General features: G+C 36.2%; 1 long non-coding RNA gene across 3 annotated transcripts; it reads left to right on the forward strand.

Annotated features, from left to right (window-relative positions):
* The first annotated feature begins 20,576 nt into the window (after positions 1–20,576).
* On the forward strand, positions 20,577–112,835 carry LOC104142994 (uncharacterized). Of its 3 annotated transcripts, XR_011139439.1 has the most exons (7): positions 20,577–20,660; positions 32,108–32,334; positions 34,955–35,069; positions 41,173–41,259; positions 42,970–43,038; positions 104,725–104,804; positions 112,333–112,835. It is a non-coding gene; the product is annotated as an uncharacterized lncRNA (long non-coding RNA). The 3 variants fall into 3 exon arrangements; XR_693819.2 differs by lacking the exon at positions 32,108–32,334 and having other exon boundaries at positions 20,597–20,660; XR_693818.2 differs by lacking the exons at positions 20,577–20,660; positions 32,108–32,334 and adding an exon at positions 34,790–34,857.
* Positions 112,836–144,179: the final 31,344 nt, after the last annotated feature.

Below are 144,179 nucleotides of genomic sequence, written 5' to 3' on the forward strand. Positions count from 1 at the left end.
TCTTGTTTAATGTTTATGCACTTTTTTCAGCTTCCCCTAATTTCAAGGGCACAGTTTTATACACATATTTTGGTGTTGTGTCCCTGTGCTGGCCTTCCTTACTTGAATTATTACAGAGCAGCATGAAGAACTGAATTATACAAGAGCAACTTTACATCCAAATGAGATCCATCCCCACTAGAACTCTATAAACCCACCTCAAATCTTTTTTTGTCATTCTATCCCAGTAGAAAAATGCAACGGTGTTGTTGCGACTGGTTGTTATATGTAATAATTTTCCTTTTATTATTTATTTATTTATTTTTAAAACGAATGCTGAGGTGCTTACTGTCTACTACTACAAAATTTTCGGTTGAGGGCGTGTTCAACTGGAAAAGATTGGGAACCATAACTGTAATCAGTGAACTGATCCAGAATTTTAACGTTAACTTTACCAAAATGGTTATTTTTAGCCCAGGTCAGCTCGGGGCTCCTACGCAGCCCTACATGTAGCTCTGGAGCAACTGGAGGAACAGCACAAACAGAAACAGGCAACCAGGATTTGGCAACTTCTTAAGCTGGCACAGCTGCTGAAACAAATCTGTGCAACTAGGTCTGAATTTAGTACTTCAGTGCTTGCCTTCATTGAACTTAGAAGGAAGAAATTATCAAGATTATTCTAATTCCATTGTCCAGGGAAGTCTGACTATCAAAGCCGAGTATCAGGAAAAGCCAAGCTCTTGCTGATATTGTCAGCTCTGAACTCCTTCACTGAAGAGTGTTTAATTTAATAAACAGGATGGTTTATAATTTCTGGCTCAGGAAGTCTCTTGTCTGTGGATTGATGGAGCTGCAAGAGATTACCAGCAGAAAGGAGATCAGATTCTTCTCCATATCACCCTCTGACAGCCACTGTCAGAAAAAGGGTAGGGGCTGGATAAATCTTTGATGCTATCTAACACTCATTTGTCTGTAGGGGAAAATGTAAAAATCTTGCCAAAATACTATCTTGAGAGCGACCTCTCAGGATTAAGTTAACGCCGAAGGAACATGGATATATTTAACGTAAACCATGGGCTGTGAGAAAAAGGAGCAAGAAAGCTGCATTTGCCACTTGCTATGCATCTCTAGAAGTCTCATTGTTATATTTATGGATTGATTAGCTTCTGAACAGTAATTCATTAATTAACAATTAGTACCTTTTTGAACTATTTATAATGCAGTGCAACCATGATTGAACCTTTCCCCAAACTAAACAGGTATTCTCTTTCAAAATCATCTACATGCCAAAAGGAAGATATCAAAATGGAGACATTTTTGGTAGGAATGCTTCGCAATATGATTAAACACAACTGGGGTGAAAAATAATGAGAATCTGGGCAGAGAGCCTAAGGCTTTTATGGTCTAAAATCCCATAAATGGTGGTAAAGCCAGGCTCTGAAAATAGAGAATTTAATTTCATAATGCTATTTTTTAACTGAGAGGGTGGAGGAGAGGGGCCAAGCGGTTGGGGTTCTTTTTGTTTGTTTATATGTTTTTCTGTCCAAAGTGGAATAAAAATACCTTGCTGATACAGGGGAGAAGTGACGGGGAATAATCCAAATACATAAGCATTAGAAATGCATGTGCAAGAAATGTAATAGAGCAGGCATTGCCACCTATTGACTAAAGCATACAACAGCAAGATATCGAGAAAAAGAGGGACTGGGTAGTAGTGAGAGATGCAAAATGTTAAATTCAGATACCATTTACCGAAAGAATGCATTCTGGTAAATGTTATTTTCTGTTCATCTTTGACCTTAGTAGGAATGCATCCCTAATTTTGATGATGGTGAGGATTAGGGTGGGTGTTTTGTTTGTTTGGGGGTTTTTGGTTTTGTTTATTTTTCATCTACTAGACTTTCTTACGTGTGGACCAGATAGCTCAGAGGGTTGTTCCTGAGGTAATGGAAGCTATTAACTTTAGGCTATTTGATCTGACTTGCTCTAGGTCAGTAGGACAGTGACAACCACTAGTTAGTTATGACCTGATGACAGCTTAGCAAACTGTACAGGATTAGTTGATGGTCTCCTGGTAGCAGATAGGTTTTAAGTTCCTGAGCATTCATAATCACTAGGACCCTTGCTTGAAATATCAGTCAAAGAACAGTTATGTAGTTGTGGATTGACAGAAAATGACCTCCTATCTTGACTCTCTTGAACACTAGATGACAGACAGACAGTGATTATTTGCTACTGAAAAAAAAAAGAGATATTTTTGTACTGTAGGAGAGCGGTTGTGATAAGTGCAGAAGTGGTTATTTCTTTATTTCAGAAAAAAAATCATAAATCTGCTTTTCTTCCTACGTTTACATTTTTACTTATCACTGCCAAAGAAAGACAAGAATTTTATTCCATAAATACTGCTTGCAGAAACTGTTGAATTTATTTTAATTTAAATGGCCGTATTCTAGTTTAAAGTATAGGATTTGTATAGTGGTAAAATAACAAACTACTGAACTAAAGCTAATCTGGAGTAATAAGTTCTTGATGTAAGAGACAACAAATCTTCACAGGCTCGTTAATGTTAAAATCCGACAGGTAAAATGTGACAAGGTGTCAATCACTTATTTTGATTTGACGGATTTCAGTTCTATTGAGGCAGCTTCCTTCCTGCAGTCAGACGATGACCTATGTAGGATAGACAGATAATTTACTGTGTAGGAATCAAATTATGCTATTTTTTCCACTGATAATGTTGAAAGTTCAACATAGCCTATAGAAGTGAAAGCCAAATGAAAAATTTGAATATATATTTAGAAGGAGAATGAGCAATTACACAAAATATTCCTTGAACATAGTGCTTTTAAAAAAGATACATTCTAAATGAAATATGTAAAAATGCCGTAATTTATGCCATGACCCATAGAAAATTTTCTATGGACATGTTTTACAGAGTACATTTTTTTTTTGCTCTCAAAAAAGCAAACACTTTCATTAACAGTTTGAAAATCCAAAGTTGTTACTCCCTTCTAATACAAACAGAATGTGTTTCTTGCTATGTTTTGTTAGTGACAAGCTGGATGGATGTGGGAAGGAATTTATTCTTTCTATTTTAAATTTATGTCTGATATTAGATATGATCCTGACTCTCCGAAAAAACTTGTTTTCTCAGTATTTTTCTCTATGGAATGAAGAAATGATTTTCATTTTGTAGGAAAGAAGAGCAAAAGCCAAAGAAAGAAGGCAAGTATTGCAACTCAGGTCTTGCAAACATTTAAGGTTTTTTCTTACGTCAGGCATGGTCTGTAAGTCCTTTGAAGAGCAAAGCCTAAATGTCAATATGTGGAAAGGGCAAAAGTGATTCTACAAAAAGCATGGTCAAATATGGAGTAACCTAACTCACTGCATATAAGAAATAGAGGACAAAAGCCTTCTTAATAAAAGTCTGCTAGTCATCGTAATTACGTAATAAACATTTCTTTTTTTAAAAAAAACCTAAATTTAAATGTATTATTTGGCTTGACACTGTTAACAAAACAAAAAGCTTTCAATGAATATATGAAAATTCAGAATGAATGTCTATATTAAATTATTAAACTATTAATAATACCTACTTATTATGATATTCATTATCATCTTCTTTAGTGCATAAACAGTACTAACTATTTAATGCATCATTAAAACATCAATTGTCTGGTAATTAATGATGTAATTTGAAAAGAGCTACATGATAATACATTATTTCTTCATAAGTGTACTCAATCTTCATTGTCTCCTTAGTAATAAAGTAATGCCTGCTGAATATAAGCATTAAATCACTATTCTACATGGAATAATTAAAACACTGTTATTTAAGTGAATGGTAAAGTAGAAGGAGCTTCAAAATAATATTTTATGATAATGCGGTGTCATATTTCTTTCTAAACTCTCCTTTTCAAATTGAATATCATCTAAACATGCTTTGCAGGGTAGAGATAGGCTTTTGTATTACTTTTGCTTTTAAGAGCTTCTTTCCTTAGCTTCTGGCCTACAGAAGTTTAAGACTAAGTGGTTTTTCTTTGCATTAACTGTGTTTTTCTCTTCTGTGGAGAATGGCCTTGAAAAGGGATGTCTTTTTTCCAATGCATTATAGATTACAGTATCAGGATTCTCTAAAAACCTCATGTGGAGAACCATGTGGACAGCATTGACAGCTCTAGTATGTTATTGGACTGCCAGCTGCTCTTCGTGCCTTTCTTGCTGGCATGTTGTTTTACTCTCAGCGGGAAAGGACTTGCAGCAAGAAGCAAAGAAGTGTTTCAACCATGTTTTTTAAATCCATCCTAATTACTTTTTTCGTTCCTTATGTTAGATTCCTTTTTTTTACTAGCTCACTTCTGGCAGAACACTATAGTTAGTGGAAACTGCCTTCTGACTTTGTTCACCCTGTCGATATTATATTTTGTTTTAATATCTGGTATTAAACAAGGCTAATTAAGATAGCAGCATGTCAGGGTACGAATATACCTTGATAAAATACTTGTGATTTCATGACTATGAACTTTATACACGCTTTAACACACTTTATTCATAGACAAGTACAGTCTATCATGTCCCTCTTTCTATTCTTCCTTTTGCAGATAAATCTGAGATTTTATGGCAAAATGATAATATGACCAAGGCCTGTTTGGAGGCTATAAAACAGGGGATTTCCTCCAGAAAAGGTGACCATTCTAATACAAACTTTCACATAGGATTTTTTTTTCATAGCTTTACTTCTGACTTTTTAATTGTATTTGCTTCACACAAATACATTTGATAAGTTTTTATCTTCATTATTTCATGAAGAAAGACTTTATCCACTATTAATGTATGTTATCAATTTACCATAGAGAGTAGATGTGCAGTGACTAGCATTGTGGGCCGTGGCAAGAAGGGGAAAATTACATAAATGTGAGCATTTTTAGAGCCATTTAATCCCCAAAAAACTTCCCAAGAGAGTATCCCAACAGATTCTATCATACAAATTCTGATTTTAGTTATAAAAAAATAAACATAACTATGTACCAGGACTAAACAGCTAGTTGCTATTTGTAACTGAAAGTGGATGTCCTTTGACATTCCAGTGACAATGTATCTCCTTTAACATCCAGAAGCACAGAATAGTTTTAAGAGAGAGGAAAATGTGATCGAGTCCTTTTTATTTATTTATTTATTTATTTTTGAATGCAGAGAAGATTAAGGAAGATTAAATAGTAAAAATCTGTCCATCAGTGGTAAAATGCTGTCTATTATATCCACCTCCTTTTGACAACTGAGGAGTCACTAGGCGTTGTGACAATCTGATGCAGCTGTACAGGCACAACTTAGGGATTCAGTTTTGCACTTCCGACTTCCAGAGCAGAGACATGGAGGTCCCACACAACATCCTTTTCAGCACTTACTTAATTCCTAGATCAAGTACCAGATCTTCTCACTACTGCATGCCCTGGCTCAGGTTTGTACTGCCAGGCCAAGCATGAGACCAGGCTACTGATTTTGCCAAGTCAGCCAGAGCACCCAGCACAGAGGTGATGTTGGCTGCAGGAGGATGGACAATACTTGATTCAGCCGAGCCCCTAAGAGCTATCCCTTTAACGTTTCTGAGCACACTCGAAGCAGCAGGATGAGATTACTGTTGGTTCAGAGCTTTGCATGATGTAGCACTAGCTGAAATACGAGGCCTTTTTCTCCAAGTTCCCTGTATAACCAGTGAGAAACAATGCAGAACATGTTTCTTATTCATATATTTTTATTTTGCTGCGAATTAAATTTTATTGGGAAACTTAGGTCAAATGTCTATTGAGTATCCTATCACTTTGCAACAGAATGCCTTTGCCAAATACTTTTGACAGGACAGACATGTTGGAGAAAGAAAGAAACAGTTTAAAGCAAGCCTGACAAGGTACGGAATAGGGAAGGATAGATAAGTGTATTTAACTGAATTATGTGTTTTCTATATTAATAAAATGGATCGTTTTTGACAAATTTATCAAAACCTGACTGCCCCACACATTAACTCTTACGGCTATCTGGAGAAGTATATTATAAACCTGGGTAACTCCACTTTTGTACATCCAAGAAAAGAATCACAGAATCACAGAATGGTTGAGGTCTGGAGATCATCTAGTCCAACCTCCCTCCTCAAGCCTCTAGAGCATATTGCCCAGGACCCTTTCCAGACGGGTTTTGAATATCTCCAGGGAAGAAGACTCCACTACCTCTCTGGGCAACCTCTTCCAGTGCTCTGTCACCCTCACAGTCAAGAAGCTTTTCCTCATATTCAGATGGAACTTCCTGTGGTTCAGTTTGTGCCTGTTGCCTCTTGTCCTGTCGCTGGGCACCACAGAGAAGAGACTGGCCCCATCCTCTCGACACCCCCCCTTCAGATACTTATACACGTTGATGAGATCGCCTCTCAGCCTTCTCTTCTCCAGGCTGAACAGGCCCAGCTATCTCAGCCTTTCTTCACTTGTGGGTGTGTCCCATTGGGGCCCATGGATCTGTGGAGGTTAAGTTTGGACAAATGATCTCTAACCCAATCCTCCTCGACCAAGGGAGAGTCTTCCTTTCTCTAGACTTCCTCTCTTGTTCCCAGCGTCTGGGATTCCTGAGGACTGGCCTTAGCAGTAAAGACTGAAGCAAAGAAGGCATTCAGCAACTCTGCCTTCTCTGTATCCTTCGTCACCAGGGCACCCGCCCCATTCAGCAGCGGGCCCATGTTTTCCCTAGTCTTCCTTTTGCTACTGATGTATTTGAAGAAGCCCTTCTTGTTGTCCTTGACATCCCTTGCCAGATTTAATTCCAAATGGGCCTTAGCCTTCCTTGTCGCTTCCCTGCACGCTCTGACAACGTCCCTGTGTTCCTCCCAAGTGGCCTGTCCCCTTTTCCACATTCTGTACACTTCCTTCTTCTGCTGGAGTTTTGCCAGGAGTTCCTTGCTCATCCATGTAGGTCTCCTGCCCGTTTTGCTCGACTTCTTCCTCAGAGGGATGCACTGCTCTTGAGCCTGGAGGAGGTCATACTTGAATATTTACCAGCTTTCTTGGACCCCTCTTCCTTCTAGGGCCCTACCCCATGAGATTCCCCTAAGCAGGTCCCTGGAGAGGCCAAAGTCAGCTCTCCTGAAGTCCAGCGTTGCAATCCTACTTATTGCCCTGCTCCCTCCTCGTAGGATCCTGAACTCCACCATCTCATGGTCACTGCAGCCAAGGCTGCCCCCAACCTTCACATCTCCAACTAGACCTTCTTTGTTTGTTAGTACAAGGTCTAGCAGCACACTTCTCATTGGCTTCTCCACCACCTGTGTCAAGAAATTATCATCAATGCTTTGCAGGAACCTCCTTGACTGTTTGTGTCTAGCTGTGCTAAAAAGAGGTGTTTGGGCAAAAAATACAGATGAGAAGAGGGGAGCAGCACTAGCCTAAAAGTCTGGGAGAATCTGGACTTTGTGGTCAGTCTTTGAGTAAGAATGGCATTTTGTCTTTTGCCCAGGACATTTACTGAATAGACACGTTAGTTTAAAAGACTGTCCGTTTAAGCCAGAAGTTATGGTGCTTGTTGTATACGGGGGGGGGGGGGCTATTTGGGTAGTATAGTTTTTAATTTCAAATGATTCTTCATCTATCCCTGACTCAGAATCATTGTTTTATCTTAGGAATTCACCTGATGATTGTAAAACTGGAGTTAAGCCATTTTGTGTTATGTAAACAAACTCAAATTGATAGGGGATGCTAGAACTCTGAAAATACGTGTATGACCTTCAGATTTGCAGAGTTGCAAAAAAAGCCTAGAACTGGAGATTAAATCAGCCATAGTGACTACCATGAGCAGCCTGTGCTCTTTCTCTAACCTGGTAAGTTTTAAATCAGAAGCAGTAATCTTGATTTCAGGCTGAATGTGCAAGTATTCTGGAAAGAAAGCATTAAGAAAAGGTAAAAAAAAACCCTTTTCCTAGTCCTTTTTAAAACAAATCAGAGCTGAAGTTTGTGAGTATGGACCAGATATTCTCTGAAAACATCACCCAAATTGTGCAATGCAGGACGTTTTGCTTGGAAGTATGTGAGTTGAGCGAAGGCTTGAATTTTACAGTAAGGTGATCAGGCCCGTCAGGTTGAGAGCAGGTCTGTGTGCTGAGGAAATACAGCAAGATTTTTGGAGGTTAAATAGCAATGGAGTGGGACAGGAGGTAAGCTAGCTCATTATCTGCCTCTTCTTCTATTTGTTCTTCCCCTCTGTTCTTCCTAGGTGCTGGTTATTACAGCTCAGCACTTGTATTTGAAGGCCATAACACCCTCTAACCCTCTTAGCCCTCTAACTTTTATACTATAAAGTGCAATATATTGATTTATAATATTATTCTTATATGAAAATGTCTGTAATTTGATAAGTCCATGTGAGCTAACTGCAAGGAAACTTTCACCTATATTTTGTCACAGAAAAGAATGCAAAAAGGAGGGGGAAAAAAATGTGGAAGATGTGAAAAAGCAGTGGAAAAAGAAATAAAATAGAGAAAGAATCCAAGCATATGAACCCTGGGGGCAAATATAGTTCACTACAGCTGTTGCAGGCCAGGTTTCATTGCTTCTGTATTTGACTGATCACTTTTCATCCTTCTTGATTTTTTGAGTTGCATATTATAAACAATACTTAAACCTCCATGATAAGAAATACATTGTTAACCTGAAAAATCATCTTCCTCTCACAAGTATTTAGTAGGTGGCTTTAAGTTTTGCTCATGAACTGAATTTTGAGATATCTGAAGTACCTAGTTTGTTTCCTAGCATTTCAAATTCTATTGTGGTATCACTTTCTTCAGTGAATGGAAGAGGGTGACTGAGAGAGAGTTATTTACTGTCAATTACAAAATATAAGTGGCATCACTGGGTAACCTGCACAGCTAATCAAGTCCCCGAAGTAGGAGAACATTATATTAAAATTGGCATCTGCCTGCACTAGATTTGTTCTGTTCTACCCTTCAAATTAAAAATACAAAAGCACAGATGAATCCAATGAATTAAAAATAAGCTGCTCATTTGAGTCATAATGCAGTTCCAATAGGCAATAAATTTCAAGAATAATTAAATAGAAGTTTTATTCTGGTTTAAAACTTTAAGAATATATTTTCAGTGTTCTTGATGTTTATGCGGCATTTTAACTCCAGCTGCTGTCATATTAATCCACAAAGCACTTTCTTAGAGTTAAAACAAAAGTAGTGGTTGCTTATAGAAAAGCTTTTTACTTTCCTATTCTTTTTCCTGTTTAATTGTTTTTGTTGCTATTTGTCAGTGGTATTAACTATTCTTTGGTGTAATAAATTATTTCTTATCAGCAATGAACTTTGTGCATAAAAATCTGATTGATTGAATCAGCTGCCAGAAGGAAAAACACTAAAAAACACTATTTGATAGTTTAACCTCCCCCCTACCCCAGAGCTAGATTAATTCTTAGCTATAAATTTCAGCAAGCTATAAACTGAAAGTGATACTGTTCTGTCTTTAAAAAAAAAAAAAAAAAAGCCAAAGCCCATTTTAATTTCAGAGGTCACAGCAGTGCTGGTTTCACTCACCTTTTTTACCTCTCTGATCCCAGAAGACCAGGAATCAGCATGAAAATGTTAAATTAGGAAACTGTAAAAAGGGGGATTTAGAGACAGCTTACTAGTAGGCTGTGGTTTGTTGAGGCATATTCTTGACCGGCAAAAATGCACAGCACTAAATACATCAGTACAGCTCAAATAGGAGTAATTCATATCTCATAATTTAAGGGATAGCCGTCCTTGCAACCCGGCACTAAATCATCCATTTTGTTTCAGCAGACGTTTTATTCTTATTTGAGGTATTTGAGCATGCGATACTGGGTTATCAAGATATACTGGAAAGATAATAGCATAGTACAATATTTTAAGAATATTAGGTTATACTTGAAGGAATAGTATTTACAGCCCCCAAACAGCTTTACATTTTAGGTTATTGTTTGAGTATAAACCTGAGTCAAGACTAAAGTTTACTTAGTATGTGACTGAACTCAAAACTCTGGAACTATTCTCAAAATAGCAGGAATCCTATGGGTTTCATAGGATTACACTTGTCTGGCCTCATCTGAAACTAGAAAACAAACTTCTTTCAAAAGCTGAAAGTAATCTTGGATCAAACTTATGATAGTATTGGGACACTTGAATCACAGTCCATCTTCTCTGTTCTTGAAATTGTACTATTAAAATATGCGATGCTCCTTCTGGACTAATGCAAAACTTGAATTTTCAGTTACTTTATTTATTCATTTATTTATTTAATGGGAAGGTTGTTTCATTAAAAGAAGCATGGGGGTGAGAAATGTGCCATCATTACACATGAGACATTAAATTCCTGGGCCAAGATAATGAAGATAGATAGGTAGAATCTTTGAAGAGTAGATAACATGCCCATTTGTTTGTCACCAAGTCTGAGTTTATTCCATTGACTTCCTGGTTTTGGAAGACTTACCTATGTATGAAAACTTCAATGTTTTTGGCTGGGTATTTTTCTCCTAATGTATTCAAGGGAGGTAAATAGGAAGGAAATAAGCTGAAGGTGTTTAGAGGTCCTGCAATCGTGTATTTGCTAATTAATAAACTACCTGAGCAGTACTCTTCTTGTTTTTATTTGTAAAATTCTGAAGTCATATCCTGCACACTAAAATTAGACGTTTTGAACGACATTCCCTTCAATTTGGAAAAATCAAAAACTAAACAGAGGAAGACCCATGGATAAATTTCAACAGAATCTATTACAAAGTTGGATTTAGGCAAACACAGAGGCCATGATTCAATAAAAGATGTGTAAATATTTTATTTGGTTTGGAATTTTCATTTTTTCAGGAAAAAAAAAAAGAAACTTGAGTTTTGAGCTTTGCATACAGAACCCGCCTAAGGAGATTATAATATATAAGGCAGAGGAAGGAAACAATCTTTTTTTATCCTAGAAAGGAGACAAATGTGGAGCACAATAAATGCATTTAAAATATTATGTAGAGTGTGAAAGATAAACTGGAAAGCATAACTTAAGGAAAGGGAAGTATGGTGGTTTCTTTATCTCTGCAGTTTTTTTTTAAATTAAGGCTGATTTAAAATATATTATTATTTAAAAAGAAGTTGTGCAAAATTACTTAGGACTTCATACTGCAGAAAGTCTAAATGATTATGATGGTTCCTTCTAGCTTTAAAATCTGTGCTCATGAACAAAGAAGAGAATTTTCAAAGGTGCAAGCCTCACTTATTGTCACTTAGCAGTAAAAAAAATGCCAGAGGAAGTCATTGAGGCTAAGAATTCAGATTAAAATTAAAAACAGAGATTTAACATTTACATGCATCTCAGAAATATAGAGAATTATACCTAAAGTTAATAATAAGAAGGAAATGTTAAGCCTTAGAAACACATTTACATCTTGAAATACAACTATCTGAGCCCAGGATAAGAATACATTTAGAGAGCTAGATACATTTATTCTTTGCCTTGAAAAGCAGCCAAAGAGCAGTGACTAGCAAACTCTAGCAAGCTATGTACGTATATATTTGTGCAAGAAAAGAGAGAGAATCATTCCATGGGTATTACAGGATTCTTAAAGTTATTTCTTTATGAATAGAGAGCTAACCAATGCCAATGACAAGATCCTAGCTTTGATTAACCTTGACTCTTTTCCAGGCAATTCGTATGTTCTTAATGCAAAAATGTTCCATTCATCAGATTAAAAATGCAGTAATTGTTGCCTAACCCTCACCCTTATGATTTTAGGCAAGCTAATTAGAGTCTAATAACAACCCAGTCTGATGGGTGAAATCTTTAATTAGCCAAAAAAAACAATTAGTAAAGTCAGTGAGTCTCTTTAGCCCAATTTACATGACAGCATATTTAATGACTTAAATAAAGGGAGGAATAAACTGGCATGGTAAGAAAAGGAAGCTTCAAATATGGTACAAACGTTCCAAAATAATCCATAACAAATCAAAAACAACTTTAAATGTTGCATAGCAGAGCAGTTTAGAGTACCAGATATATTTTATTTTGTCTTGAAAGAGAAGCCAAAGAAAAGCAAGTGAAAACTTGCAGTAAGACCAGTACTTCAGAGTATCAGTACTCCACGTGCGCCAAAGCTTTGATGTACTGCCACTTCTTTGAGGGAGAACTGAAACGGAGAACAGTGCACTTTAGGGAAAATGGAAGAAAAGTAGAAAGCTTTCGGAACACATCTTTTCCCTCTCTGAGGTGCTCTCCCAGAGTGGGTTCTTTCCATCACTCTTGCAGACACTGCATCAAGTTTTAGTGGCCTTCTGGCCTACGGGAAGCTTTATAAAGCTGCTCTGAAAAAAGGTCTCCTGACCGAGACTACCCAGGGGCTTTAACCTGATGCTCTGAAAAATGGAGGACGAAGCAGAGCAGCAGCCCTCCTCCTGCCGCTTTTCAGAACCGAACCTGCAGGAACACAGGGCCAGCAGTGACTGGAAAGCAAAGCGGTGCCCATTTGGCGTATGGCATGGAAGGAAGGCATCAATATTCCTTACTTTCTTCCCTCAGTTCTTTAATATTGACTGTTTCAGCAGACTGGTGTCTTTAGATTATTGTCTGGCTTTGGTTTGCAGCTCGGTTGCTCTATATTCAAAATGAGTGCTCTTGTGGACTGAAATAAAGAGAATTGATTTATCAGTTTGTTGGTGGTTTACTATGCTGGTAGAATTGAAATGTTTTGTTTCCTTACTGTGTTTTGATCATAAATTTCCTTGATGTTAATATACATAATATTTTTTTAACCAGAATCTTTATGAATTGTTTTCATAATTTCAGATGACTTGATTTATTTCACCAGAAAATTTCTCCTTATGTCTTTTTTGTTTAGGTTTTCCCAGATGAATTTTTATTTCAAATTTATTGGGATGATAATGATGGAGGTATACTTTCACAAAGTAGAGAACTCTTGGAAAAAATTATTCCCGGAAGAGTATGTTTGGATCTATAAAATGTGCATAAGCTCATTGTTAAAAATTTTCATCCTTGTTCTCAAAATTAATGACACACTTTTACAAAGTGGTCAGGGCATAAGCAGTGAGCAGATGCACATTTTGGGGAACCGGAGTTGTGTAAAGTGAATGGAATGAGGCTGTGAAGGAAGCTGTGAGGATCGTATCAGTTGTATTAAGAGATGCTCTTTGGGCTTTGATCACAAAAAACGTTTGGCTTCTTAAACTAGATAATAGCCAAATATAAGTTTGTAATGCGTTAACTAATTAATTTGAAATATATTTACATTTCATGATGATGTATTGACATAGGTGAAAGACTTTTATAAGGAGTTTTTAAGTTTAAGCTGCTCTGATTTAGCTAAGGTACTTGTCCTGTCACAGAGATCCTAATGGAATGATAATGTAGAAGTTATAGAATAAGATGCTCCAGCTGTATTTAGAAGAACTCAGTTTCAGAACTTTCCCCAAGATATATACCCTCTCACACAAGTTTTTTTCATCTTATTCATTCAAGGTAATATTGTGAGTGAAGGAGAGCTGGTAAAAAATCACAGCAAGGTTTTACTTTACATGACTGTTTCTATTATAGTAGTAAAAGATAAAATGCTCTACCCTACTTATTTTTTTTGCTTAATAATCCTGTGAACGTGGGTGTTGTTTCATGACATTTCAGCTGCTGCTTATTTATTCCCACTGTGAACCAGCTCAGGAAGCTAAACAGTAAAAGAAACCCCAAAAGAAAAAGTGAATAATTTTCTACTGCACTAGGTTCTTGAACAATTAGATGTGCATCAGAGCAAGAGAGAGGACAAGATCATATCTTTTCCGTAATAATTCTAATGTGACTGCTCAGTCAAACATAGCTAAAGTAATAAGCATTAAATGGACCTTAAGTATTCTGTTGGCCAACTGCTGAATCTGCTGTTGGGCAGGGGCGATTGATGAGCTTTTCAAAGGGAACAGTTGCAAATTTAGCATCAAGACAAAAAGTTGTTCATGCTGTCCCAAACATTTTATTTACCTAGAGTTTATTGTTTATTATTGATCAATATTAAACAAAGTGTAACTCTTAGCATGGATTCACTACAGTGAAAGGAAATCTAGCATGAGAATAAGAAATCTGCAGGAGAGAGATGGTTTTGGTGAAGAAACCGGTACAAAAAAACAATATGGAAAACTTTTTCAACTGCTAATTAGAAGAAAAAGTGATTTCCTCATATTTCACCTCAGTTGCAAAAGGTGATTCTTTTTGTTTATTTCTCTTTGCTTTACTTTTTCTTCTCAGTGACATCAATTCAAGTGCTATTGGAAGAAGACACATGCAGGTTGTTTTTTTTTCCCTTGGCTAATATTTTTTTCATTACTGGAGCTTAAAAATAAATTTAGCTTAATGGATTTCCTATGTGTCTAGACTTTAAAACAGAAATTTTGTGAACGCTATCAGAATAAGTATTCTATTAAATAAACTGTCTGTGGCGGAGCACATCTACTCCTCCCTCACCCTAATCTCAAGTCCCAGGCGTGGTGGAGTGCAACTCCCTTATCTCAGGCTCCAGCTGACGACAAATAGCTGATAGCACCCAGGGCTGACCAGGAGGAACTGGCTAATACTGGTTGCAAATGATGAGGCCAGAAACGATCAATGGATCAGCGAAAGGGATATATTTTCTTCTATGCCGCATGAGATTGGCACAAAGATATATTTCCCCACACCTGGCATGAGACCAGCAAAAAAGATACGTTTCTATACCATGAGTTAAACTCCATGCTCATAAATAGTGCTGCAGCCTAGAGCCCATCAAGCTCGCCTGCACGGCAGTTGACTGCACGGTGGTGAGTCTTCCCTTGAGTTGGGATGCCTCTCAAGGTTACTCTTCAAGGCTGAGAGATTCCTTACCTGCAACAGATCCTTGGTAAGAGACTAATAGCATGCTGAGACTTTGCAAACTTTGCTAAGTGTATCTCAGACAGATTGGCTGTGCTGCTGAGACTTTGCAAACTTTTCCAGATTGATTGTGCACATAATCCTTTAGACACAAACCATTAACTAAGTCTGGGACTAAGAAGGACTTTGGATAGCCAGGGAGTCCATTCTGAACCTCACAACTCAACTGGAGGGTTTCCTTGATGATTTCATCTGACCCTGTCCTCTATACAGTAAATAACCAAGTGAATCTTGCCATCAAGTCTCGTTAAACCACTGTCTTATTTACCATTGAACTTTCTGAAATCACTATCTTATCTCAGTAAAACATGTTGCTGCTTCTCTCTTACGAGTGAAGTGCATTGCTCCTCACTCATCCACGACACTACTACAGAAGTTAAACTGGTCTTGGTTTAGGTCCTCTCATAAAGCAAACTGGACATTTGGATTTGAATGTTTGTTTGCTGCATCGTAGCGGTCCGTTACCTTGCATGGGAGGAATCTGCTCTGCCTTAGATGAAATTACATTGGCATCTTGGCCTTGATTCATTGAATACTGAAAGCTCACTGGCTTTGATATACTTAGCCCACCTGACTGATGGATAGTTTGCTTCAAAATGTCCTATATTTTACATGAAGAAAGTAAGGCTAACTTAAACCTACCCATGTGCTTACTCTTAAAAAAAAATAAATCTTTTTTTTAGAAGTAGTCTAACTACATTTTAAGTTACTGTTACATGTGCCACTGCAGATTACAAAATGATTCTTAAAATACTGACTGACAGCTTGTGCATATCTTTAAGAGCAGTGGAAAGGGCATGAAGTTAAGAAGGAATGAAAGTATGTGGTTAAGTCGATTTTAGATATTCTAAGGTTTTTGTTTTTGTTTTTGAAATAGTTCTATTCACCTTTCTTGCAAATGAGAGAATGCCAATTGATCTTCCTTTTTTTTTTTTTCAGTTTAGTGGTAAGGGTAAAATTTCAATTCCTGAAGTTTATTCGGAATCTTGTGATCAGGGTACATATGTAGGAAGAATCAGGAAAAATTTGCATAACTTTCTGGAGTAAATTCATCTAAAAGTGTGAATTCATTGCTTGTCAGAGATAGCAGGGATTAAGGTCCTCTAATTACTTTAACTAGAGATACTTTCCCTTCCCACTCATTATTCTATCTGCCTCCACAAATAAATATAAACATGGAAAGGCTGAAAATGTTATTACATGAGTAATGTTTTCTTATCAGGGCTACTTTTCCTAGCAATCTGCTGGATCAATCCACTTTTTAAGAGGAACTCTGAAGCTTGCTTTGCATATAGCAGTGACAGTTGGAGGTGACTCAATAAAGACCATACGTACTTAAAGTAAAATCACAGCCTATTAGGATAGCAAATGGAATGACAAAGAGATCACATAAAAAGTGGCTGAGCTGCACCCTTTACTTAAAATCCCATTTTACCAGTTCATGTTGTACTATGGAATAAGAAGTACATTTTTCTTGTTTTTTGGTGTTTAAAGGATAAACTACTTGTGGTAAATTAGAAGTGGGTGTGTACATTCAAGATTCCTACGCTATTTCAATGTGTGCAAGAGAACAGTGCGAACTTTTTCACTTCTGCATATGAAATTCAGAAAACCCTCCATATCTAGGAATTTGGAATGGCACCAAAATTCTAGATGCTATGATCTGAAATGGTTTATGTATGCCTACTTAATTTACTTCACTACCTGGAAGTAGCAAAGCATTTCCATCCCTCAGTGTGTTAGTTGAGCTAATGCAAGTTAATATTATTCCATTGTTACAGATATCATAGGGTGGTATCAAAGAAATTATAAACAGTGGAACTGAGATATTTGTGTGTCCCTCATCTTTACTCTCTTCCTGCAGGGAAGAGTGTGAGTCTGCAGAGCAGCAGCACATTGTGTGGCTGCTGTGTTAATCACTTCCCTTGGACAACAACAATATTTAACAGGCCTCTGCAGTCACTTTCCTTTTGACATAGATTTACAGTTTTTCCTTATCTCTCCACAATATTTTTGAGAGACTTAGCTCTTTTTATCATCTTTTTAAAGACTTTGAGTGTGCCTTTATTCAAAAATAGCTAGTCGTATCGTTGGAACACTTCAGTTTCAGGGGAGTTCTTTTTCTATTCATATAATTTAGAAATGCAGTAAATCCCAACAAATAGAGATGTTCAAGGCTGTAAATGTTACAGCTTCATTAAGTTGCATTTTTGAAGCTAGGAAAAGTTGTCAAGTCATAAACAAAGTGCTATGTTTCCCATGACGTCTCTAAGCCCATCAAAAGATTTTAAAACTGGATTGAAAGATAGATAAAGTTTTGTTTCATGAAGTTCTATTTTTTTCATCTTTCTTTCATATATTCTTAATCCCCAACAGCAGCTGCAATCCGAGTATTTTATTTCTGGATAGGATGATATTTGAACAGGTATCTTCAAAAACTTTGCACAAGTGATTTTTCTAGATGAGAGGTTCAGAGAGTCGTCTGGCTATCATTTCTTAAACATTCTGTTTGTCTTTCTGCCTATTTATACAAACACACACATAAGTCACCGTCATCAGCTGTAAATCCTACCTCATTCCAGGTTTTTTTAAGGCACTTGGATCAGTTCCAATTGAAAAAGGTGCATGCCTTTCACTAGGTTCTTGTTACTTGCTAAGGCACTTTTTTTTACCCTAATATTCCTCCAGTCCCATATGTTAGTGCTTAATGCAGTAAAATGTCACAGAAATAACAAGGAGGTTATTGCTTAGACATGGATTTGCTCAGTTCTTAACTGCAGAGCAGTTGTGAGCTGTACCTGTTTTTTTTTTTAATTCTCTTTTTATTTTTCTTATTTACTTGCAAACAAAATCTGGTTGTAAAACTAGTTAATGTGAAATATGTATTTGAAAGAAGATGGTATTTGAAGCATATCATGCCAGTTCTGCATTATATCTTAAAACCACACTTCTTACATGATACTCTACACTGGCTACTAACATTTCCCCCCACCCCCACCCCCCACTTTTTTCTCATTTAAGAAGCTGAGAAAAGGTCTATGATTCATGACTTCTATAGTTAAAACATTTTTACCTAGAAAAATATCAGTTTTAGATGCTCAGATGGATTTTTGCTTAATCATTTCTTGAAATGGAGGAGAAACTCTCTATCCTACCTAAATTGACACTCATTTCACACACTAAGATTGATACTGTTAACAGTGTTTAAAATTAGGTGTATGTGTATTTCTGCTGCATGAAGCCATTATATACAAACTTTGTTTATCCAAGGCATGGATAAAATATGTGGACTTCATGAATTTGGAAAAATTTGAAAGCATTATATAAATAATCTTTTCTAGATTACTTCTGGCAAAGGTTCCCTGGTTTAACTGGAATTGCTTTAGGGGTTGTGTGTTCACATGATGCATAAGCCTATAAAAGAAAGAAGAATGTTCCCAACTGATATTTAAAAATGGTTGGAAGTTTAAAGGGTGCTTAATCTCTCACATTTCTTTTTTAATTTGCTACAATCCTCTCTTCAAAGTAAGCTAGACAAAGTATTAAAGGGGATGAGGGAAGAAAAGAAGAGAGAACGTGTAATGTGCATTACTTCCTAAGGGCAAGCCGTCATGTGGAGAACTGTATCATTCTCATTTTAAGGTCTTCCGCTAGAAGAGTATTCATCTTGGCAGGGTTTTCCCTTCTATCTCTTTAGAGACAGAGCAAACCTGCTGAGATGCAGGGTTTCACATCTTACAAATCTCTCCTATAGGGAGGGAATGAAAAAGATTTAATCAAAATGAAGATGCCCTGAAAATCAGTTCTGTGAAACTATCTCCCTACTGTTAACAGCCAATGCTAGCAGCAAAGTGATGTTATTGTATTTGCTTTTCTTTCAATGAAAGGCTTTTTTGCTAGGGATGAAGTGGTGCTGAAAAGCTCCACCAGTTCCCATGCTTCTCACGCTACCCAACTGTCAGAGCAGAGGTACAGCCTGCCCTGTCTGCATGGCTGCCTTCACTCTCTCCTCCCTCTTTCTTTCTTAATCTGTTCCTTCATCATTCTTTCCTAAGTGCTTGCCGCTTGAGTCTGTTCTTGCTAGACATTTATCCCAATTAAAAATTAAACATGTTGGTACCAATGTTTTCCTGACTCTTTGCTACACAGTAGAACATGTTTGCTGATACTGAGAAATCTCCATTGACATGTAAGGGTCAGGTCTTCAACTGAATGTTTATTGTACAACTTTGCTTTCGCATCTACAAGAACAATAAGAATTTTAAATGAATCTTCTATATGGATTGCATATTTCTGACTTATCGCTCTGCAAAGCAGCAAGATCCTCTTGTCTGGGGCTGGCAGAGCAGATAAGGAATGCTTTTTATATGCGTGTTGTGTATGTGTATATATATGCATATATATGTATACATAGATTAAAATGAATCTTGAAGTTTAGGGGGAAAAGGACACACTTACATTTGCATTAAAAAGACTATATATGCTGTTTCGGATCCCCTTGCCTTCAGAGGACCTCTTTCTTCTTTTATTTATTCTTGTATTCTGCATTCAACGGTTCAGGCTATTCCATGCCTGGTGTACAAGAGAGTAAGGTGATCCTGGAGGTCTAACTGGGACTGCTGCATGGATCTCCAATATCAGCCGATAGCCTCTATTTCAGGGTATCTCCCATTCCCTGTAGGCCAGCATTGCCTTTAGCTACAGTATAGAAAAGTGCTACCTACAGCATAGGAAAGTGGGTTGGGACATGACTTAGTGGGAAAATCCGGAGTCCTTCATATAACTAAGTCATTGCATTAACACCTGTATGTCTGTAAGCTGACCTCTATCCCAGTGATACACTAAACAACTCCATTCCTTCTCTGAAAGCTCACTGTAAATAGTGAGCTTTAAAATTCTCTTTAAAAATATTTCCTGTAAAACAAGTCTTTCCAGACTATGTAATACAAGCACATGCTTCCATCTACTCATATCAAGAATGCTTTAAAATATGAAAAATAAATAGCAATGTCATTGGCTAAAGCCGTGTGATAGTCATCATCTACTTCCCAAAGGCTAAGACAAGTTGAGAGAGCTTTGAATTACCAAAAAGTGCAAAGAAAAAAAATATTCTTTTGGATGCTTTTTCCCTGCTCATCTAGCCTAGTCCTAAAAGCAGGAATGGGTTGGTCCTTTGTTCAAATGGTATTTGCCTGAGGTATGGCAGGGGGGACCTTTTGTGATGGGCAAAGCAAGATGCTGAAATTCTTGATTAATTTCTTCCATTAGGTGTTTTTACACCTTTGACAACTCTTGTTTTGTGGCAAGGCATCACAGTCTTTAGGGCTGAAAATAACACTTATTTCTAATGTGGCAAGTCTAAATCTTTGCCAGGTAGTCTCACACAATTTGTAGTACCAAGTTACATCTATTAAAAAGATGCTCTACCCGTTTAAAAGTTGTTAGTGAGCTTTTTCCTTTTCACTTTTATACCTTTTATTCACCTTTCTACCTTCAGGTATTTCTTCCTATGAATTTCATGCAATGGCTTATTTCAGGTCAGGCAAGATTTCATTTAACAGCAATTAAAATTTCAATTATAAGAATTCCAGTTTGGGACCAGCCTACCATGTGAACTGCTGGATACAAAGACTTGCTGTTGGGTAATCAGGAAGATTTCACTGAAGAAGGAGGGTTTAGCTGATATCTTTCCATGGAATTTAGGATGCTCCTTACAGAATATCATGTCCTCTTGAACTAAATGTGAGTATAGTACCTTAGTATTCTGTCGCTTTGCCATGAATAAATATCTGAGTTCTCACAGAAAGTGATATTTTTGTGGTAGGTATTGATGGTATTCAGTAGGCGATGATGTGGAAGGTGTTTCTGAATTGCTTTGTTATGTTTGTATGTACTTTGTTGTTGTCCTTCTTTGGTGCTAAATTTATATTTGAACTATTTGAAAGCCTCTGTTTTATAGGGATATTGTAAATGTTTCTCTTGTCTTCAGATTTTTTTTTATTCTGACAAAATAGTGATAAAGTTATATAGATTATTTCCAAAAAAATAAGTGTTTATGCCAATGAATCATAGCAGCTTCAGATTTATACTGGGTTGTGTGCGTGTTCTGAAATAATTCTCATATACAGATATATTTTTCTTTGTGATGCATTATTTTTTTTTTCCTCATCACAATTGGAATGGTATTCTTTAATGTAAGGTGCTAGAGACTGGATTTTTTTTAAAGTGCTTTAAAGTTACTGCTCTCATTTAGCAGAGTAAACTGAAAATATCACTATATACTTTCCATCATCTTAGATATTTTTACTTCTTTTACCAAGCATTTTGTTTCAGTTTGTAATGTAGTTCATCTCTTTTTGAAAGGGAAGTAGAAGGTGGGAGAAAAATGGAAAGCTTAGAAAATTTGAATTTCATATACAGAGATTTTCAGTTATTTTAAATAGCCTATCTTTAGAAATTGAAAAGTTGATATCACTAAGAAATGCCTACATATGTCATGTCCTTGTGGCAGAGTGACCAAACAATAACAGCATATCCGGCATAGTGGCTAGAATCATCCTTAGAATGGAACAAAGATAGTCAAATGGTATTAGAAGGGAAATGATGTGTCGCATCAATTTTTTACATGTCCTTTGTCTAGACTTTAAATTTGGACTCTGATTCTGCAATGTAATCAGCACACGTGAAGCTTTATTCCAAGGTTTGTGAACCTATGAAGGAATAAGTAATGATAATTACTGATGGGTTATGAACAAATACAATTCCTAATGGAAGATTTTAGACAAATATATTGCTGTTATATAGTTTAAAAATGTATTGCTATTGACTCATTATTGGCAGAGTTTTCTGTTCAGTTAACAGCTACCCGGGTCACTCTTTCACTTGCTTTCAGTAAACCAATGCAAATTTCAAACTAGTGTTTTAATTGTCTATCTCTCTATGAAAAAGAATCCAGAAAATTTCCTAAGATTAGAATGTCCTTGGTATTTATAGATTATTTTTTTCTTTGTCCCCATCTGTGCTTGCTTGAAACTTTCTACTGTTACTGTTAGTTTTCCAAAAGTTCAGTGTTTATGATGATGAGAGGATTGGTACAAGACTGAGACAAAAACAAACCATTTTTAAATTTAATGAACAGAAGAAATTGTTGTTTGCATCAGGTTTGTTATCCATGCTTTTTCAAATATATAACATAGCTTTTGGCTGAAACAGAGTATCGTGTGGTTTTTTTTTCATATTAAAGTCTCAGTGTAGAAACAAAGTCTGTCTGTGCAAGCTAAATAGCTGTTTGTTGTAATCCATTTAATATAAGGCCATAGTACCAGGCTATATTTTGCTTTTACCCGTAATACATAATTTTCTAATGAGTAAGGATCTTTGCCTGAAAAGATGTCCTGAGTTCGTCCCTCAGATGTGACTGTGATGATTATGGGGACATGGATTGCTGCAGAATAAGTTGTCTTTTTGGCTTGCTTATGTAAGTGGAACCATGCTTTTCAAAGTTCTTTGTCACCTAAATCAGGATCAGTATCATGCACATCTCCTCCACCATGCTTTTTCCCCAAAAAAAAGAAAAAAAAAGTAACAGAAGTGGAATAATGCTAATATTAAAGTTGAGTGGTTTTTTTTTTTTTTTCACTTTTTACTACAGTTAAATTATTCCTTGTTAAAATACCAGGCCAAAAGTAAAGTTCTGACAGTAATAAACTATTCTAAAAAGTGTAAAATGAAATTCGTCTTCTAGGGTCATTCAATTTCGTCCATTTTCATTGGGGAATATTCTAAGTGATTCATGTTGCAAAGCTTATGGTGAGAGAGCAGCTGAATCCTATTAGAAAACTGACAAGCCGTTTGTCCAGACAGGATGCCTGTCAGGCCAAGTTTGTCTGATCACTAACATTCTGGATCAAGAATATGATAGGTAGTGATTGATGCATGATCTCCACATTTGTTTCTCATTCTGCTAGGTGAGCCAACAGCTTGTCAGTATGAGAAAATAAGCACATTGTAGGATAAGATGTTGGTCCCACAGATAAGCAGGAAAGACTAAGCTGTCATCTACGGTAAATTTGGTCTGTAGGAAGCTAATTGAGATATGCACAGCTGACAATTATCTGCACATTTCAAAGCAGTAACAGACCTTTCTAAGAACTTAGGTTGATTTTGTGTTAATAATAATCTTAAATTTCAGCAAAATATTTCTTAAGGGAATTTGGAACTCCAGATATGTGGAAATAAGCTATATTCTGCTGAATTAGAAATGTTTTAGCAAAAAATGTCTAACTGGTCATATTAACTGTGCTTGATTCTGGAACTTACATCTGAGAAACCTTTTATTCAGAAATTTCATTAGTGTAGATGGAATCATTTTGAAGGACAGTTAGTAAACAAGACTAACGAGGGGAAAGAATTGGATGGTGAAGAAGCACAGTTTACGTTTTGTATATATTTTGTAAAAATTGTATGAAATACAAGCACAAAATCCAGGCCAAAGTTTCAGCATCTTAATATATCTTTCATGCAGATCTTTCCCTCTTTAATTTGAGACTAAGCATATGTGGATTAAGAGATTGCAAGAAGCCTTGTAAAGGCAGGCATAATTGCTGAAGTTTCACCCAAGGTCAATTTCTTTCCTTTCCCCATTGAAAAGGCATCAGCATTACATTTCTGTTCCTTGAAAAGGTGATATTCTAACTTGAAAAAGAGATACTAGTAAATAGGGAACTGTCAATAATGGGTACTCTGATACTACCAGTATATTGCCCCATGCTACAACAGCACCTCAGCGTTTGTAACTCTCCTTTGTCAGTTGTGAATGAGGAAGGGAGAGAATCTGTTGAACTAGGAGAGCACCAAATGGCAGGCATTGCTAATCCCATGACATCTCTCGTTTGGGGCCATTCATATATCTTTCAAACACTCATTTTATGTAAATATCTCTAAAGTATGCATTACTTTAGAGCTATATGAATGAAATCATATTAATACTAATTGAAGTGCCCAAGGTTGCACATCAAATATTTGTCAGATCACCCAGAAATCTCGGTCTTTCATAGCTTACACGAATGTTCTGACTGTCTATGCATTTTATAGAAAATGTTACCTATATTTAAGTATATTTATTTACTGTTTTAGCAATTTATGAGGTCATGTAAATATTTTTAAAAATCATACTGTTCTTTTCCAGAGGCATATTACTGTCGTCAATAGACCTGAGTCTCTGCTGTCTTGCTCCTCATGCAAACTTTTAAACTAAGGAAAAATTAGATTTGTCTTTGTTGTTGCCCTGCTGTGAATTTACAATTCAGGTTTGGGTAATAATGGTTTCATGGATGACTTTGCAAGTGTGAAAACAGAGAAGAAGCACTAAGGTTACTTAATCATCTTAGTGTCACAGGCAGACACAAAAGAGCTTGCTCTCACTGTTGCATCGCACAGGCCTGAAATAATACCTGCACTGGTCTAACTGATCAGTCTAACTGAAGTCTGTCTTTTATGCAAAAGCTGCGTCTATTAAATGAATATAGGAAGAGTACAGATAACATGGTAGAATTAGAATGATCGATTCTTTCACAGTTTCCAGGGACCAATTGCTTAAAGACTTCTTGGCAATGATCTTTAATAAACATTGATAGCCTTATTCTCTGTGAATTTTATTCTTCTGTTTTTATCCCACTTACACATTTGACCTAAAGATTAATCTGTAGAAGTGAGTTCAATATCTGTGGTAAGAAAGAAAAAAAAAATTTCTTGCTAATTTTAAACTTCCTCCTTGAAAATGATAATTTAATTTGGTATCCCTCAGTTTCTGCATTGAGGGAGAAGGTGAAATCATAATTTTACAGACTTCTTCAGGATAAAAATTGAAAAGGGGTACAAGAAGTGATGACTCATACCTGGTTGTCTGTCCTCTAATGGAAAGTGATTCTTCCAATAGACTATTGCTATTTTTCCCTGTAGGTCTTTGATAGAGTATTTAACTTTCTGGGAGCAGAATTGGAGCAAAACCAACAATCTGCTTTGAAAGCACAAATGTATATTAGGCACTTTAAGCACTGAGGAAAAATACGAAAAAATAACAACAGTGCTAAGAGCTTGTATGGTTAGTACAGGATAAGCTGTTTTTAGGGATAACTGCTGAAGAAAAATATCAGAAATAATTTCTGTAATAATAAATAATATTCAATAATATTTGAACTAAGCGTTTATCTGGGGACAGAAAAAGTATGCTTTGCTAGGTATCTGTTTCTGTGGGCATATGTGTATGTATGTATACATACATATATATATACACACACACATACATATAAATATAAATATATATATAAATATATATATATATATAGTAATCTGTTCAAGCAACTAATTCTGTTTTCTTTCCTTACATTTAATGTAGTCTGTTTCTGTAAAACAGTACTGAGCAATATGTCAAACCCAGAATATTTTAAATCTTTGGAATATTAATGACAAAGCTTGACTTCTTCCAGCAGTTTGCAAACAACGATTTAGTAATTCAAAGGATTTCCTGTCGTACTTGTTGACTGAAAAGAGGAAGCTGTATTTCTCCTAACTGGAAAATAATTGCTCTGTTTATTCTTTCACATTCATAAGTATTGAATGTTAAGAGCTTGAGCATATTGACCACAGCCTAGGCAGAACTTTGGTCAAGTTACCTTTCATGAGACAGAACAGATAAACCCCAAAGTGATGGGAGTAGGACCTTAAAGCTATTATGAATTTTTTGGTGCAAGATTCTACTGACACTAAACTTCTTTTGATGTTTTAATAAGGATTTGAGGACTTAAATACCAGTAAAATGTATGTCATACTTTTTTTCATTTGCTAATAATTTTTGTACAGTTGAATCCTAGTCCTGCAATTAGCAAAGATCTCACTGACTTTAAGGTAAACACTACCTCCACCACCACGGCCAGGAAGAGCTCCAAAGGACAAGGGATAAAGTATCACTTACAGTCCAGGATGCAGTCATATTGTGTGAAATCTCTGAGGGTTAGAGCATGAAATGATTTTGAGAAGTATGTATTCAGAAGATGGATCACTTGCAAGTTTTGGGGACTAGAACCCCTCTTTGAGTGAGGTGAAGAAGGCAGACTTAAAGTTGACATCATGATTACTGGTTGCTCATTTCAAAGAGATTCTGAAAAAGCTTCTTTCCCAAAGTTAGCTACACAATGTCAGCAGTTTATTGAAAATTCTTTCATTTCACATGTAGCATTGCAACTAAAGAGATTATTTTATAAAGCATAGAAGAATTACTGGTGATTCATGTTGTAAGGTGGGTATTGTACTGAGAGAAGCACTATTCAAAACTGAATTGATGAAGATCCTAAGAGAAAAGACAAAAGAAACAACCTTCTCACCTCAGAATATTAAATGTATTCATTCTGTTAACATTTTCGTAGTAGAAAAATTGAGTATATTATCAAAAATCTATAGCCTTTGAAGATATATCTTTGAAAAAATAATTGGTGAATATTTGCAATTGTATTACTTCAAAAGCTCAATTTCTTTGTTTCCTTTTCTGGCTTTTTCTATTAAAATATATATGGGTCTTAAAAACTCCCTTTGAATTAGGCCAAAAAAGGTCACTCACTTTCTCTAATATTTACCTTACAGTAGAACAGTATAAAATGTTCCATTTGAAAACTGAAAAAAAAAAATCTTTCTCCTTTCAAGTAGAAATTTTATTTTTCTACTTTATCTGATTTCCAAAATGCATTTTGCATCTTGAGTTCCGTTTGTTGTCAGCTGGCAGAGAAAGTGGAAAATCACAGACTGTTCTTCATACTTGTGGTATTCTCAGTAGGATGGATTCACTGGCTAGTATTTCCCGTTGTTTCTGAATACGATTATGGGTCAGAAGGTAAAAGGTGACAATGTCGCCTGGCGTGCTTCTCAGAGTCCTGGCAAGGGGTGCCTCTGTTCAAGGATGTCTTACTTTCCAAAGTCTACTTCAATAGGATGGGCTTGGCTAAATCCGAACGTAGGAGAGGACCTGACTCTTGGCTTACTTGAAATGTTTAAGGAAGGCGTCGTCTCTCCCTTCCTGACAGGCACCTCCGATTTCCAGGCGCTTCGTTTGACTGTCTAGGCCAGGATGCTCCTCGTTCTCGGTCTTGCTTTAAAAATATTTTTATAGTGCTTGAAATTAATTTTGTTTGAGAAGTTTAAGCCTCACATTTTTTAAAGTTATATAGAGGAAAAAGTCCCCTGAGAAGCTTTCAAGGCACTGATTTAGTGTTTGTATTTCCTGGCAGACATTTCCCTTTCAGCTGCTCGTACTAATGCCGTGCCAAGGCTGTCTCCTATTTCCTCACTTTCCTGATGCTTGGGTAAATAGGGTTAGATAGTAAATTCAAATAAGACAGTTCTCTGAGGGCACTAAACTCCTACCAGTAGCACAGCACGTTTTCCTAAGAATTGTTACATTTTTGAACAACAAAGGCAGATACCTCCTTATCCAGGGAAACGGAGAACAATGACAGCTGGAACTGAAGAACAAACGGAGTTTCGCCTGCATCTGTTCAGTGAATCACTCACCCCTTTTTCTGTCAGTGCTAACTCAGTTCTCTCTGTAATGCTTTCATGCTGTTTCTGTTGTGTAATTTTTGCAATTCCTATTTGAAAAAAACTTCTTGAAAACGTGAAAATATATCTCCCCCTCCCCTCACCCCCAGATTCCCATTTTATGTCCTTCCTAAGTGCTGAGTTAAGGATTGTATTAGGATTGTTTGGTGTCAGTCTAACGTCAGGCCCGTCTGCTGAAAAAAGGATTCGAGCGCTGGGTTATGCTGTCATGACCACACTGCCACATAACCTGCTTCTCCTGTGTACCAACTGACTGTCGGAAACCTGTTTTGTACAGGAAAGTCCTTTCTCTTCTCATGGAGCAGCAGTTTGGGGTTGGGGCTGTAGCAAACACGGTTTTAGGAGAGAGTGTCAATGTCCTACCAGCACATTTTTCAAATCTGAGATATGGATTTTTTTCCCTCGCTGTACATTATAAGGTTTTTACACAAAAAATAGAGGCTTAATATGTGTCTCTACTTCCCATTTTATTATATTTCAAAAGGCAGTATGTTATATAAGGACTAGAATATCATGCTTTTTTTAAAAACAGATTTTGGAGAGCATTTCTAAAAGCTTTTTACAGAAGGTTCAGACTACATAAGGAAAATATTTGAAGAATTCCCACCAAGATTCTGTTTAGTTTTATTTTTCCACATGATGTACACTACGATGCCACATTTCTTAAAAAGAAAGACAAAAGTAAATATGAATGTCAGTGTTATTCAGCATGATTTTCTTTTTTTTCGGAAACATTTCACTTTCAAAACAAGAGCAGAACTTATTTTGAGTACTATTTCAAGAGAATCCAAAAGTCTAGGTAGTGCAGAACAACTTTTTAAGTGTGAAAAAGGAACTGCTTTTTGTTGTTGATCTAAGATGAAAAAAAATTAAATTTTCAGTTTAATTTTAAGAAATAAAAAAAATTATTTGCTTTCCCTTATAGAATGGGAATTTTCTTTTTCCCTGTTAGTTGTAATTTTCAGCTTTTATGGTCAGCTATTTTTTGTGTTTTTAATGTGATGATTTGTCTGAATGAATTTTTGCTAGTGGTAATAACATAGCATGTGTATGAATGTAGCAGCATTAATAAAATGTGCTTACTCTTTATGATATTTAAATAACGGCAAAATAGGCTTTTTTTCTGCATTAAAAATAGTGCAAAGCCTGGTAATGTTTTCCAGTGCAACAAAATTGATTAGATTTGAGTCAGTTGGGTTTCCTATTTGAATTATTTAAATGAGTTGATGGCATAGCATAATTTATTGGAATATTTTGGTAACAGGGAAATTTTGCTTTCTATCTTCCTAGCTAAAAAATTTAACTGTTAATAAAATTTAAACTTCAACTGAGAATTTGTGTAGAGGTCTGCATTAGTTAACCTGAAGGGTCTTTTTCTTCTTCTTTCACATCACATCACATCACGTTTTTTGCAAGTCTTTTTTTCTTCAATCTTTTCATCTCCCTACTTTTTTAAGGGTTTCAATTTACTGCCTTTTTGGAAGGCATCACATTTCTGAGATGTGCATATCACAGTTCATACTGTTTGTACACACTGTGTGTGCACCAGACACATCATTCTTGAGAGGCGGTTAACTCCTTACCTCTGTACTTCAGTTTCACTCAGAGATACTAGCTCAAAATCAACAACCTTAGCCGTGACATTTGGAGCCCTTTTTTTTTTTAGGTGCTGTATCATCACCGCAAGCTAGAATTCAGAAGGCAAAGGCCTTGGCACACGTATCTTCTTAGAATTGGGCCCAATATATCTCTTTACAGTGTAAAGGTATGAGATAGAGAAATGATTTAGCGTGCATACACATAATACATACATGCACACACACAAATATTTCTGAATTCATCTTAAATATGCTCAAAAGTAATCTAAAGAGAGTCTCAGTCCTATTTGCAACCTCTTGATCCCACTGGGGTGGTGCGGACTGCTCTTAAAACTTCCATAATTAAACTGATGATGATATTTAGAGGATTGAGATAATTAAAATAATTGCCAGTCAGGCAGAATATAATCGTACACTGCTAGAGGTTGTTGAGCTGAAATATAACATGCCCCATTTGATTCTTTTGACAAAATGATTTGTAGATATTAATTTCACCTGACATAACTTAGAGCAGTCCTGTGGCTGCTCTATCTACCCTGGTTCATTCCCCTCTCTTAACCCCCACCTAAAAATAGGAGAGAGAAAATAGATATGCGTGTATGTCTCAGAAAGATTGCTTAGAATTTGTTTATAACCCAGATCCAAAGCTTATGATTAGCTTTTTTCCATTCACTGTTTCATCAGAAAATTACTTAAAAATAAAGTCCCTCTGTATAGCCAAGCCAATGTCTGTTTTTAACATATTTTAGTAAATGTGTTGAATTTGAATTGAAGTGCTTATAAGCATAAAACAAATGTATGTTTTCTGAGTCAGGAGATAACAACATCAATTTGACTGGTATAATAAATAAATACTTTAATTTGTTTACTGAAATTAATCTGTTATGTAGAAAAGGGAATGTTTTTGACTCAAACAACACTTTTTATCTTTAAGTCCATTTCTCTGTGTAAATTCTCACTATAGATGAGAACATCTCACTAAGAATATACTTGTGTAATCTATATTATTTCACTTAATATTTCAATTACTAAAGTTCTCTAAAAATATCCTGGTGATCCTAGTGGTACAGAACAAATATATAATTAATGAAATATTCCTAACTAACTCCACTATATCTAAATCTATATAAACACATATACAATGTACAATTTAACAATGTGCAATGTAAGAATAATACAAGACTCAATGTATATAAATACATCTAATATAATTTATAGTACAAGTCAAATATCACAATATCAAAGTAGTGAGGTCAGACTTTTTTTCCAGTGGTGCATCCTTCAACTCCAAAAGAAACAATATTAGAATTCATAATATGACTTCAGTTAAAAATTGGGGGAAAAAAACAATTTTTTGACAAAAAATTAAAGGCAAATTTGCAAAAAAAATTTTGATTCTCAGTCAAACTGATTGATTTTCAGCAATCTAGATATTGTTTAGTCAATTCTGGAAGGATAAGTCTGTGACTATAGCAGCACCTAAACTGTGAAATTCGCTCTATTAAGACTGGAAAGACTAAAGACCTTCTTTCTCAGGACTAAAAGCAAAACTAACTTTTCAGTCTGGCGGTCCCCCAGTAAGTAATTCACACAAATGTGCATTAACATTGCAGCATCTTACCCTCTCTCCCAATGAGCTGATCAAGCTCACTCTCTCTAGCAGGCTAAGAAAAAGAAAAATGTACACTTGTAGATAATAGGAATGTGCTTGGAGTGATGGTGCTATATGCATAACCAAGTACTGAGTATTTGCCAGAAAGCCCTTGACTATAAATTGTTCATTGGGATTGTCTAGAAGTCTTTTTGTGATTTATTAGTGTAAAACACATTTGTAGCTGCCTGACCTCATGGAGGCTTCAATACCTGGAGCACAGAAAACATCAGCGTTGTGAGTTTAAGAATGGAGAAATACTTAGCCAGAAAGGCTAGGGTCTAGAAGGCTGGTGATGGTGGGGAAAGGGGAGAAAAGATAGGTCTCAGATTTGGCAATAATGGCTAAATTCTGTCTATTCATCGGTTTTGATAAATCAAGGGATAAATTCTTTCTCTTAGCTAAGAGGCTTGAAATACTTCATTTCCTGGTCTAACACCTAGTTTTAATGTGTCATTAGTGTTCCACACATCAGCACAGTGAAAAGTGACTATTGAAAGCAAAAATCAGTTTCTTCTCTCCTGCAGCCTTTTCTCTTGCATCTGGGAAAGTTTTTAGGTAGATCATAATGCCTGAATTCTTCTGTGTCATGGCCCCTGTGGCCAGCACAGGGATTGAGAGCCTCATTGTATTTTGTCCTCATTTTCTACCTGCTTGAAGGTTGTGGTGTCTCTTGGGAAGTTTCACCATGCATTAAGGTAATGAATTTGATCATGCAGGTGTTAGCATGTTTGCATATATACCTACATGTCTAGTAGCTGGATGGTTTAGAAAAGATCTAAAACTTACTATCAGAAAAACATTAGGACTTTTTTTTTTTAATTAAAAAAATGCAAAGATTAGTTCTCCAGGTTGATTACTAGCAGGTTAGGCAACTGAGTGGAGCTTGAGAAAAACATGAAGAGTTGTTAGTTGAGCAAGCAGCTTTTTGCATGTGCAAAGCAGTGTGAACCAGCTGAGAGAGATATTCATCAACACTGAAGTCTTTGTGTTATTTGAAGAGATCAAATGAGCTTCTCATTTCTATATATTCTGCAACTGGAGGAGTCATTCTAGTGGTTATTATAGTAGCTGTTCAAAGGAAGGTTCTTAGTTACTAAATTCTGAAGTTTCAGAATACTTACTGCTATGGATTGTAATTTGAATCTTTTACAGTAGTAATATTTCTTATATCACTTACATAAAAATATGTTATATGTAAAATATAAAAATACTAATAACATACTTTCAGGGGGTGGCAGTATTTTTGGAAGATGTAGCTATGGTAGAGATCTCCTTCCTGCTCTGCCATGAAATAAATCTTTGTTTCTTCATCCTTTTGCTCTTTCCAGGGCTCTGGAATTTCTCCCTGGAGGTTTCTAACCAAAGCAGAGACTGCACTGCAAGATGACATCGAGGAAGCTCACATTTCTTCTACCTTTCTCTCCCCTTTCATTAAGGGATGGGAAACTTTAACTTACAAGCACCACAGATCTTTTCAGCTTTGCTAGGGAGAGTGCAGAGAAACCATGACCTGCCATCAGCCCTAATCTCCTCCCTGCCAGTGTGGAAAGACTAGGTAGGCAGCAGTTTTTGAGTATGGGAAGTCTCAGGGCTGTACAGCAAAGGCACAAAGCTTACACCAGTGCATGTTGTAGGCAGTAAAGTACAGCATATCAGCATCCAATATTTTGTTGGTATTACAGAATCCCAAAAATAGCTGGAATTGGAAAGAGGTACCTCTGGAGATTACCTGATCCATCACTCCTCCCGCCCCCCTTGCTCAAACAGGCTCACCTACAGCAGGTTGTCCAGGGCCATTTCCAGTTGGATTTTGACTATCTCCAAGGATAGAGACTCCACAGCCTTTCTGAGCAACCTGTTCCGGTGTTCAACGACCCTCACAATGAAGAAGTGTTTTTTTGTGTTTATGTGTTTTTCTGATTTCTTGGAATTTTGGTTTTGCACATTATTAGTATATAGCTACTCACTGCTGTGCAAATTGTACTGCAGCAGGAATACCACCTTTTTATAGGCAAGATTAAGGTTTTCAGTGCTTGCTGGGGAGGTAGGAAACAGAAAGACAAAACTGCTCCATTGCCACATTTCAGTCTCCCAGACACTACTTAAAAAGAGTAATTTGTTGTTCTTCCCTTGGCACTGCCACAGTACTGATGTGGTGTTCCTCTTGTTACACCTCTTAGCTGCAGTCACTGGGTGCCCTGCTGGACTATGATGACAGGATCTACGCAACAGCTTTATCTGTTGATTCTTCTAGTGCAGGAGCAGCTTATGTCAGTTCTTTAGCCAAACTGTTTCACATTTTTCCATAAGTTCTATGCCCCTGCAATTGCTTATGTCTTAATTTTTTTAATGGCATAAAAATGACACTAAATGCCACTAAAACCCTATAATGCTAATCAACATTATATACTGCAAAAAGAGACTGTAGGCAGAGTACAAGGTCAGACATGCGGTGAACCTGATGACCATTTCTTCTGAGTAATGAGAGTTTTTTTTTTTTTACTAACACTGATGAGGAAAAGGGAACCTACTTTAAAAAAGGTATTTAAAATAGCACAACCACCTAGCATCTTTTCAGTATACAAAACAATTCCAATATTCTATAACTCTTTTCTCTATTTTTCTCATGAGGAAAGGCTATAAAACTGAAATACACTCCACTTACGACCTCCAAATATTAAAACGTCTGAAGAGAAAATGAGATAGTACTGGGTATTTTGTTGTTAAGAAGAGACAGGCTTCATGCCCTACTATATGGGGTGTTCTTGTTGTTTTTATCTATCTTTTAAAATTTTGAAATAAACTTCACTTCAATATTGTAAGTACACCAAAGTGAACAAACAAATTCATAGTCAATTAGTAAACATATTTCTGGAATGTATATGAATATATTTTTAAAATAAAAAATTACTCTATTTTCTTCACTCTCTCAAATGTACTGTCTTTTGGGAAATTTTGTTGAAAATTTGCCAGGTTTTTACAAAAACAAATTACTCAGAAAAAAGTATGCATAAATGGGCTTTTAAAAATACTGAGACTTTTTAGTAGCAGAGTTACGGTAATTGACTATGTTAATGCTTTTATCCATTGCAAATACAAGATACAGTATGTTAGCAGACTTTCACAATGGTTTCAACTATCACATTTCAGCTGAGGAGTATTACTTCGTTAATCTGTGGAAATTAAGTCACGTGACTGGGTAAACATATCTTGTTTATTCATAAAATAGACTTTCTCTTTTGTTGAAGAGTGTAAAATATAGTTCTACTTGCTGCCACGTGTTTATGAAAAGAGGACAGAACTGGCTTTACATAGACATTTGTGGTTCTAGAATACTAATAGCTTTCCAGTTCTTCAGTGAAGTTTCATGTATGATATCCTCCTACGTAATTAGTTTCTAATAACCTCAGTTTAAAAAAAAAAAAAACAGATGGATGTCAAATCTCATGTTATGAAGCAGTAAACTTAAGTCATGCTTGAAAATTAACATTTCTGTACAGCATGAACAAAACTTCTCATATCAGGGACAAACGATTCTCCCTTAAATGCCTATTTGATCACCAAATATATAAGGAGTTCAATGCATACATATGGAAAAACATATTTTTTTTTGTCAAGGCAAATTCAGCTCAGTTGTTGATTGTCTTTAATAAACTTTGAAGAGGCTTGCACTGTGTTGCCACTTTCTTAAGAAAAGTAGTATCATGCACGATGCTGGAAAAAGATAGCTAGTAAAAACAAAGTTATAATAAGCCAATAAAACAAAAGCAAAATTCATAACCATGCATGTCTATATATACACCATCTAAACCATAGCATGAATGCCATGTTAAAAGGCTGTAAAATGAATACACTCCTAAGGCACGTAGCAAGTTTCAGAGAGGACATTGGAGGTGAAATCTTATCAGATTCTCGTTGACTTAAGCAGATCAGAATTTTACATTCATCTAATGCTCAGCTGGTACTTTGAAATACTTGTGATATTTTGTTGCTAAGGATATGCTCTGGTAGCCATGCTTTAGTTTGGGATGATTTCAGTCACAGTGTTTGATCTATTTGCTGGTTCAAAATGATCTCTGTAATTGGTTTAGTCTGTTATATTACATTGACCACATTTTTCCTGGTCATTTATGACAGAGTGAAAAATACTTTCTCCCGTCCTGTCTGTGTTCTAGGGATTCAAGAGGAATAAAATGCAAAGTATGAGAACAATATCTACTCTTATCTTTGACAAAATGCAAATCGGAAAAGGAAGAATTTAAAGAAATTCTAAACTTGTGGAAGACAATGGTGAGTCAGTCTCTGTGAAAGATCTAGGTTATGTCAAGGTCAGATTTTTACATACTGTAATATGCAATTTTACTTTACTCATAAGCAACAAATTGCCCTAAAAATTTTATGTGTACAGAGAATGTCTATTTAACTGTGTGAAATTGTAGGTATGCTCTTTGTTGCTACTTCTAAGCTTTGTGGCAAGATGCTGAAGACATTTACTTTTATATATGAAGACATGGTATATGTATGTTTTATAAATATAAGGTATATATAGGTATGTTATGTATAATTTGAGCCTGTATAATCGAGGAGCTGTTTTCCATTTCTTCTAATCTGCATTTGGCTAAGTTATTTCCCTTCATTAACTTCCGTACAGGCTTGATTTAAAAAAGTTCTACATTCTGGAGTGAGTTTTTAGACAATGAAGGTGGCTAACTTTTTGTAGGTCTTGCAAAATAGGTTACTATGTTGAAGAATTTGTTCATCCTGTACTTCATTCACTCAGGGGTTGATATTGCTTTCAATTCATGATGACAGGGAGGGAAGGAGGGAGAGGAGGAACAAATGACCTTCAGTGATGCAGTTTCAAGGTGTAATCTTCTACATTTGTTGCTGCATCAACTCTTATAACACAGATAATGAATATACTGTTTTGTATAAAAGGAAAAGACATTTTAACTAAACCACACTTTTGACTGATGTAATGGTACTTGAGGAGGCATGGACCGTAACAGTGAATCATCTCACATCTATAAAGTCTGTTCCTAGACACCAGACACTATTTTAATTATCTGTAAACGAGCAAACATAAACAAGCCCAATCATTCTTTTATGTTTGTTCATTGCAGTTCCCACCTGCATTTCTTATTGTGGGCATACTCCATCCCACACACCATTACAGTATTTAAAATATTTCTTAGGCTGTTTCCCTATGACATGACCAGAAAAGCAAAGATCATTCTGTGACAGAGCAAAGTAGTGGATCTTGGTTTTAAATACTTGTCTGTTCAGTGCAGAGTCAAACGTGAATTTATGTCTTTCCCCAAACTGATGGTATCAGTAAGTTTGGATTAACGCTTTAAAGGAATGCTAGTGCTGGCACAGTTCATTGTGCCTGAAAAAAGACTGAAGAAACCATTACTTCTCTGTTGTTAGTTATCAGATCTTGTAGAAGATCTAGTAACAGTGGAAGTTCTTCTAGCACCTAATATCATACTGAGTTGTCAGTGTAGTTAGAGCCCCACTGTCCAGCGGTTGAGGTTTCACCAGTTCTGTAGTCTTAATTTTTCAGGGTTATCAATCAACTGCCTTTGAAAGGCATATAGATCATCTGCATAATTAAAATCAATCAGTGGAGTAACATTTCAAATTGAACAATATTTTCCTTTTCACATCAGTATAAATCAGGCTTAGTGCAACTAAAGTCAGTATAGTTCCAGTAGAGTAGGGTTGATCCCCATAAAAGCATGATAAAGTTCTTAGGTTGTTTTGTTTGCTGGATGTTGACCTTAACTTATATCCTCTATCTTTGTATTTAACTAAAGAGGATAAAGTAATTCATAAAATAGTTACTTTTAATCAATTATTAAAATACCTAGAGGTATATGTTGATAGGGCTTTATATTAGGAGAATGTCTACTACAGTTCTTTCTCCTCAAAAGAAAAATCCTGGAAATTATTTTTCTAGACAGTTGGTATCATATTACTTTGTATGTCGGCTATTCTAGCTCTTTCTCCCCTGAAGAGACCAACCTAGCTCTTTGAGATTATATTCTATGCATCTATGAGCAATGATTTAAAAAGCCAAACAAATGGCCTCCATAAGTTCCTCTCATGTATGTTTGATGTTTCACGTAACTAGGTCCGAACATTTACTTGGAATATCTTTTCACTAATGAGGTTTTAAGAAATTAAATATAAGGTACTAAACCATTTTCACTTATTTGGTTTTACTCAGTAATTATTCTGTCAGTCTTACCAGCTATTGGAGGCTGATTCTTCCTTTCATCCTTGAGGTAAATTAGGGCTGATCTCATTAAAATCAGCTACTAATGAATCACACTCTGACTCTGTGCTTTTTTCTTTATTATAATTAATGTAGTCTATGCTTGTGACCCTACCCTGGGCTTTACAAAGCGTAAGTTTTATTTTATTGAAAAGAAAGATAGAAAGTAACTCTCTTAGTAGATCTTGTCTGGTTAACATACATTAATAACTTCTAAATTGGTTATTATACTGAAAAATCAGTGTCCACAGCACACACTTCTTCACATTAAAGAGATCCCAGTCTCTTTCTAACTAACTTATCTGACCAATTTGACAGTGTCTACCACTTTAATAATTGCAAGGCATCAAGTAATGCTTTGGGGAGACAAAAACTATTGTAAATTATTTCACATGACATAGAACTGGAGCATCAATTAGAGTTAATCCAGTAAACTGAAGGGCAATTTAAACAGTTTAATTGACACGCACCCTGCAGTGTCATAGTTGTTTCAGCTTTTACTAACTATCCATTCATTACTCAACAAAGTGCAGAAGAGGCTTAGGAATTCAAGATGTAATTGGTTTTCATAGAGAACAAAGAAGGAGGAAGAACTGGGAAGGTTTAGCATACACATGCTAATGTGTTGTCTGCTGTGTAGGCAGATGCACAGCTTAGTAAGGTTTGATGCCAAAAACCCCATAGCCCTTGCATTAACTTGTTAATAAAAATTTATGTTTTCATATATTAGACCATATCCCAAGATAAATATGATTTATTCTGTTTGGGTTAGAGATGCACTCTTTCTGTTGAAAAGATCAAAAAATAAAATAATTTAAAAAGCTGCACCCAAAAATTTAAAAATGATTTATTTCTAGGCAGCTCATCATGGAACTGTTTGGACTTTGCATTTTCCCCCATTTTTTCCTAAACTGCTTTTTCAGCTAATAATTGTGCACCAGCTACTGAAGTCCTTCAAAATAGGCTATTCTGGGATTTCATTTGATATCCTCATTAAAATTTTAAAATAACTAAGCTTTTTTGAAGATAAGATAGTATAAAAATAGAAACAACTTTTTTATCACAATAATCTCTTTCATGTAGACATTTTTAATGCCTGGAACATTATATATACTTGCTATGTATATATCCAATTCTTTAAATCTTTGAAATCTCCTCAGGAACTATCTAGCGCACTTATGTTCAGGACTTTTTTAACAGCCCATTCCAGCCCTCAGCCATATTAGAGAACAGATAATATTTTTAGTTTACCACAGTAGTAGTCCAAAGGACTACTAATCATGAAATTCTTCATTTATAGTTTAACAAGTTAATGCTTAGTCTCTGAGTAAGCTCTGAAAAATTTGTTCTGCAGTTGCAATATGAATTTTATTTCTGGAAAACGATTGTAACTTTTAACTCTAAAGAAATTAGGAAGAGTTATTTATTTATTTATTTATTTATTTATTTAATGGGGAAAATATAATTAGCTGAATTAGACAAAAGTAAAAACTGGTTTTCCTGTAAAATATCCAGTGAAAAATTTCTCTCTCAGAATACCTACTTATCGAAATGGATATTGGCATTTTTAAAGAATTAGGTTCTTAGAACATTACTGTTTCCCCATTTTTCTTTAAGTGACTGTTTATAATGTTGGTTATTCCTTTACTTCCATACGAACAGGTTGAAGAAGAAGCTTATAAAGACATTGCTAGTCTTAATTTAGACTTTACTTTTAGACTATTGAGAGTATATTATTTACCGTGAGCATCAGATGGATTTATGTTTTTTATGTGCATTTTAGCTATTGGCAGGCCTTTTCCTCTTAAAATTCTTTGAGAATCAGAATCAGTCCGGATGTTGCTTTGTGAACCTCAAATACACTACTTCAGTTCACTGTTGGAAAACATTTTTGTTAAGAGTAGTGCTTCATTTCATTAATCTGGAATAGAGAGAGGAAAACGAGAAATATCATGGGTAGGAGATAGGTATTCAGGAGTATTTCAGTATATCTCGTAGATTATGGAACGCGGAAACTGCTGGATATACAATGTCCTTGAGTGTCTACCTGACAGGAGTTATCTATGAATCAAATATTGGCAGGTAGAGTTCATAGAAAAATAGATCTTAGAGCTAAAAATGCATCTAGAAGAGATGATGGAAGTCAGAAAAGGATTCTGACACATTATAGGAAGATGAGTTATTTGTGCGATCATACATACACACATGTACATGATAATGTATATCAATTCATCTAAAACATTAACTTTGTTTATCTTACAGCAGTAACAAGGTTTCATTTTTTTGGTTAGACCCAGGGAAAATTTGAATGTATTGGATTTGAATGACACACAGAATGGTACATAGATATTTCTACCTTCAGACTCTGAAATGAAAAATATATGTATGTGTGTATAAGCATATGTGCATGCACATGTATGTATATAAAAACAACAAAAAATCTATACAATTCTCTGAGCATTTAAAGTGGAAGAGGTATCCTTGGGTAAGATACTTTCAGCAAAAGTAATCTGTCCATGAAAAAAAAAAAAACCTAAAATATTAATTCTTTATTTATGATATGACACACAAAAGTGATCTGTACTTATTTTTTTCTCTATATGCTTTGATTTCTTTTCTTGTTAATGATAAAGGTCATGTTGCATAAATACTATCACTTTCAGTCACTCTGAATGGACTATGCAGGATATTTGCTGAGTGATATGATCAGTCAGTATTTTTTTAAAGTTTATGTGCAACAGTTCTGTCAAGAGAATTTGATTACACACCTTATTCAAATTATGGAAACTAGAAGATGTAGCATTTGGACAGTTTCATCTTAATGATTGATTTAAAGTTTTTGCTACTTGTGTTGTAAACCTTTTTTTATTTTTTCCTTTGGTCATAGAGGTTTCCTTTTAAGTTCCTTCTTTCTCACTGTTAGGCATTTTAATGACTTTAGATTTTATATTAGTTAGAACTAAGGATCATCTTCACCGTGAATGGCTTTTGTGCCCTTTCATTTGATTGGTTCATACAGAAATCACAGGGAAGCTGCAGTAAATCACTCTGACTCATTACCTTCAAGTAATAGGTCAGCCTTTTTGCAGTTTCATCTGGCTGCAAATGTGATTTGAAACTTTTTCATATTATATTCTGAACTTGAGCTGACAGGAGTTTAAAATCAGAATAAAGACCCCTGTTAATGTGGCTAATTTTCAATTCAACAAAATGAGGACTGCAGGTTTGGGATTTTTTATTTGTTTATTTTTGTTTTCGAATGTGATGGGAAAGGTATACTACAAAGTGCAACCATCCAAATCAAGGTTCAGTGCTTGAAATTGTGTTCTGTACTTACTATTCTGACAGGATTTGTAATATATTTTGCTATATGTAGATCCAACATGCTTTAGTTTTCCATCTTAAAATGAAAACGGTACGTTACAGCATCATTTCTTATAAAAGTGTTATTCTGCTGCCTCAGTGGGTTCTACAAAAGCAGTTAACTGCAAGTAACCTAACAGCCATAGAAATTAAAACTATAATCTGGAAGATCTCTGGAAATCATCATGTGTGTGTGTGTGTATGTTTATGTGTATGCCTGTGTGTTACTCTTTCTACATATGCGTAGATTGGATACGAAAGTTTAGAGATTCAACATTCTTTGTCAAATTAAAACACCTACAATAATTAACCATGTTAACGTAGTGAAACAGTGCTGGAGCTAAAATCAAAGCCTAAACTCTTTTTTTTTTTTTTTTGTTTTGGCAGTGTAGAGAGATCCAGAACTAGAATGTCAAAAACAGGTACTTTGGGTGGAAAGTCTTGTCTCAGGTTAGCATTGCACATCCCTACATGCATGACCAAATTTTAATCTCAGGCTAGGTTTATTTCCATGTAAGACAATTAATTAACCCCTTTTGCACTTTCAGGTTCTAATATGAGTGCCCTCCCACCCAGGCAATTGATTAAATGTATGATAGTTAACTGCATATTTTGGAGGTAACAGGCATAATTTAACAAACATAACAGATTTATTCATTTATATCATTTTCATTAATTTATATTTTCATGTGACGTATATTTATTCATCTTCAGAGGAAACTGATTTTTTTCTTTTTTTTTTTTGTACAGGTTTTCTTGAGCAATACAGAAGCTACAGGAAACGTTAAGTAGGATATGTCTTCCTAAATCAAGTTTAAGATAAATTCATGCTTTGAGGTTTGAAAAATAGCAACCTTTTTAACATTATTAAAATCAGTGCTGCTGAATGTAAAGCTCTCCTACATGTAATATCTAGTTTATTTTGAAACATTTGACTAGAATTTTATGGAAGTGAATTCCACAGGTTAATTATATAATTCATTACATAAAAGTGTATTCACTTACTGTTATTTACTTTCAAGTTTTTTTTTTCATGCTGAGATTATCAAACTGAAAGAACATTACTCTGAGTACTTTCTTAAATTGCTTTCAAGAATCAACACCTGAACACTGACGAGCTGTACTAGAAAATTTTTAAATACCTCAATTTTTAAGCATTTAAGTTTGCTTGTTTAGCTGATTATCAATAGCACCGGATAAGTGGTTTAATAGCAACTTACTTTTCTTGCTGAAAATGTAAGCACTATGAACAGTCTAGTAGAGCATTCAAAAAATAGTGTGAATTGTATAGCAAGAGATATTAAATTCATACCAACACTGGGAGTAGCCGAAGTGACAGAAGCAGCAACTAACTGAAATAAATCCATAGGGGAGAAAAGTAGAACAAAATTAGATAGAAATCTTGCCCATCTCAGTGGAACTAGGAACCTGACTCTGCTTATAAAAATGGATATCTGGAAAAATGAGAGCGGTTTTACTGCAAATGATTCTCACCTGAAGCCTGAACATATACTCAGGTAATGAGATTTTCTTGTAAGAATCTACTGTAGACTAACAAATCGTAAAGTCTTTGCATGAAGAAATGGAGAAAGCAGAAGAGATGTTTAAGTACAAAGATGGACTAACATTTGTGGTGAGGGAATACTGTAACAGAGTAGTTATAAGAGTATATATCTAGCATAGCAAAGAGCCAATAAACATGAAAAAACAGTTAGAGGATTTAAGGAACTCAGACTTATTTTTTCTTAACATTTGTCATAGGTTTCCTATATGATCCTTGAAAATCTCTTAAGATGCTCAATGTCTTCATTTTTAACCTGTGACACAGAGAAATTACTTACCTGCAGATACAAGAGTGGTCAGATATCACCATGAAACAAATCTGAATGAAAACTGAGACTCAAACACAGAGACCTAACAGTTAGATTGATATCCTAGACACATTACTGCCAGCAGCTTCTGTTGCCTGCATTCAAGTAAACTTCCTTCCTCTCATACTTAAAATTTCACTCTGCATCTGTAAGCCTTCCTAACAAATCTTTAGTTGAAACAGATCAATCCCTGCAAAAATTCCATTTTGATAAATCATCATTTCCCACCAAAAAAAAAAAAACACACTTTTTCTCCCGAGATCCTCAGATGCACATAATGAGGTGTATCAGAAACCTTGTATTGATCAAAACATGATATGTAGTTCAATATAAGGGCTAAAATTTCCCCTCAGTGTTCTCTGCACAGACATTACCTGACCTGCAACTCTCTTGCCACTGCTGTATGAGTGCTATTCTGGATAGGGTTAGCCAGTTGTAATAAAACAAATTACAATTTTGTGAGGTGGACAAACATCCCAAAGGGACGAGTTTCAGACCACCAAGCTCATTTTCACTTGTGAACTGACAGATATTGTCCTGCATTGTCTCAAAGATGAAAAATCAAAGTAGTGATCAACTAGTTCTTTGGATTGGAGATTTTAAAAACCTACATGAAGATAAAGTGAATAAAACACAGGATAATTTACTGTTGTGTCTTATTTTCCATGGTCTTCAGATTCTGATGCACAGAAGATTTACGGTGGAACACTAATCCCTGCAGCCCACATGAATCAGCCCTTTACATGTAAGAGTATTCTTATTTTCAAATACTTAAGTGACATATGCTGCAGCTGAATATTTCGTAACGCGGTAATTCCAAGAAGATTATTTAATATCATGCCAATTGATAGGCAATTTGCAGGGCTTTTATGTGAGAATATCTCTAAAGCAGATTGGACAGAAAAAGCACTACTATCAGGTCAGGTTGGTGACATGTCTTGCATTCAGCTTTATATAATGTATCTCACTACTGGTACTAAATCTTGTTGTGGAAGAAGACACAAATTTAATGTCTACATTGGTTACATCTGAAGCAATATCTGCATAATGTATTGACATATAGAAGCTTTTCAGACAGAATAGACTGAGGATTGATTCAGGATTTTTATTTTCAATGGGTTGAATTGTTCTTTCAATGTAAATGCAATAAAACAAAACAAACTTTTCTTACTAGAAAGCCTGTATGTCTGCAGATAACATTTAAATTTTGAATCACTTTTTAAAATGTTCATAGTTTGTCTCAGGAAGCACATGCTGATTGCATGAAAAGTGAACGTTTTTCATGCCAGCTTTTTAACTAGGTCTATTAATTACATATCTTTTGAGCTACACGCATTGAAGAGGAAGAAGTAAGGTTACTGTTCTGGTATTCATGCCTTTTTCTAGGGAAGTCCTTTATATCTGGAAACATCACTCCTGACCTATCCTCTACTTCTTAATTTGGAGCTCTGATTAAAACTTGTCTTTGTAGGCAGAACTAATTAAGAATCACACTTCTCTTTTTGTCCTCCACAGAAACTGTCTTTAAAGTAAAAGCAGAATGATAATGAAGAGCCTTTTTACTGTCTGGCATTCAGAAAATTAATCATTTGTGTTACCTGTTGAGGTACACCTTTGTTATTTTAAAGTGTTAAATTGTTCATAATTCCTTTATCAATTGTATTATTAAGCCTGTCCTCTGGTCTAACACCCACAAACGCTGAAGACTGCAGCTACCCAGAGAGAATAGATATATATAGGAAATTCAGTGATAGCATATGAAAAGATGGCAAAAGGTCTATCCATTTTTCTCTTAAGTATCTGTATTCCTGCCTTACAAGATTTCTCTTTATAATTCGTCACCTGATCTAGCACCTGATCAAATCAGATGAGCTAATTCTGTGCCTGAGGTCCACATGTACAATATTTCTGGAACTACTGCATAATAAAAGAAACAAACAAAATATCAAAAAAGGAATAGATATTATTTCTTATCAATGAGATTAAAGTAATCCTGGAATAGACAGCTTTTGCGGACCTTGACAGCCACAACTCACTCACATGACCATAACTTTAATTTTAATTCATTTTTCTACACTGCTTGTTAGCTCTGGTTGCTTCATGTTATTCTTCAAGAAGTGATCTGAAAAATACATCAGTGAATGTAATATCTAGGTAGGAAGAGGAAAGTGATTATTTCCATGCTGTAGAATAGATTAAGAAAGCTAGAAGATATTTGTCTTTCTGTGAAATGTTGCACAATGGGAATAAAGCTCCCCAAATGGATTCTGAGTTGGTTTACTATGACCTAAGCTTCATTTATTCAATTTTGTTTCCCATCATCTTTGAGCATATCGAGATGTAATAATTTAAATGATTTCAGAGTAAACAAAAAATCAGAAAATCTTTTCTTTTTTTCTATTGCTATTGTTCTGCTCATAAAACTTCCCTTACCCTTTCAAACAAGAAAATAAATCACTGGACTCAAAGGGAACCAAGGTAGTGTGCCCAGCACAATCTCAATGTGTTTTTTTTCTGCCTTAGGTTATTGGGAAGTCCTATTGACTATGAGGTCATAGTTATGAGGGTATTCTCCAGCTTTTTAATGTGTTTGCCTCAAAAAGGAAGGCAAAGGCTCCTAAAACCAACCTGTTCTGTAGAGTAAGATCACTAGGTCAAGAGAACTAGGTTGAACTAAATGGAAGAAAATTTTAAAATGATGTTTTAGTTTCAAGACCTTGAAAAATTCTTTCCTTTTTTCTGAGTTTTTTATTAGTTAGAGCGTTATTTGTTAAATAGCACTTACGTTAGTGGCATTGTCACAAAATTGTACAATGATATGTATTTCTAAATACAAATCATAATGATAAATTATAAGTTATTATTATTTTTCTACAATAAAACAGATACTTACTTTTCATACCCTTAAAAAAACAAACAAAAAATAAACAACTCCCCCCCCCCCCCCAAACCAAGCACCTTTTACACTCTTATTTACAGTTTGTACCAGTAAAGGAATTGTGAAATCTTACATTTGTGTATTTTAGTAAATATGTCAGTTAATATTCAGCTGGTACTTCAGTGCAAAGAATTGATCCTTTGTTTGCTGTGGCTTTGGTATAACATACGTATTTTCTGAACAAAAGAGGAATAATGGCTTTTATCATAGATAAACAGAATATATTTACAGAAAAATGAAAGACTTCTAGGTATCAAAGACTCTTTAAAGAAACAAATTAGACTTGGAGAGACCCCAGTGCTAGAGAGAATTTAATATTGCCTTGAATAGAAATTCTTCCTTTTTGGACTGAAAGGTTTCTTTATAGTTCAGGATAAGAGTTTATTCAAATACTGCTACCTGAAATACGGTGACAGATTGTCTTCAGTAGAGCTATGCTGACTTCCATTAGTAGAGGATTTTGAAACATAGTATTTTAGCGGCTTTTGACATCTTTCTTTAAACATGTCTTAAACTCAGTTATTCCTTTCCTCCTTTTTTTGTTTTTACTTTCCTTACTGATGCTCATTGTGCTTTTGTGTGCTAATGCCTATGCATTAGGTGCTATAACTTGAAGGCCTTTCCAACCAGGAGAGGGACAAACAAACAAAACAAAACAAAACAAAACAAAAATAGTTGGAAAAAGGAGCTTTACTTCAGCTTCTGAAAAGCAGTGTAATATTCTTCTAGGTATACATAGAATGACACTATATATATGATGTACTTGCACACAGTTTTTGTTTGTAGTCTGAAGTGTGAGAATCAAGTTAAAAAGATTAAGAAGAAAAATACTTGGATAATTTGATAGAAGTCCTCATATTGGTTAGCATAATTATTCTTCAATCTTTGCTGTATCAGCAGCATGGACTCGCTACTAACGTGCTACATCAACACAGTCCTCTGTGGAATAGAGATGGTAGTTAGCCAGCTAGTTAGCCCATCATCACTGTATTGTAGCAGCCTGACAGAAAGCCATGATAGTGGCTAATTATAATCAATAGTTCGAATTCAGAAGATTATCATCAGGACTTCATCCATTAGCATACATTTATTTCTTCTGTTTGCACAGGTCCATGCTTGCTTACCACTAAAACTGTGATTAAGAAATGTAGAAAATAGGAGAGGGCTGATTGCAACATTTGATTTTAGAGTAAGTTATATGTGGTTTGAAAGATCTATAATAGTTTCTACAAAAGCAGAATTTTTAAATGAATGCTGGAGCAGGCATATCAAAATAGTTTAGTAAAGTATATGGATCTGGGATTAAGAAAAAATCCTAGATTCTTGGGTATTTTAAACAGCTATATCCCAATCAGTTTAAACAAAGATATAACAACTTAAATAAATAACAGCTAAGCTACTAAAATCTGAAAAAGATTTTATCTTATTTCCTAGAACAGCTTTTTTTTCCCCCCAAAAAATGCAGAATAACAATTTACTGAAGTTGGCAAATTCCTACTCTACTACATGACATTTCTGCATGATTGCAGAAATATGCTTGCATGTATTTTATCTGGAAAAACCTATGTTAGACAAGTCTTGCTTTTTACATACAAATACAGCATAAATTTTCCAAATAATTCTGATGCATTTTGAAACATTCTCAGGAAACTACAACTGTAAATACCCTCCCTTCACTTTAAAAAAAAAAAAAAAAAAAAAGGACTTTAGAGGGTTTAAACCTAGACCCCCTCCTGTTTATTAAATAAATTAAAAAAAAAAAAAAGGAGAGGGGGAATTTTTTCATACAATTCCTTTCTGAGAAAGAGAGAGAACCCTAAAGAGCTTGGAAAATAGATTGTCTTTTTTGTCTATAATTTCTTATAATTAAAAATACCCATTATGCATCTTCAACTTGGATAATATAACCTAAGGGACTTGAATCTTCTAAGGTGAATTTGCATGATGATCCTTGTGGACTGTAAGAAGCATTCAGCTTTTCATCAGTTGTTCTTTCTATGAGTAATACAAAAATTATAAAAAGAGGAAAAAGAAAACTCTTTTATTTAAAGCATATTCTGCTGTTACCCTGCAGGGATAAAGTACATGAGACTAAATCAGAACAGAAAAGGAAATACTATTTGCTCTTAGCTTTTGAATGTGTTGTGGTTAGTTGTTTTCAGTGTACTATGGTTGCACGCTCTCATTTCAGAGATGTTTAATTCAGGACTTCCTCCCACCTTATAAGTCAACGACCAAAATAATTAATCATTTGAATGTCTCCTATGGACAAAACAGCCCTAAAGCTCTTTAAATCAAGTTTTTATAAGCTTTTCAGTTTATATCTCATCTTACTGTTCTTAGGGAGGCTTCCTAGCCTGGAACAGAAGGACTGAACTTTAAAGTCCAGATTGTTCCCAACCTGGATTGGATAAAAAAATGCTTTTCAAATGCTTGAAAAGAGAGGTGAAACAACACTTTGTGTTTTCCCTCCTGCAGCTACTTGATTTGGAAAGGTTTGAGCTCATCTTACTTCATGAAGAAAGGTCTTCTGTTAAAATGTCCTGGTTGTCATGTTCTGTTGTTATCTTCCAGGAAGTAAAAAAAAAAAAAAAAAAAAAAAAAAAAAAGAGAGAGGCATCTCTGGAACAGATCCATCCAAACAGAAAAATGGTGAGATGGTCTCTTCCCTCTCTTTACAGACCAGCCCCTGCTTTCAAATATGGGCTGCATTGCTCTGATGAGGTGTACAGCCACCAGCTGGCATGGAACAAGTTAAAGCAGAGGTAGGGTCTAGCCCAACTACTCTGTTGCCAAGTGTGACACAAGTGGAGAGTTACAGAATTGCAATGCAGAAGTAGAAAGCATTTTTGGTCTTTCTTGTGCCAGAAAAATAGGAAAGCAGAATATTCTATTGTGACGGAAGTACAAGAGTTTAATAGATCTAATTTTGATCTAATTTCCTCCACTGTCCCAGGAATTGGTATTGACCGTTTTTATATTGAGCTTTACTCTGACTTTTGGCTGCTTGTCGTGTGGCACAGAAAACCACACAAAAACTGCTTTTTAATATTCTAATTTGTTTAATGAATAAAGTAAAAGACAATACTTTACATATGATTCCTGAGATGTGATCAATGACAAATCAAAAAGCAGTGCTGTGTCTCTAATGATGATGATATGTGGTACATGTTCTATTAACTGTAGGAGAAATTCCCCTCTCTGTTCTTCACTTGTTCCCATTTCACATGGGCTGTAACTGTTGTTTATACCTTCTTGTTTTGTCCTTTACATTTTCACCTTATGAGTTACTTTACATACTTTGGATATATATTTTTAGCTCTCTTTGTTATGCCCTATGACTAACTTTATCTAGCTCTGAAGGTTGAGCAGATATTCACTGTCTGTAATTTGTGTTCATACAATTTAGGCCTGTGATGTCACCTTGTACCTTTACTCTCAAGGCCTCTGGTATCATCATATGCTTGTGTACCTGGCGTTCTCCACACAGTTGTGATGAGTTTGGGGTTTTGAAGCTGTATAAGCTGCCTTTTCTTCTTTCTGGTCACTTTCAGCCTTTACTGAGAATATGGTATGTAAATTAATTTTCTGATACTCTGATTTTTTTTTTCTTTTTGAGCACAGAGGAAGATTACACCATGACTAATATTACTTCAAGAAGGTTATTCCTGAAACTGTCCTTTGGTCCTACTTCTCCCCTATACGGAAGGACTGAAATAATTAGAATTGGTTAATGTAGTTCAGCCATAGTTTTGTTGGGGCTTTTTTTTTTTCCATTTTTTGTTTCTGTAGCTTGTATGGATGTTGCTATAATGCATATTTACCTTCATACTTACCTAGATAAGGCTAGAAATAACGTGGAAGGTAAACGTTGTTACTGCAACTGGGTATAGCTTGTCACAGTTTCATAAAATGAGAAAAAATAGTGCAAGAATCAGTATTGCAATTTTTTTTTCCTGTGTTTTTAAGTAATGGTAAATTACTTAAGATATATGTATATGTTTACTTATTTGTATATATATATAAATGTATATATAGGCACTGCACAAATGCAGAATAATGGTAATTTAAGAATAGTATTTTTTTATATTGGCACTGCAGAAATGCAGAGATAAGTAAGTGCTTTATGCATATGGATAGATGTACATGACAATAGCTCTACTTATTCATATGTTTTAAAGTATTAAAGGAAGGAAAACATCATTCCTAGTTAGAGATAAGATAATAAGTACTAATAGGTGGTTAAACTGCATGAGGTTATTTCTAAAGCTGCAATGGATCACCTAGTTCCTGTAAAATTCACTGTGCTCTTTCATCTGCTTTTCTCAACAACTGCTGGTACCTTTGTATTAGAGGAGTTATTGGGCAAGTCTATGTTAGCAGTTTAGTGGGTAACAGTTGGAGTGCCCTACAGGTGCACTGTGTGCATCATCAGTGAGCACAAAACAGTTTCACAGAATCTGAAACTGTCATCAAGTGATAGTTCAAAACTATTTCGTATGTACCATTCTAGACCTTCCATTGCTAAAACCATTTGGTAGCCACACTTATAAAATCTTGAGAGATATAATACCATGCTAATTGTCTAAAGCCTCTCAGTTCTTGACATAAGAACTTACTAATTGTGATAACTGCTAAATTCAGGGAACTGTCAGCTTTCCTTGGTCTCTCCTTTTTGCTTCTTCATCTAATACCATATTTTTTCTTCTTCTTCCCATTCTCTTCCCCACCTCTTCACTTTTCTATAAAGCACTCAACAGATTTTTTTCTTTCACCTTCTTTTTTTTTTTTCTTTCCCTATTAGACCTTCATTCTTCTAACATGTTTCTTTCCTCTAGCTTTTCTTTCCTTTTCAGTCTACCCTTATTATCTGCCTGCAGAGGGCCTGGCTATATGACAGAAATAGAAGAATAGGACTCGCTGTTTCTCAACAATGTTTATTTATCTTTTGGATGGTCTGTCTCTATTTTTGGAAGGTTTATCCTTTTGGATGGATGGTCTTCTGACTAGGATCATCTTAAAACCTAAAATCAAATGTACCAGCCTAGAAGAAAGATAGTGGTATGGCAACTGAAGTTATTACTCCATTTGTTTGTAGTGGGTATTATCACATACCTAAAATAGTCTGGTTCATTAAGCTTAACTTGTTATGAGAAATAATCTTTTTCTACTGTAACTGAAGAATTCTTCAAGAAAAGTCTTCCTTAAGATGTAGGTTTTGAATGTTCACACAGTCTTCTCTGACTTTCTTTTCTCACCAAAACTAGAGGTTAGGGGAGCTAGGAGTTTGTTCAGGGTTTACTTGATTTTTTTTTTAAGTTTAAAAAATTCTCCCCCTCACTGCAAGCTTTAGCAGAAAAATTCTCATTTACTTTTGTCTTCACAGCAAGTCAAAAAAAGGTGCCAGATATCTCCTTATGCTTTTGAGTTATTTCCAAAGCATTTTTCCAAATAATTGCAGTATATCATAATTCTTGATGAATAAGATTTCAAGCCTGGGTCAAATGTTCCTTCAATAATATATCAAAAACTTGTTAATACAAGGTGTTGGGAGAAAGTTAGTGTTAGAGCTTAAACATATTTCATTGTTAGCTTTTGTTCCTCTGCATATCTTACAAAGAAATGAAGTACATATTTTTTCTTTCGAGTGTTGCAGTTAAAAGAATATAATTTGCAGAGTCATACATTGAAAAATTACTAAAATAAATCAATTTAGATGATCAGTGGGGTTCTAGCCTTTCTCTATCTGCTGACCCTAATCCTACCCATAATCTCAGCTGTGGCCTGAACCTGAGCCCATCAATCCCCCCCCATTTCTAGATGAAAAAAGAAAGTTGTCCTGAGAGCAGTCTTGGTGCATTTCCCCATTTCGATTCGCATACCTTTAGCAGCACCAGTCCACATAGGCCTCTAGATTTGCCCTCTCTCCTAACCCCAGCATTAATCCCTAAACCTAAACCTAACCCTATCCCTAATCTCAGGAGTGGACTGAACCTGAGCCCAGCAGCCCCATCAAAGGCCAGAGGCAAAAGCTGTGCTGAGAGCAGTTTGGAGGCAACCCTGCATTTCCTTTGGCATGCCCTTTACAAACCCACTCCACATGGGGCTCTAGGCTTTGCTTCTCCCCTAACCCTAACCCTAACCCTAATCTGCTAACCCTAACCCTTACCCTAGCATAACCCTAATCTGCAGCATGGTCTGAACCTGAGGCCATCAGCACCATACCTAGCCTGAAAGAGAAAGTTGTGCTGGATTCATCACATTCATCAATGACCTGGAGGAAGGGACAGAGTGCACCCTCAGCAAGTTTGCTGTTGATATAAAACTGGGGGGAGTGGCTGACACACCAGAAGACTGTGCTGCCATTCAGAGGGACCTGGACAGGCTGGAGAGCTGGGCGGAGAGGAACCTCCTGAAGTTCAACAAAGGCAAGCACAGGGTCCTGCACCTTGGGAGGAATAACCGCAGGCAGCAGGACAGGCTGGGTGTTGACCTGCTGGAAAGCAGCTCTGCCGAGAAGGACCTGGGAGTGCTGGTGGACAGCAAGTTAAGCAAGAGCCAGCAGTGTGCCCTTGTGGCCGGGAAGGCCAATGGGATCCTGGGGTGCATGAGGCAGAGTGTTGCCAGCAGGTGGAGGGAGGTGATCCTGCCCCCTCTCCTCAGCCCTGGGGAGGCCTCCCCTGGAGTGCTGTGTCCACATGAGGGCTCCCCAGTCCAAGAGAGACATGGCACTCCTGGAGAGAGTCCAGCAGAGGGCTCCAAAGATGATGAGGGGACTGGAGCATTTCTCCTCTGAAGAAAGGCTGCGAGAGCTGGGCCTGTTCAGCCTGGAGAAGAGAAGGCTGAGAGGCAGTCTCATCAACGTGTCCAAGTATCTGAAGGGGGAGTGTCAAGAGGATGAGGCCATCTCTTCTCCGTGGTGCCCAGGGAAAGGGCAAGAGGCAACAGGCAGAAACTGAAGCACAGGCAGTTCCATCTGAACCTGAGAAAAAAACCTTTTGACTGTGAGGGTGACAGAGCATTGGAAGAGGTTGCCCAGAGAGGTAGCGGAGTCTCCTTCCCTGGAGATATTCAAAACCCGTCTGGATGTGATCCTGGGCAATATGCTCTAGAGGTCCCTGCATGAGGAGGGAGGTTGGACTAGATGATCTCCAGAGGTCCCTTCCAACCTCAATCATTCTGTGATTCTGTGATTCAATCTGCATGCAGCTCCACATTTCCTTTGACGTGCCTTTTGCAGCCCCACTCCACGTGGGGCTCTAGGCTTTCCTTCTCTCCTAGCTTTAACCCTAACCCTAACCTTAACGCTAACCCTAATCCCCAGCATGACCTGAATTTAATGTCAGCAGCACCACTGGTAACTGACAGGCAAAAGTTGTGCTGGGAGCAATGTTGATGCAGCCCTGCATTTACTTTCACGTTTGTTTTGCAGCCCTGCTCCACGTGGAGCTCTTGGCTTTCTCTCTTTTCTAACCCTAGCCCCAACCCTAACCCTACTCCTAATCCCAAAGGTGACCAGAACCTGAGGCCATCAGCACCATTCCTGGCCTAAAAGAGAAAGTTGTTCTGGGTTCAACTTTGATGCAGCCTCACATTTCTTTTGGCGTGTCCTTTAAACCCGACTCACTGTGGGGGTTTAGGCTTTGCCTCTCTCTTAACCCTAACCATAACTCTAACCTAACTCAAACCCTAACCCTATCCTAATCGCAGATGTGTCCTTAACCTAAGCCCATCAGCCCTATAGCTGTCTTCAAAGAAGATCTGGGAACAACTTTGATGCCACTCCACGTTTCCTTTGGCATTGGAAATAATTAACTTTCATTTAAGGAATACTGGTGGAGATTGTGACCCTCTCTAAAAGGCTTTTTATTGCCTCTTGTTATCTATTTGGCTTATTTCTTCCTGTTCAGTATCTTAGGGCAGAGACATAGATAAAGAGGGAATGAGGATATTGTAAAATAAGAGCAGTTTTTTTCTAGCTCTTTTAATCTCCAATCTCTGATGTCGGCTAATGGTTGCTTTGGTAAGGAGTATTTAGCCAATAGGGTATATTTTCCTATATAAGTATAGATACAAGTAAAAATGGCAGAAGACAGCTATTTTGCATTTCCTCTTTTCCTTTCTGTATGAGGAACTAAGGTAGCATGTATATGCATGAAAATGACAATGTTCTGAACTCTGAAAATATTCTCCTTTTCTTTCTCCAGCAAAATAAGAAAGAGTGAGATTTTCAAACTTAGTAAATAACAAAAAAAAATCCTACTTTATTATTATTAAAAGACTAAATGTCTTTAATCATTGATTCAGAGAAGTCTACCCACCTTTGACTCCTATACTTCTTTCTTTTTTCCATCTGCAATATGTTGTTCATATTTTAATCTCCTTTTCTTAATTCAAGCTGAAAATTAGATTAGATAAGAAGTATTGCATTTAGTACCTTTTTCTGTGCACGTGTCTCTGTGTGCTTAGAGGTTGGTTGGTTGATTTGTCTGTTTGTTTGTTTCATACAGTGTATACCAGATCAGCTGAGTGTTTTATTTCTCAAACCTTTCTTTTGGTGCTTAGGGTTACAGTTATGAGATCTTCTATTCTCCTCACCCTTTTTTTTTGGCCGCTGACTCAGCCAGTTCTGGGGGCATAAGAAAAGACGGAAAGGAAGAGCTGCAAGCAGAGAAAAGGTGTGTTATACATTGTTGGATACAGGCTATTGGGCTTAAGTAGTCTTTTTGGAGTGGTTTCACAAGAGAAGTTCCTGTATCTTTATGTTCTTATGTCTAAAATTTCAGGTTAAAAGTGCACACAAAAAGCAAATTTATTTTGTGTGTGTGTGTCTGTGTGTGTGTGCGACAAAATCTCAAGAGATGAATTTTATGTAGTTTAGAGATTTGCCAAGGAAATTATTTCCCAGAGTTGCTGCCACCTTGACCTGTTCTCCAGACCTCCCACTGAAATTATATATATGCCCTCACAAAAGTTAACAGCATATGGATGGTAAAGAAAGCTATTGTACTTTATTTTGAACAGGCTCTTTGAGAACATTCAAAAAAATCAAATACTTAAAACATTTGATTTTTTTTTTCTGTGATTCATCCCATGACCTTGATTTATCATCCATTAAAGAGCTATCTGTGTTCAGGACATGCAAAAATCCTGTTATGCTAAATTACTTTCAGTGTTTCCTTTTTGCAGGTGACAATAGTTGGGAGTAATTGACAAAATTTATGCTAGAGAGAGAAAAGGAAATCTATAATTTAACAGAGTAAAACTTAAAATTAAAGGACTAGCAATGAGAATATATATTTCATAATTAAAAAAAAAGAAAATTAAATAGGAAAACACATACATATAAAAACATATATTTTGATATCTACTGTAAATTAATATTGGTGCAAAATTTTAATATAGGCCACTAATTGAACTCACAAATAAATTAGCTACCGTTAAAAAAAAAAATCACAATTTTTAACCATACCTTTAAAAAGTATTTTAATTTGTATGAGCTATTTGTATTATACTCTCCCTATTTTTGACAAAGATATATGAGTCATGGCTTAGCAGCTGCTGGAGGCCTAGGCTGACTTTTTAATGGCAGCCACCAAATATACTGTGTTTAAAACCCCTGGGAAGAATGGGGAGTGGGAAAATTCCTTTTGTAGAGCTATCACTGAGCTGCTGAATTACCTGTTCAATTGAAACGGGGGAAAAATTCAGTTCTTGAAGTTTAAAAAAAGTATTTATAGATCAACATGAAAATGTTCTGGCCAAAAAATAGGATTATTTTTTTCCTTGGCAGATGAAAAATAAAAAAAAAAAGGCTTATTTCACAGTGTAAAAACCATCTCTCAGAGTGCTACTCAGTATGCAATTGTTTTTCAGTCTGCAGCTCCAATCCCCATTCCATGTGGGCTTATATTTGCAGCAAGTTGGCAGTGCGTTAAGTTGTGATATATGGTCTTTGATGTCTGAAATTAGCCTATTGCCCGCACTCCCTCATACGAGCTCTTTCAGCATGTTTTCTGTATGTTATCTGTTACATACACAATGTTCTACTGCTGTTAGATGCTCTGGGGTACGCAAAGATTTTAAAATTTTTCTCCATCTCTAACTCCCAGGTATGGAGTCCTACAAAACTTAACACTGCAGATAAAACTAATTTTAAATCAGCAATGGAATCCAAGAAAGGAAATTTCTTAGTGCCCGTGACATGCGTAGCTTAGAGATAAGAGACGTAGAGTGGTATCAGCAACCTGAAACATTTGACGGCTCTTAGACTACCATTGACCATCTAGAATTTCAAGATGGTCTAGATGTTTCTAGAATTTGTAAATTATTTTATAATATGAATCTTTATTAAATGAAGACTATATTCCTCCTAGTGGAATGGATCATAGAAAATATGATATTTATTTGTGTTAGAGACCTGAAGGAATAAAGAGAGAGGGGAAACTTTTCTGGAGAATTTCTGTTATCTAGCTGCACTGTTAGGTAACTTGAAACATGCACGCAAAATTCAGTTCAAACATATGACAGGGCAGGCTTTGAAGTATTCTGTTATTCTCCATCTCCATTTTCTCCCTGCCTTAATGACTGTGATCAATGTTGTACTCCATAAGGTATAAAAGTAAAATGCAGGAGGGGGTTAAATTTAATAAATATGGAACAACTCTAACAATTTAAAGGTGTTTTGTTTGCATGGAATGTATCATGCAATAAATATCTCATACTACATAACTACAACTGTCTCAGTAGCACCAGCACAATGAAGAAACATATATTTTTCCTCTACCCTTCTCTGCACCCTTTAGCAAGCTTTAGGCACCTTCTGTTTTTTTGTCCATATACTAGGATAGGAAGACCAAACCACTATCTAAGTATCTGGATTGCTTGCTGACACTTTTTTTCAGTCCAGTTAGACTAAAAAAGCTTGCATACACCTCAGTCCCTCATCTCATTCCACTAACTAAAAGAGTTACTTCTCTCATTAAAATTAATTGGAGAAGATACAAGCTTTCAGTTACAAACAAATTTTATTTCATAAACTTTTACCCCGAGGTGAAATATAAATGGAATTACACATTTGAGGTTACTTTCCTAGCAACAAAGACATTCTTAGAGCTGTATTTATGTGGCAGATCCTTCCAGAAAAATCTCTGAAGGCACTAAAGAATGTCTTTTTTTTCCAGTCATTTATTTTCAGGTCCAGAGATGGGAATTTCCTCCTCCATGCAATCAGCCATAGGCACTAGATGTTGAATACTAGTGAGCATATTTGATTTACCCTACTGTTCTTTTAAATAGTATTACATTATCATTTGTTTTTAGAAATACATATATATACATGCATATTTATATATGTATGTATATATACATGCATGCACTATTCATGTTAGCTCTGTTTACAGTTTTGAGACTATAATTTCTACAACTCCCTCAAGAACTCAGAAGTCAACCACAACTTGCTGCCCCTTATGTAATCATTTTCTAACATTTATCATTAATAAACTTATGAAGTAATGCTTTCTGTTAAACAGTTTGCCCTAAATTATCCTAAAGCTTCCTACTACATCTACATTACCCTTTTACTCTGTGTTTATTTTTTTGAAAAAGCAGTGAATGGTAGAATTGGTAAAAATGCATATAAAGGAAAAAGTTTTAATTCTGGAATTCGGCTAAAATAACCCCTTAGGGCTACAATCTGAAGATTTCATGCCCCCGTGCTTTATAGTCTGGCCTCCTTAGCTTGGTCACATGATGTGCAGTGGGTACGCAGCTCTACTACAATATATGTTTTCCCCTGAGCAAAAGGTTTAAGTAACACTGCGTTTTAGGACAAATGACCCAGTTATGTAGCCATGCCTGAAAGTGAAAATAGGATCTGGAGTTCTAAAACTTCACCTCTAGGAGTCATGGAAGTTGCATTTAAAAAGTTTGGTTGTGAGCAAGGGGAAGGAATGGTTAGTCTTCATTAGTAAGTTCTTCATTAGAAAGTGAAAACTTTGTAAAGGAGGCACAGACTCCAAACGTTCTTTTGGTTGTTGAGCAAATGAAGAGGATTGTACTAGGCTTAGTGCTTGCATAGTTTCAAAAGACATACCTAAATATCTAGTGGCATTTTCTGATAGGTATTAGAGGGACTTAATGTAGATTTTTCCTTTTTTTAGGTGAAATCTGAAGAGGTTTACCTATAATAATGGCATGTTTTAAGTTTATTAAATTTCAAGAAACAGACATGTACTAAGAACCATACAATGAAATCATGTGAAGCTCAGTAGAGCAGTGCATTGCCACTGATACAACTTTAAGAAAACTGTATTCTTATCACTATGCACCAAAACAGGAGGTGAGAAGAAAATATATTTTTCAATCCTATTTAATTTCTACTAGCTTGGCTAAAATCTTTTTTTCCTTCTTGTTCTGTCCTAATACAGAATGTTAACCACAATGTTTTCAGTGCATTCAAATATTCAAAATAGGCCGTGTGTGATACGCTTATAGGTCCTCATCTTCTCCACTGTGTATAATACTGATCCACAAGGACCTTAGGACTGGCAGTGTGAGGAAGCAGGGACAAGGCACTGCTGTTGCTCAAGAAACTCCCAGTCTAGTCATGTCTGCACGAATTGGTGCCCTTGCTAACATGCCCTTTAGAGCCTGGGCTCAGGGCGTATGTCTAGCACTAGTTGACTCAGCTCAATTGCCTGCAAGGCTGCCAAACTCCATGCTGTACCTTGAGCATCTTTGCTCCATACTTCATGCATTGGCAGACAATTCACATATGAGCACATCATAGCCTAGCAAAAAAAAAAAACAAAAAAAACAAAAAAAAACTAGAGGTACTTGATTACCCTCTATAAATGTAAAAATGTAGCATGGGAAACCTGGGTGAGTGGGAAGGTGCAGTTTAAGATGAACAGGAACATTACTGTAAGAACCAATGGGTATAAACAAGTAGCCAATAAATGTAGCCCTGAAATTATGAGATCATTTCCGACCACGGAAGGGTCTAGGAAAAAACATCCCAAAAGAGGTACATTTAAAAATATTTACCTTGCAATTGCAGGAGGTGGACTGCAGTACCCTGAAGAGTTTCCTTAGTATGCTATGTTTGAGGATGACCATACTTTGCAGATTAAGATGATAACAGATTAAGATGATAACAGAAAAAGAATAGGAAAGGTGAAATCAGTTATTATTACTCAGTGCCATACTATAATTCCCTCTGAAATTTGTGATTATACTAAATAAATTAAAACCTAGCTTCTTATTACAAAATTTTAATGGAATGGAAGATTAAAAGTATGTGAATAGTTTAAATCCTAGCATAATACATCCGCAGGCTCTATATTTGTATTTATAATGCTAAAACTTCAAATGTCAACTGAAAACTTCCTTGGAAATTGTGAATAATCAGTAGGATATGAATTAGAAACATCTAAGATAATTTCTTCAGAACTATGCTTTCAGTTCAATCCTAAATAAGTTTTTTTTTTTTTTTTTTTTAGTAAGGTACATCTTACTTAGATGTTTCTTACTCATATTATTGAAAATAGTAAGAATGTAAGAGAGAAAATAAAAGGTTAGATTAAATAAAGTATTCTTAAATTGTGGTAGAATTGATTCTTACAAATGATTTCTGAACCTGTAACGGTATATATTCTGACAATAAATATTGCAACATTCTAGGTTGGTAGGTAGGCTTAAATAACAATAAAAAAACAATTTTATATCAGTATGTAAACTGCTATTAATAGATTTCAATAGCTGATGTTTCAAAGACATTGGTTGTCCACGCATAACCAATCTGATCATCATCAAAGAAGGACAGTAACTTTTTTGTTTGAAAAAAAATAATGATTTCGAAACTCCAAAACTCAAAGAGCAAGAGTGCAAAATTCTATAAAATTATTCTCACAGAAAATATATGTAAAACTCTTTTTAGGGGTAATATTGAAGAATTTTCCACTGAAAACCATTCTGAAAAAATGCAACGTTTATGCTTAATGTTTTTCCTATAAAATTATTGATTTTTCTGAAAATTTCCAACTGAGAAAATTAAAATGAAATATTAATTTCTAGCTCATTTGCACAATCAGTTCACATAAGCAAAATGTTCTGGTTTGCTGAAATGTCTTGAAATGCTTAATTCCAGCACATGTCAATATCGAGCTACCTTTAGTTATGTTGTACATACATTTATTCTGAGAATCAGAATGAAAATTTCCACTTCTGGCATACGTCTTACATACCTTAGCCAGAATTTTTCTCAGAATGCACAGAATGTTCTGTGATGTAGTAATTTTCATGGCATAAAAAGATGTTACTTTAATTTTTTACTTTGAAATTAAAGCACTGTATCATCTCACAAAAAGTCAGTTTAGATCCACAAAGTATCAAAAAAGTTTAGACTCAATAGCGAATCTATATTTATAATATTTCATGACTGAAACTTTTTGGAATTTCTGTTCAATGAAGAGCTTCTATATCAAATAGTCATTAAAAAAGTGAAATCTGAATTTGCCTCAGCTGAGGTGGAATTCCAACAGGAGAGAAATGGTTTTGTTATAAACTCTAGTTTTAAGTAGTTTTTTTTTTTAGCTAACTAAACATTGACCTTTAAATCACCAGCTAGAGACTGTAGAAAATGGAGACTAAGAGGTAATGTAAGCTATTGAACTACCCTAACAAACTGATAGACAGTATAAAAAAAGCAAATAATTGTCATAACTTCATTAATTATAGTACAGTAGGAAAATCAATTTCTCCGTAAAAGTCAAATGCAACTATGAGCAGGAGGTGTCAGAATGTGGATAGGTATGCAGTTACTAAAATCAGTACTTCAGAATTGAGTTTTCCCATGTTATTTATATTCATTTTTAGTTTTGGCATGACTGGAGAGCAAATAAACTGAAATAACATGTTTTAAATATTTAAATTTCAATTTAAGATTTAAATTTAAATCTCCATCTGTTTTATTTTCTTATATTTGTGATTTATTTTCAGTTTATTTTTTTTCAGCTAATAAAATAGCAATATATAAAAGACTTACTGAAAACCAGAGTTCTCTTTCTAAATGAAATATCAATACTAATCTATAGGTGTGTTGTGCCATAGCTGTGCCATGGAATAGCTAAATTGTTCACTGCAGCTCTGTAACTACCCTCACATTCACACTGATGCCTGAAGTTAGGCTTCTTCTGTAAGTATTTTGAGAGAAATAGATCTCTTGAAGTACATCATTAAAAAACCTTGTGTAGGTGATGCACACAATTGTTATTCCGATAGTTTTCGCTATGGAAACCGAGACAGATATGAAATGATGTCATGTATGTGCTATGCATGACCATACTACTTTTTCTGGCATAACATAAGCCTGACTGCACACTCTCTAGTGCTCCCAAGAAAGGTTTTGGTTGAAACCCTGGGAGTCCTAGTGTAGCTGTCCTAACAATAGACTAATTTACACTGAGCAGGATTATGTCACGTAGAACAACGGCTACATGCATACTCAGATGACCTAGGAGGATCCTCAGGGATCCTTCTTTGTAGGTTTATGTAGCTTAATAATATTGACATACAAATGACCTCTCTGCTCATTTATATCAAGTTTTCACTGTTACGTTCCTTGGGGTTCCCCATCCTAGAAAAAAAGCTTTTTCTTCTACTGGGATTCACATTTTAATTATGGAAGATGTTGAAAAACTATCTTTACCTCAGGCATCCAAATTCAGCCAGCCTAGCTTATTGGTGAGCATTATATACTCTGGCAAATAAAGGGTGCAACAGTTACAGCCTTATGTCTTTTCTGACAGGCTTTTTTTGTTGCCAGATCATAGTCAGAATTATTCCCGAGAAATTTTTTTTTCCATTAATTATTTTATTTTCTAAAAGATAGGGGCTTTTTGACTCTTAAAACAGAAACAAAAATATAGATATAAAATGTCAGAATAAACCATCTAAAGTCTCATGTAAGGGTAAGCCAGGAGCACCGCCTGGACCCCCGGCAGGGACGGATACACAAACACAAGGCACACTAGGGTGGAAACTGAGTATTTATTACCTCTCTGTCTGAGCCAGGGCTCCCCAGCGATTTCCGGATCGAGGCACTAATGGAGTGGGAGAGTCCCTGGCACCGCTGAGCATCGGTCCAGGGCGAGGAACGCCAGGGGGAGACCCTATGTGAGGTTTCTATGGACTACACACGTGCGCAGCAAGCATATTGAGCTCATCACTGCTTCTGATTCAAAGCCCGGGTGCAGCGCCACACTGACACAGGCTCAGCTACATTACTATGGGTCAACATGCCCCACGGAACGGTCTGGCTAGCTTCCATCACCTATCTGTCTCCTCGACATTCTTCTGCATTTTCCAATACATCTCATAAGCAAAGTTTAGATTTGCCAGTCCGCAAAATGGCAGTTTCCCATTTGAATTAACAGTTACTTGTTTAAAACATTAGCATTAGACTTTAGAAAACATTAGATTTTGGAGATCTAGTTTTATATTCCTTTACTTGAATGTAAATCTCCCATATTTAGAAGACTTCTCTAACTACCACTGTATAAAGTATAGCTTATGGGATTCTCTCGATCTGTCCTGTTGACACTGCTCCGTTTTGGAAGATTTGCTTAAATGATGTTTGCAAGAGAGACTTTTATCCCAGTGCTTAGGGCACTTGCCTGACTATTTAAGATCTCACTTTGATTTAAGCAGAGAGTAGAGACATAATAATTTATCTCCTCACACAGAGGATAGTTTGTAACCTGAACTTTGTGCAGTCTAAATGTCAGGAGTAACACCATTCACATTTCAAGAGTGCAAAACTTAAACTTTGCATTTCTACTTTCTATATTTCCATACGACATATTGCACTTATATTCCTCGTCTCCTTTTTTTCTTTTTCCACCATCCCTCGTGGTTCCTCTTTCAGCCAGTCTCTCCCAAAGTTACTCTATTGTTTCCTTAGGTTTTGGCAGATGTGCCATCCCCTTATCCCATCTGTCTCTTCCCAGATGCTCACTTCTACCCAGTTCTAGTTTTAGGTATTTTAAATAAATAAATACAAAATTAAATATCTTTGCCAAATTTTCTAATAATGATCCTGGCCCCATCTGCTCTTCTGTACTCACCAGATGCCCAGTCTTGTGCTGCTTTTTGTTTTCTGAACTGGCTTTCATGATAAATTAAAAGAACTCCATTGTGAAACATATATCCATTATAATAGAGCTTCATTAATCTATTTTCTTTTCACAGAATCACAGAATCACAGAATCGTTTAGGTTGGAAGGGACCTCTGGAGATCATCTAGTCCAACCTCCCTGCTCAAGCAGGGTCACCTAGAGCATATTGCCCAGGATCACATCCAGACGGGTTTTGAATATCTCCAGCGAAGGAGGGAACTTGCTCCTTCTCACAAAGGTTCAGTTCTGTGGGGGAAATGGTGTTTACGATATCTGCAAAAAGAGGGAACAAAATAGCAAATCATCTGTGCTTTTCCCAGTATAGTCTTTTCTGATTGGTGCTTGCTTTTAATTTGCTTCTTACCTGATATTCATGTGTGCAGTAAGTAAGTAAGCCTGGCTTTGCAAATCAGGTCACTAGGCTATACATTTATGGCTAGATATCTACTCTAAGGAATAAGAAGTAAAAATAAATCCTGAAAGACCAGGCTTCCACCATTATTTCCTCTACTTTGGAGCATCACATGAGCTATGATATGCTGTTTAGCATATTATTTCAAAATAAGGAGGAAAGACAGTGCTCTACTTTCAAAGAACACTTTGTAGGGAATTTCTTTCATTTCTTTTTTTTTTTTAATTTTATATAGTGAAACATTTATAGATGAGATATACTTGCAATTCAAAATCTCCTGGAATAAAAACATTGCTTAAATCTAACCAGAGCACTTACTAACATTTAGGATTATATAGCACTTCCAAAATGATACAGAATTTCTGTACAAAGTTGGTGCCAGGACATGTAAGAGAAGCAGAGCGTAACTATGGTTGACTGGCTTTGGAAATCCAGCCCTTACTTTCTAAATTAACTTTAAGTTATGGTCTCATAAAATGTATCTTGCATTAAGAATAATAGAGGTTATCTCCCAAGGGAAACTCTGTTAAAGAACATGAAATACATCGGCCTAGTTGTTCATTTTATAAAAATCTTTACCAGAAATACATCTATGATAAGGAATATATAATACACTTAATTATGAAAGTGTAACAAGCACATTTCAGAATGTAAGATTAGTAGTTCCAAGCCATTTACTATTTATAAACGTTATCAAAGAGAAAGAAACAACTTTTTTTTTTATTATTTTAATGCTATTATCTGAGCATACTTATTTCTTAAACTCCATGGATACTCTTTCCCCAATTCCAGCTTCTTGGAAGGGGAAAAGAAGGCAGGATATGTAAAAACAGAAACCACCTAGGTGTTTGTTTCATTTTTTTTTTTTTTAACAGTCATGTTCCTTCTTTTTCCAGTGCAGGTTTCGAAGGTTGAGAGTAGAGATTATTTTTAAGCATTTATTTCAGAAGAGGGACAGGATCTGCTAATTAGAAGTACTTTTGTACACTTCTCCGTGTTCTTTTTTTTTCCTCTAAGATTATTAAAATTGAAATTTAGTAATCATATTTGGCCATTTTGGAAGGATGCTAATGTAACTTACTTTAAATGTCTTTGTGTTGCAAAAAAGGTCAAAATTAAACTTTCTTCCCTCCTCCTGATACTTCTGCAAAAGGCCATTCTCCTAGTGATGATCCAGTCGCTGTTCTGCTTGGCATGCTTTACTAAAACCAGGGAATCACTCTGTCAGTCATAGACCGAAAAATTTAATAGCAGCATAAAAGAATGTTATGATTTAAAATATATTTTTTAAAATACAAATGTATTTTTTATGCATATATAAAAGCACTTCAGCGGGAGCAATGGAATTTCATGAATTATTTTTCTGGCTGTAATATTATCCTGGTTGAGAACAGTTGGCACATCTTTGCTATTCGTATTGTTGGATCTCTTGAGAAGAGCAATAAGGAAAGTTGCTGTAATGGCTATTTACATTAGTATATGGGCACTGGCTTTCTGCCAAACAAGCTTTTTCACTTAGATGTCTAATTACTAGAGGACTCTCTTTTTTGTTTTCTCAACCATTCCAGCAGCCATTCTAGAATGCTAATCCTTACTATTAGCTGCCAAATGCTGAAGGTCTTCCACATATTTGACAAACAAATCAGATTTAATATCAAATGATGCAAGCAATTTTCTCCTTTATGAAGGTTAGTTAGAAACATTGTGTCTTGATGATATCACTAGCTAGAAATATTATTTGATGCTAGAAACCTTAAAAACCCATTATAAAATATGTTACTTGCTTACCAACGTTAATATGTCTTAAAGTCATTTTATATCATCTTAAAATGTGCACTTTGCCCCATTTATGAAGAATTATATGACGCCATATATTAGAAGTTTTTGTTAAGTCCAAGGTCCTTTGTTAGAGTTCATAATGATGCTCATTATTATATTGATAAATAGATTAGAGTTACAGAGCTGGCAGTAACTGTCTCTATCATTATCACTTCTCCCCACCCCAGCAATTCAACTTTCGGACAATTTTCATTTATGAGGCCAGGGCCAGCAGTGTCAGGAATAGTCCTGAACAGGACATTGCTGCCAGGTTGCTCACATGCGATAACCTGCCAATCAATTCCTGCCGCTGCAGAACAGGTCATGCTGGAAGTACAGGGCTGTGATCCACGCTGTCAGAATAGGTTACGGCAAATAGATTTGGAGAAAAAAACACATTATGAAGGGGAGTCTAAACAACACATTGTTTGGAATCTTAATACTCATAGGGCATGAGTTGAGGGCAAAAAACAATTCCTTTGCTGGTGATTAGCTTATGAGATATACACCAAGCAGTATATCTGTATGCAGCAGTATGTCTGAGCAGTAACAACTTGAAAAGTATAATTCTGAACTGAATGTTTAAGATTTTTTATTCTAGGATATACTTTAAAACATTCCTTAAAATAATAGAACTACAACAAAGGCTAGATTTTTTCTGACTTCACATCTTCATTACAGATTTTTACGAATAACAGCTTTCTCAGATTACTGCTGATTTTCAGGAAGCTGTTTATTTAGACGCCAACATTCATTAAAATACATGCCTTATGTTAAATATTTATATTTTATACCTACCATATAGGGACACAAATATGTTTTATATGGTATACAACATAGTACTGTTAAGGTAGATTGTATGTTCTGTCAGTCTTCTGTTAAAATACTTTTGCTCAGCTCAGAGTATACATAGAATATTAGCATGTTCCGGAAATCTGTATCTACAGAACAGCATAATATTGTGCTTTTAGAAGTACCGAAGGGAGTCTTTTTCTTCCTCACGGTTTTCATGTAACTATTTCATTAACTAGTTTAGGCGGAAAAAATTACTGCAGTCTGCTCTCATAAATAGATTCTTTAGTTAATTATTATGAATTCTGCTTGTAGTAGTGCTATTTATGATCCTGTACTATGAATTATATAGACCTGTAGCAGCAAAAAGAAGTTAAAATAAGGTTATAAGAGACATAATAACAATGTCTGACATGGACTGAAGCAGAAAGGGTGCAAACTGTCTTCGGGATACTCCTTAGCTACAGCTTAGGAAAAGGTTACATAAAAACTCAAAGCTGCAGAATATTAAAGAACTCTCAGAGATGATAAATAGGAAGTAAAAATGGAAATCAAAGATTTTTTAGAAGTGGACCTTGGTTGCCCGAAGAGAGCTGTACTGGAATACACAGAGGGGTGGGGGCCTAAATCCCATTCCACTATTTCCTTTTAAATGCCAAGAACTGATGAGCCATGATAGTGGAAGATCTGACGTCTAGGGGAAAGGACTACAAGGCTTTGGTTTTAATTTGAATTGTGGGTTACACTGGGGAGGAGTAAAACTCTAATGATCTGTAAAGAAAAGAGAGGCACCAACAGAAGTGCTGATAGGGCCTGCGTTTGGTCATGAAGGGGATGATTTGATGATTAACTAAGCTTTGAACAGAAGTCTCTTGCAAAATGACCAGAATCTGCAGATGAGGCAATATAAGAGTTTAGTACAAAATTGTCTTAGTAGTGCTTCTGAGAAAGTGCAACTTCTGATATTGTTTGATTGTTGTTAGCTAATTTTGAACCAGGAGTTGATGGAAACTTGGCATGCTTAGTTATTATTCCTCTTCTCATAAAAAGTTCTTATTTGCTCTATGGCAAAAAGAAAGTAATACTTTAAGGTGTTAAAGCTAGTAGCTTAGGCAATTGTGATTAATGTAATTTAATCATAGTAGTTGTCTGTGTGTTATGCAATCTAGAATCACAGACAGTGAACTATTCATTATAATATCTAAGAAATACAGCACTTTGTGCCAAGAAGGTCAGAAGGAATTGTATCTAGTAGGTGATTGTCAGTTTCTAGTTTGTTAAATAATGTATCTTTCGTTCTTGACTGAAATGATTTGTCTATCATCCTTCATTGATAATCTAAGGAGATACTTGCACTTCACATATCCACACGTTGAGGAAATTAAATTAATCCCTAGACTAGCAATAAACAAGCTTAACTTAAGTCCCAGAAGTAGTATAGCTGCATGATTATAGTCCAGCCTGGGCTAATTAATGCACTATGTTGCTTCTGTGCCTGGCAGGCCTACCAATTTACTTAGAAATAGTTTGTTTTGTATCGTGCTGCATAGACTTCTCCATGGTTAAAATAAATAGAATTTTTGTTTTCTGTGCACCTGTAAACGTCTGCAGTCATTGAATTCACCTTATGAATGATAATACAAGCCTCCAAAATGACCATTAAAACCCTATACTACGTATCCACTGGATTAATCCCTTCATCCTGTGTACACTGTATTGCGAAAGAAGTAAGTTGAACTATATTGTTGGGCTCCCAGATATCTGCTTCCCCTTCTTGTGGAGAATGAAATGTGAGAGGAACAGAGAGGAATAACCTAGAAATCCATGAGAGAACTCTTCAGACAAAGGAAGTAAACAGCATTATTTCCTTGGAAGAAGGAAAGAACAAAATTATTCACTTTACTTTTCTGAAAATAATTTTAGGTCTCTCTGCCTCTCACTTTGTTCATACTTGGGAAAGTGAATACATTTAATTTACAATGCTGAAACATTCTTTAAGAATGAATGTTATACTTGAAAATCATCATAATCTCTGACTGATATTGGTATATGTAATAAATAGAAGTTTTCTCACACTTTTATCATGTGTCGCACACCTTTTGGATTGTATTGCAAACTAATAGAGTCAGAGATTTTTGGGACAGTTCAATTTGAGAACTCTAGTTAATACTTCTATTTTCCACAAAACTCCTTGTGAAAAAATCTATCTTCTCATTATGGTAAAAAACTTAAACCAAAACAAGGACAGAAGTATAGTGATGACTGATAAGTTTGGCTTACATATTAGTGTTTGATTTAGTTACAGATTCAGATTAAAATCTGTACCACTAGATAGTTGCTTAGAGCAGCAGCACAAATGAGCAACTGTGGTCTACTGCCATGCAAAATGATACCCTCTCAATATTCTTGTGTAATGGCTAGATAGTATGGGATACCCTGCGTATTAAAAAAAAAAAAAGGAAAATTTGAAGATTTGATTTATGATTGCATTTTTAAATAAGTATTTTAGCTTACTTGATATAGAACAGAGGAAACTTTCTCAGCAACAGGAGATGTTTATCAGACATTCAAAGCATTACAGAATGTTCTAGTGTGTTTGCTCATCGTGTTTTATGCTTTTTGCCCAAAAGGACAATAGGTTGGAATTAAAAATTGAAATCATGCTATAGAAACTAAGTGCTCGGCTTCTTTGAGGTGGACATGAAGTAAAACAGACATGTCAGTCAGTTCACATGTTAAATCACTAATACAGATACTTCAGTCAGTTCACATAGTTTAATCGCTGCTGTTCTGCAGAATAACAGACAGAGAGGAATATGGTGTCTTCCTTCAGGTCTTAGTCCCTGACCACAGATAGCTTCAACTAAGACATAATTAATCAGTTACATAAGCATTTTTCAACTCCAACATTTCTTACATTGACATTAAAGGCAATTTACATTAATCTCTCTCATTTTTCAAAGTTTAGTAGTACCCAGGAATTAGCATATTGAGCTCTGATGCTTTTGAATGTGGAGGGCTGCTGATTTAATTCCATAGCTCTGAGGTAAAAGTGAAATAATGAATCTTTGACCGGCTGAGGAATACAGCAGCAAAACAGAAGAACAGTACTCTACTGCTGAGCCACTACAGAGCATAAAATCTACTTAAATCTATTCCAAAAATGTAGGACAAAATATCTTATAATAACTCGGGACCTGTATTGACTTGTGTTAGGCTATTTCTGAATCAAAAGGAAAATAGCAATAGAGAGTTGATAACAGTTACTATTACGGTCCTGATCTCAAATGTTCTTCATCCATATTAAGACATTGCAGCTGTTTTTAGATGTCTTAAAAATTGCTTTATGTTTTCTGCATTTACCCTTTCATCCAGTTTTATTTAAAAAAAAAAAAAAGTGTACCAGTGATTACTTTTTATGTTTCAGTGACCAGTAATTTAGTTCATCGGATGGGCCATAGTATTCTATAGGGTTGATTTACTCAGTCTGAGGTTAACTGATTACTACTTACAACATGCCTATAGCACAATGTAAGTGTGTTTAGTGTATTAATAAATGTTTACTATTACATGAAACACTATTATATTTCTTAGCATTACTGTTGCAAGCTGTTGATATCTCATATAAGATCATTTGCCCTTAAAATAGTTACTACAGTGCTCTGATAAACCAAGTGGAAGTGGTGTGGAAGCAATTCTTATTTTAAACTTTAATATCTGTAGTTATTTGGTTGCATAAGATGATCCTCAAAAGTACAGAACACCCTTTATTTTTAACAACTAAGAAACTTTTGCATTGAAGTCAGTGCTTTCATGTAGATACCCACATGTGGAAAAGCACTTCAAATTTTATTTAAAAAAACCCACAAGGATCATAATTACATTTTTGATGTATTCTATCTATTCTCAGTGTTGTCATGGGTCCATTTCAAATAACTATATTCATCCTTGCAAATTAAAAAAAAATCTTTTCACTTGATTATGGCATTACATTTTTCTAACACAAAGCCTTCACACACAGTAATTTTAAGTGAAACTAATTATCCTTAATACCTACTGTTGTTGTCAGAGACTTCTATTTCCTGAAGGGAACTAGAAAATATATTTTTGTCAGAGTATATTATTTGAGAATTTTAATATGTCTTCCTAGGCAGTCTGTCCTGACTATTTACTTACAGTATCTTTTTCAGAATAATATTATTCTCCTGTTTTAAAAGCTTATAACTTCAAAAAGGGAAGTAAACTTCCTGGAATGCGGGACCATTTCATGTTGAATGAAGTCCTGAAGTCCTGAAATCAATATTTCAACATGAATGAAGTCATATTTCAGCAAATGTGACTATTTGTTGAAACCAAAGACATTTTTCCTTTTCATAAGGTAATGATGCTAATAATGTGATAATTTAAAGTTTTGTGGTAAATCTATTATAATAATTAAGCTTAATTTAAAGGTAACTTGCTAAAAATGAGGAATTTCCTACTGAATAATGTGGTAGGATCTATAAACAATGGCACTAGGCCACTTAACAATTCCAAACTGAATTATATATATATATTCCAACATATACTCTAAAATGTGACAGAGAGGCCTTCCAGGGAAGCTGCAGTCTAATCTGAGCACAGGTAATGTGCAGATCAGGAGAAAAAAAAAAAGGCTTCCAGGCATCAGCAGTCACTAGAAGAAAACCTCTGACATGGTGCAAGGTATTGAGCACATCTAGAACTTAGGGACTGACAATACAAATCTCATATAATGTAGCTTTAATGTTTTCTTTGTCAGGAGCAGGGCCTGAAATTTGTACAGGGAAGAAAGCCTTTTTTTTTGAGTGTCTTTACCAGAACTTACAATACAGTAGCCAAATAATACAGAAGACAACTTCTTTCTTTTTTTGTTGTTTGTTTTTTTAAGATTTCTCAAAAGACAAGCGCTCCTCAAATAAGACCTGCTGCAAGACTAAAAATACAGAAGGAGCATGCAACAGAATATGATTACAGAAAGAGTAGAAGGAACAAACACATTCATTGCAGAACTGCAGTAAGCAGTACAGAGAGGTTTTTATAAATGAAAAGTGATTACATTCAGAAATGATGTGTGCAAAACTGGATGTGGGTAGCTTCAGTAGAAGTAGCTGTGTATTGTAGAAAATGAGGCACTAAGTCTTTAGAAGTAGTTGCATGAATTAAGCTAAAAAAAATTTGTGTGATATACTTGATCCATGTGTCACCTTAGCAATAAGAAAAATTAGTTGACACAAAAAAGAAAGATGTAGTACTAATAAAGGTGAATTTTTATATAGATGAACCACTCACAATATTGAGCAAAAGAACCAGGCAGGCTCCATCTTATCTACTTGACCTCATATCAGCAAAACTATCACTTGAATAAATACTTTAGCTTTGTTACCACTATTTAAGCAAATCCTTATTTTGCTTGTTTTTCTTCACTGTGAACACAAACAAGGTGCAGCTGAAAGCCCTACTTTGCATTAAAGTGTTCTGTAAAGATTATTTATCATCTATGGAATGACTAGTTATGAGAATAACTAAATAATAGAAAGTGTATTTTTCTTCTTAAAGTTTTACTAATCAGGCAATAATTTATTGGCTCTATGATACCCTTTGTGATGCTAGCACTACAAATCAGAGCAGCACTTCATACACAATCTTTTAGTCTTTTACCTCTAAGGGTTTTGGAAGTAGAGAAGCTAATAAGAGGGTTTCAGCTTTCCAAAGTGTTGGCTATTCACCAAAAAGACAGATTTTGAAAGCAAGTTACATAACTGAAACTCTAGATTAGCATTTGAATGCAAAAAAAAAATTTAAAGATCAGCACTTTCACATATGATAATGCTCCTACTCAGATCAAAAATAAAGGAAGTGCTGGTAAGGTCTTCCCAAGGGTCTAGAGAGAAGCTTTTGAAAAGGGATATCGTCTTGTGACTTCCTCCACCAGTGCTTTTATTCTCTCTCTCCTTTTTTTTTTTTTTTTTTTTGAAGGGAATAGGAATATTTAGCTTTATTCCTAAAAGAAAGAGGAAAATAAAAGCCTATCCACAGAACACTTAGGCCAGGAAAATACCATTAATCAATCTTTTTTTCCTCTAATGGAAGAAAGTGAAAAATTGTTATAATAATATTTGCGACATATAATGATTTTCATCTCATAGGTGTGTCCTCCCCCCACCCCACCAGTTTTGTAATATCTGTTTTTCCTCCTGATTTTAGATTTTTTTCTGAGTCTCCAAAGCTCAGGTGAAATAGGAAGATGGTTGTCTTGCCTATTATCGCTGAGGAATATCTCTGGATTTTAGTACACTTCTGTAGTGTACAAATTAACTAATGATGTTTCAATTATTCATCTGTTTTTCACTCCCTCTCTATGTAAGTATTCTTTAGCTTCCCTGTCTCCTGTGCAGGATGCAGAAAAGAGTCCTCTGGAAAAGTAGTCAACACATTAGAGCACAGGAACAAATTATGAGAGATATTAAAATGTCCTTTTAGCAGTAATATTCCTGAAAACCCTGTAAAAACTCTAGTTCTCAAAGGAGGCCCTAAAATTATTATGAATCACTTTGTGTGCCTGAAATTGCTCTAAATGATCCAAAATAGTTATTGAAATAGAAAGAGAGTCCTTCAAAATGAATGAAGCTTGACAGGTCTATGAATATCATTCTTTCTAGCTTATTGATGTCATTTTGAATACATCCCATTATAATTGATGATGTAAAACAAATATTTTTTACTTCTGGAGAAGATTCTTGTCAGTATTTTAGGTGGGACAGAGGTGAAAATAAATTCTTCCTAATACAGGAGATGTGCAAAGTATAATGAAAGCCTGAGAGTGAGTGAGAATGGATTTGTGTCTCCTAAACAGACAAGCAGAAACTGAAGAAGACTCTACATGCTCTTCTTACATTGTAATCTCTACTTGCCTAGCCTTGTATTCTATAGGAAGACCACCAACCATACCAGGTTTCTGTGTGTACAATGAACGACTTTTTGAAAGCCTGACGTAACAGTTACCAAGAAAAGGTCTTAAAACTTGGCTTCCATCCCTACGCACAAGAAGACTTGACATTCAATTCTCCGTTTAGGGAAAGTGAGAGTTTTGGCTTAATGATGCCGCCTATGTTAGAAGAGTGAAAGAAAATTGTCCTTAAATATCATAGCTATGCCAGAAAATCCTCTTTGCTGAGTGTGCATAACTTACAATAGCAAAGAAGCACTTTACCTAAGTGATAGAGGAAGCTCATCTGCAGGAACGTGTTGTGGCTGCGCTTGAGCTTTCCTTGAGGAAAGCCTTTGAATCATTGGTTCATCTTTATAAAACATAATCCCATATTTTTGAAAGAGATGGTATGAATCAGTAAGCCATTTGGCTACTTCTGTGTATTGACTGTCACCATGTGTTTTGGCAGAGTGGCAAGGAGAGAACGGCTTCATTTGAAATGCCTGCAGGATGTCAGCAGGAGCTGCTGCCTCAAACAGACACAGAATTCATCTGCAAGATCTGCTTATATACACTATTTAAGTTTTTATTCCTTCACACAAATAGGTGGGGTTCATTAAAACAATATAGGCTCATGCCAAAACCTTCAGATTAAACTAACTCTCCTGAAAATAACGGTTGTATTATATTAGGAATTAAAAGAAATGTTGAAGGAATTTCTTCACATTTTGTCAAAAGTTCTCTTTTATTTACTTCAGGTTTGTTACACTGTGATTTTTGCTTGGAGTAATCTATTTTATCCTGGATAAGTCTGGCCTATGCATTTTACTCAATAAGTTAAATTCTAATTTTATTTGGAGAGGGCTCGAAAGTGGTTAAATTCCACATACTAAGAAACAGGATTCTGATCTGTTAAAAAGACTTATCAAGTCTGTCATGGTGAGAGTAGGTTTTGCTGTCAAGGTTTCTGTCTTGGCATAATTGATGCAATATGTGTAACTTACCGACAAATGACTTTTGAGCATTGTAAACAACTGTATTTGCATGTGTGGTTGTGTGTGTGCATTTATTCTAGTTTAATTCCATTCACGGTTTCTCCCTGCGATGTCAGGAAGCAGAATAGCCAGCTGTACCTAGCATAAGCTGCTTTATGGCAGGAAAGAGCTGGAAGAACTGCGTGCATGATGTCTTCGTAGTATTGTGGTGCATCGCAAGGGTGTATCGTCTCTTGGTAGTTTTTAAAGCAGCTCTCTGTGGCTGCCTTATATCACATGTCCATTCTTCTCCTTAGATCAGAGTGCCCAGAGGAATATCAGACGTATACAAGCTCTCTACTTGACTAACGCATGAGCTCCACGTACTGGGATTCAAAGACTTCTTTCCAATGAACACAAAATAAACAGCGGCGTCTTATTTTAAATGTAATGCTACAAAAAAAGAAGAAATATTTTTTAAGAGCTGGGAAGAAGTTTCATATCAGGAACTAGTCTGGGGAAACGCAGTAACACATGTAGTTTAATACCATACATGATTTTTCAGTAATTGTTGGGATTATGTATATTCTCGGTTAATTGAAAAAATATCTATAATATTAACGGAAATAAATAATTTTCTAAATACATTTCATTTTGCAGCTATTTAAGGGGGTTTCCTTTGGGGGAAAGGGGTATTTAAGGTATTAAAGCTGAAGGTTAAAACCTATGTTGAATTTTATCACATTTTTACTGCTTTCTTCAGGAATGAATCTTGCCATAAAACTTAGCATAGGAAACAGCAATGAAAGTTGCATTTTCAACACTATATATGAACGATTATCAACAATTTACTAATGTTAATGCCCTGGTGGATAATTACTGTTTACTGTAACACTTGCCATTTATTACAGTTATATCTACATATAGATGTAAATATAAAATATTGTTGTAGCCACTCTCATTTTGCATGTGTTAAAAGAACAGCTTACCTAAAACAAAACATTAAAAACCCTGAACAGTAAAATAAATTATACAGCATATAGTCAGGTTGATTAACCTCCTGCAAGATAATATTTCCTTTAATTTATTACTTAATATTTAGTCTAATAAAGCACAAGCACATGTTGACAGTCTTAAATTATATGAACATCTGTTTTGCACTAAATGACCTTGCAGGATATTTCCTACAGCTTTGACTGATAACTAATGTGTATTTTAAGACAGCAAGGACAAACAAAGGCATGAAAGAGGTTCATGATGACAATGTAATTTATAAACATGCTGCATGAGTAATGCGGAGTACATGCACAATGATGGCACAGTAATGTCTGCTTGTAGGACATATTTAACAAATCATTGTGCATTCCTTTGCCTTTGGTTTCATGCAAGTTGATGGGAAATGTGCTGACACTGCAGCTGGATAGCTGAGGGAGGGATAATGGGATATGGTGTTCAAAAAAAGCCCAAACTCAGTAGTGAGTGAAAGTCATAATGTTCTGCAGGTTTTTTGCTTACCTACACAGAGAAACTTAGTGTATTTTGTTGAGGTCTTAGTAAACTAATCCAGTCAAGACTGATATTAAGGAGACTGTTTATCTGTACCCTAACATCATTTAAGACAATAGCTGAAGGAGTGATCTAATTCATTCATCATCACTATTTGCATTTTTCTTGTATTAAGAAAGCATATTAGTTATTTTTGCTTCTCACTCTTCCATTGTCTGATTCCATCAGGCTAATAGTCCAAAGCAGTTTCCAAAAAGGGAAATGTCTAAAATATTACTTTTAAGCTTATTTTAACAAATGGAGGTGACATTTCTCTTAGTGTTGAGAGCTGTTATAAAACTTTTTTCAAAACTTTAAATTGTGGATCCATATTTTCCTAGGTCTGCTTTTCACTATCAATATTATTTGCCTAGGGATGAGAGGAGAGGAGGATGGAAAGAGGTCACAGATTGAACTAACAAGGAAACATTCATGACTCGAATGCTGTCATAGAGGGTTATGTGCTTTTTAGGAAAGACAGGTCAGGAAAGGCGAGGTGGTGGAGTTGCTCTTTATGTGAGGGAGCAACTAGAATGTATGGAGCTCTGCCTCGGGGTGGATGAAGAGCAAGTTGAGAGCCTATGGGAAAGGATTAAAGGCTAGGCTAACATGGATGACACTGTTGTAGGGGTTTACTACAGGCCACCTGATCAGGAAGAGGAAGTCGATGAGGCCTTCTACAGACAGCTGGAAGTAGCCTCACGATCACAGGCCCTAGTTCTCATGGGAGACTTCAACCACCCTGACATCTGCTGGGAAGACAGCACAGCTAGGCACAAACAGTCAAAGAGGTTCCTGCAGAGGATTGAGGGTAACTTCTTGACCCAGGTGGTGGAGAGGTGCTATGCTAGACCTTGTACTAACAAAGAAGGTCTGATTGGAGATGTGAAGGTTGGGGGCAGCCTTGGCTGCAGTGACCATGAGATGGTGGAGTTGAGGATCCTACGAGGAGGGAGCAGGGCAATGAGTAGGATTGCAATGCTGGACTTCAGGAGAGCTGACTTTGGCCTCTCCAGGGACCTGCTTAGGGGAATCTCATGGGGTAGGACCCTAGAAGGAAGCAGGGCGGGGGGATCCAGGAGAGCTGGCTAATACTCAAGTATCACCTCCTCCAGGCTCAAGAGCAGTGCATCCCTCTAAGTAAGAGTAAGAGTGCAGCAAAGTGGGCAGAAGACCTGCATGGATGAGCAAGGAACTCGTGACAAAACTCCGACATAAGAAGGAAGTACACAGAATGTGGAAAAGGGGAGAGGCCACTTGGGAAGGAATATAGGGACATTGTCAGAGTGTGCAGGGATGCGACAAGGAAGGCAAAGGCCCATTTGGAATTAAATTTGGCAAGGGATGCTAAGAACAACAAATATATCTTCTTCTTCAAATACATCAATAGCAAAAGGAAGACTAGGGAAAATGTTGGCCCGCTGCTGAATGGGCAGGTGCTCTGGTAATGAAAGATACAGAGAAGGCAGAGTTGCTGAATGCCTTCTTTGCTTCAGTCTTCACTGCTAAGGCCAGTCCTCAGGAATTCCAGACTCTGGGGACAAGAGAGGAAGGCTGGAGACTCTCCCTTGGTCGAGGAGGATCGAGTTAGAGATCATTTGGGCAAATCCACAGATTCATGGGCCCTGATGGGACTCGCCCATGAGTGCTGAGGGAGCTGGTGGATGTTATTGCTAGGCCACTCTCCATCATCTTGGAAAGGTCCTGGAGATCAGGAGAGGTGCCTGAGGACTGGAAGAAAGCCAGTATCACGCCAGTCTTCAAAAAGGGCAAGAAGGAGGAGCCAGGAAACTACAGGCCTGTCAACCTCACCTCCATCCCTGGAAAGGTGATGGAGTAGCTCCTCCTGGAGGTCATCACTAAGCATGTGGAGGACAAGAAGGTGATCAGGAGTAGTCAGCGTGGCTTCACCAAAGGGAAATCATGCTTGACCAATCTGATAGCCTTCTCTGATGGGATGACTGGCTGGGTAGATGAGGGGAGAGCAGTGGCTGTTGTCTCCCTGGACTTCAGCAAGGCTTTTGACACTGTCTCCCATCACATCCTCCTAGGAAAGCTCAGGAAGTGTGGGCTGGATGAGTGGACGGTGAGGTGGATTGAGAACTGGCTGGATGGCCGAGCTCAGAGGGTTGTGGTGAATGGCGCAGAGTCAAGTTGGAGGCCTGTGGCTAGTGGTGTCCCCCAGGGGTCAGTGCTGGGTCCAGTCTTGTTCAATGTATTCCTCAATAACCTGGAGGAAGGGACAGAGTGCACCCTCAGCAAGTTTGCTGTTGATATAAAACTGGGGGGAGAGGCTGACACACCAGAAGGCTGTGCTGCCATTCAGAGGGACCTGGACAGGCTGGAGAGCTGGGCGGAGAGGAACCTCCTGAAGTGCAACAAAGGCAAGGGCAGGGTCCTGCACCTTGGGAGGAATAACCGCAGGCAGCAGGACAGGCTGGGGGTTGACCTGCTGGAAAGCAGCTCTGCCGAGAAGGACCTGGGAGTGCTGGTGGACAACAAGTTAAACATGAGCCAGCAGTGTGCCCTTGTGGCCGGGAAGGCCAATGGGATCCTGGGGTGCATGAGGCAGAGTGTTGCCAGCAGGTGGAGGGAGGTGATCCTGCCCCCTCTCCTCAGCCCTGGGGAGGCCTCCCCTGGAGTACTGTGTCCAGTTCTGGGCTCCCCAGTACAAGAGAGACATGGCACTCCTGGAGAGAGTCCAGCGGAGGGCTCCAAAGATGATGAGGGGACTGGAGCATCTCTCCTCTGAAGAAAGACTGTGAGAGCTGGGCCTGTTCAGCCTGGAGAAGAGAAGACTCAGAGGGAATCTCATCAGTGTGTATGAATATCTGAAGGGAGGGTGTCAAGAGGCCAGCCTCTTCTCCGTGGTGCCCGGCAACAGGACAAGAGGCAACGGGCAGAAACTGAAGCACAGGCAGTTCCATCTGAACCTGAGAAAAAAACTTTTTGACTGTGAGGGTGACAGAGCATTGGAAGAGGTTGCCCAGAGAGGTAGTGGAGTCTCCTTCGCTGGAGATATTCAAAACCCGTCTGGATGTGATCCTGGGCAATATGCTCTAGGTGACCCTGCATGAGGAGAGAGGTTGGACTAGATGATCTCCAGAGATCTCTTCCATTCTTGGCCATTCAGTGATTCTGTGAAACCTTTGTTGATTTTCTCGTATTTTTTTCAGGGAAAAAAAAAAGAACAAAATGTTATGATTTAGACTGCTTTGAGACAGAACTGTGCCATGTATTTAATAAGCTGAAATGAAGTCAAAATGTATTGCTTACTGGAGATGTGGGATGGAATGATAGATGAATTCATACCAAAGTCTACAATCATCTATTTTTCTACACACATGTAGGAAGATTTTTGGACACCAAGATAAATGTGGAACTCAGTCTTGTTTGCAATTTTTCATTATGTCCTTAGAAGCATATGTGCACTGGAGGAAAGGACTGACTCAAAAGGTTGACTTATCTCAGAGGATCTATTTAATTTGTGCAGATCTCGGTGAAACTACTAGGAGTCTTAAGCACTACTGAATGTGGTTCTTTGCATTTATGTCTTACATTGTTCTACTTTTTAGCAGGTGTTCATAGTCATTAGTAGAGGTTATTTAGTGTTTTTTTTCTTACTTGTGAGAAGTCAAAAGCTGATGAGTTAAATGAACTGTTCCTATAGTCAGCGAATACTTTTCTGAAAGACACGCCACGGATTCATGTTGTCCTCCTAGCATATATTGAGCAAGGGCTTATTCTTAAACACGGGGTGCAATAACTCTTGTTGCTGGTGAAACCTAGTTTTATATATTCCATATGTATAACCTAGTGGGAAGAATGACTCTCATAGCCAGTGGTTATATATATTCAAATCTTTGGGAATCCAGACAGCCACAGATTAATCTGGATTATACAAAGGTAATAGGTTGAAGCAATTAGTGGAGAAAGTATTCCCCCCCCCCCCCCCAAAAAAAAAAAAAGTAGCCTTTATTTCTTTCATTGAAATAATAAGAGATCTGTCAGGACCTAGAACTTGTAGGGCCTTTTTTTTTATTTTTGGTTTACTTTAGGAGAGACAAACTTTACTTTTCTCTCTCTCTCTCTCTCTCTCTCTTTCTTTCTTTTTCTTTCTCTCTTTCTCCTCTCTCTCTCTTTCATGATCAAATACAATGGGGAGGGAGAAAGGCTGTTTCTGTTTTGCTGCATGTAATTAAAACATCATTAATCATAACTGAAAGTGAGACCATAACTAATATGTTTATAATTATTTGAGCTAATATCAGGAAGGAAATCAGTATGTTAGAACCCCCAAATAAGGATTAATAATGTGTAGAAATCTGAGGCATATGATTGATCATTCTAACCTAGCAAAGACAAGGTAAATATTTCTTCCTCCACTGCATTATTCACACTCATTATTCAGATTTTATCAATTATGCATTCTTAGTGTTTTCAAACAAAGTAAACATTTGAGAAGTGACTTACAATAAGTTTTGAAGCAGGCTTCAAAGCCATCTTCCTTCACTTTTCAAGTATTACTTCACTTTCAGAAAGGCTTCACATTTTTCATGAGGTCTCTGAAAAAGAGAGAACATATTGATGTAAATACCAATAACAATTTTCTGATCATCTTAACATCATATCTGCTCCATAAAATCTGCTTTTCTAAAGGGAACTGCAAAAACATGATAGGATATGTTTGTGGAAACCTAAATTAGGCTCTTAAATGTGATGGGAGCATCAGAATCTGTGATGGCGATATTTGGCTTCCATTACCAAGAAAAAAAAGATACTAAGGACGTTATGAAACATACGACATTTAATTGAAATATGCCATCAAGGGAACACATTCATAGTCTCATTTCTAAACTCTTTTGCAATTTGTAATAATGAATATGAAAAAGTGATACACATATATCTTTCATATATCATGCTTTGAATTGTACCAGAGACATCAGGCATCTAGTAATCTGCTTTGAAGAATTTGAAACTTGTGGTTCTTTTCTCCTTTTTCTTCCCACCTCCCCTTTCTCCATAGGAATGAAAGAGAGAGGCTGTGTGCAAAACAACAGTTCTATCATCATCATAGGTATGATTAGAGAACAAAAAGGAAAGAACAGGGTCGCTAACACTCATTTAAGATAAGTTTCTGACACGTCCATCAATAGTTACTATTGGTAGCAAACAAAAGGACTTGGGTAGTTTCAGAGAGTACCATGTCATTGATGTCCTATTTTATTCCCTGGGTGATGTGCAAGGTGATATTTTTCTTTTGTTTTATCCCTTTTAATGTTTTATTTAACTGTCATCTTTCTGACTGTGATCCTGAAGGACAGTGAGAAAAATTAGTTCTCAGCTGTATATATATATATATGTAAATGTTTGTGTGTGTCTATGTACACACAGACATACACACGCATATACTTATTTATGCATTTGTATGTATTCAACCACAAAAACGCTCTTAAGAATTATACAGGCTCTAGAAGTTGAAATATTCTAGCAGATGGCTTTGCAGCAGAGCAACTTTTGAGTTCCATAATGAACATGGATGGGTCCAGTGACCAACTAACCTCTCTCCTCTTGCTGTTGGTCTTGAGGCTGTATTTCCCATATTGCAGAGGCTCTTTCCTTCATATTCCTTGCAGCTGCTGTTTTACCATATGTTAAGGGAATGAGGCATGTGATACCTCCTGGCTTTTCAGATGCTGTCACATGGCTAATAAAATGCTGTTGTAAAAAGACAGAACTATAATATAAATACAGATGTTTAAATATCTGATCCAGTATACTAGATCCCAATATACTAGTTAAAACAGAATATTCTTGAGGAAGTTAGGAAGCTTGACTAACACATTACCTTAGAAAATAAAACGGAAAAAAACAACATTTGTGACCCGAGTCACTGCCAAATCTTAACTATTCAATTATGAAAGTTGTCAGGTTTACGTATTAAAGATGGCATTGTCATTTGGACCTTATGATGAACTTTGCCATGAGTTGTCCAAGTTAAAGTTTATAGTGATTATTTTAATTTTTAAACATGTTATAGGATAGTTCCAAATTTGGTGTGCAAAATATTGCAATCTTCTCTTTTTATCTTTATTGAATGTAACATCTATTTGGTCTATGTCTGACTTTATGTACTCACAATCCATTCCTGAATCTTGAAAACAATTATAGTTAATTGATCAATATATTACCCAACAATGAAAGAAATCTAAATTTTTCTCCCTTCCACCTGCAAAAAGTTGTTTTATATGTAAAGTAAGTTTAAAATTTATCTCTATTGGCAATAATTTTAATTTCAATAACTGATAATTCTGACACAAAATAGCATGAACCAGTTGAAATCATTGTAACATTGAAATTATTTGATCATTAAAAATAGGACCCTGAAGACATTTGATGAGGTGGCAAAATCATATACAGTTACCACCTACCGCATATGAGTTAGGAATACTTTTTACTTTTATTGCATTTCTCTTTAAATATATTTAAATACAATATCCTTCATTTTCTAGTGCTAAGGTTGTAAACAGCATGATTAAATAGTTCCTGTTCTTAGTAGTTTAACTCTTTTTTTCTCTCAAAATGGCTTTCATTGGTTTTCATCTCACTGCAGATTATCCAAAAATCTTTCTTTTTGGTGTTATATGCAGGGGTTTTTTACATGCTTAGTGCAATTTATGGCGGTTTTTCATTGCCTTAGAGACTCTATTACATTCTGATTTATTAGCATAATTCAATCAACAATATATACATTTGAAGAATTTAAGAAACTTTGGATTTCTTGCTCTAGGCTTTACCACACGTGTGCGCATGTGTGTTTGTATGCATTTGCGCATGTATATGTATGTATGGATGATATATAAGCATATATATATGATAAATCCAGAGATTGCATATGCAAATTTCTGTCTTAAATTTTCATAAATAATTACATTATATGCGCTTTGTAAATTGAAAAATACAGACACCTACAGGGTAGCTACAAAAGAACGCCGCCGTAAAGAATTTATAGGAACATATATTTGCCAAATACACAGACTGATATGGGTAAAGGACCCTGAGCAATACAATGCTCAAGAGTCAGAAATTGTTAAATCATCTGTATTTTAGTGTAGCTGATGATTTCTGAGAATTATAATCCTTAGTGTTTTACTATTTTCCCAGTAGTTTCAGGCTTATTCCAAGATAATTAGTCTTCTGTAGAACGAAGATTTCACCTTTATTTGAAAAATGGTTAAATTGAAGGTAATATAGCATTGTTTTACAAAAAGAAGTTGTTTAAGATGCCTGTATAGTATAATTAACAGAACTCTCATGTCCACAGTGCAGTATATTTCCCTCTCTGAGTCTACTGGTCTGAAATGCAGGTATCCATTCGATTTTTCAAAGATGATGGATAAAGTGTAGGTACATACTGTTATAACACTTGCAAAAGCTGAATCTTCAAACAAAAAAAAATTACTAAAGCTTTCAAAAAAAGTTGAAATAATAAATAATCTGCAAAGTGAAGTGTAATCTGTTGCAATCCATCCTTTCAAATATGTTTTCTGAAACAGTATCATTTTGAGTAAGTACTAAATTTGCTAATACTAACTTTAATTTCTCTAGGAAAAAGTGGTCAGAACTGACAAAATGTGTTCATATTTTAAGGAATTTAATTCTGTCTAGCTATACTTGCACATCTTTTATTTATATTTCAGTATGCCATACAGTGTAGGTTTGCATTCTAGAATATTCACTCAAGTTTCCTTTTTTCAGGTTTGTTTTTTTGTTGTAAATATCACTGAAATAAGTTACTCAAAAGCAGCATCTAATAAGATACAGAGGATATGCCCATTCCCTATCCTCCCTACCTATACTGAAGTATCAGTTTAGTTTAGCATATGTTAAGGAGCTGCTAATAAGATGAAAGTAGAATAAAATAATCATTTGTTTAAATAGTAAAGCATTTTATATAATATAACAAGAAAATCTCAGCTTTTTCACAAAAGGATATATTTTGTTCTTTTCTTTAATTAAGCATTGTTAATTATTGCAGTATCTTTAAAAAGCCCTAATGGCTTTAGAAATAATTAGGTTGAAAAGACAAAAACTACTGAAAAGGAATGAAGAGATCCTTCCCTATACACTATAAAGTCACCACAAGACACAGTAAAACTATTTTGTTGTTGTTGCTGTTGTTGTTGTGATGGGTTCTTTTATATTTCCAAGTACTGTGTCTGTCTGGGACATTTTGTGTAAAATAACAATAGCAGTAAACATTCAATTTAGTAAATTTGAAGGAAATTTTCTCAGCTGAAGCTGAAATAGTGATGCCATAGTACTGCTAGTTTGAATAAAACTGATAGAGGCTTTCTGTATGACTTCTGTCTCCCAATGCAGTTGTTTACCAACTTTTTAGTGTTATTGTTCTCATTGTTCTCGTAAGTACATTTACAAAATAAAAATACTGAAGTTATATCTTATTAAAAAAAATAAAAGAAAAGAAAGGAAAAAGAAATTATGAAGCTTCTTCCCAAGATGAAGCACTTGCAGGTGGGATTAATTGATTTCTTTATAATTAGACACATGAAATCATTCATTGGGAGACACGTTTTGAAGATTTCTTTGTAACAGTGGCTAAAATTGCATTAAGTAAGATTCCATTAGCAAATGTATCTATATATATGTTTGAATAGAATACTAGGACTGAAACCTTCACAAATTGAAATAAATTTACACTCAATAGAAATCCATTAGAAAAATGATATATACATGGAACCTTCTTAGAGTCTAAGAACAAGATTCAGCTGAAGGATTATAATTTATTTCTAAGGAATTATTATCTGTTTTGGGATTTAGTTGGATTGAAGACATGCGAAGAAAGTCAGAAGATATTGTAGAAATTACAGTGAGATCAAACCAAGACAAGACCTAGCTGTTTCTAAAGAAAAGTTTTCCTTTTATTTTCTTTAAAAATGTATCTTTAAACAAAGTAATTGGTTTCTTAAGATTTTCATTCTAATTGAAAAAAACTCAGTTTCATTTTTGAATTCAGATAATTCAATGACTTTAATGAGAAAATTGTACATATGCCTCTTTTCAAGGCCTTTTTCCAGCATAGAATCAAGGAGTCTTGCAAGACCCTACAAGATTCTGCAAGCCTATTTCCACTGAGCTGTCAAAATCAGTTTTCAAAACTGGTAAGCTGATACTTTTGACAAAAAAGATTCTCACTGACAAATGTTAGCCAGACCCGCTTAGGCATGCAGGAGGTCACGACAGTCAGATAAGGGGGCACTGGGAAAGAAAGAAGGAGCAGAAGAATCTTTGAAACTGAGGCAAATATACAGTAATTAGAAGGAATTTTCTGGTGGATGCTGGATCCTAAAATCCATATACTTTATGAACCAGTAATGCAACTGAAAAAATATGCTACAATATTGCAGTAAAAATAATTATAAGGCAAAATTACAATTAAAAAGAAAAAAAGGAAAAAAAAAGCTGTGAGGAATCAGCCTTTCCCTAGCAATTGCATTTTCTTACCACTCTAAAATACCTTGGACTTGAATGTTAAATGAGTAATAAAAATAAAATTATGAACAAGAGAAAATTTTAGTTAAATACAGAGCTAATGGTCAGCTATTGCCAGTTACATTGATTATTAGTTTAAGAGAACTGGCATATTTTGTTTCTGTTCTCTAGTCAAAGTGTTGATATCCAGTCTCCTTATCTCTCCTGAAAATTTAATGGAAATAAATACTGAACTATAATACGAAGCATTCCCAGGAGGAATAGAGTAGAATAAAAAGTTCTTTTATATCTCTAAGAAAGACAGATTAAAGTACATATGCTTAAAGATCTGCACATGAATTTTATATAAAGTAATTGAGCTCCAAACAGGCTATTCAATAAAACAAAAAAAGGATTTAATAAAAAACTTCAGAGAGAGAATCTGTATGGGTCACAGTGTCCAGATTTTATGCAAGGTAATTATTACCTCATTGCACCCATTATTGCTTTCTTAAACTTTACGCCAAAGTCCTCAAAGAATACTGCAGTTTATAAACTTGATTTAGTTCTAAAGATGTAGTAAACTTAAATAATAGAGCCTAGAAAGCTCTTCAGCTGAAAAGTTTGTAACTGTCTACTTTAAAGTGGGCACCCTATAGGTTGCATTGATTGTATTGGCCATTTTTCTTTGGGTGTAATGACACAAATAGTGTCTACACTTATTTGTTGAAACTTTAGCTGCCTTAATCTGGCGCCAATCCTTCTTTCCAAGTCTTAGGTCCCTGAAACATGTAGCAAAATATCTGGTAATCCTCAGTCTAAATTTCCATCTTTAACCCTCTCCTTACTCTTAATAGGGTAGCTACGTGCATGGCCAAAAAGAACGTGGATTATTTGGGCTCAGAATCAACTAGCTTCTTATTGGGATCATCCTTCCAATTTCAACAATGCTCTGGAGTTCCCTGCCTTTAGTCTTCTTCACATCTGTCTTCATATATTTTGAACCGTAACTCTAGTCATGTCATTAAATAGTGTGAAAAATGGATCCTTACAGCAGTGGATGGTAAGTTAGTGGTCCCACTTAACACTGGCCTTGGCAGCAAACTGTCATAGACCAAGAGAGATTTGGTTCTCAAATTTTTATTTTAACCCTAAATTAAATGACAAGTAGACAACTATTCTGAAGTTACAAGTCTAAGCAGCCCAGTTCATGCTACGCAGTGCGTTAAATCAGAAAACACTAGCAGCCCATCTGGCATGCTCATACATGCGTGGGTATGACTACACAAGGCCTGTGAGGATGGCGCTGCAGGGATCTTCAGCGAGAGCTGAGTTTGGGCCACTGCAGCTCCCTGCTGCCTCCCAAAGAGGGGCATGCAGCAGTAGGTTGGACTATGGTTCAACCAATACCAATAAGTCTGGTATTGGAGGGAGCTTGTTGGACTGCTCCAAAAGAGAGCCCAAGAGTATGTAATTTCACTGTGACTGCCCTGGGACCAGGGCCAAGGAGCAAAGCAAAAAATAACCTAGCTGATAGTTTAGAGATAGCTACAAAGTAATTCAAGCAGAATGAGGATTTTTGGCCTCACTAGTAATTCAGATCGTAACCTTCCTTATACCTTCTGCAATGCAAGAAATGTAGGTAAGGTGCAATTGAGAAGTATGAAGTTATATAATTAATTCACAATAATTTTTTTTACATTATTTAAATATTTTTATACTTAAACTTTTTGCATTATTGAAATACATTTTTATCTAAGCTCCATAATGAATATACTTCTTTATAAAACGTTTCCCCTCCCCTTTCATTTCTGAAGTTGATTATCTCATACTTTCAGCCTTCTAGGTACTTTGCTTTGTTTAGTGAACTCTGCGATGTGATTGCCATTAGCTTACAGATATCTTATGTTTTCAATGTTGAAATACATCCTTTTTGCTCCCAGAAGTTTATTGATATTTAGCTCATAGTTTAATTTATTTGTTTTGCCTCACTAACCCTGCAGCTAGCAAGGAGAGTGGGTCATTGTTAGTATCAAATAGCATGCTCCTCCTAATCACATGTATAAGGAATTTATACAACTAAACCACATACAAATACTGAGCTTAAACACTTTTGGAGTTAGATCAAAATAACTTCATACCCTAAAACCAACAAGAAGAAACTAAAATTATATCTAAAAAGCGTGTGGCTGTATCTATTAAATGTATCATACCTAACATGCAAACTCCTATTCAGAGATTCCTTTAGGAAATCTACTCATAGCTGCACTTATTAAGAAAATACAATTAGCTTATAAAAGAAAACTAGCACATGAGCTGGAAGATCCATGTGCAACACCAGAAGCTTAAAATACATGTTTGTGAACATTTAGTTTGGATAGCATCTTTGTAATAGTAAAATAAATTTGGTTGGCTCTAATTTTATGAAGCATTTAGGTGTATGCTTAGGTCTAAATTAAATGACTTAATTAGAATGTAGGAAAATACTTCTTTTTTTTTGTGAATGACAAGTTTAATATCTAATTTCATAATTTCCGTGATTTAAAAAAATGGAATTTAAACTCTTAAAGTCACAAAGGAGGGAGAAAATAGTGTATTAAGCTCAAACTGTGGTAGTGGGATAGCTTGGAAAAACAAAAGACTCTCTTATTCTGCAAAACCTTTTTTAGTGCTATAGTATAGGTTACTAAGAAAGGAAAAGGGTGCTTCCTCTTCCCTTACTCTCTCTCTATCCTTTTGAAACAGTATCCTACATTTTCTCTAATTGAAAAAGTGAGATAAAACCTGGAGGTGGTTTTTTTTTTCATATTAGACGCACATTAAACAATTTCATGCGGAAAATAAAAATATTTTTTTTAATTATTGTAGCTTGTTTATTTCTCTTCCAATAAGAAACCTTAGGAGATTTTTTTTTTCCTTCTTTCACTGCTTTTTTTTGTATTTTACAAAAAAAACTATTTATGATAATGTAGCTGAAAAAAAAAAGTCTGTGATAATCTTTAACTAAATAGAATTTATTTTTCTGTGTTGTAACTACATAGTGTATCTTACATATTTAATTCCTATCAGAAGTTTATAATTTGCCATTCGCTGTGCTTATTTGTTTCTTCTTGTGGTTAATAGTACCTCAGTTTTGTGATATTAGGATATGTTGACAGTAAGTTAAGTAAAAGTGAAGTACTTGCAACCAGGTACCAACGCATGAAGTACATACTCATATGGCTGCATATAATATGTGACAAATGATGTTTGCGTGTTTCTGGGTTTGGGGCTTTTTGGTACTTTTTTTGGTTTAAAGAGTTCAAAGCCAGAAGGATCTTCCCCGCGCAAAAAAAGATGGATGATTAACTGTCATTATGTCTGTTAGTTCCTGCAAGTTGTTATTTGCTTTCAAATGTTCAAAAAACTATGTAATTTGTTTTACAAGGAATAGTTTTAGATGATAATATTATTATACAGTCCATCAAATTGACAACTTGAATTTCCTTTTGCTTTGATCTGTTTCTGATTATTTTAATCTCCTTTAAATAAAAACTCTGTATATACCCAGTGATAACACTCATCCATGGCTGCAAAGCCAGCAACATGTCAGAAGAATAGTCTACTAAAATACACCAATCATTAAAATTCAAAGGAAATTCCCATCTATTTTACATGCATTTGTAAACATGATTTTTATCAAAGTGGTATGATTCATTCAATAAGTGAATAACGATTACAAGGTATGTGTTGTTTGTGATAAAAAATGACAGATAGGGCAGCATATATCACTGAATATTGACTTTGTATGATTCCAGGATAGATGTGCTGAGGATTTCAAAATAGCCTATTAATAATAAAGGATTTCTTTCCCCCATGGTAGAACCACAGGAAAGTAGGAGACAGGGAAGGTCAATGTGACATTGGTAATCATTATAAGTTGATGTCTGCTGAAATCTAATACAATATGATGCTGAGATTAAATAAAAATTCTTGATTTAGAAACCTTGTACAGGGGTTGAGGGGAATGATGATTACAGACTTTATCTCTTAGTAAAGAAATCTGTGTTTGATGTGTTTGATATTCACAACTGAAATCTGTAAGAAGATGTAGATCCTTCTACATTAGTAGAAAGCTAAAAGATGGGGGGAAAAAAGGATATCTACAATCGCACACACTGTGAGTCATAACTAGGAAAGAAATCCATTTATATGACCCTTTTTCTTACTTATAAAAGAGTATTTTTTTTCTGTTAGGAAGAGAAAAAAAGACCCCCCTAATGCTAGAAAAAGTATTACAAGAGACTCCAGTGTACAGTATGTTCCTATTAACCACAATGAAAACGTTTGGCCAGACCTTGGCAAGAGAGATTATATGGTGAAGAAAATTGTATTACTTCTAATTCTATTGAAATCAGTAGATTTGCATTTGCTTTACTTTCTGTTTACTAGCCATTTGATCAAGTGCTTCTACTCTTAATCCATTTAGACAAGCCTTATGAAAGTTTTAGCAAAACTGATTACTTCATCCATAGGTTTTATGTCTTGCGATCAAAAAGCAAGTAGACACACTGGAACTAGCAGTTCCAGAATGAAATTGCCAACAGATGTTTTGGAGACTTCTACGTCTAAAATCAAAACACCTATAAGGGTGCGGGACCAAAGTCCTAATAATAGGCTGCATGAACTATAGAAAAGTTAAGGAAAGGAAGAATAAAGGCATAGCTTACTCTGAGTAATAGTGGTTAGATGTTGTGTACACAGCACAGAACACACCCTGCAAATGTATTTCAAAAGCCAGAATAGGATTGTTGTCCTTCACAGTACTTTGACCGGTCTAATACACTCAGGCACCACATTTCCCAGTGGGGGAAAATACCTTAGGCATTTGCTATTTAAGTGTCTGCTTACTGTTTCAATATGATGATCCTTTGTTCATTTGACTATGGTCTAAACAAGATCAGTTGAATGAACTGGATTGGAGGAAGCAAACAAAAACCATCCTGCCACTGATACATTGGGTCAGTACTGAAGCACTTCTTTGCAGGCACGTTCTGGCTGTGTAGACTGGCCTTTATTAGCTGTTTAGATGAATGTTGAGAATGTATTGGTTTTTTTCATATATGTTTGTAGTTCTCCAACATGTTTTTTCATCAGGTACTTTTGAAATCAGTTCTCCTTATATTTAGTATAAAAGCAGCACACATTCTTTTGCAGCCAGATAGGATTGGCATGAAAAGTTCATTTTTGATGTGGGATTTCCTTTTTGTAGTAAAGTTTATTTTATTAGGTGTGAACAGTATTTAATTTTTCCATTTTATAAGGAACGGATAGATACAGATAACTCAGTAATGCTGTAATTTTCTAAAGATAATGCTATATTTTAGCCTCAGCAGCTATATGTAGTTATTAAAAGATTTCTACTATCTTATTATTTTGTTATAAAGCTTAAATCATTCTTTAGTGAATAATTAAGCAAGTAATCAATAACATTTAAGCCAAAATATAACAGTCAATCAGTCTACAGTCTTTGTCATCTCTAGATCATATGTTCAGAATCTGTTAGTGACATTTTCCCTTATTTATCTGAAATAGTTAATTTGAAATTAATTTGCAAACACACAATTCTGACCACCAGGCTATTGAAAAAAAAAGAGAATAAATTCTTAATGTTTTAAAAATTAAAAATAGTAATATTCTTCACTGTCTGTTAATAGTAATGGAATAGTTAAGATTTGAAAAAAGTAGGGGAGTATGTGAAATAAACAGAACAAACATATATTTAACTTTTCTTTCCCCCTCTTCACTTCAGGACTTTCATTGGTAGTATTAAATTTGCACTATGTCGTGTATTCTGATGAAGTAACACAAAAGGATATTAGCTAGTGAACTTCCTTTAATGGCAATTAACTTTTTATAGTCAATAGTCTGAGGCCTCGTTGTTGACACGAGAGGCTCCTCTTGAAGTTACTTAGGGACATAGTTGCCTTTAAGCTAACAGCAGGACCAATATTCTGTGAATAACATGATTTCCTTATTTAGAATCAAGTGATGATATTTGTTTCTTTGACTGATTTTATTTCTGTTTCCTTTTTGTAAACCCTATGACATATGAATGTAAATAATACCGATGCTATTATATATACATATAAAATGCTTCATAAAATATAAATTCATATAAATGCTTTACAAATATTGTGTTCTAGCTTTCATTTTGCTTTTGCATGAGAGTGATTGTTTTTTATTTTTCAAGATCTAGGATTATATCCTTTGAAAACTTCTGAGCTTTCTCCTGATTGCTGAATGGCTCCTATTGCCGACCTATATGGGACAAACTTTGACTTCTGTGTTAAAATTTCCACTCACATGCAGAAATGCTTGTTAAAAAATAAGGATCTTGAAGTTGGGCTCTGTGCAGCTTAGTTTCTTTCAGGTAGTTGCCACTGTGAATTTTTCAGGAAAAGTGAGCATGTATGTTCTTGTTGCAGCTATTAAACATTTATATGGAATCTAAGGCATAACATGAGCTGGAAGTACCCTAGGCATGTCCAGCAACACAATCAAAACAAAGCCGCTGTCCTACTTGTACTTTCAAAGTATTACATGTTAGAGGGTCTTTAAGCATATATTTTCTTAATGATTTTGTTCTTCCTCAGGAGTCCTAATGACAGTGGCTGCAAAACTTTTGAAATATTACGTACTTCTCTTTCTAAAATCAGTTGTGACTTTGTGCAACTTTTTAATGGTCTCCAAACCTCTTATATGGCACAGCTGAGAATGACAAGTTTTTCTAAGGAGAATGCTAATTCAGTGTGATAGCACTATCCGGAAGCAAACTAAGCTGACACAGTGATTATCAGCTAAAAGATCAGAGGGTCAGCTTGTTGACACTCTTGTGCCAGCAATTGAGGGAAGGAGTAAGCAAGAAAAAGCTCTGAACCTGCTATAATCATCAGTCTGAGGTGCAAAAAGGAAGAAAAAGAGGCTGGAAATGAAAGCATCAGTAATTTGCATTGTCAGTATGGAGCAGAGCTGTCAAGAAAAACTTGTAATTAACCACATTAAGAAATAGCCTGGGCCACTGTCTCTTCACAGTGCTGTAATTCTGGCGGTAGCAGTGTTGCCTTAGGCAGCAAGTGTGCTTTCTCTGCTTCTCAGCAGAAAGTTTTGAAGGATAGTCAGCCAGGAGTGAGACAAACATGAACACTGTACGCTACTGCAAGAGGCTGGTGTGCAGCTTGGTTTACTACTTCCAGATCTCAACAAAGCTGTTTGCAGGAATTTAAGGTTTAAGAGAGGTTGTTAACAGTATAGTTGGGAGTGGTGAGAAAGATCTCCCTAAGAAGAAATACAGGTGAATGATTATTCAACAGAAAATTGCTGTTTAGCCTTGATTCATTGATTAATTGCCTTACAATTAATTATATGGCCTTGCATGCCTTTTATTAGGCTCAATAGAACTGCAGTGGTGTTGAATGTGGTTATGCTATTCAATAGTTACAAAGAAAGGAAAGGATTATTAAGAAAAATTACATAGATGCACTATATTCCCAGCATTTACATTAAAAAATTAGTTCTTAAAGATGAAACAGAGATTACCAGCAGGACACCAGAAAGAAAACATTCTAGGGATTTCTATCCTGAAACCAATGTCACCAGGCAGGATATTCTCCAGATGTCATCGGTGATCCCTCTGATCAGAGTCTCATATACAACAGTGAATGATACCCAGTAGTATGTAGTTTTGGGAGACTTATATAGTTTTGTCAGGACAAGAACTTTTTTGTAGTATCCTTTGCACTATATCTGAGATTCTTAACTTTTCACCAGCCATGCTGATACATCCATATTGCATAGAATAGCTTCATGTGGAATCATAATTTCAGAGATTAGTAAGGAGCCCTGAAAGTCTATAATTTGAATGCTCCTTATCGAACAGGTAGACATTGCTATAAATATAATTTTCATGAGCATTTAGCTGATCGTCAAAGAACAGGCCATTTACCGAGGAAAGAATGCTTATTGCACTGTTATTGATGCACTGTGAATTAAATTTGAGCTTTAGGCACTATACCGAGTATCAGCAGGTAATATCTGCAGATATCAATGTATGTATTGTTTTGTATGTTGATATCCATGCAGGAAATGCAAATTATATGAAGTTAATGCAAGTCTGTAACTTTTAATCTATGTAGGTGAGCTTTATGTCTGCATTTTAAAGAAAGTATTGCTACTAATCAAAGAAACTAATGAATTCGTTTCATACAGTAAGCTTACATCTACATGGGTAGGAATATAAGAATTTTTCCATTAAGATAAGTAGGGAAAATTATCTCCCTATCTGTTGGGAAAGCATGAATTCTAGAAGCATCTTAGTTCTGTTGACATGTAGAATAAACCATAAACTGAAAACTGGAATGAGGTATAAACTTATAAAAATTAACAAAAAAAATCTTCCAATTAAAAAGTACTATGAAAATTTAAGAATGTACTACTGTCAGGAGAGACCAAAGCTGAAACAGTATAATAGGAAAAAATAAGCTCTTCTGTTACTTCTATATCATGATCTAATATCAAGGGAAGAGTTAAAAAAACAGATCTATCCTAGACTAAAGTTGATAGGGACAGTGAAATGACCCTAAAAATATGACGGTAGTATTGATGTTTTTTTATTTTTATTATTTAATTGTTATCCTTTTATCTATTGTGCCCATTACTTCTTTCCCTGTTGCTATGAGCATTCATGCACATATGCTCTCTCCCACTCTCTCACCTGAGTCCCTTAACCATTTCCAGGTAAGAAAAACCAAACAGAATATATTCAGGAGCTTGATAATCTGTTGTGCATGCAAATACAGTAATGTTGTGATTCTATTGTTAATAATGGTAGCATTTTTCTGAGCTATCTGTGGAAAAGCTGTTGTGTAAGTTCAACCTGTAGTTATTTAGCAGCATCCCACATATAAGTCATCTCAAGTTTTGTCAGCTGTAGCTTGTAGTTTCTGTTCTATAAATTGCATATTTGAAGCAATTTTACTGAATTCTGAATTGGTGCTGATTCAGGGCCAATCTAATAAGGTTTTTAAGCAAATGTTTATAGACTTCCTGAGGGTAAGACGTAGTTCAATATAATGAGTACTGAGGACAATGAACACACATATGGCAGTTTCCATTGCTCCTGAATAGAATTTCCATTACTGTGCTGCTTGGTTGCATTAAAATGGATTAAAGGCAGTATAAAAACAAGCTACTTTCCACGAGACATTGAAACGTTGTGTCCACCAGGGAGGTAGAGCAGCTGATTTTTATTGAGATTTGCTTTTAGAAAGGAATGTGTTAATATTAAAAACTAGGCTTTCAAATGGCTGATAAGTCTCCAGGAAATGACTGCGAATTTGTAGCCAGTGAGAAAAGAACTGGAGTGACTTTACTGTGAGGAAAAAGAAATAAACAGTTAACTGGAAAAAAAAATGTAATTCATATATAGTTCAGAAGGCACCAGTTCTCAGTGTTTTCAGGAGGTAATTGTTAACAGCTATGGAAGACTGAGTAGAAGCTTAGAACTAAGATGAATATAGCATGATCGTAGGACAGATCATCCGTGACACATTTACAGGAACAGCATGAAAACTGGATGTCTTCACAGATGCCAATGCCTCCCTGTAAATCAGTCAAATTGCTTATATTAGAAGGTTCTGAGGCTGTTACACCCTACACAAAAGATGCCTTTATAGGGTCACATATGTCTTCTTGTTTCCCTTCCACAGCCAGGGAAATCTCAGTCAGCCTTTGAGCTGATTTTCTTAGTCTGGTAGATACTCACTGTTTGAATCACATGGAGTTTAGCTGCTGCGTTATTCTGCTTAGACCTTCACATGGATGGTATATGATTTGTTGAATCCTCTTCTGCCTTTCTATCTCAGGACTTGTGGACTACATTCTTGTATAACTCAGGTTATCAAATATCATACTTTTTCCCTGGTGTTCAGCCCAACTAGTGGCCTATGAAATCATGTGCTCCAGAAAGGTATCAGTCTCACTTTGAAGAAGCTTTGCTTTAAAAAAATTGAAACCGTAGTACTTCCTCATGAGATTTTTTTTTTTTTGGCAAAGATAAATCATTCAATTTAAAAGAAATGTACATTTATTTCCTATCTGAATTTGCCTAGTTCTAGCTTCCAGCTATTGCTTCTTGTTATGCCTTATTCTACTACGTTAAAGGGCTCTCTACTGTTTGGTATTTTTTCCTCATGAAGCTTCAATGAAGTCACCTCTCACTTATTTTTTTTTTTTTTCTTCATAAACTAAGTCTACTGAGTTACTATTGAGAAAAAAAAGAAATAACTTAAGGCTGGTGCGTTCAAACTGGTATATATCAATTTAAAATCAATTTTAATGCTACTAGAAATCTAAAACAGCTTTTTCTAATAGGAAATGTCAAGCTACCTTATCAGTTTTGCTTATAATTTGACAAATAACAAAGTACAACGAGATGTCCTCTAGAAATCACTTTTCCATACATGATCACAAGTGAATGAGGTTAATACTGAGCTTCAGCGCTGGAAATTTAATTTCCTGACTTTCATGTATTTAATGTCCAAAACAATTATGGTTGGTTCTGCACATCTCTTTGTATATATCCTTTCATTCTAGTACCAAAGGATAAATTTTATACCAAAATATAAAGAAGTCCATGTCAGTTGGAATGGTTACCAAAAAAAAAGGGGGGGATGGGGTGGGGAATAAGGTCGGAGGTATGGCGGGGCTTGCAGTTCTTATCACAAACTCAGAAATGCTCTAAAATAATGTTTCTGAAATCGAAGTAACTGAATGCTTGAGCATGGTGTATTCAGGTAATATATGGTGGTGTGAATAAGGTATTTTCCAGAAGTGGCTGCAGTCACAGCATAAATAGTGGTATGGAAGGAATGCATACTACTGTGGTCAGGTGAATGCTTTGTTGTGTTGTTGAAGATAAGACAGTAATGTTTAGGGCCCTTGTTCTTATAATTCTATGCTTCTATTGCCTACCAGAAGGTAGATGAATATTAGCCTCGCCACTGATTTTGTCACCTAGGTCTGCAACTATTTATGGATATATTCAGCTTCTTCTTAACTCTAGAATCCTATATGAGATTAAGAAGATTTCTCATGTTTCACCATTACAAAATAACAATGTATTTTTTGCATGTCATTAAGTCATAATTTAGTAATGATTCCACATTCTTTGTTTTGTGTTTCATTTATTTATTTATTTTTAATTATGGTGTTTGTGACTATGCAAACAATCTGGCCTAAATATTTTAATTTATAATTACAAATCATGAATTTTACACAATTGCTACATCCAGTACATGCTTTGGAAACAAATGAGGCAAAACTTATCCAGAAATAAAATGGGATTTGTTACGGTTGTCAGCTAGGAAGTGAATGGATTGGTTAACTAGATCTTTGAAATGCTGAAAATATTACACCTACAGGCAGAGAGCAGGCCACCTACACACTGTAGCAAATTCAGCAGTCTCATTTTAAACTTCTGTAGTGCTCTGGGGAAGCTAATGAGAATATGTTTTCCAGAATGGTCGTTAAGAGTTATTTAATTGGGCCAGGCAGATTCCAAGTGACTCGCAATAGGAACTGATTATGATATTTCTCTTTGGATATGGGTATAATTTTTACAGCAGCATCATGAGAAGCAGTGATTATAAAGTCTCAAGTCCCTATTCTTTGATGTAAAGTCGAGTAGTTACAAATAGTGCTAGTTTTGAAGGTGAGATTTCACGGACTGTACTGTCTAGGGGGTAACTATTTTTACCATTTTTAATTTACTGTGGTATATGCTTAATCCTATTATGTCTTTAATCTGTATTTTTATTGTAACTGACAATTAGCAAGCACGGTTTACAGTTTACAATTGTGTGTCTCATTAAAAAAGTAACATACACTTAATCTTGCATTCTTTGCAAATTCAGAGATTTCATGTAGTTCTCTGTGACTGGGGGAAGGCCAAGGGATTTTGTAAGGACAAGTCATACTTCCTGACACTAGGACACAGACTTTTTGTAGGTTTTGACTTTTGAGTGTGTTTTGTTTTAAAGTGAATGACTTGCTGTGAACAGGTGTGTGTGACCCCTCTCATAGCCCTTCGTAACATTTAATAGCTTCAGATCAGCACTCTCTAGATATACTTTACCAGGTAAGTGCTGCAAATCTTTTCACTTTCAAATCCCTACAAGACTGCAGCCCTTTCTGCCTTTGAAGGGCACTTTCAAGGAACTGTATGGGATGTGCCTCTTCTGTGGACTCTTACCAAATGCTCCACCTAAATGGGATGAGGGGGCACTATCCTTAGGACACTCCCCTATCTAGTATCTTTCATTTGTTTTCTGTTAATAAATCAGGCTATTTTTCCTGGTTGTTTTCTGGTTGCTTTGGGTTTTGTTTCGCAACTCATATTGGCTAGCATGGAACAGGACTTTTTGCAACACCCATTTATCTGGTTGAAAATATAGTACAGTTTTTCTTCATTGCTTCTTGTGCTGGTCTGTGGCTTAAGTGAAAGCTGTATTTCTTAAAAGGGCTGGGAAATAAACCTTCCTAAAATGGCTGGCTTATGGATTTATTTTTGTTGTCATCAGTGCAGCAGGCACAGGTTATTAAGCTTTGCTCTGGCTTGTGCCCTCCAACTGATATAATTGTGTTAGGTTTAAAATTTCTTCCTGTCAACTCTCATAATGCTTGTTACTGCCAGCCAGTGGCTTGTGCAGAGTTTAGATCAGATTTATTGTTACTTCATTTGTCATATCATTTCATGTACCACTTCTTTTCCCAAAAGTGAGCTGGAGTAACACTCTAAAGGAGAAATCCTACTTAATTCAATAGGATCATAATTTCAATAATATCTAAGACTTCTTCCCTGAATATTGATATGTGGGATGATGTTCTATGACATTTTTCCCCAGTCACATTAAGATGTATTTTTTTAAATTTGTTTTCATGTTGGTTTTAAGTCTGTCCTTTCTGCTAAGTAGCTTTGCAGGGATTCTCTACCTCATTTTTTGATCTTGTGTACATGATTTACATAACTAAACCTTCCTATGTTGCACCTATGTGCAACCATTTGCACATAGTTGGTTGCTCCTCTTGTTGAGTTATAGTAGGTAGGAGTTTACCATTTTTAATTTAATTAATCATCTGAATCATGATGTGGACTTTGATCACATTATTTATCTTCTCAGATAGCATGTACAGGACCTCTCAAAGAGTGCACTATACCTTCAAGGAAAAAATTGCAAATTAATAGCCAACATCATCAGCACTTTTCTGAATCAGAGACTGAAAATATAGCACCTAAATTCCAATTCTCTTGACTATTAATTAGTAAAATAAGTAGAAGCATCTGTTCATTTAGATAAGTAACTTTTAGGTGCTGAGATTTTTGTTAATGGAAAAGATTTACAAAGTATATCATATAACAGAGATCTATTTTCTCTTTCTTTGTCAAAGTAATATTAGGCTGTATAGAGGTAAAATAGAGAATATTTGGAAGAATAATTTAGTTGAAAAAAAATCCCTCATTAAAGGAAGATCTGTAGTTCATATTCTACTTTAAAGGTCAGAGCAAGTGCTAAGGGTTCTAAAACCTTTCATTTCAGATGGAGAAGCTTCTTCCAGTTTCCACACTGAAAAGTCCTAGAATGTAACGGCCATGTTAAAGGTCTAGAAACAGCATGCACTAATGGTATAGCTCTTCCAGTTGCCAGTAGACATATCTGAAAGGCTGATATAATTTAAAAACATCTTAAACGTTTATTCCAAGGCCTTGGGCAGCAAGACAGGGATCGTGGAATCTCAAATTATATGCTATCACTGCTTGTTCAAATTCCTATTCTTATGGCTTGTGATTGCCTAGCAAAATTCATCGTGCCAGGCTTATGTGGAAATCAATTCTGATAAGGTTTTCCAAAAGGTTGTGATAAAGTATTTACTTTACTCTGCACTGCTAAAAATCCCGTGATACTGAATTGCAGCTTAAATCAATATGTAAGTACACCCTTATGATATCCATTGGATATTACAGATGAAAGCATATAACAATTAAAAATAAATTCACTTACTATAAAGTTGCAAAAATGTAATGTCATTTTATATTAAGATTGGAACCATAACTCGTAAAATCACAAAATAGTTGAGGTTGGAAAGGAACTCTGGAGACCGTCTTGTCCAACTCCTCTGCTCACAGTAGAGTTGGCTAGAGCAGGGTGCTCAGAATGGCAAAATGGTTGAGGTTGGAAAAGACCTCTGGAGATCATCTGGTCCAACCCTTCTGCTCAAGCAGAGCACCTAGAGCAGATTGCCCAGGATTGTATCCAGATGGCTTTTGAATATCTCCAAGGATGGAGACTCCACAACCTTTCTGGGCAACCTGTTCTAGTGCTCCTGGCATCTGCTTTCCTGAAGTCCAGGTTTGTGATCCTGCTATTTGCTTTGTTCCCTTCTCTCAGGATCCTGAACTCCACCATCTCATGGTCACTACAGCCAAGGCTCCTCCTGACCTTCACATCCCCCAACAGTCCTTCCTAGTTTGTAAGAATTAGGTCCAGCAGAGACTAAATTTCTGAAAAAGACCTCATCTGCTTCTCCTTCCTGATCGGGCAATTGGTAGTAGACATAGACCCCAACATCGCCCATGTTAGTCTGATTGCCCTTTCTGACCCATAAACTCTCATCTGGCTCCTCACCCACCCCAAGGCAGATCTCGTTGCATTGTGGTTGCTCACATAGAGGGTAACTCTTCTTCCTTGCCTTTCTGGCATGTGCCAGACTCTGTATCCACTGCAGCACTTCAGTTGCATGAGCTATCTGATGTGATCCGGACGAGATCACAGCCCTGCAACTGCGCATAGAGCTCTTATTCCTTCTGTTTGTTCCCCGTGCTGTGTGTGTTGGTGTACAGGCACTTCATATGGGCACCCAGTCATGCTGAGTTCCCAGAAAAGGTAACAGAGCTTCACCCATGGTGCTGTGCTCATGGCACTTCCTTATATGTGTGCATACGCTTGTGGTGGGCCTCATTCTACCCTGTTTTGTAATTGAATGAAGATATACCATCTAATAATAAATAATGAATTATAGTCTTCTGAAGCATCAGCTAAATAATTTTTATGCTTAAATGTTAGCATTTAGCTCCAGGGTAAAGATTTGTTCCAACTGAAATGAATTTAAAAATGTAAACCATATGCAGCCGAATGTTCCAATTCACAGTGTGAAGTAATATCTACTAATGAAAAGCAAATTATTCTAGCTAGACTATGAAATAATACAGAAGCATATCAAGGTTTAAGCATACTATATGCACATAAAATTATATAATGATATACAAATATATATATGTACACATAAGTGCAGAAGTTACTTGAGAATTTTAGATCGTTAGGCTGCATTAAGCAGTCTCTCTCTCTGCTGAATAATTTATAAATCCCAGACATGGCGGACACATGCAGTCATAGAAATCGGGCAGAAGTAACCAGAGTGAGATGATGATCTGGTTGATTTTGTGTGCAGCCACAAGACAGTTCTTTTCCATGAGCTCTTGACTTGTAGGTTTCAGAGCTTTTGTTCTGCAAGTAGATTAGCAATGCCACCAACACACAGATTATTATGTCATTTCAGTATCTGCAGATTCTGCAGAGTTCTTTTTCTACAGCAAGAGGTTTTGTGAAGTCATTGAATTCCACTGTGCTAATGAAATGCGAGACCTTTTGAGCCTTTATTTAATAGTACGTTTTAGTGTTACTAGGTCTGCGGTTGGTTTTCTCTCCCTTTTAAATTGGAAGATCAAACACAAACAAGAAAAAGAGAAAGCAAAAAAGTTTTAAACTACATAATCTGATGACACCTGGCTCATTATAAAAGAAACATTTTTTATAGAAATAAAGGACATATATTGGAAAGATCTGCTTTGTAACCACCCAGACATCAATTGATAGAAAATCGCTGTAAAGAATTTATTGTAAAATACACTAATGCTTTTGCTATTGGTTTACCGCATGATTTATTATAGGTTTAAACTGATTAAAGGGAATTTTGCAAGCAAGATGATTATGATTTTGATATGTTAACAAACACTTTAATTGTTTTGATCTTTTTAGATGGATGGCTATAAACAAAAACAGTCCTTCCCTCTTCTCTGCTCTTGGGAGAGTAACTTTTAGGCAAAGATAAGATTTTTTGTCTTAATATGGTTTCTGTTGGGTTATTAGTATGTAACTCATGGTCTGTGAACAGTTTCAGGCAGTTGCCTCAAGCAGATGTGCCGTGTGCTACCCCAGGAACAGCCTATGAAGTCTTCATCTGCTCTTACACTGTCCTTACCCAACAGTTTGTAACACAGTATATATACATAGTATTTACTATATTCATTTCTGGAGTTACTGGGACTGAAAAGGGAAGGAAACTTTATCTCTGTCTTAGCTATCGTCTGCTCTTGCATCCCATGATGTCAACAACATCTGCATTTTCCACAATGGAAATGCAAGTTATGCAGAAGATGAAGAGCTAAGACTAAACCCTCCCTCTGGCCATGCTCCAGCTCTTTTGGGCATATCAGATTATCTGCTGCTTCCCGTAGTTGGGATAGCCCTGTAGTGGCTTCACTATTCATCTAGGAAGTACTGTGCTTGCTGAAAGAACCGGGGATAAGTCCTCGCTGCTCAAGAAAATATGGCTGTCCTCTGTCCATCACTTACTTTCTCACGGGAAAGGAAAGGTCAGCTTCACATTTACATTCGTGCTGTACCAGTCCTTAACTGGTCCATCATGCCTGCACAACATCCTGGCCAGCATCTGAGACTTAAAGATTTTCCCAAACTCTTTGTTTTACCCAGCTGTCTGATAGGAGTAAACAATGGCTCTGAAATGTCTGAATTCCCTCCTTTTAAAACGGGTCATGCATTAGAAGTCTGCATTATGAGTGAGGAGAGACTTATTCAGTCTCTATTGTGCAGAGAGATTGTTGGGAGTCATGACCCAATCCACCATACTCAATTTTTTTTTCATGTGGTTTTGTTTAACTTCTCAGCATTTTTTTTTTGACGTAATTGTTTTCTTGTAGAAAGGTGTACATTTGTCCATAGGGAGGGTATCGGTCAAAAACAACCACTCTGCATCCTTTTGTTGGAATGGTAGTACTTTAGCAAGAGAAAATTGAATATGTAATTCTACTGCTGTATGTAGCCATCTGATTCAAATTATTTTCTTTTCTTCAATGACAAAGAAATGCAGCTGTCTTTAGAATCTTATAGGTCAAACATACTTCTTGCAGAACATGGAAATTCAACCACCATAAAGCAGAGAGACAGTTACTAAAGCAAGAGAAATTGTACATTGGATATTAATACAGCTGAAATGAAATCTGAAAAACCAAACTGCTGAAGATGTGAAAACAAGGCATTTCTTGTAAAAATATCACATGCAGGAAGTCTGTATCTGATAGAGGGAAGAAAGGTGCAAAGAACATTGCAGCATAACTAAGTTATTGTTTTCCAGGTGCCTTCCCTAATGTTCCATCATTACTAATGAGAGTCTTAGATAGCATTTGTCACTGGCAAATCTTCAGTAAATGAGGTTGTTTAAAAAAAAAAAAAATCAGAAGAGGGAATTTTTCCAAAGAGGCAGAAAGCTATGTATTTTATGCTTAGGACAGTGACATTAACCTGTTCAGATAACAAATTGCATGTACCTCAATGTTTTAGTTGCTCTTACATTTCTGTACAGGCCTCTCAAATAATCAGTTACACTTACCTTTTAGAGAGGAGCTTGGCAGATAGCCATTCATGACAGTTAATAAAAATGAGAAATTGCCAAATGAAATCAGGGAGGTTGGAAAAAAATAGCTGCAGAAACAAGTTGCCTAGGTCAGATTGTGTATATCAGTTTTTAAGAACAAAGCAACTTTGTCCGTTCTTAGTGAAATGTATAATCAGTCTCCGGAACAGGCTCTGGAAAGTGGATATCTGTAGGTAGCTGCCATAGCGATCAAGTTTCTGCCGATAGTCTAACAACTTCACTATTTTTTCCTGCAAAATGGAACACCGCTAACAGAAAGAGCAATGTGCTCTGCCTTCCCAGCACATCACAGCTTGTACCGTGAGGTGTAGGCGAATGCTCTTATGAGAAAAATATGTTTGAAACTTCGAAGGCAAACAAGAGAAGTAAACGTCAAGGAGAGGTCTGAACTGAGCTCTTGAATGAACCGAGGAGCAGTGAATGTTGTTCTTTTTAGAAGAAAGTGGTGATTACTGCCACATTTTATATACATGTTGAACTAATTGGCATGATTTGAGAGTGCCTACAGGAGCACGACTATGCAAGAAAGTAGAGAAATGCACAAGGCCATGAGAAAAATGTGTCACTGTAGAACTGTCAAGTCTTCTGGATACAGAATGGAGTAGAGATTTGTGTGTCAGGGTGTCTTTAATGTGAGCTTAGAGATAAATATAGGTAGATATAGTGTGTGCTTACATAGGAATATATATGAACACACACACATATATATGTATGTATGTGTTTACACACACACACATGAAACTTCTTGAATGAGGCTGCAGCAGAATAAGTATTTCCCAGATCACCATTTTGAGTTTAAGTGATTGACTAATCACTTTTCTGAGTAAGGCTTTAACTTTCGATCTGGAGATGGTGGACAAAAAATATTCGTAATGCTAGTTATTCAGAGATTACTGCATATTTCCTGCAGGTTAGATTCCTGCTGGTTTTCTAGCCAACGCTGTAGTCTTCTATAGTTTTTAAGTAGTATAGGTACATTAACTAGTAAGATAAATATTCTTATTAATTCCTTTTGTGTTCAAGAGTGTTACTAAACTAAACTTTAGATGTTTTATCTGTAAGATTTAGCATAGGATAAAATCAGCAATGAAGATGCTATTTTAGATGAATAAGCAACTGATAGGCTTGTGAAGTCAATTGGAGGTGCTCCACAGTGAATACTACTTCAGTCATGTTCTAAACATAAACTGTCATTTAGTCTGAAACACAGAAGAGTTGACGATGGAGTGTTAACGGCTTAGGACTGAAGAGTTTCAGATCGACTGAGGATTATATTTTAGGGTTGGTTTTTTTTTTGGATTGAGCAATTTAGGTGGCTTATGTCATAACTATTAATGTGATTTTTGTATATGTTGAGAATTTCCATTAGGGAAAATATCAGTGTAATATGTTTTGTAATAACAATGTTATGTGTTTGTGAGTCCAGCTCCTAAATTATCTCTTATTTGAGAGGGAGTGAGACTTTAAACCTGTATGCAACTCTTAGTTAATTCTTTATTTTAGAGTATTTTGCTTTCCAGAAGCATTAACCCATCTTTAACTGAAAAATAAATATCAAATATTTAGGCATAAAAACCTTGATATGGTCCAGGAAGGGAACATCAAAGAGCTGTGCAAATTGTTTATAGAGCTACATATACAAGTGTTTCCTCTACTGAACAACTCACTTTTACAACAGACAATAAATTAGAACAAGAAAAGTAGTTTGAAGAATGAAGTGTTGCTTTCAGATCAGAGTGAAATAAATGAACTAAATGTGGCAGAAATGTATCTGAAATTAAGGTTAGTAATAAGCAATTTAATTTATCAGATTGGACAACTAGAAGGCCATAACTTACTTCATACTTCATAGCACCTTTTTTCTCTACTACTTCACGTATGTTACAACTTCCAGTCACTGTTCAGTGCTCCCGGAATGCAGATGCCGAGGTCAGATGTGGACTTCTTGCAAATACCAATATGAAGTGCAAGGAGAAGATCTGGAAGTGAACTAGTTGCAAGTGTTAGCAAAAAATTGACTAGTCAGCTGTATGAGTCACTATCATTTAAAAAAAAAGGTCAAAGGAACGTTCGATCCACAGATGACTGTTCTTTCTGAGAAATAGTTAGGCTAAGGGACACTATGTACTTTTATTTAACAACACATTTTTCCTATAAGATGTGAAAAATTGTGAAGTATTTTCCTCTCCATTCAAGTGTGAAAATGTTTATTTTGGAGATTTTTTTTTTTAAGCATTAAGATGAATAGATGTATTTAGTAGATATGTTGATTCCAAATAACTCTATGTCCATCATGCTTATTTCAGGTGACATAAACAGTTCAAGGTCTTTAGACGGATCAGAAAAGATGAAGGGGGAAAAGATATTATAATATCAGTGTTAAAATCAAATAAATCATATGCAATTCATTTTTTGTGGTCAAGTGTTGTTCATAACTCTCAAGGAGATGGATTGATATAAATAGTTTTCAATTTCTAACGTTTTTTATCATTTTTCTTTATTTTTAAGATTCCAATAGCGTGATTCTGAGAAACGGTTGTTACCAGAAGAGAACACATTATTCTTGGCCAACAACGCAGCACATAACGGTAATGTCTGGTGGGAAAACCTTCTTTCAAAGTTTCTTTTTCGTTAAATGAAGTATCATATTGCCAAAGATCCTGTAGATGCATTAAAAGTATCACTACAAGTCTAACATAGACTGAAAGTAGAATTTATATGTTAATAAGTGTTGGTAAATACCTATGTATATATTTGTCATATAAATTATTACTATGTTGACCTGATATGATCCAGAATACAATTTTAGGATGGGAAAATATACAATATTTATTCGTGGTGTAATCTCTACTTTTTTAGTTGGCTACCTTCATTGACAATATAAAATCCATTAATTTTACTATTTATTAGATGAGGAGTAAAACCCTGGCTATATTTTCAGTCACAGAGAGCTGACAGCAGATTCTCAGCTTCTTACAGTTCGAGATTTCACTCATGTTTTGTTTTGTTTTAGTCCTTTCTGTCTATTTTGTCTTATTGTATATCCAGAAACCGTAGACAGTTACTATGAAGCTTACATGTGTGCTTACGCAGAAAAATACTGGGGAAAAATATTTAAATCACACAGAGTGTTAGATATAATAGAGGAATAACCAAAATAAAAATATATGAACTGTTAAGCCATTTTTTTTTAATTCTGAGAATGTTTTGAACATTTTTTGATTTAAAAAAGGTCTCTAGATGTTATTCCTAAAAGCAAAGGAAATGGACTTTCACATAACCTTTTAGCAGATTAGCTCTAAAAATTGGAATAAGCAACGATGCTTTGTGATAGAAATGGCTCATTACTGACGAGGACTAATATATTTTTGAACTATATCATTGATAGGAAATTAGCAGAGAAAGTATAGATAAAAATATTAAGGAGGTTGACTTCCTATACTTTCCCGCTCCTGTCTAGATCATGTTTTTACCACGGCAGAGAAAGATTCCTTCTTGCTCAGATCATTATCTAAACTCTTATATGTGAATTCAGCCTGCAATACAGGAAGGTTTTCTTCACAAACGCACACGCAATATATGCAGTGCCTCCATAAAGCATGTACTAACTTTACTCATATCTTTTTTAAGAAAGCAAATGACTGGGGCTGAATTTAGATGTCTGGTAAATTAGCATCAGCTCTGACCTGAAATCTGATCTGAAAGCTATTCAACTTCCGTACAGCTTAATCTCTGTGGTCCTGAATTTTCTGATTAAAATGTATGATCCTGACTGATATATTAGTTTAAAGCTAGCTTTCTCTGCTGGAGTTATTTCAGGAGTATTTCCTTTCCGTCTCCAATTCTTCTTACTTTCTGCAGTGGTGGATCATGGCTGGGGCTGCAAATCTCACCTTGAAAACAGTGCATGTCTCTTTTAAATATAAAAATTCAGTCTGTTCCTACTTGTGTTTGAATGAATTCCTTTACAAAGCACTTCTCTTGAGTTTAGTTTCTATGTAGCTGCTCCAGTGCAGTTGCATCTTGGGTCAGAGATCAAGGAGGGAGGGAAGGAAAATACAAGGCAACTGTTATTTGTTTGGCTGCAGGCATGGGGAGTGTGGGATAAAGTAAAGCTACTAATCTCCCATAGATATATTAGAGTCAAGGGCCTGTACATCAGTAGCACTCTGTGGTGAGGAAGTATTCTGACATCTGTTGTGCACATATCAGTCCTGCCAGCCCAGTCCTGCAACGTATACGCTGTACGTGTATGCCTTTAGAAACTGTGCAATCTTACCGATTAACATAACTAAGTTAAATTAAGAGCAGTTGTGCCCAACGTTATTTCTGAGATTTGTTGCTCTTCTGTCAGAACAGATGAACAGACTATACCCAAAAACTCTTTGACTTTGGAAAGGCATTGTCTGGCTTAAGAACCCTGCCTGTCAAGTCACAATGATCCCAGTTTTGTCCTTCATGGTCAGCAGGGCCCGTGGAAATCATTCCTGAAAATCAGGAGTATGGAAAAAAATCCACACAGTCCTCTGTTTCTTTTTTTTTTCCTCAGGCACTGTGCTTTTCCCTTCCTCCCAATATGTCTCAACTTCTGCAAAACTAGGACTGAATCCATTATATCTTCAGGATATCCTCAGCATCCCTTCCACAGCATCACATTCTACTTTAATTCCCTATGCAGTATTCACATTTCTGTCAATGGGAGTTCTGCAGTCGGGCAACGAGACCAGAATATTCAAGAGGCCTGTAATGCAGAACAGATTTAAAAATGTAATTACCTACTGAGTTAATTAAAATTTTGCATCTGCACTCTCAGGGGTATTTTCGTAGAAAAAGCAGAGGCATTGCCTCTATGTTTTTCTTTTAAAGTTAAGAAATTTCAAACCTGAATGATTTACATGAAGTTAAGATTATACCCCACCCTCTGTTCCACTCAGGTAGCTTTGGCCCAAATTCAGTTCACTGGCCTGAAGGAAGCTAAATTAATATCCTACATGTACTAGTCTCTATCTGCTGCCAACTGAAAGAAGAGAGGGGCATCTCTAGAGGGTGAATCAGGTGTTTGATCTTTTTAAGTCTCCATGGAAGTAGAGAAATCTTTAACGTAGTGAATCTATCCTGTGAATATGTCTCCAGGGACCTTCACAAGATGGTACTGTGGAACTAGTGTAAATCACAGTCAGTTTCTCAATCTGAGAAGAAATTTACTCTCCTACACAAATTGGAGGGACAGTATTAGAGGTTTCTATTATATTTTGATTTTTTAATTGTATTTTTCCTGTTGAAGAAAAGGTTAAAATACCTTAAAAAGCATAATGATAATTTTTAATGGTGTTTAATATTAACATTTAATGTGGTTAAGTGGAAATCTCTGCAGTGAGATATGAACACATCAGATGCAATTTAACATTTCAGAACTAACAAATGAAAAAAAAAAGAATTATGATACTTGATGGAAACTCAGGTAAATTTTCTTTGAAAAAATATTCTTCCTAATGTCCTAATTCAAATTTGGAAACTTTTCAAAAGCATCAATCTCTTTTTCAACAAAACTATATTTGTAGTGGAAAAATACATTAATTATACAATTTCTAATTGTCTTTATTTATTTTCACCTCATTAGCTGCCAGCAGACTACTTTGCTGCTTGAGGGGAAAGAGAACCTTGACCAAATGACACGAAAGCTGGAGCAATTCCATAATTGAGTGTTTGTGTTCACATGCAAATCTATTTATTCTGGTTTGATTTGCTAGCTCCCCTTTACAGTATGACAGGTAAACAAAAATATCTTCCTTTTTAATTAATGGCTGTCAAAACTGAACTGTATTTACGTTCTAAAATAAATCCTTGGCATTAGTTTCAGGCTTTAGAAATACATTTTCATTTAGTGTGTTAAATGTAGAATTAATTTAATTCTAGTCCTTTAGAATTAAGCAAGACATGTAGTCTGGGCTTATAGAGCCATCCTAGAAACAGAATATTATTGTACAGTTTAGTAGGAGTTCATCACTTCTTTCTAGCCTTTTCCTTAGTGATCTCACCAAGAAAAATAGTGGTTTCCTCCACTTGGAAGGCAAATTCTACTCTTAAGATAAACTTGTTTTTGATTTAGAAGATCCATTTTCAAATAACAATTAGATTTGGGATAAAATGAGACCTTCTCAAAGATGTTCTAACTTAGATCTAGCAAAAGTTATTGAAAGAGATAGGAAAAGGTTCATGAATTGTATAAATAAAGGAAGGAAACAGCTGCTGTGCTGTACGAGTAGTCTGGACACTAAAGCTGCAGTACATGTGGCTATAAATAATTAATAAGAACAGAGACATTAAATGTGAGGTCTATTAACTATGGCTAACAGGAAAAAGGGTATGGAAATGAAAATAGCCACAAGTGAAGGTGTAAGTGAAATACATGACACTGAACCCATGGAAATTAGAGGGACTAAACTATTTTTGCCATAATTCTATATGAATCACAGAACCACAAAATCACAGAATAGTTTAGGTTGGAAGAGATCTCTGGAGATCATCTAGTCCAACCTCCCTCCTCAAGCAGGGTCACCTAGAGCATATTGCCCAGGATCACATCCAGACGGGTTTTGAATATCTCCAGCAAAGGAGACTCCACTACCTCTCTGGGCAACCTCTTCCAATGCTCTGTCACCCTCACAGTCAAAAGGTTTTTTTCTCAGGTTCAGATGGAAATGCCTGTGGTTCAGTTTCTGCCTGTTGCCTCTTGTCCTGTTGCTAGGCACCACGGAGAAGAGGCTGGCCTCTTGACACCCTCCCTTCAGATATTCATACACACTGATGAGATTCCCTCTGAGTCTTCTCTTCTCCAGGCTGAACAGGCCCAGCTCTCACAGTCTTTCTTCAGAGGAGAGATGCTCCAGTCCCCTCATCATCTTTGGAGCCCTCCGCTGGACTCTCTCCAGGAGTGCCACGTCTCTCTTGTCCTGGGGAGCCCAGAACTGGACACAGTACTCCAGGGGAGGCCTCCCCAGGGCTGAGGAGAGGGGGCAGGATCACCTCCCTCCACCTGCTGGCAACACTCTGCCTCATGCACCCCAGGATCCCATTGGCCTTCCCGGCCACAAGGGCACACTGCTGGCTCTTGCTTAACTTGTTGTCCACCAGCACTCCCAGGTCCTTCTTCATGGAGCTACTTTCCAGCAGGTCAACACCCAGCCTGTACTGGTGCCTGCGGTTATTCCTCTCTAGGTGCAGGACCCTGCCCTTGCCTTTGTTGAACTTCAGGAGGTTCCTCTCCGCCCAGCTCTCCAGCCTGTCCAGGTCCCTCTGAATGGCAGCACAGCCCTCTGGTGTGTTAGCCTCTCCTCCCAGTTTAGGATCATCAGCAAACTTGCTGAGGGTGCACTCTGTCCCTTCCTCCAGGTCATTGAGGAATACATTGAACAAGACTGGACCCAGCACTGACCCCTGGGGGACACCACTAGCCACAGGCCTCCAACTTGACTCTGCGCCATTCACCACAACCCTCTGAGCTCGGCCATCCAGCCAGTTCTCAATCCACCTCACTGCCCACTCGTCTAGCCCACACTTCCTGAGCTAGAACTGGCATGGGAAAACCAGGGTTCCATTTTGTATAAGTTAACAAGCCAGGAGTAATATCATCAGATTAGAAAATGACAAATATCTGAGGAATAGGCCAGATACAGCCTGATTAGTCTGACCTCATTGGTATACAGGCATTGTGTGTGTGTGTGTGTGTGTGTGTGTGTGTGTGTGTTTGAGAGAGAGAGAGAGAGAGAGGGAGAGAGAGGGAGAGAGAGAGAGAGAAATTATTAAAATGACAAAGCTAATGGAAGCTGAAATAAAATGCATTATGGTTCATGGCAGGATAATTTTACTGGATTAACCTAGTGTATTTCCCTAACAACAAAATGGATTGTTTTTAGGCAGACAAGATTGACTTTTTTTCAGATGTGGATTGAAATAGTGTCTTTGATGTAGGGCCTAAAAGAAGTTATCTCTAGACCTGGAAAAGATGTTGATAAAGGTGGAAGGAGAATTTGCTAAATGCAAACTCCTTTAGCAATATGCAAAAACTGAGATGGAAACGAGTACAGGAGTTCCTCAAGCATCTGTCTTGGACTGATCATAGGCACTACTTTGAGACCTATGAGACCCTAAAAAGCAGAAGTGTAATGATTAATATTGCTGATGATATAAACCTAGACTACACTGTTAATATGAAACAAAAGAATTTTATTTGATGAGGATAGGATTACTTTAGAGATTAGTGTTAGATGAAATTCAGCAGGGAAAGATACAAAACACTAAGGAAACACTAAAGGGTGTGAGAGATATGGGTGAATTAGTTGATTATATCATGATTCTGATCTATTAAAGTGATGTAACCATAAAAAAGGGCCGATGTGATCATAGGGTGTATCAAGAAAAGGTATTTCCGCTGAGGTAGGGAAAAACTAGTGATCTATACCAGATACAAATAGAACTTAATTTGTGAGATTAAGTACACTACCAACTATTTCTCTCCAAGAGGGTAAACTAGATTAAATGCAGAAAAGCACTACTAGGATGCTCAAAGGAATGAAGAATTCATCATAAAAGGGCAATAGACTAGAAAAGTTTGGATTGATCATCCTGTCTAAAAGAAGGCAGAAAACAGTTATAATTGCTCTTTGAATATATATGGAAGCTAAATTATTACTGGAAGGTAGCAGAGCTAATGCCATTAAGACAGAGTCTAGCAGATTCATGACTTTCAGAGCAAAAGGACTGATTCATATGAGAAGGAGCTTTTGAAACAGAACAACATGTTTAAAGGAAGGATATGTTTTAGCTACCTCTTGTTTTGTGGAACTGAAGTGAGAAATGAAGTAGTATAGAAGAGATGAAAATGCCATGCACACCTTGCCAAAACCCAGTAAAGTTGGACTTGTACTACCTTAGAAGCGGTTACAAACAAAATTGTTTTCAATTTCTATCTTATTTGTGTTTTTCTTGTTTTAGATGAAAACTGTATCTTTATGTGGATAGTTTTATTTCTAGAACAATTCCTACAGCTCTCAAGTAGTTCAACTAAGTTGGATTTTTTTCTAACTACTCCAGAAAATAGTGCTATTTAAGCAATTACAACATCCCTCTGATTGAAATTCAGCTGCTTCTTTTTATTTCTCTTTAGGTGTTTAATAATAATTATAAGAAAACGCCCATCCAAATCTCTGACTATGAAATCTGTAATCCTTTATCTTTTCCATTAAACTATATATCATTGTGAGGTGTCACTTTATCTATTTAAAATAGAAGACTCCTGCTCTTTCCTACATATGCTTAGTTTTTTTGTTTGTTTGTTTGTTTTATGGGCTTTTATCCAAGCTCTGTTCTGTTGTACCTTGCTTTGCAAACCCTCCTTTTCATTGCCATCTTCCATTAGTGATTGACATCTATCACAGTCTGTGTTATCATATAGTTGAACACAAGAACAACCATATATTTTCATCCTGAATGATTTTTAAAATTTTTTTACTTTACTTACTCTTAAACAAAAACAAGAATATTAAAATGATTAGATGTTTCTACTGATGCAAACAGACTTCAGTAGAGCTATGTTGATTTGCATGGTTCACAACCTGGCCTTATGGGAGTAACTCCTTCTTTGTCCTAAGACTATCTTGTTCTTCCAGGATACTCTGCAATAAGTCCTGTTTATGTGACTTAGAAATTAAAAATAAAATAGGAAAGGGAGATATTTGTGTTTCATGGTCACATGCATTGCACTTTGTGCAGGGGTTCAGTTAAGTGGAAACTGTCTGTCTGAGTTTGTTTAAACAAGGTTATTATTTGGTACATTTGCAAATTGTTGTGTGAAATGAACATCATTTTAAAAAAAATCCATTTCTGTATATTTGAAGTATGTATTTTAATTAAAAAATGTTTTTATAAGATTTCAGCTAGTTCAAACTATCATCACACAAAGCATGGAAATATATTCACCTGGGACCACAAAGCACATGTTGAAACTTGCCTTATTCACATTGATATAGCTAAGGAAGTTGGGAATTAATCCCCTAGGCATGTTAATGCGCTTTTTTGACAACTGTTATTAACTCTAACAAGGTATTTAAATTGCAGATATTCTGATGAGTGAATATTCAAAAGGCACTTGACAGCCAAACACCAGCGTCCCAGATGCTCTTTTCTGTTGCAAGCACATCCTGTGACTTCAGCTTCAGTATAGTTTATTCAGTCTCTTAGAGCCCTGGCATCAAAGTGATAAGAGAAGGTGAAAATGATCATCAAAGCAAAGAAGTAGACTGTGTTAATTTGAAGAACTGAATACATTATCAACAGAGAGTAATCATATGTATTCATTTTACTGCTTTTCTATCTCCATTTTCCTACTGAGAAAAAGTATCTTGCCAATTGGTAAAAACCTGAGCTCTTTCAAATATTTTTAGCAGATAAATTTTTCAACTGTCATCCTCTATTAGTCTGCAATTGAGTAGGGAAAGTTAAGTGTAATGTTAATAATTGATCTAAAGTTTCTACTCTGACTGTACATAGGTGCCACATTATACATCCTGGAAACACAGTAATAGTAATTATATAACCCTAACCCTAAGAAAGCTAAATGCATTCAGAAGTACAAGGCAGTACGACGTGTTGTAAAAAGTACTCCATAAAATAACTTTACAATGCATGGTTAGATGACTGTATACTCTACAGCTCCCTGACTCCCAGACTACATTTAGGAGGCAGGAATCATGAAACAGTGGCTAGGGCATGGCAGGAGAAGGGAGAAATGTACTTTCAACAGATTTGCTTGATACTGAAATCTGACCTCGAGTTTGTGGCTGCTTGAATCCTTCCTGAATCGCTATTTAATAACTGTTTTAATAACATGTACCAGCTTTCATTTTTCCATTACCAATTAATTTTAGTGATGGTTAGGCAATAGTCTGTATTTCAAGCTAGAGTTTAGAAATTTGAAATTTAAGTTTCTTTGGAACTTTTTGCTAAAATAGTGATTAGTTGTTTTTCTTCTTTTTAACTGTTTTGCCTTTAGCAGAGGCTGGAGGAACTCAGCTAGCTGAATGTCTTTGTGTACCCATACCTATTTAAGCTTTCTCTAATTCTTTAAAAGCATGTGACACTTGTGAATCTTGCTAGACCTGCATCCTGCTTTTTTTTCTCGTAGGAACTAATACTGTCAGATTTATGTTTGGCTTGCTAGGTCACCTGGTTGAGGAATTTCTGCAGATAAACTGAGTGAGAACAAATGTCTTGTAGTTTTGTGTGGAGTGTGTGTGTGTGCGCGTCCGTGTGTGTCTGTGTCTGTAATTAGAGAAGAGATAATGAGTTTGCAGACTGAGTTCTCCCTTGCTAACATGTTCATCCTATGTGAAGAAGAGAGAGAATTGAGGAAGGCATGAGGAAGGACTGGAACTTCTTTCGGGGCACTAGCAATGAGTTACTGATTATATAGTGAGAGCTCTCCTGTCTAGCATTGAAATTATAAATATCATGTGAAAGAAGGGCTTAATAGTCATCCTAATATTGAAATTATTTTACTTAGGACACTGAAGTCCACCTCTGTAGGTGAATTTAACTCCATGCTCTGGGAAATTCACTTCTTCAAAGAAGAATGGTCTTTCCATTTATCTAAAATATAGTGATATTTTTATATCTAATTGTAACTTGATTTACTTTCCTGCCAGCATACAGAAAGACCTCTAAACCAAATCTTATATTGACTTCTTATACCTACATGGGGGAAGATAGGAAAGGAAAGGGCAGTAGAGCATCACATCCCATTTTGGCACTTTGGCACTTCAGGTAATCAAGCTAACATATTTTTTACTCTAATTGGTCACCATCGTACCCCTCTTCAATTTTAGAAGAAGGTAAAGTGATAAAGAAGAGGTTTATGTATAAGAACTAAATTTTTTATTCCCCTAAGAGCCTAAGCCAAGCTTTTCTGCAGTTCTGGTTGTTGTCAGGAACAATTCAGTATTCCTATTACCGTCATTTTCAGTGCTTGTACCTATTCTTTTCTGTTACACCTACAAACTGTTAAAGTAATGGGAAATGTTATAAGCCATAAATTTTTGTCCTACAAGCCATAAATTGTTTATATAATTGTGCTTGGACTGTATTGACAAAACAACTGAATAATATATTCACTACAAAGAATGACAGTGTAAAAGCAGTGCATCATAGATAAAAATGCCAGTGCCTGATATTTATGATGTAGCTTTTGTGTTTATTTTGCTTTTTTCTACCCCAGAATCAGCTAAATGTGCTATCTTAAAGTATTAAATTTTCTATAAACATGACAAAAAAAGGTTGAGAGTACTGCAAAGTTATGTGACTTTGTAGTTGCATCTGCAGATTTCAAGCACTCAGGTCCGAATTCTTGAAACTAGTAGAAAACTCCTTCATCGTACTATAAAGATTTTTACAAAACTAAAAATTGTAAGAGCAAAGAGAGGCTTCAAAACTGGTGTGTCTATGAGGTCATAATTAAAGTATTTTGTGTCTTATTGGGTTTATATAGCTGCAACTGAAAACTCTATGTTATTTCTGAGTTTAATATGGACATTCATTTTCCTGGTATTATAAAGCACTTATTTACCTTAAAGTGTAATGGTCTTTTATGCCTTTTTTCTCCTTTCTCAGTTGCTGTGTGCATAGTCTAAGCATTTATTTCAAATTAAATTTTGTCTAGATATATTTATGTTACGTTATTTTTAATAGAGGATAAGTCACCAAATATCAGCATGAACTATTGTATTTATGTTGGATTTGGAGTTCACTGGCCTCATGTATCCTCACAGAAAGCTGAAGCCTCTAAGTATTGTCTCTGCTCTCCTCTAATGCCCCACAGAGATATAAACTCATTCTTCTTGTTGTGTAATTTGGCAGATTACCCTGCTGACTACTCTGGCTTCTTAGTCAAAAACTACAGATAAATTTATTAAATAAATACGGGAATGACTATTTTAGATGGTAATTGAGCAATTGAAAAGAACACAATTTCTAGCTATAAAAATATTTACAAGAGGACAATTGCTGACCATTTTATAATCTTACAAAACTGTCTTTCAAATGTTAGCTTTCAGTGTTCCTTCCCTCCTGAACAACAACTAAAAAGCATGTTTCAAATTTATACTCATAAGAAAATGCTACAGCAACAACACAAAGGCTACTTTCTCTCTCATAAAGACCCAGAAGTTTATTTCATATACTATAGTCATGCTGTAGCATTATTGCAAAATTGGATGACATTTGGTTGCTTTTAGAAAAGAACCACTGACATGCAAAAGTCAATCTGTGCTGGTATACTTGAATAAGCCAAGCAGTTTGTGCTGTCATAATAAATTGAAATTATATTTCACACTTGTATGTAATCTGCTTTTTAAAACAGTAAATAATGACTTCTCTTTTCTGTGTTGGTCAATGATTGGCAAGTACTATATAGCTTATACGTTTTGCTTGACAGCTGGAATATCAGGCTACCATGTAAGACACCTAGGAAAAAGTTCATGTGATGACCAGTCATAGAAGGACTTCTTGTCTATAAGAATCTCAAGGCAGTGTTATGTATAACTCTTTTATACTTACTTTTTTCCTGCCCTCAGTTAAGTTTTAGCCAAAAATCCCCAAGAGTTCTGTTTCAGGAAGTTTTTGAAATCAAGATAAATTATTGGTCTGGTTTTACAGAAGCCTTGAAAACAGAGGTATTAGTAATTCACAATCCATTTTGCTTACTGCCAATCTCCTAGTCAACAATTAATCAAATAATTTTCCATAGTATAAAGCATTCAGCTACTGTAAACTCCTGAACATGACCTAATAGGCAGTTGAGAAGAAAATTTTTGGTTTGTCTTTCATGTAATTCACGGAGTTGTTGTCTATCTAAAATGTCTGGAGTCTCTGCATCTAACAGTAGTCACTGGGTAAATCTTGACTAATCCTCAGGTACTGATAGGCAGAAGTACTCAACCTGGGGAACAAGATGGTATGTATATTTAAAAATATAAATATATAAAAATATCTATTCTCGGAATTTTGGGGTTTCTAAACTATCTCTTTAAGCAGGTGTGCCACTGTCTTCTCTTTTACAAGTTTGCCTGAAAGTTGGTTGTGTGCTCCTCTTTGAAGGAGATGCTCTCTACCTAAAAGGTTTCCTTATTAAGTACACTAAATGGTTTAAGCAGTAAGACTTTCGCCTTGCATCACACATATCCCAAGATCAAAATTCAAATAAGTATCACCAACAACTCTGTTTGCAAAGCTGTAGTATTATAACACAAAGCATATCTTTTTTTTTCTCCTTATGTCTGTTTTTAAAGACTAATGAGCAATACGTTTCTGTTATATGAAGGGAACCAGCATGGAAGGCTTCTTCTAGGGAGCTGCAAGAAAGGATGGAGTGGGTTAGCCTATGCCTAGACCTTCTCAGTCCACACATTCAAGGGCTACACCATTGACTGATCTGTAGTCCCCACAGGAGGGCAGGGGAGCTGAGCTATTCCATTTATTCTCAGGGAACCAGGAACTATTCTGAATTTACATTTCTGGTATAGATTTTTTTCTTGATGAAAATTGGAATCATCATAGAATTGGCCTTTTCTGAACTCCTACCTCTCCTTTTCTCTGATTTCAGGAAAAAGGAAAGCATTCCAAGAGTTAATGTTTTTTTGGAAGAAAAGAATTATGTTTAATTTAAAATGCTCAGTTCAACAGAGAATGTGTCTCAGTTGTCAGTCCTTGAAATGTCCCGCTACATATGGCAACAAAGTTCTTGTGTACATCTGGGGAATTTCTACCCTTCCTGTTTCCCACTGTTTTTCTTCAAAATAATTGTTCCCATTGGGAGACAGGCTGCTGAACCCATTCTGTCTAGGCTGCACTAACTTTATGACCTATACATTTTACTGCATAGCTGGAGAAAGGACAGATGTAGATACAACAATGCAAAGAAATTGAGAACCGTAGGGGAACGGATGGGAAGAGTATATTTTCTTCAACTATTTGGGCACGTCTAAAAGAATATTGGTATTACTAGGCTTCTATATTATGATGCCTTTGTGACAAAAAGGGCAGATCTATGGTGGAGTCAAAGATCATGAACTACTGCAGCTTTACTAAATATTTACACAGTTAATTTCTACTAAGCGTTATATTTTCTGCATTGCTTAATTTACTAAAAATTAACTCAGGTGAAGTCTCCATCTCAGTAGGTTTCTTTTCTGAGAATTTCATTATGACATAACAAATTGCATAGCTGTCTAAGATAGATTTGATGTCACTCAAAATGGTAATTTAATGCTGAAATTCTATGCTTCTCCAATTCCTCATTCACCACCTACACCTCATTCACCTACTTACACCAGCTCTGCTAGCAGAAAGATTCTTAAATCTATGTCGCAATAGATTGCTTTGTGGGATCAAAGTTATATGAATGCATTAAACATATTCAGCATGATATTCTTTGCATTCATATTATGTAAACTATAATCACTTTAAACTGACAATAATGAAATGTCTTAGCTACAGAAAGACTATCAAGTAGCTGTGTTCTGTATAGCAATACCAAAACTTACTCTGTTGTGCTATCCTCCTCACATTCTGCTACATTCTGAGATATCATTAATACATGCACAAGCTGATTTATCTGCCCTTTGCTGATAATATTCAATCTAGCTATCGGGCTCTTGTTCTTTCTCTCTCTCATTCTCTCCTGGTAGCCTGACAAATCAGAAAGTGGTGTAGGTTTACATGAGAAGCCACAAGCGTTGCCAGCCTGGAATGTGATCTCTCTTCACCTCTAGTTGTGTGAGTATATCTGTGCTTTCTTTGCAAACGGGAACTATCAAAGATTCAGAGGACAAAGCATCAGTATTCCTTCTTCAGTGACGTTTCTAATTTTTACTAATTATAATTAATGGTTAAAGTGGCACGGCCTTGGATTTAATTAAACCGAAGCCATGTGCTCAGTGCTTCACCTCCCAAACAACATTTAATTTAACAAAAGCCAGGGTCCTGTTAAGTTTTTAATTGCTGTTATAAGCATTCATGAAAATTCACCTAATGTATATTGAATTTTTCAAGATAAAACAAGGGCTTTGTGAACCACAAAAATGAGGTCCTGCAAAGATGGGAGCTCATTAAATTCTCCCGGAAATGAGAACCTGAAACAGAATGGAAAAGGAGAGTCAGTGAAGTTGTTATCAAACCTTAATCTTACTTGGCATTTGCTTATTTGCATTATATTTTTCTTTCTGTGTTTAAATGTCTTCAGAAGAGGAGCTGTTTTAATTGTTCTTTTACTTATTTAGAATGATAAATGGTATATCTTTTATATATAGAAAAACATTTTCATTGAATAAAGGAGGGGAACAGAGAAGCTGGAAGGCTGAAAAAACAGCTTTGGGTTGGTCTGTACAAACAGGCTGAGCTTGTGCAGAACACATATGAGCAGAAGGCAGGAGCCTGCAGAGAGTCTTGACAGGAATTTAAGGAGAGTCAGACTGAGAGGAAAAAGGTCACTGAAAGTGAGAGGGGAGAGAGTATTTTTGCAGCTGATTTAAGATCTAATCCTCTCTCATCTACCAAGGCTAAGTAAATGCTCTTGCTTCCTCAGTGCTTAGGAGTGACTGCCTCCTGTGTGTTTACTTCTCTTGCTATGGTCTTGCAACTTCAGTTAACCTTTCTTCCTAACATCTTATACATGAGCTGTGAAACTTTCTGAGCCTTTTATTGCCCAAGTGGCAATAAAATAATTTGTCTTAGTATTTACAAGGAAATTCTGCTTTGCCACAATTAGGATTGCACTGATATCTTTCCAAATAATTATATGAAATGTAATCTGTATACTAGAAATATATCTTCCGGGAACATATAAAGCCAGGAGGCACACCTTAAACACAGAAACTAAGGAAGTAAGACAAATCAGTGAAACTCTCCTTCAGTGATTTAGCTTGAAATATTTATGTTGGGATCTTCAGAAAATTGAAAGGGTGTACAGTGATTACTGGCATAGTAAACACTATGCTTTATTTCTAAATGTTTTGAACAAACAGTTGAAAAGGTTTTTTAAAATATCTTAGTAATCAGACTGCATGTTATGCATTGCTACAAAATCAAAAGAAAAAATAAAACTTGCATTTAGTTCTCCTTATGTAAGATTTGTGAAGTTTGGTTAATGGTATGGTGTAAAATTAAAACCTCATAGCTGTAGTGAAGATCGGGTGTGCCTAAGTTTGTGCAAGCCTTGATTTCAAAGAACCTGTAAGAGAAGCTCAACACAGGTCAGAACTGGAAATGATCTACAGTTCTTTAGAGGTCAGACTCAGTCTTAGGATTTTAAAAATATGGTAGCTCAGTGTGAGTATGAAATACACAGAGTTGCGTATGACTGCATTTGTATTGAAAGACTCCTTTCTTAAAAAAAAAAAATCTGTGAATATTTTTCATCTGGAGCAGTAGTAAGACTGAACCAAGATTATAAAATCTCGTAGTGAGTATATGTTGAATATAACTGCTAGTAATGCAAGTAGATCTTGATTAAGAGCTACTTCTTTAAGGAGTGTCGTAGAGAGTTGACTTAGTTTAATTAAAATGCGCTGTGTAGAGACGAAGAAATATCAAAATATATTTTCTGAATTTCCCTTTGTAAATCGTCTGTGTGAAGTTTCAAACAAGCTGAGTCATAATGAAGCCACTCTTGAATTTGATGGGTTCCCACATAATTTCCGTAATATTAGAAATATCTTCCTTCATTTCAGTAATTTTTCCTTTTTCCCTTTATTATTCCTTGATTATATTATCATAATCATATGAACTTTAAAAATGTAATTTCTTGAAATGGAATATGTCTCTGTCTTAATTTCCCTTGGACATTAATTAATTTTATCAACTGTAGTTAGGTAGTTAGCTGCTTCATTTAGTTCTGTGGATCTGGGGTAATAATTTAGGAAATATAGCACTAGACTTAATAGGTGGCAATTTGTTTTCAAGTAGATGAGTAAAAGTGGGACTGAGACCACGTCCGCTTTGATTTCAGATTTGTTGTCAAAATTAAAAGCACCTCAGGATAGCTTTTATCTTTACATATATAATCAGTCTATAAATGTGTGTTACTTCCAGTGTGCAACAGCAGGAAAAAATACTGCAGTCTTCTATGGTTGAAAACTATGGAAATGTGCTCTCTCTTTTGTTTCAGTATTGAAACCTAAGAATTAGAGAAAGGGTGAAGGCCATTAAATTATTTTAGGTTCTTTATTCTCCTACTGCATCTTGAAGTACAAGAAATGGACAACTTAAGACAAAATACTCTTGACACTCACAAGCAGTGATCCACAGGTTATCTTGAGTTTGCAGTTGCATTGATATGTACTCACTCTGTGAGCATCTGATTCCTTGTTATAAGCTTCAGTCTCCAGTGAGGCTGAACACAAAGCAGGAAGATGTTTTGTTTGCTTTTTTTTTCTCCTTGAGATCTGACAAGTAAACTTCAATTCTTGTATTAAAATAGAGTTATGATGCGCTAAGCTTACTTTATTATAATGTGTTAATCTGTTAACTATAGATTTTTAAACGATGGTATATCTAACACTGTAGCACTTGGAACATTTAATTTGCACTTATCTTGCCAGTAGACTAGGAAAACATTTTATTATATCACAGTACTCTACCCGTTTAATTATGTGGCAGAACTTGCGAACTTCTCAATTTCATGTGAGAAGCTAGGAATAAAATATTATTCATAGTTAGGAACTTAGGCAAGTTTATCTACTATACAAAAGAGGGGGTTGAATTGCGCGAGATAGGCTTTTTACTTTTATTTATGGTCTAAGATATAAGGATTGATTTATCTCATCACCTTCAGCAAGGTTTTTACTAGCCTGAGGAAAACAAGGCCTGTACAGCTGTACTTTCTAACAACAGAGAAAAGTGATGAATTCAGAATAACGCCGTGATTACTGCTCTGAGTTGTAGTTTTTATGTTTTACAATTTTATATGTAAGATGCGTTCTCTGATATGATTGCCATGAGCTTTAACTCTTTTGGTAGGGGGAGCAGTAATTAAAATTCTTTACTATAATGCATTTATGTAGAATGTAATCCAGTTAGAGGCCTTGGACCTCTATGAAGTAAGTAAAATAATTTGTTTTTTTCCCAGACAAAATATTTCCTTCTTTATTATTTTGTTAAAAATGTTAAAGTTTTATAGAAAATCTCTTTTATAAAAAATAAGATGACGACATTTAACTGACAAATATATTAGATATCTCATCAGACGTTTTAATTAGCTCCTGCTCACATTAACACATTTCAAAGGCAGAGAGGTTAATTGGGAAAATGTAGTCAATGTTTAATATTATTTGCTCCTAGGATCGTAGCACAGGAAATAGGTGCCTTCAATAAGGATCATATTCATTGATTACATCATTGATTACCTGCATTTTTTAAACAAGAATATGAACTGGATGGGACCTGACTAAATCTAAAATGAAAGATTAATAATGTACAAGATTACATTTATATTTCACAGAATGGTTTGTCCGAAGATAAACTATATATTCAAACTAACAACAGAATTTTGGTGAGTTCCAGAAATAATTAGTATATAATACACCAAGAATTTTGTGAGAGACAAGTAGGTATTCTATTCAACAAGTAGGGAAAAGCATATATTAATCCCACTAAATGTTCTATGTAAATATGTTGGCCTCACTAGGGGTACTGCTTAAGAAATTCATACTCTCTTACGCCCATCAACTCTGTTAGATGTACCCCCAGCTGTGAAGCTCTAAGTGTGGAGTCATGTTATGAGATCACTAAATAGATCCAATATAATATTATTCTCAAAAAAAAAAAAAAAAGAGAGAGAGAGAAAGAAGAGAGAGAGAGAGAGACAGAGGAGAAGGAAGCTGGAGGTAAATAAGGAAGATAAGGGTTCTCAGTCTCTTCTTGCTCCTGGAGTAGTGCAACGTGAGGCTATACCTTAAGAATTATTTCCCGGAAGGCACGTTTTCCATGGAGAAAGCATTGCAGTCATTCAAATGCCAATTAAAGACCATCGTGTAGGTATACTCAGTTCTGATAAAAAGGGAATAGGACTTGATAATAGTTTCTTAAGGTGGTAATATCTCACAGATTGTTATTTACTATGCCTAGAGTGTTCTGTCTCTTTTAACTACTGACATTCATTGTCTGCCAAATAGAAATTGTGACAGCTTAGGCATCTTCTAATAAAAATCACAGTAAATGCAAGCTGGAAGTAACTTCCGATAGTTTGAAAAACTGTAAGTAGTTACCTGTCTTCTTTAATACTTCTCTTGTGAAACAAGATTTTGACTTTCTCTGCTTTTCATGTTTAGCCTATATATGTTCCCTAATTTGCTGCTTGTTTGTTTAGTTAGTCTCAAACTGGTTCTATGTTGCCCCTTTTCTTGTGACTTCAGACACATCAGGTTACTGGAAAAATTGAGTGATGGAGGATGTACAGGAGGGTAAGAAGATATAAAGACTGCCATTAGCTTCCAAATCCCATTTCCTCACTACGACGTTGGGAGCTCACGCGTTCTTAGGACATTTCCACATGTCCTTTTTTGTTCTCCAGTCTCACATGCCAGATACAGGCACCCAGAAAGAGTCTGCAGCCTCATCATACCGGGAGGGCAATATATGTATGCATGCATACCTCTTATACCTAACTTCCAGCATTCTTGATTTTATACTGGGGGGACAGGTTTTGAAAAGTGATGCTTTCATCCACTCTACTGGGACCAATTCTGTGAAAGCACCTACTCACTTTCTTTGTAGTATAAAGTTAAGCAAGTTATTTCACACTACAGAAGCTACTTGTCCTCCTGTCCTCCATTTCAAACCTAACACTGCAGCTGTTAGTTTCTGATGTGAGAAAGCAGCGCACAGCTCTCTGTCCCAAGTGAAAGCAGTGGCTGCCTGAGTAAACTTATCACCTCTGCTATCTTATCGCACCCACCACAAATAGAAATCAGCAATTTCATTTAAGGAAACAGAGCCATGATAATTTATACAGAAAACCTCATTGGATTTGTAGATCAATATGTACGGTGTCTCCAAGAGGTATGAGAGGATACAATCATTGTATCTGTGCAGGACATTAATGTCTGCTTTTGTTATGCTACTAGTTCAATGGTTTTAGACTGCCTTTCTTCTAAGATAGCTGTCAGACTAGTTTGAGCGTTAAGAAGAAGGAGAAGGAAGTTAAAGCCTTTTTGGCCTATTTAGCATGATATGTCTTGAAGCTAGTAATGGCATTCTTATAGCTGCAATGGTGTTACGACAGAAGCAAGGTAGGGGTTGTAGGAGAAGGCAGTCTTTTATGAAACCAACTGATAAAGCTCTTTGTGTGTGTTTTTTGTTGGCAAGATCTTGAGAAAGGGCTTGTGTGCCTTCAGAATATTTCAGCAACCACCCCAATGCTCCTTCCTTCTTTTACACCTCACCAAACAACAGAGCAGCCTGAATTTTCAGTCGCCGCACAAGTGTTTGCCAGGACGAACCAGATGTCTCCTGATAATTTTATAGGTGGAACTAAACAGCTATTACATAACAGAATGAATCCATGCTTACAATGCGCTCAAGGATGGAAACATACAGTTAACCCTACAAGAATATTTTTGACAAATAATTTCTCCATCTCTGACTATTTAGGACAGATATCCAGAAAACATCTGCAAAACACTTCAAACAAAAGGTGAACCTTGAGAAAATCCATACTCTACTGGAGGCTAAACACCGTGACTCAGCTTTAGAGAGACTGATATTATCAAGTCCGCTGATTGAATAAAAACCACATATATAAATTAAAAATACTAATTAAAACTTGAAAAAATGTTTAGCTAAGGAGAGAAATGAAGTGGTAATGAGTAGGGGTGAGGAAAGGAGGAGATAAATGCTGTTTTTCCCAGAGCTTCCCTAGTTATAACAACTCTAGGAATAAATATAAAGACAAAATTATTAACTAATTAAATAAATAAATGGTTTAAATAGCTGTTTTACTTAAGTGGACTATGAGTCATTTGCTTTCCTATTGCAGCCTATACTTCTTACAAGCTTAAGCGTGATCTTTTGTATCTTAAGCATGATCTTTCAAGTTACATAGTGAATAAATGAAATAACCACTCTAGAAATCTATCTAGAATTGTTATCCATAAATATAATAATAATAATAATAATAATAATAATTAATAATAAATAATAATAATTTAAACCCAGAACCAGTGTATATTTTTAGGTGACTTATTTTAGAATTATCAAAGCCAAGATCCAAGTCAAGTTTGGTTTATAAAGTAACTTATACAGTGTGAGAGCTTTGTCAGAGCAAGCTATCAGAGAGAAGAAGCACCTTGATGGGCTTGAGCTTTTTGGGTTGCAGTTTTTTCTTTAAGCTGAGTGGTTATGTGAATCTTTGCTAAGATTGAGAAGGTATTGAAGAACAATAAAGAAAAAAGGAGTTTCAATGCTATTGAATAGCTTCAGTTATTTAAAGAAGGATGTCATATGTTCATTGTGTTCATCAAATACTTGCTCATAAATATAAAATACTAGAAATTGTTCTCTGAGTCATAACGTCATATCCACTTAAAGTCACTTTGAAAAATAAGTTAGGCCATTAAAATAATGGAAAAGCAGTACTTTGCTCTTACATTTTCTTATCGATTTAAGCAGCTGATCTGTTTAGAAAGAATAAGAAATGGTAAGTTTTCAGTCAACAGGTATAATAGTATTAAAATATGCACTGTATTTCTAAATATGCACCAAGATTATTGTTTTATTATGCAAATTAATTTATAATCATCTTTATTATTATGAGATGTACTTGGAGGTTGATTTAAAAGCTGATATTAAAAAGAAATATACTCACTGAAGCATATCAAGGACATCTAACTGAAAGCTATACTATTTTAGCACTATTGGTGACAATATCTTCCTGATGTTTCAATACTAATCCCATTAATTTTCAGACCAACTGTCTAAGGAAAGTTTAATATGGGTTATTGTTATGAAGGTATAAAGACATATTGGCGAAGTTATTATTCTACTGGCTTCTTGCTCCTCACTGGGAGGAAAAAGAAAAAAAGAAATACATTATTTTTTCTTTTTTCTATTTTTTGATATTGGTTCACAGAAGATACTAGTCTGATTATATGCATGAATTATTCTTCCAGGTTTTAAATGTACACTGCTGGAAATTTTGATGTGAAGAAAAGGTCATTTCAGTTTTCAAAGACGTAATATTCACACTTGGTGAATCCTCTAATTTGTACTGCACTGTCTATGAGTCAAGGATATTTTATAATGTACTAAGGGCAAAGAACCTTAATCACACATGGAAATTCATGATAATGATCGATATCTATGCATCTTTAACTATACATACTCTCTTTTCTCCTGGGTAAAGACCCTTGTACTCTGAAGCTGAAACTCTGTAATATAATACCACTGATTTTAACAACGAAAAAAAATCATGTTCTATGTCCATAGCATCTAAAAAGTACTCTATCAGTTGATGAGTATTGTAGATGTTTGTAAAAACAACAGAGAGTATTATTCATAATTTAATGAGCTGAGCTTTTTTTACTCAATATTTATGTGAAAATGATATTTTTGAAAAGTTGCAAGATTTCTCAGGCAATATTACAAAATGATCTAGTACTATTGAAGGTGTGGATGTTAGACTGTCCTCTCTCTCCTTGCCTGCATCTATATGGACCAAATGACCTGCGGATTACTATGGAATTAAATGCAAGCTAGGTAGCTGGTACACCAGCTTTATGCTGGTGTAAATTTCAGTATAGAAGCTATACCTTTCGTCACTATCCCCATTACAGAATAGATTCTATATCATTCGTCCGCAGTAGTCTCAGGCATCCCAGTCATTTCATGTTGACAAAGCACTCTGAAACCCTTACATAAAGAATGACGATAAGAAATAGCTAATTTTTTCTGAGGTTTATTTGTTTTAAGTAAGCATATGAACAATTCTTGAATTTTAATTAAAAAAAAATTAAAAAGTGAAGGGGAATCTTATTTCTTATGCTGTGTCCACAGTCTGCTACCATAATTAGCAGGTTCAAAGCTGCCATATTTCAGTCACAGATATAATTAGACTTGGCTCTAAGTGATTGATCCTTTAGTATTTATGTCAGCAAGAATTGTTATATTCATTCGAATATGAGCAAGTTTAAGCTCACAATTTGCCATCAAAATGACATAAATGTGGCATTCTTTTCTAGGGTTGATTGTCTTTAAAAGAATCCATGGCAGAAGGGGATGTAAATACCAATAAACCAGTACAGACTAGAATGATAAACTCGGTTGTGCTCTTGTCCTTGAACAAGCAAGTCATTGTAATGCTTGTATATATTTCCTTAATAGACTTTTTAATAGACTAATATGCTTGTATATATTTGCATGTAGACGCCTAACCTAAAACCACTTATGAATTTGTTTCTGCGAGAAGAATTGTATTGAGATTTCATACATATTCAGTGAAAAATCTAAACTGATGTGTGCATGCATTGCTATCAAAAGGATACATTTTAAAAGTCATAAAAAAATGAGACAGGCTTCTCTAAAACAATTGCCTGTCAGCTGCTGTTTCATTAAGTACTAAATCTTTACCCTCCTCCTCAGTTTATTCTTGTAATCTTCCCCCCATCCTACCTCTATTACATCCTCGATAAGAGAATTCAAAATGCAATAGTTTTTTACATGAATTCTGGATTGGAATTAAATGCAGACATGTGAAATATTCCATACAATCATTAACTGTGCAACACAGGCTTAAAAGCCCATTCAGACCTTAGCTCTTGGAATAAGTTTGTTATAATCTTTAAGCATAGTAAGAATTATAATAGCAACAAAATAACAGAGATCTGTTTAGTAAAATCATCATTCTTCTGCCTGCTGTAGTTTTTTTTTTTTGATGTATGGTTTTCTTAGTACCGCTAGTGTAACAGCATTTCCATCATCTAACAAAAGTGATCAACAGTAATCATCCATCTTTTATATCAGTTAAATTACGTAAATCAATAAGCTTGTCATTCCTGATTATTGCTGCAGAATTCATTTGTGTGTCAAAAGATAGATATATTAGTTCTGTTAATAGAACTATAAGAGTGATATTTCTGCCACAAAATGTAATTTACTCCATAAAATAAGGACAAACTTTAAAATACGATACAAAATTAAACTCACCATCAAAATTTCTTCCCCAAATAAATTGGAAGTATATATATATTTTAAACGAGATGCGACATCTTTCACTATTCCTCATTGCTCTTTGGAAATTCATTGCTGTGACAAAGTTCAGATTTTGGATGCTAAAGTGTGGTTAACATAACATGTATGAAATTTTTTTGACAATCATCTTGGAAGGAGTACATTTTATTGTGGATTAATTATAGTACATTAGATGTTTTGATCTAAAAAAGTTTTCCAAATACAGAAAATACTATTTCAGTGTAATAGACCTGAATACAGCAAGTGTTGTACTCAGTACACTGTATTGAAATTCTAATGCTGTCATCGTTGCAAGTATGAAATAGATCTCTCTTTTCTATCTATCCCTCGTCTTTTTTGACTAGCCCAGTTGTCTTCCTTAAATGTTATTTACACCTTTTTTCCTTTTATACAGAAAACGTTCTCTCTTCTTGTGTGCCTAATGACCTTCCTCTCTCTCCTTCAAACCCCTATGCTTAATCAGCAATGGTCAGTCCAAAACTTTCTAGTTTCTCTTATCAGAACTACTGGAAAGTAGTTGATAGGTTTCTTTGGAAGGGGACTGCTGTTCTGTAGATATAAATATTCAACTTACATTAGCAACATTCCATATGAACCTGAAGAGTGAAAGAGGTCTGAAAGCTTACCAAAAGTTGTTCACTCAGTAAAGATCTTTCTGTATAAACACCCACTACACATAGAAGGACTATCTGTAGAGTGTATTTGAAGGAACCTGTAGTGATTTCCATTAAAGCGGAAAGTTATCTTTCAGCACCTTCTGGGAATACTATTTCAGTTCTATAAATAGAAGTTCGTGGATAGATTAAGAGCAGAATATGGATCCAAGTGCAGAAGAAATACCCAATTCATAGTATAATTTGTCAAGCAAATCAGTGAAGGTCACTAGATAAACTTGTACAATATGTTTCGGCCAGAATTATCCTTTAAGGACATAGTACTTTCTGTTACACACAGTTATGCATTTTGAGAGACATATTAGTCAAGCCAAAACAGCTACCCAACATCCATCTCCTGAATAACAGGTCCTTTCTTTTTCACCTTAATAATATCATTAGCTTAGGAATAGGCATTTCTCAAGTTGAGTAAATCTTGAAGTGCCGATCTCATGGGAGAGAATAAGCTTATTTGTGAAAAGATGTTAAAGTCCCTAATCATAGGTAACAAGAGGTGGTGAACTATTATGAGATCTTCTAAGGAGAAGTATTGTCATTACACAAAACTTTCCACAAGAATGTTTTCTTTTTGGCTACATTCCTAGAACTGTGGTTAAGCTTGAACCATTGTCACTGCATCTGACTAATTTCGCACAGTCCTCTAAATCAGTTATGTGTTACTGTCACATGCATTTAAGGGTATTAGGAAAACTGAACCTCCCTAAATGTTTGTAATTTTCATAATAATGGGAAGAACAAAAATAATAACTTTTCTGAGTTGAAATAGAATGAACTGTAGTTTTTAGTTATACTGATATTGTATTTTTCCTCTAAATGAGGGAATACAATAACTTCACTATGTTATAATATGTTCTTTTAACTAACATGTTGCTATATAAAAATAGGAGCTATGACAGCTGAAACTTTCAGTTTACAAATGCACAATGAACACGGCTCAAATCTGTACCACATGTTTTCCTGTGGGAAAACTTCCCTGTGGGGGAAAAAAAAAAAGAACTGAAAGAATGAACAGAGTTATTTTTTTCTAAGTTTTAATTCCCTATTAACATGTGTATTATAGCCTTTAGGTAATTCTTTCACAATGAGTATTGATGCTAACAGGAACCTGTCATGCAAGATGACAATACAACCGTCATAATTTCTTCTGCTGTTCTATATCAAAAGAGTTAGCAGAAGAGCATGTTAGCTCTCTTCCAGCCTTCAAGTTTGGCTTTTCTTTTCTGAGAACGCAGAGTGGCTCTTGAGATAGGATGTTCATCAAATTCATCAAGTCAACCCTGAGATCAAGTCAACAAACAGACAGGGTTTGTTTTGGAGTACGATGGGTGCTCTAAAAGTCTGGCAAGCCCCCCTGACTCCCACAGTGCTGCATAACATAAAGAGAACAAAAATATCTCATTGTTTAAGGCCTAGGTCTATAAAAAGTGTTTTAAGCGGTTTAGCCATATAGATCTAGTTGAACAACAAAGGATTTACTTTGGCCTGGAATTACATCTTTAACTTTCATATTAAAGACCTATCCAGGTCCTGGTTCTTCTGGGTTTATCTTTTATTTCTTACCTTTTAGGAATTTTCTGCCATCACTGATGGAGCCAGGATCAAATCTTTTATTTCCAGAGAAGCATATCTTTTGTTTCAGGAAAGAAGAGTTTTTTTTCTCTTGAGTCAAGCTTCTGTGTGGTAAAGTGTAAAACACACACACACACACACACACACACACACACACACAGATAGAAACCCCTCCCCCACCCCAAATTAGGTTATATTTAACTTCAATTTTGCCTACCTATAGTAGGAGAAAATATTAATTACCTTTAAAATAGTTCTAGCACAATATTACAATAGTTCTGAAAAGTAGCTCTGATTATGTGGTTTTTTAGATATTATAAATAATTTTTTGCAATGAAGTTTACACTTCCAGGAGAACTGCCAGTCAGTTATGCTAGAAAATATGTTTTTTCTTTCACATATGAAACAGGATTTCAATAGTCCATTACTAAACACTTACCATTTGGAAATATTCCCTAATCATAGGTGTGTAGACATTCTTTTTCATAGAGCTGTGTTTCTCTTCTGTTGGAAAATGGCCTTTTGCCCTGACATCTCCAGACCATTGTGAAAGTCACTGAAGTAGAGACAAACGATGTTTGAACAAGTGTCAAGGAATGTCTGTGGACTTTTTTATTAGCTTGATAGATATTTTGAGGCAGTTAGAGGAATGGAATATACAAGAGTGTATACCCTTCAACACAACTGAGATATAGTTTTTAATTGTCTGCTATTTTTTGTTTAAGGATAATGTGTTTCTTGGAGTAGTATTGTGTCTGTAAGGACTGATGCACATGTCTACTCTTGCCATAATTTACAGAATTTAAGAAATATTTCTAGAATAAATTTTCCTCACTATTTTTTGTCTATAAGTTTACTATCCAATAAATAAAAATTTAAACTTGCTAAAACTTCTCTAAAACCTCCACAACATCTTCTCTTCACAACAGAAATATCGCAGTTCCAGGGTCCTACCCTTCTTTGCTGTTCAGAATACATATACTTCATCTTGTGTATTAAGTGCCCTCATGGAAAATAGTGAGATGAAATTTTTAACAACAGCATAACAGAATGAACCCAAACCAAGAACAGATAAAGGCTACAAACATACTTGATGGTTGGGAAATATATCTCTCCAAATGATGAGTCCATTACTTCATCCATTATCTGCCATTTGTGATAATCAGGGAAGTCCTAAAAACTTATCTTAAAGACAAACTTCGTAACTTAAATTCATACCTATATCAGCAACTGAAGAATGTATACTCTATAGCGCTGTGAATTTATAACACGATATATTTTTCCTCCCACCGCTCATGACTCACAATTTAGAGATCACATCTCCCTTTCCCTGAAGATAATTTCTATTGTCCTTCATTGCCCTTATTCTACGCTCACATTAACATTCATGTATGCCTTAGATACCAAATCCCTTTTTCTCAGTGGTCTAACTACTATGAATCCAATTAAAGTCAGAACAGTTATTCTCCACTTGTGTTTAGTTTTGAAGTTTTCTTCTTCATTTTCAGACCAGAAGAAATGATATTTCCAAAAAAAAAATCTACTCTTTTCCAACTATAACTGGTCTAATAAAAGCAATTACTTTTACCTAAAAATCTTCCCTTGCTTCTAACAGCTATGTACCACTAAATTTTCATTATATTTGTGTGTACATGTGGGTGCTTGGCTATATTTCTTGGTTTGACAAAACTATCAGATATTTTGTGGTAGGTTTTTGTGATCAGATCCGTCATGAACACAAACTATTTTAATTCACATCTTATCAAAACTGGTCAAAAAAGATTTTATTGTAGTTTTCAAACAATTGCATGACTTGGGAACATGAAATATGGATAAGGTCCTCATAGACAAATTTCCATTTGCACATTTTCTCCTGTAATTCTCTTTAGTAAACATACAAGGTATGGGGATAATAGAAATTTTCATAGCCATAACATGAATATTGGATACAAATAAGAGAGGAGGATAGGTATTTATGCACAAGAAAATAGATATTATGGTTTGCTATTAACCTATGAATTATTTCTTTTCTTGTGTTTTCTATTAGTAAGAGAAAAAGCTACTAGCTATTTTAAATGATCAAAATATTTTTAAAAATATGATTGCGGTAGAAAAAGGAAGTTTTACCTTATTAACCTTTTAAAATATAGATTGATTTAAGATAAAATAGAAAAAATAGAATTGAAGTTTACATAAGCATGTATTATTTGCACATGAATTCATTATTTACCAACTATTTGACTCCTGGTTCCTTCCCTCAAAGTACTATGAAAGATCTAAACAGGCCAAGTCCAGCATTATTCACATAAGGTCTGATTTTTCTTCCATTCTCTGCCAATAGCATGATATTATTGAATATTTTTTTGTTGAGAGGGTTTTTTTGCTTCTTTTCTTGGCTCTTGTAATGAAGGAAATTTCTTATACATAAGCAATTTTAGCAGGTGCGTATAGGATAGCACTTCAAAGGAAAAATTTCTCTGAAGCAGCAGGCAAATTAAACACCCTTAATAGTCCCCTGTCCCCCTCCCTACCCCCCGGGGAATCTTTAAGGGCTTTTTTTCTATGTATGAACCTGTTTAAGAAAACATAAATTTTGCGTATTCTAATGTCTTATTAGAGTCACTTTTAATTTCTTGATACTGTCTTTGTAATATTACTTGTATGTCAAATTGAATTAATTGTTTTAGGAGGACTATGCACTTAAATTGATTTATAGGCTGAGAAAATGAAATCTTATGAAACCCAAAGAGGTGGTGATACCATCTTTTAGATGGTGAACCGTTTTTATTTTAGTTTTGAAAATGCAATATCCTTTTACTTATTTATTTGTAAAAAGGAGGAACCCTTTTTCAACACAGATAAGGGTACCTTTTAGAGGGTGAAAGAGATTGTTATTTCCTCCCTTCCCCCCAGTATTCTACATTAGATGGTAAACATGCATGGAATTTACTGACTGGATCTAATTCTCATCAGTTGGAGGATCTTCCTGACATATTGAGCCAATTGTTCATGCTATGAAGGGATTTTTGAAGAAAATGATCAAAATATCATTAATGAAGGAAAAAGAGATTTCTTAAATAGGTGAATAGGGTTGCTATTTCCAGTTGCAGGATACTTCCCAAACAAATACATCTCTCACCTACAAACGTCACTGGAGTGCCGCTTGACAAGCATAGTTGTAGGCACACATTTGGAGAGGACTAAATACACTGTCATTAGCATGTTTGTAGATGTTTATTGATTTTTTTCCCCTCAGAATTGTTCTTATGTCGTTATATTTTAGAATATGTAAAGATTTATTCATGATGGTGGAATAAGTGGTCATCACTGCACTGATTAGTTCTATCTTGCTATTTATAAAGCAACAGCATATTGTACTGGGTAGAAAGACTGCACCTTTAAGCCAAACCACAATCTTATTAAAATAACTACTGGTTGTGTAAGTGAACTAATGAACTCTTATTTTTTCACTGTATTTTAGCGGGCTTCTCATTTTCTATTCCAGCGTGCAATAAGAGATGGAGCTTGGCGTTGTACATTAATCATTGTACTGTGACTGGAAACTAAAGATCCAAATCATAGGCAAAATGTAAACAGATTTTGTCTTTTAGCACCAGACTTCACTTACTTTTTTTTTTTTTTAATTATCAGGCGTCATGTGACATATAATACCATACAAAGTTAAGTTTAGTTTCAGAGGACAGTGAATATATTTTTATTCACTGATACTATGTAAGAGAAATTTCAGACTGAAATGAATCAGGCTCGTTTTCTCCAGGGCTGACTATCTTCAACTGACAGTTTTAAGCCCATATATGTATATTTGTGATCATAACTGGTACAATGAATTCTCATTGCTTTTACATAATAATTATTTCTAATATTTGCTCTGTTAAATATGTTTACATTGAGAGACAACCTAGTAAGAATTTGTTTTTCCATTATATGCTATATTTTCTGGACATTTTAAAACAATACTCTGTGTAGTAGATGTTACGTATGCTTCCTAAGAAATCTTGAATTTAAATGTTATTTGAAGAGGAGAGACAGTATCTGTTCTTATGACTATAAAGCTGTTATTACAGGAAAGATCCAAGTTTTGACATTCAGTGGTGCAGGAACTTTGCCAAAATGGGAGGGAGAAGAGGAAAAATAGTTTTCTGTGAGATACTTAATCTGCATACAGATAAGCTTCTCCCGTTTGTGAAGCATAGATATCAATCATTCATGTTCATCAGTGCCTCATACATATTCATTAAGACAAACTGTTATGCGTGATTAAAGCTGTTACAAAATGACAATACTGTGTTTTGTTTTTATCTCAGATCTCTGTGTACTGAAAACTCCACTGGCAGTTTCCATCTCATAATCTGACAACACTTTCTGCTATCTACAAAGAACCAAAACTGTGTAAGCTTTCACAGATATGCACTGCGCATCCAAACTACTTATCACTTTATAAGAAGTTATAAAGGAATTGTGAAGGTTTTCTATTTTCTGAACAAAGATTTCAGCATTCAAAGGCACATTCCTAGCTGTTAGGGATTAACTAGAAATGAGTGAATTTAATGTGTTTATTTAAATGCTGGAACTGGGAAGAATATTGCTAGGTGGGAAAATGCAAGTACGTTTTTATATTCCCCCTCATTTTTTTATGTTTTGTGATTTTGCAGCCGTCCCTATGCTTTATGAGTTTCCATTTGGACCCCTAGCCACTGCGACACTACATTTGGCACAAGGCTATGGAAAAAAACAGCCTCTGTCCTGTCTAAGCTCTTACATTCTTGGATTTCAAACTGTTATTTACTGCAGTTGGTTGTGCAGAACATGAAATTGTCTTGATTTTACTAGAATTACAGTTAGGAGCAACAAGCCTAAAAATACATGGACAGTTTTGTGAAGCGCTCAGAATATGTTGTCCATCTTTGTTGATCTTGGAAAAACAGAAAGCATTTGTTTAGTACCCAGATTTTCTTTGCCAGTTTGTGTTTTCAGAAGATCCCTGTCTGACTGTCATTTGAAAAAAGTGGACCCTTCAATCTAGAGGCATTTGGTTTGGAGGCAAGTATTTAACAGAACTTGTATGTTCTAGATTCTCAAACATAAGGACTGATAATCATGCTGAAACTAGAAGTGAAAAGTATGTTTTCACTATTTCACTGCAGTGAATGAATAATGAATAATTATCAATAAGTGAGTGGCATTCCTTCGAGAAATCAACATTTCTTATTTTTTAACATAAGAATTCTATTCTAGAACATCCTAGTTCTCATCTAACAGAAGTGATAATTTGCTCCATGAGTTAGTGAGGCTAAAGAGAGTGTCTTGCATTAAACTGAATCCTACATAAAAGATTTTCTTAATAGTCCAGAATTAAATAGGAAGACATATTTTTTTCCTGAATTTCTAACTTATGAAACTAGAAGATGAATGGGAAAAATGAATGTACAAAAGACTGCAAAGAATTATAACAAAACAGATATACAGATGTTTTGTACAGGAAATCAGTCAAGGGGGGATTTTGTGACAATATCTGGTCCACCAGCTGTTCATCTGTCTGTTATTTTCTATTCTGCCTGAGAAATCATAGTCAGTGCTTATCTAGCCCTACAGTTTGAAAGTTTCTTCTGATACTTCATCTACATCTAAATTCTTTTGGCCATAGCTAAAGGCCATAGTTTCTTGAGCTATCTGTAGAGCCCATGGAGAACAGCTTGTTACCTAGACTTAACAGCCTGGACTCACTCTCTCTGGACTGACAATCTTAAGTCCTTCAAGCTTTCTGTAAATCTGTTCTTATGGATGTATGATCATTCTCCTCACTGTCCTCTGGACCTTCTTGGAAAGGTCATACCTCAAGCTGGGCACAGTGTTCCAGCTCCATCTTTACTCATGTAACATAACATTTTAAGATTGTTCCATTTTTTTTTTTTAGTTTTACAAGTAAAAGTCCTTTCTTGGTATCTCAGTGTCTTCTCATTTACCTTTTTCATAACAGCATGATGCTGTTGTTTCATATCCAAATTTTAAATCTACTATGACTTGCAGGTCATTTTCTGCAAACCTGCTAAGTCAGTCATCTCCTATTCTTGTACCTGTGTAATTTGTACCTAAGTGTATAAAATTAAATTGCATCCTAATTATATTTTCTATATTATTTTCCCAAGGTATGAAAACCATTCTGAATTCTAGTCCTGTGTTCCACTAGGTCTACATGGGCTTACCATCACCTGCAGATTTAATACGCATGCTTTCTATTAATCATCAAAAGCTTTCATAACATATTGGTTGGTATCAGACTTGGAATCCCAGAATGCCACCTTCTTTGTCTTCCCAGTTTGACAGAAAAATGATTACTATTTTGAGATTATTTTTCAAATTTATATTCAGGTATATAAGGAAAATGTATATGACCAGATAAGTCAATGTATGTAATACTGCTGTTTTATCCTATCCACAAAGCCCTCGTATAAAAAGACATAAGTTACTTATAAATGATTTGTCCTTCACACATGTCTTTGTTACCTTCTAGATATTTCTAAATTATTTCTTCCACTACTAGGCAAAATAAAATTTAAGATTATGGACCTACAGTTTGCCACTTTTTAAGGCTAAGCACTATGTCTGTGCTTTTCCAATGTCTTTTGATCCTTCAGCTTTCCTCATCATTTTCTCAAAGATAACAATACATGGCTTTCAGGTTAACCAAACCACTGCATCTCCATAAGTACTCTAAGGTAAATTTCAACAAGACCATCAGATATCACAATATCATATTTGGACAGTTTCTAACATTCTTTTCTTTAGCCTGGTCTAATTTCTTCTGTGTTAATGTAGGGCATTGGTTACATTTGTCCATGTTACCATAATTTTTTTGTAATGAAGCAAAAAGGAATTCTACATTTCAACCTATTTGGCATACAAATCTAAAACACGCATACTTACGTCTCTGTTGGCACAAAGCTATAACTTAATGTTTATTTTATCCATGTTAATTTTGAGGGAAATAGTATGTTACCAGCTGATGTTCACAATATATTTTTAAAAAATCATTAGAAACCAAAAAATTAATTTGACAGTAGCATTTGGAACGTGGAAGATGTGCTGATGGCTGTATAATATTTATATTTAGGAGCTTGATTCGTTTCATACATAAGCTAGCCTACTAAAGCAGAGTTAGGATCCTCTATGCAATGTCTTTGAACCCGAGTATTTTCTCGAGAAGTAATTTCACTCTTCTGTCTATCAAATCTCTTTCAAATCTCCCTTCAGTTAAACCTGCTCAAGTCTTTCTGTATAGAGACACTCAAAGAGTCTACTTAGCTGCCTCTTATTGTCTGCCTGGTTGCAGCAGAATGACTCAGAGATCATGAAATATGTGTTGATACTGTTTATATGGGCTGGCTAGATTCCCTGAAAGGGTGATCCACAAAATCAATTCATATTATCAAGAATTTCCTATTTACAGCAGGAAGTTTTGTTGTAGATTTGCTCACAGAGAGGTTCTGTCCTTTTGGGATTTAGAGCTCCAGATTCCACTCCAGAAGTGAGACACCTAACTGTGTAAGGCTCTTAAAAAGAGGCTATTAAAATTGATGTTATTCTCTTTTAAAAATAAAAATAAAAAAACAAAAAAACCCATACATTTATCTTTGATTTAAGGCCCTGGACAAAGCACCCTCCTCAAGTCCTCAAACCCATATCTCATTTTCTTAAAAGATTTCAAAGAACGATGGCATAAATTAGTATTAACGAAGCACCTCTCCTGTGAAGTTAAGTCTCTGTTTAAAATTCATAGGGCTAGGTGGACAGCAGTATTTTATAGTGCTGTGGTTAGTTCTGGTGTGGAAAAGTACTTAAATCGCCGCCTATGTTCTGTAGATCTACTTCTGTTTTTCATTGAATGACTTAGTTAAGTTACTGGTATTAACCTGGAGTAATATACAATAATCTGGAATTAAACCAAGACTTTGGTGCTTGAAAATACATGCTCCAACTGTACTAGAAGAAGCAAAATTTGAACAAGAATTTGATTAAAACTAGTAACTGCATTGCTGAGCAGAAGTTCTGACAGCGTTGCAGGTTAATGAATATTTAATTTGAAGAAAAGTACAAATAATACAATGATGACATTAGAAAGGTAGAGGAAATAGGGATAGAGGAAGAGAAATACGGAGGAAAAGGAATGTGATCTGTTGTGGACAAATATTAGCAGTGGGTGACTACTGCCACCAAATCATTTGGCAACTCAGTGCCAAGAAATGATATGATTAAACAGTAATCAGTTAATTAGGAGTGGATAAATCAAGCAATTAATTGTATAAACACACAATTAATAAGTGAGAAAGTCATGTAGGTGCAGAGTCAATTAGGTTGTAAAACTCATTATAAATAAAATATAGTAGCAATAAAGTGGAATTAAACAGGTAAAGTTTGAGGATTAAAAATTAGCTGAGCAAATGAAATCAATAAGTGGACAATCAACAGATGTAGTGAATCAGTTAAGCAGGATGAAAGATAATTGTATTATTAAAGAAGTAATCAATGAATCAATAAATTAATTCTCCTGTGAGTGATGTGATCAGTAAAGTAAGGACAAGTAGTTCAGTCATTGTCAGCAGGCAGCCAACAAGGCATGAGAACAGCTACCTGGAGAAAGGTTAGTGGGCGTTCTGGGTACCAGCAGCAGCTGTTACACTAAAATGTGGCTTCCAGAAATATACCTTTCACGATGTAGTTGCAACCCCAGTATGCCATCCTGCTTTATGTCTGAAATCATATTTTGTTTATGGAAAATTTTTGCCTTTTTAGAGGAAAAGCTATCAGTAAAGCTCCAGTAATATCTATAGATATTTCTAAATAAAAGATGTTGAGCGCAGCCAACAGAGGCAGTGAACAGACAGTTTGTGCAGCAGTGTCTGGGCTCTGCCTGGGCCTTTCGTGGGCCTTGTTGGAAGTTGTGGAGACTTTCTGGGGACCCCCGAGGAACTAGACAGTGCTTGCTGCTAGCAGGAAGGGAGAGCTGGGCAAGGACTCCTGCAGGGGACCTTGACTTAACTTCTCCTGGGAAGTTCTAGCTAGGTGGGGCTGCTGCTAACGAGCTCTCTGGGCTGCCCTGGTCAGAGGGAGTTGGGGCTTTTGTTTCAGGTGGCTTCTGATAGGGTGGGTCAAGCACCCTTGTGAGTCACTGCTAGGCAGAGGCCTATAAGAGCCAGGCCTAGAGCACAGCTCCCAGAGCGCAGCCAACAGAGGCAGCGAACAGATGCAGCAGTTTGTGCAGAAGGGCGCCAGAAGGCAAAGAAGGCACCTCTCCATTTTGCACAGTGGTGTGTCCTTCCCTGGGGCATGGTCATGACACGCTGCAGAGCCTGTTCCCCAGTGGCTGCTGGAGGTGCTGCATTGGCTGTGTCTGAGGCTTCAACCCAGACAGACCCTCGGACAGCAGATGCAGCCCTGCAGGGGTCAGGCTGCAGGGAGTGCCTGGGGCCTCTCCGTGGGGCCTGGGCTGGCAGTCAGCTCTCCTGTGTGAGGTGTGCTGTGGTTGACCAGTTAAGGGAGTTACAGGAGGAGGTTAGTAGGCTGCGTAGCATCTGAGAGGATGAGCAGGAGATTGACAGGGTGTTCTCGGAGACTGTTCAGCTCCAGGAGTCCCCAGCCCCCACTGCAGCGGAGTTGTCAGAGGGCTCAGCACCGTGTGTAAAGGTGCATCATAACGCTGTTGAAGAGGGCTGGAAGCTGGTGACCTCTCATAGAAGGAGAAAGGCTCTTGCTCCTCCTCAAGAGTTGCCTGTGAAGAACAAGTTTAGTGCCCTCCAAGCTGAGGAGGAGCTGGGCATGGCTCCAAGGGAGGCAACTGGCCTGGCAGACCCTGTGCTGTGCAGGAATATCTAGAAGAAGCGGTGAATGAATGTTGTGGGTGATTCCCTGCTGCAGGGGACAGAGGCACCTGTCTGCCGACCTGATCTCTTGTCCAGAGAGGTTTGCTGCCTGCCAGGGGCTCAGATAAGAGATGTCATGGAAAGACTGCCAAGGCTTGTCCACACATCAGACTACTACCCTCTGCTGATCTTCCATGTGGGCACTAATGACACGAAAGGCAAACTGGAAAACATCAAACAGGACTTCAGAGCTCTGGGAATGGTGGTCAAGGGTCTGGGGGCCCAGGTCGTTTTCTCTTCAGTCTTGCCTGTGAGGGGAAAGGATGGGAGGAGGAGTAGACAAGTTTTCCAAGTTAACAGCTGGCTGCGCCACTGGTGTTGGCAACAGGGCTTTGGTTTCTATGACCGTGGGACCCTGTTTGAAGATCAACAGCTGATGGGGAGTGATGGGATCCACCTTACCAAGCGGGGCACGCGCGTCTTTGCCAACAGATTGGCCAACCTGGTAAGGAGGGCTTTAAACTAGGCAAGATGGGGGAAGGGGAGTGGTATAGTGGCAGGAGAATCAGTAAAACACTGCTCAAGTCAGGATGCCTCCAGCGGGTGCATGCAGCCAGGGGAGACAGCATGCAACATGGCTATGGAGGATCCTCTTGCACCTCTTCTGGGAAGCCTGCGTGCTTGAATGGCTCTCTGAAATTCCTGTATAGCAATGCACGCAGCATGGGGAATAAGCAGGAAGAGTTAGAGATCTGTGTGCGGTCGCAGGGCCTTGATCTCATTGCAGTGACAGAGACATGGTGGGATAGTTCACATGACTGGGATGCTGTCATGGATGGCTATGTGCTTTTTAGGAAAGACAGGTCAGGAAAGGCGAGGTGGTGGAGTTGCTCTTTATGTGAGGGAGCACCTAGAATGTATGGAGCTCTGCCTCGGGGTGGATGAAGAGCAAGTTGAGAGCTTATGGGTAAAGATTAAAGGGCAGGGTAACATGGGTGACACTGTTGTGGGGGTCTACTACAGGCCACCTGACCAGGAGGAAGTCATCGATGAGGCCTTCTACCGACAGCTGGAAGTAGCCTCACGATCACAGGTGGTTGAAGGCCACAGACTTCAACCACCCTGACATCTGTTGGGAAGACAGCACAGCTAGGCACAAACAGTCAAAGAGGTTCCTGCAGAGGATTGATGATAATTTCTTGACATAGGTGGTGGAGACGCCCACAAGGAGAGGTGCAATGCTAGACCCTGTACTAACAAACAAAGAAGGTCTAGTTGGAGATGTGAAGGTTGGGGGCAGCCTTGGCTGCAGTGACCATGAGATGGTGGAGATCAGGATCCTGCGAGGAGGGAGCAGGGCAATGAGTAGGATTGCAACCCTGGACTTCAGGAGAGCTAACATTGGCCTCTCCAGGGACCTGCTTAGGGGAATCTCATGGGGTAGGGCCCTAGAAGGAAGAGGGGTCCAGGAGAGCTGGCTAATACTCAAGTATGACCTCCTCCAGGCTCAAGAGCAGTGCATCCCTCTGAGGAAGAAGTCCAGCAAAGCGGGCAGGAGACCTGCATGGATGAGCAAGGAACTCGTGGCAAAACTCCAGCAGAAGAAGGAAGTCTGCAGAATGTGGAAAAGGGGACAGGCCACTTGGGAGGAATACAGGGACGTTGTCAGAGCGTGCAGGGATGCGACAAGGAAGGCTAAGGCCCATTTGGAATTAAATCTGGCAAGAGATGTCAAGGACAACAAGAAGGGCTTCTTCAAATACATCAATAGCAAAAGGAAGACTAGGGAAAATGTGGGCCCGCTGCTGAATGGGGCGGGTGCCCTGGTGACGAAGGATACAGAGAAGGCAGAGTTATTGAATGCTGCCTTTGCTTCAGTCTTCACTGCTAAGGCCAGTCCTCAGGAATTCCAGACCTTGGAGACAAGAGAGGAAGGCTGGAGAAAGGAAGGCTCTCCCTTGGTGGAGGAGGATCAGGTTAGAGATCTTTTGTCCAAACTTGACATCCATAAATCCATGGACCCTGATGGGACGCACCCACGAGTGCTGAGGGAGCTGGTGGATGTTATCGCTAGGCCACTCTCCAGGACCTTTCCAAGATGATGGAGATCAGGAGAGGTGCCTGAGGACTGGAAGAAAGCCAATGTCACCCCAGTCTTCCAAAAGGGCAAGAAGGAGGAGCCAGAAAACTACAGGCCTGTCAGCCTCACCTCCATCCCTGGAAAGGTGATGGAACAGCTCCTCCTGGAGGTCATCACTAAGCATGTGGAGGACAAGAAGGTGATCAGGAGTAGTCAGCGTGGCTTCACCAAAGGGAAATCATGCTTGACGAATCTGATAGCCTTCTATGACGGAATGACTGGCTGGGTAGATGAGGGCAGAGCAGTGGCTGTTGTCTCCCTGGACTTCAGCAAGGCTTTTGACACTGTCTCCCATCACATCCTCCTAGGAAAGCTCAGGAAGCGTGGGCTAGACGAGTGGACGGTGAGGTGGATTGAGAACTGGCTGGATGGCCGAGCTCAGAGGGTTGTGGTGAATGGCGCAGAGTCTAGTTGGAGGCCTGTGGCTAGTGGTGTCCCCCAGGGGTCAGTGCTGGGTCCAGTCTTGTTCAATGTATTCCTCAATGACCTGGAGGAAGGGACAGAGTGCACTCTCAGCAAGTTTGCTGATGATACTAAACTGGGAGGAGAGGCTAACACACCAGAAGGCTGTGCTGTCATTCAGAGGGACCTGGACAGGCTGGAGAGCTGGGTGGAGAGGAACCTCCTGAAGTTCAACAAAGGCAAGGGCAGGGTCCTGCACCTCGGGAGGAATAACCGCAGGCACCGGGACAGGCTGGGGGTTGACCTGCTGGAAAGCAGCTCTGCCGAGAAGGACCTGGGAGTGCTGGTGGACAGCAAGTTAAGCAAGAGCCAGCAGTGTGCCCTTGTGGCCGGGAAGGCCAATGGGATCCTGGGGTGCATGAGGCAGAGTGTTGCCAGCAGGTGGAGGGAGGTGATCCTGCCCCCTCTCCTCAGCCCTGGGGAGGCCTCACCTGGAGTACTGTGCTCCCCAGTGCAAGAGAGACATGGCACTCCTGGAGAGAGTCCGGCGGAGGGCTCCAAAGATGATTAGAGGGCTGGAGCATCTCTCCTCTGAAGAAAGACTGCGAGAGCTGGGCCTCTTCAGCCTGGAGAAGAGAAGGTTAGAGGCGATCTCATAAACGTGTCCAAGTATCTGAAGGGGGAGTGTCAAGAGGATGAGGCCATCTCTTCTCCGTGGTGCCCAGCAACAGGACAAGAGGCAATGGGCAGAAACTGAACCACAGGCAGTTCCATCTGAACCTGAGAAAAAACTTCTTCACTGTGAGGGTGACAGAGCATTGGAAGAGGTTGCCCAGAGAGATAGTGGAGTCTCCTTTGCTGGAGATATTCAAAACCCGTCTGGATGTGATCCTGGGCAATATGCTCTAGAGGACCCTGCATGAGGAGAGAGGTTGGACTAGATGATCTCCAGAGGTCCCTTCCAACCTAAACGATTCTGTGATATATAGCCTACAACATGCCTTATCTGGTAACCACTTGATAGTGAAATTACAGCATAGCCGTTCTACTTGGTTGGTAAAAAGCAATAGTGAAACTGATGATGATTTTTGGAAATGTTTGCTTTAGGCTTTCAACACTCTGTACTAAAGATTCAGTTTTCCTATTTCTGCTATCTTAGCAGTCACCAAAATGTCTTCTGTAGTTATGTCCATAGATTAAAAAAACTTACTAAAATGGTTTACTATTTAAGCTACAAGAACATAGTTGCTTTTACTTATTTGCAGCTATTTTACGTTTCCTTAAATAATAATAACTTTTTTATAAGATCCAAATAAGCTAATATGTTCTTAAATTAACTCTTCTGAATTTTGTCTCTGTAAAAAAAAAAAAAAAAAAAAAAAAAAAAAAGAAAAAAGTAAGATCTTGAAGTAAACTAAATAAACTTTAGATTTTATGAAGTGCTAAGCTGTAGAGGTCTCAAATGACTGGGAAGGGCTGTGTAAATTATTTCACATACTACTTCCAATTCAATTCATGACCTGACTTTTAAAACTCATGTCATTCTCATTCCATTCAAAAACTGCCAACAGTAATGATTTGTGTGAAGATTGTGTAATGTACATTAACTGCATGACCTCATTTTATCCTTCTCGATTTCCATTTGAAATTTAATTTAGGAATTGAACTACGCTCTCAGGAGGTGAAAAACTACTATATTACTATATAACGTAGTTCACATAACTTTACAGCTTGGAAATTACATTAACCTGGAATTAAATCCTGAAGGACCTGCCAAAAGTTTAAGTCTGGAAATATTGCCAAAATTTTGTAGAATTTCTCAAAACAAGCAGTGAACACCTATGGAATTTAGAGTTAAGGTTAAAGTAAAAAATAATACAGGAACATTGATGTGTGGAAACATTGAGCTAAAGCATTCAAAAAGTATCATCTTTGCTCTGGAGCAATACTACAAGCAGCTGGTCAGAAGAATATATAAAATCCTTTGGTTTTTTTGTGGGACTACTACAG

This window comes from Struthio camelus, chromosome 2 (assembly GCF_040807025.1).
Source record: "Struthio camelus isolate bStrCam1 chromosome 2, bStrCam1.hap1, whole genome shotgun sequence".
Lineage (NCBI taxonomy): Eukaryota > Metazoa > Chordata > Aves > Struthioniformes > Struthionidae > Struthio > Struthio camelus.